The 143,281-nt window shown below is 41.2% G+C and overlaps 9 protein-coding genes and 2 long non-coding RNA genes across 20 annotated transcripts in view; 7 read left to right on the forward strand and 4 right to left on the reverse strand.

Moving 5' to 3' along the window:
• Positions 1-7,463: 7,463 nt before the first annotated feature.
• On the reverse strand, positions 7,464-35,624 carry nova1 (NOVA alternative splicing regulator 1). 2 transcript variants are annotated; one of them, XM_058087231.2, is made up of 4 exons: positions 35,184-35,624; positions 28,304-28,447; positions 11,086-11,252; positions 7,464-8,989 (listed from the first exon to the last, which is right to left on the reverse strand). In XM_058087231.2, the coding sequence occupies exons 1-4, from the start codon at positions 35,365-35,367 to the stop codon at positions 7,970-7,972; spliced, it is 1,515 nt and encodes a 504-aa protein (XP_057943214.1). In that variant the 5' UTR covers positions 35,368-35,624; the 3' UTR covers positions 7,464-7,969. The 2 variants fall into 2 exon arrangements, with proteins under 2 accessions (XP_057943214.1, XP_057943215.1); XM_058087232.2 differs by lacking the exon at positions 35,184-35,624 and adding an exon at positions 30,521-31,973.
• A 1,644-nt stretch (positions 35,625-37,268) lies between these two features.
• Positions 37,269-44,830, reverse strand: kptn (kaptin (actin binding protein)). Its single transcript, XM_058087112.2, has 12 exons — positions 44,380-44,830; positions 43,365-43,447; positions 43,218-43,302; positions 42,856-42,910; positions 41,381-41,459; positions 41,057-41,130; positions 39,737-39,843; positions 39,486-39,590; positions 39,320-39,383; positions 39,107-39,242; positions 37,679-37,852; positions 37,269-37,509 (listed from the first exon to the last, which is right to left on the reverse strand). The coding sequence occupies exons 1-12, from the start codon at positions 44,579-44,581 to the stop codon at positions 37,369-37,371; spliced, it is 1,305 nt and encodes a 434-aa protein (XP_057943095.2). The 5' UTR covers positions 44,582-44,830; the 3' UTR covers positions 37,269-37,368.
• Positions 44,831-51,220: 6,390 nt separating this feature from the next.
• Positions 51,221-55,957, forward strand: crx (cone-rod homeobox). Its single transcript, XM_058088020.2, has 3 exons — positions 51,221-51,613; positions 53,745-53,896; positions 54,958-55,957. Exons 1-3 carry the CDS (start codon positions 51,517-51,519, stop codon positions 55,594-55,596), a joined length of 888 nt encoding a protein of 295 aa, XP_057944003.1. The 5' UTR covers positions 51,221-51,516; the 3' UTR covers positions 55,597-55,957.
• A 3,758-nt stretch (positions 55,958-59,715) lies between these two features.
• On the forward strand, positions 59,716-66,240 carry capns1a (calpain, small subunit 1 a). 2 transcript variants are annotated; one of them, XM_078787736.1, is made up of 11 exons: positions 59,716-59,948; positions 61,465-61,518; positions 61,588-61,624; positions 61,714-61,806; positions 61,952-62,009; positions 62,082-62,146; positions 63,661-63,733; positions 64,117-64,191; positions 64,331-64,447; positions 64,534-64,592; positions 64,755-66,240. In XM_078787736.1, the coding sequence occupies exons 2-11, from the start codon at positions 61,475-61,477 to the stop codon at positions 64,779-64,781; spliced, it is 648 nt and encodes a 215-aa protein (XP_078643862.1). In that variant the 5' UTR covers positions 59,716-59,948; positions 61,465-61,474; the 3' UTR covers positions 64,782-66,240. The 2 variants fall into 2 exon arrangements, with proteins under 2 accessions (XP_078643862.1, XP_078643861.1); XM_078787735.1 differs by having other exon boundaries at positions 59,719-59,940.
• Positions 66,241-67,093: 853 nt separating this feature from the next.
• LOC131138245 (uncharacterized) lies at positions 67,094-73,224 on the forward strand. Of its 3 annotated transcripts, none has more exons than XM_058087021.2 (5): positions 67,094-67,377; positions 68,971-69,150; positions 69,229-69,597; positions 70,077-70,130; positions 71,517-73,224. In XM_058087021.2, the coding sequence occupies exons 1-5, from the start codon at positions 67,107-67,109 to the stop codon at positions 71,924-71,926; spliced, it is 1,284 nt and encodes a 427-aa protein (XP_057943004.2). In that variant the 5' UTR covers positions 67,094-67,106; the 3' UTR covers positions 71,927-73,224. The 3 variants fall into 3 exon arrangements, with proteins under 3 accessions (XP_057943004.2, XP_057943007.2, XP_057943006.2); XM_058087024.2 differs by lacking the exon at positions 67,094-67,377 and adding an exon at positions 68,206-68,322; XM_058087023.2 differs by lacking the exon at positions 67,094-67,377 and adding an exon at positions 68,330-68,683.
• Positions 73,225-87,836: 14,612 nt separating this feature from the next.
• dlb (deltaB) lies at positions 87,837-93,251 on the forward strand. 2 transcript variants are annotated; one of them, XM_058088048.2, is made up of 7 exons: positions 87,837-88,041; positions 88,116-88,355; positions 89,084-89,141; positions 89,220-89,477; positions 89,880-90,241; positions 90,377-90,593; positions 91,901-93,251. In XM_058088048.2, exons 1-7 carry the CDS (start codon positions 87,991-87,993, stop codon positions 92,605-92,607), a joined length of 1,893 nt encoding a protein of 630 aa, XP_057944031.2. In that variant the 5' UTR covers positions 87,837-87,990; the 3' UTR covers positions 92,608-93,251. The 2 variants fall into 2 exon arrangements, with proteins under 2 accessions (XP_057944031.2, XP_057944028.2); XM_058088045.2 differs by having other exon boundaries at positions 89,084-89,477.
• Positions 93,252-93,808: 557 nt separating this feature from the next.
• On the reverse strand, positions 93,809-116,460 carry LOC131137973 (uncharacterized). 2 transcript variants are annotated; one of them, XR_013625198.1, is made up of 7 exons: positions 116,337-116,460; positions 116,103-116,208; positions 114,014-114,147; positions 102,578-102,777; positions 102,389-102,470; positions 94,982-95,332; positions 93,809-94,852 (listed from the first exon to the last, which is right to left on the reverse strand). It is a non-coding gene; the product is annotated as an uncharacterized LOC131137973 (long non-coding RNA). The 2 variants fall into 2 exon arrangements; XR_013625199.1 differs by having other exon boundaries at positions 116,103-116,211.
• ppp1r14aa (protein phosphatase 1, regulatory (inhibitor) subunit 14Aa) lies at positions 94,991-99,137 on the forward strand. The gene is made up of 4 exons (XM_058086480.2): positions 94,991-95,320; positions 97,553-97,633; positions 98,221-98,253; positions 98,785-99,137. The coding sequence occupies exons 1-4, from the start codon at positions 94,994-94,996 to the stop codon at positions 98,971-98,973; spliced, it is 630 nt and encodes a 209-aa protein (XP_057942463.2). The 5' UTR covers positions 94,991-94,993; the 3' UTR covers positions 98,974-99,137.
• Positions 101,047-116,803, forward strand: exoc3l2a (exocyst complex component 3-like 2a). Of its 2 annotated transcripts, none has more exons than XM_058086476.2 (13): positions 101,047-101,180; positions 102,581-103,136; positions 105,560-105,777; positions 105,896-106,655; positions 106,741-106,855; positions 108,338-108,448; positions 108,527-108,627; positions 108,745-108,855; positions 108,948-109,083; positions 110,403-110,525; positions 110,607-110,762; positions 114,052-114,173; positions 116,190-116,803. In XM_058086476.2, exons 2-13 carry the CDS (start codon positions 102,601-102,603, stop codon positions 116,509-116,511), a joined length of 2,811 nt encoding a protein of 936 aa, XP_057942459.2. In that variant the 5' UTR covers positions 101,047-101,180; positions 102,581-102,600; the 3' UTR covers positions 116,512-116,803. The 2 variants fall into 2 exon arrangements, with proteins under 2 accessions (XP_057942459.2, XP_078643908.1); XM_078787782.1 differs by having other exon boundaries at positions 108,365-108,448.
• Positions 116,804-129,360: 12,557 nt separating this feature from the next.
• On the reverse strand, positions 129,361-138,525 carry LOC144894531 (uncharacterized). The gene is made up of 3 exons (XR_013625134.1): positions 138,437-138,525; positions 137,817-137,932; positions 129,361-129,538 (listed from the first exon to the last, which is right to left on the reverse strand). It is a non-coding gene; the product is annotated as an uncharacterized LOC144894531 (long non-coding RNA).
• Positions 132,011-143,281, forward strand: part of mark4a (MAP/microtubule affinity-regulating kinase 4a) — a 32,297-nt gene continuing 21,026 nt past the window's right edge. The window contains exons 1-3 of one of the 3 annotated variants that reach the window (XM_058086478.2): positions 132,011-132,749; positions 138,963-139,160; positions 139,475-139,528. In XM_058086478.2, the coding sequence (XP_057942461.2) occupies positions 132,696-132,749; positions 138,963-139,160; positions 139,475-139,528 (306 nt within the window). In that variant the 5' untranslated portion in view covers positions 132,011-132,695. The remainder of the gene's footprint in view (positions 132,750-138,962; positions 139,161-139,474; positions 139,529-143,281) is intronic. The other 2 variants (XM_058086477.2, XM_058086479.2) reach the window with 2 other exon arrangements.

Raw genomic sequence — 143,281 nt, forward strand, 5'->3', positions numbered from 1 at the left:
ATTTTACGTACCAAACTATTAACTGTAATAACATGATTATTCAAGTTAATCACAAGCTTCGGGTTAATTGACTCGGAAAATAATCATTCTTTGCAGCCCTTCTGACGTCGGATCATAACAGAAATAAAACGGACGGAGAATAATCCAAAAGTGAAACCAACAGCGATTACATTCCTGTACGTATTAAAATGTAATTAATGTAATTACTACTCTCGCAAGTAATTAATGACATCTGCCAAATTTCATAGTATAAATCATAAAAAGGAAACAAACCCAAGATTTTTTATCATCCCTTTGCATTAGATAGAAATAGAATAATTCATTATTATTCAGTGTTTGTCTATATGTGCCCTGGGATTAGCTGACCACCTGTCCAGGGTGTACCCCGCCTCTCGCCCAAAGACAGCTGGGATAGGCTCCAGCAACCCCCTGCGACCCTCGTGAGTAGAAAATGAATGAATTATTATTCAGTATTACACTAATTTGCCGCCCTGTGATTAGTTGGTGACCAGTCCAGGGTGTACCCCGCCTTTCGCCCAAAGACAGCTGGGATAGGCTCCAACACCCCCCGCCACCCTTGTGAGGATAAGCGGTAAAAAATGAATTACACTAATTTCCCTAGTCCGCGCAACACAACACATTCACGTCATTTCCGATGTCGTAACCGCTACACCCTTAGTATATCTTTTCTGAGACATGGGTGCTGTGTCAGTGCCATTTTTTTTTTTTTGAAGTGGGGGGAGAGGGGGGGGCCAACATGACAATAATGAACTCCCTTCCAACTCAACAGCATTAAAAACACAACCGGATAAACATGAGGCGAGTAAACGTAAGCGCTTTTACATCTGACCGCATGCAGCGTTTTTATGTCTCTGAATGTTTTTTACGAGTCGCCTCGCAGATTTTTGTGTGTGTGTTTTTTTTTTGTTTTTTTTTTCTCTTCCCTCCAAAAGGTTTTCTTTTGATACCATGCATTAGAAAGACGTGCAAAAAGATAACACCTAACTCCACAAACACATTTGTTGATTGTTAATGACTATGTTATGAATGCGTATAACATGTTATGCTTAGTCCATGCTGGCCTATAGAGAGACATTTGTGAGAAAAAACAGCAGTACTTAAGCCACAGGTCAAACAAACACACAAGGGATGCATGGAGTGTAAAAACAACATGGATCCATAAAAAAATCACAATCTTTTACTCGTATTCTATGTACCTATGGGATAAAACAATGCACAGACAGTTTTTCTTGTCCTTTTTGTTTTCTTACGCAATGTATTTGATTATCTTTTCTTAACTTAAAAGACGGTGTGTTTGGTTGGCACTTGATCAGCACTTCTAAACAAGTTATTGATATCTAACAATTGATCGCACATCTACAATTTCAGAAGCTGCAGAGGTCTAGTTTGGCACAGGTTGTACTATGGAATCGACTACCTTACCAAATACTGTAGTATTCTATACACCTCTTGGTATGCCCCGTGTTTTCTAATCACCCGACCAGACATCTTTTTCAACTAAAATATTTTTGTATAGTTTACTTATCAAATAGCAGCATCTTCATAACTTATAAAAAAAAAATAGTACATGTAAACCTATTCATTCAAAAATTGGAGTAACTTCAAAAAGTTCATACAACAGACATAAAACACAAAACAGGACAACATGCTACTATATTGCTTCCAATATTCTTTACATTTTCTTACTGTCAAACTAAATCATCAGTGACAAGAAATGTGGACGCCACTGTTTTTGATTTTTGATGAGTCATCGTAATGCACAAACAAATCTTGCAAAGCTAATCTTAATCAGGCTTAGTTGGCACTCTCATCATCCACACCAAGTATAACATATAGTTCACATTGTATCGACAACGCCGGACTGCATTTAGACTACAAACTAGAATAGCTACGATTAAAGTACATATAGATCATATGACGGGACATATTGTATTTCCACAGAAATGAGTCATTTTTCAGATAAGAGGATATGCATAAAGGATGTCATTGTTTCAGCTTGAGGTCACAAACAAGTTTCCAACATACTTTGAATTTTGCTCGCTTTTGTCTGGAGGCTCTGTTTAGCCTAAATATGAATATTTGTTCAAGACATATCTGCCTATATTTGAAAAAAAAAATAATAATAATAATCACCTAAAGACCACAGTTTGTGGTCTGAAGCCTTTCAAATCGAACTATTTCTTGTCGTTGACTGAATGGATCACTTTGAGTTAACATTGCTGGTTGGTCTCGTCGGAGTGGGTGTCACAGTTTTGGAGGCAGTTTTTTTTTTTTTTTCTTTCTGTGCATTTTTTTTTTTGTCTTGCAAACTGCAGCGTGGAAAAAAATATTTTCATACCCTTAAGACCCGGCGTGTAACGACGCCCGACGCCGCCCCCGTGAGAAGACAAGACAGGAGAAAGAAGGGGAGAGAGCACAATGTGCTGTGCTAGGGGGGAAGTGAAGGGGGGTGGAACCTTAGGGTGCGTTCACACTTGGGTGCGATGCGGTATTGGGTCGCGTGTGAACGCAATCGGCAGAACCCCCTTGGACAAGCAGGATTCTGGTCACTTGGTCAGCAACGCACCAAAACGCCAGATTTAACCAAATACCACAAAACCAGACAATGGTTCCTAAAACGATAATATAATCTTTCCAAGATTTTCTTTCCATATTACAGGAAGTTGAGGAAACTTTATGGATTCCATTTAAATCGACAACAGAAACTAGCCATTAATTACACCTGACTGTATGAATGTATTGAAACCTGCAGAGTACATTTTGAATACAGGAAGTGAACAAATGCATTGTAATTGATATGAAACGGATGAGGCGGGTAGGATTAAATAAACTATGCTTCTTCCTATACTCTGCGTCGGACATGTAGTACTACATCTAGTACACCCTTCTTCCTTTTGTTTTTACTGGTTTTTACATAAACACAAACATGCAAACGCAATACGATAAAAAGCGGTCGACTTGAATGAATTCCGCTGTAATTTAGTTATTTACTCTTCACTCGTCGGTAAAACAAAAAAAAAAACAAGCATATGGAACAACGTTACACACACATCCTTGCTGAGTATTGATTGGTCGATGACATAAAGTACAGTATAAGCCTTCTTTTCATAAGGATTACATCCGGGACCACAGCCAAATGGTGAAAAACCACAAGTAACCGACACACCCCTAAAAATTCCTAACTTGATGTTGTCTTCAGATCAACATTTGCAATAAAAGTTATTATTTCATTTAGCTGGAGAACCCTCCACATGCTCTAAATAGCGCATATTTGAGAGTCACGATGTAGCTTTTAGCTTGGTCGTCAGGCTAGCGCTTAGTTATGAGAAGCCATGTCTATGTAATCCACAAATTTTCTACGAAAGTTTTGTATCGCACAAAAACTACCGCCAAACAAATCATGTCAAAAATGATGTCTTTATAATAGTATGCTGTACGTTTTCCCTGTATTATCGCTTCTTCTTCGATTATTACCGATTCATGTTGACTGAGATGTGCTTTGTGTGGGAAAAAATATATTTGACAAAAAAAAATACACACTTTTTCCAAAAGTTTTTGGTCTGGACCGGAATACAATGTGTGAACGCACCCTAAGAATGATGACAAAGGACAATATGCAGATTAGTTGGGAGGGAGGGGGGGATAAGGTGTCGAGAGAAAGAGGAAAGTTAATGAGGTGCAGAGAGATAATAATAATAATAATAATAATAATATTTGGCACTATGTTTTGATCAGAGAGGTTTGGGAAGCGCTCCGTGCAATCAAGCAGTCCAGTTGCATTGATAAACACCCCCCCTTTTTTTTGTGCTTGTATCTTATTAGCTAAAACACTGGGCAGTAAAGCCTTCTATTAGACGACTATTTCACGAGTAGCCAGATTGGTTAATGGATGACTTTGTTAGCCAAAAAGGAAGAGAGGCTCACCGTGACGACTGCCGCATAAAAATATTCACAGAAAATTAAAAAAATAAAATAAAATAATAACAACAACGCACAAATGCTTCAGATTTGCTTGGATACCACTCAGCACCGACCCTCACAGCCCGTGTCTTCAGAAAGCTGATCACAGAGCTTTTACCGTTAAAAATTATGATATATTGACTATGATCGAATGCACGGCACATTTAACATGTGTTGATCGGAACACATTCTAATAATAATTTAGTGCTTATATGAGATGAGGAGAGGGGGGTGGGGGGTGTTGTCAAGACTTCATACCCACGTCCCCACTTTGTGACAGACAAGCCTTGCATTGTGTTCTTTAATGTCTCACAGTGCATTCTTGGTAGTGTACTCGAATGAACGCAAATGGATAGCAGCACACAAGGGGAAGGCCAAGGTACTCTTGGGAGTGCTCGGAAAATCCCTCCCCTACATGAGAACGACTATTATCCATGAAACGACAGTGATTGCAATAGATCAGCTCTGATGCTTTATTGTACGCTCGTCCCAATGTTAGTGATGAGTCACATGTTTTGGGATGGATAATAAAAAGGCTGCCTGGATGAACCCCGGCGACTCTTGTTTGTGTGTCTTGATGGAAATGCAGAAGGATGGCTCACAGAGAAAACTGTGACCAAAACTTCTTTTTCAAGTGTCAGTTTATTTTCCCTTTCTTTCGAGGATGTCTATTTGGTGTAAAGGCAAAGTTCTGTTTGTTCACAGATACTGGTTATTACGGCTTCTTTATCGCCAAATGCACGATTTACGACTTGCAATCAAACAATGGATGTTGATATCGGGATATATCGGTAAATCTTTGTTAGTGAATTTAACTCTTTTTTTTTTTTTTTGTAAGGGAAGTAAGGGTTGGCGTGAGACCTTAAAACTGGATTTCATCATGTGAGAGCGTAGACCACATCTTCCAGGCTACTCATTTGGGGTGGGCGGATCGATCAAAAATATGTTTATATTGTTGATAGTAATATTTTTATACAGTATATATGCCAACTATTGGGGGATGCATTCTCAGACCACCTGGAAATGGCAAAAAAATAATAGAAATATTTTGTTTGGGCTTCCCAGCATGCCTTGCGGGTTATAAATTGCATCATTGCGATGCACATAATTTTTTTTTTTAAACCGACAGGAGGTCATCTGTGATCTGTGTAACAGGGGAAGTGTGATTGTGGGCTTCCCAGCATGCGTTGCGGGTTATAAAGCATTATGTCCTATTGTACAGAAACCTTTTTAAACATTTTGCCACCGACACAAACCGACAGGAGGTCATCTGAGCAACTGGGGAAGTGTGATTGCGGGCTTCCCAGCATGCCTTGCGGGTTATAAATTGCATCATTGGGATGCACGTAAAATTTTTTTAACATTTTGCCACTGACACAAACCGACAGGATCTGTGATCTGTGTAACTGGGGAAGTGTGATTGCGGGCTTCCCAGCATGCCTTGTGGGTAATAAATTAGCATCAAGTCCAATTGTTTAGCAATTAAAAAAGGTGTCAAAAGGAGTCATTGCGATGCACAGAAACCTTTTTAAACATTTTGCCACCGACACAAACCGGCAGGAGGTCATCTGTGTAACTGGGGAAAGGTGTGATTGCGGGCTTCCAAGCATGCCTTGCGGGTTATAAATTGCATCATTGCGATGCACATAAAATTTTTTAAATATTTTGCCACTGACGCAAAACGACAGGAGGTCATCTGTGTAACAGGGGAAGTGTGATTGCGGGCTTCCCAGCATGCCTTGCAGGTTATAAATTAGCATTATGTCCTATTGTTTAGCAAATACAAAAGTGTCAAAACGAGTCACTGCAATGCACAGAAACCTTTTTAAACATTTTGCCACCGACACAAACTGACAGGAGGTCATCTGTGTAACTGGGGAAGTGTGATTGCGGGCTTCCCAGCATGCCTTGCGGGTTATACATTTGCATAAAATCATATTGTTTTGCAAATACACGGGACAATTTAGAAATATTTTGTTGGAGGTCGTCAAATATAAACACTGCCCGAGCTTGCGGTAAGGCAGACGGGGTAACTTCCTGTTGGGAAAAGCGTGGGCATGCCTTATGGGTTATTAATTAGGATAAAGTTAGCATTGTTTTGCAAATATAACCAGCCGTGAATGGCAGAAAACGGGTCATGAGGATTCAGAAATATTTGGACATGGTAAGGCACGCTGGGTAACTCGGGGAAGTTGAGCGTGTGGCCTACCCGGCATTCTTTGCGGGTTATACATTAGCATCAAGGCCTATTGTTTAGCAAGTACAAAGGTGTCAAAAGGAGTCACTGCGATGCACAGAAACATTTTTTAACATTTTGCCACTGACACAAACCGACAGGAGGTCATATGAGTAACTGGGGAAATGTGTGATTGCGGGCTTCCCAGCATGCCTTGCGGGTTATACATTCGCATATTATGTCATATTGTTTTACGAATACAACCGCCTGCGAATGGCGAAAAACCAATCAATGAGACGCACGTGACGCAGATGGTGTAACTTCCTGTTGGGGAAAACGTGAGCATGCCTTACGGGTTATAAATTAGCATAAAGTTAGCATTGTTTTGATTGTATAGCAGAAAACGGGTCATGAAGATTCGGAAATATTTGGACTTGGTAAGGCACGCTGGGTAAGTTACTAGGGGAAGTTGAGTGTGTGGCCTACCCAGCATGCTTTGCGGGTTATACATTAGCATAAAGTACTATTGTTTTACAGGCATATTAGCGTGTAAGTGTCCATGTTGATACCTGCGTAGTCTGTGTGGTACAATTACATTTGTAGGCATTTGGATCGTAAGTTCTTGGACACAGGAGGGCTTTGAAGGATTTGAACGGGGACAAAATGGTGGTTTTTGTTATGCAACAGAAGAGATTCTTTTGTGGTCTGTTTTGATTTGCTCAGAAATTGATTTGTAGTTAAAAAAAAGACTTGATTTTGCTCGCCCACCCCATTTTTCCTATGGGGAACGTTTATATCGAATCCTGTAGCACCAAGAAAGTTTATATTCTTTTTGGAGTGTTTGTCACAATGAATGAAGAATGTTTTGTGCATTTGTAGGCGCGTTAGCTATGTGTGTTCATGTTAAATATATTTATACATTCCTATGTGTCTCCTCTACCCTCTCACATGGATTCTTGAACCCCAGAAGGATCCTCGCAGACCACGACCGCAAAGAAGTTCCGACCGGACTTGTACATTTCTTTCACTGCGAGACATTTGATCACTGTAAATAAAAAATATCCATAGGCTAATCTTTTTTTTTTTTTTACATTCAGATCAACCTGCATTTGCAGGTTTAAATACTCTATTTGATCAGATCATATCAATAAATAATGGCTAAAAATATAAAATACCCAAATTTTGAAACTTCAATTATATATAAGATTTCAAAAAAAAAAAAAATGTGTAGATTTCTTTAAGGAAATTATTTGGAGGTGGTTTTTACCCAACCCCCCACCCAAGCGCCCACCCCCCCAACCCTTGCACATTGTGTACAAAGATAAAGACTTGTGAAAGAGCCCCTTTAGTTAGCTGGAACCTCGCTGGACACATTCAACTCACCGGGAGCTGAGGTCTGCAACTTACATCAAAACTATTCAACTAAGCAAAAAAAAGAAAGAAAAACAATAATAACAATAAAAACCAAACTCATCTATGAGGTTTTAGAGGAAGGGTGAAACCACGTGGCTTCACCCCCTTTGAATCTGCAGCTTGGCAGTGGACCAGTTCAGCTCACTCTTGATAACCTTCGTCAAAAAAAGGACTGGACACAAACTTTTAAAAAACATCAGGACGTCGTCGGTCCTAAAACATTCAAATATCACACACACTTTGTCTTCGGCGTCTCCCCCTCCTCCTCCTTTGTAATCCTCTCATTTGATTCTGAAATATTAAATATTTGGACATTTTCCTCATTTTGACCCTTTATAGAATTCCCCTCTAGCTCCGTCCTCATCCTTTCCTTTCTTTTCTTCCTCCTTTCTTTCTTTTTTAACCCACTTTCTGCGGGTTGGTAGCTCGCACGCCCTGCTCGTAGGTGATCCGCTGGCTGATCAGATACTGCGCTGCTTGCGTAGCGGCTGGCGACCCTGTTATGGTAACTTTACGGTTCCGAGTACCAGGAATGAACTCTCCCTTTTTAGAGATCTGGATGCGGGCTCCTGTTAGCTCCTGGTATTCGACCAGCGTTTTGCCTCCTTTCCCCAAAATGGCGCCAACCAGATTCTCAGGTACGGCAATTTCAACCACGTCCTTGGCTCCGTCTGCGAGCTTCTCTGTTGCTAATAAGGAAGAGGCCATCAGTGGGGATGAAGCGTTTAGGTACCCGTTGGAAGCCCCTGTCGCGGCTGCAAGAGAACCTAGGGAGAAGCCACCGAGGCCGCTCGCAGGGTGGCCGGCACTGCCGGAGGCATCGCTAGCATAAGAGGCTAGGAGGTTGGCTGCGGCGGCTGCAGCCGGGTTGGCACTAGCCGCTACTGCGGCAAGGACACCAGAGGCAGCTGCGGGGTTAAGGCCCAGGCCCAAGGTGTTGGTGTTGTAGCCGTAGCTGGCCAGTGTGTTGAGCGCTGACGTGATGGCCAGCAGGTCGTTGCCGGAGAAGCTCGACATGGCGGCGGGGAAGGCACCCATTCCCGTTAAGCCGGCCTGACCCAGAAGGCTGGAGGCAGTCGCAGCTGCTGCGGCTGCGTTGGGCAGCACCTCGGCTGTGTTAGCGTAGGGGGATCCGGTGGGGTTGGAGTTAGCGACTGGGCCGGAGACGTTGGAGTAACTGATGTTGAGGCAGCTGCTGCTCTGAGGGTCCTCCTGGATCTTTTGCACTATGATCTCCACTGCCTTGCGGTTCTGTTCGGGCTCACCACTGATTGTTACCACTCGCTCCTGCAGGTTGATGCCCTCCGGCTTCTGGGAGAGCTGCACCCAAGCCCCTGACTGCTCCATCACCGCTTTGACTGTGGCGCCTCCCTTGCCAATAATCAGCCCAGCTGTGCTGTTGGGCACGATCAATTTGGCCTGCAAAAAAAATATAAACGACATATAGTAGCAGCGAAACAACAGCATGAAAACTACATGAGGGCTAGCGCCGACTGGATCGGTGTACTATGGCAGCGCCCCGAGTTACTCAGCGATTTGTTAATCCTCGGGGGTTTAAGCTACAGCTGTCACATGGCTCTGTCTTGCTATGAAAAAAAACTGGAGGTTAAAAATAACCACATACGCTCACTTTTTCCTGACACCTTCCAGCCTGCGGGTCACGGCCCGGAGAATAGCGAGTAACAGTGGTACCTAATAAACAAAGTGTCCTGGAGGCGAACTGCGCCTACCACATGTAGACCACACACACCAATGATGGATGGCATGACTAAACAAAAATATCTGTTGTGTTTAAGCCCCAGGTGACTGGACGCAGTAAAGCCTGAATGTTTCTCAGCAGGCACTGCGAAGGCCAGAAAGCTATGCCTTTAGAAAGATTGCATACACAGAAAACAGGCCTGGAAAGTAGAGTACAGGTGGTCCTTGGTTTACGACGTTCCATGTTTCGATGCTGCTTTTTAGTCAATTTTATGTCTCCCGAAACGCAGTGCGCTAAAGAAAAGGAAAGTCATCAACCTCAATCGCAAAAAGCCCAGAGAAAGTAGACACACCCACCAATATTGGCTTCTCATGCGGTCCCTGTCTGAACCATTACTACAAATAAAGATTATTGGATGCTAATTCATGCTAGCGGGGTCATGGATTCTGTGTACAAAGATTATAAAGCCTGTAAGACCAATATCAGAACAGGAACATGTGACCTGTACTCGTGAACACGGGTGCTAATAACATGGGGCTTCAGCCCCCCTAAATAATTTGATATTTTTAAATTATTTTTTTTATAGATTTTTTTTTTTACAAATTTTTTTGCAATTGTGTTTCTTTTTTTATACAAAAAAATCTCTGACAAATTTCATATAATAGGGCAAAAGCAGGCTAATAAGCAAGCCAATAAGCAGGCTAATACTAGCCTACTATTAGTAGAAATAATCAGAAGAAGAATAATAATGATAGTAATAATAATAGGCTAATTAATAATATAATAATGAATATTATATAATTGATTCTGTCCACTGGATTCAATGGTTGCAGAGCTTGAGCAGCGGTTTTGCAGTATAGATTGTGTACTTGTGTCAATTTAATGGTGCCCTTAAACAATTGTGTATCTCTACTAAATCTGTCCAAGAAGAAAAAATGCCTGTAAGACAACCACAGGGATAAAATTAAGTAGTTGTTGTTTTATAACTATTTTTCATTTAAGTATTTTATTTATTAATCTTTCGGCAGTGGCTCAGGAAGTCGAGCAGGTCGTCCAGAAGGTCGGCAGTTCCATCCTTCCTTCCCCAGGGCAGCTGTGCCTCCAGATATAGTTTACCACCACAGCCAGTGTGTGACTGAGGAGTGAATAAATTCATTGTTCATTCATTTATTTTCTACCGCTTATCCTCACAAGGGTCGCGGCGGGTGCTGGAGCCTATCCCAGCTGTCTTCGGGCGAGAGGCAGGGTACACCCTGGACTGGTCGCCAGCCAATCACAGCGCACATATAGACAAACAACCATTCACACTCACATTCATACCTATGGACAATTTGGAGTCGCCAATTAACCTAGCATGTTTTTGGAATGTGGGAGAAAACCCACGCATGCACGAGGAACATGCAAACTCCACACAGAGATGGCCGAGGGTGGTATTGAACACTGAGCTCCTAGCTGTGAGGTCTGCGCACTAACCACTCGATCACCGTGCAGCCCTTAATTCATTGTGAAGCGATTTATTATTAGTGTGAGTTCATTTAGGTATAAGTTCCGACTTATCTCACAGTAAACAAATAAACAAAACTCAATCATAACTTGAGGACCACCTGTATATCACTTTTCAGTGTGTAACTGCACACAAACTCGAGCAGCGTATATGAGTTAGCTCCCTACTTCTGGCCCACCCTGTACAGACAGACCAGACTAGTTTCAACAGCTGATGGCAACCCTGGCATCTGAGATATTCTGTTTTTGTTTTTGTACAGGAGGAGAAATGTGTGGGCCATCGTTTTTTTTTCCCCCCTATACTGTAACTCACCTGTTTGATACGATCAGGGTTGACCGTGGTCTGCGGTTGCAGTATGCTGACTGGTTCCGGCTTCTGGGCACTCTGAGGCATCTCACGGACTTTCTCGGCAATGAAGTTGTGGACACCATTGAGAGCTTCGACTGTACCCTGTATCAGACAGACACGCTCTGTTGTTCCTGCAATGACAGACCGATAGAAGACACACAGGAGTGATCGGTTACTTTAATCCACTAAGAGTGGGAATGTACAGGATAAGCCATTCAGATTCCATTTTTTTTTTGGTGGCTAAAACGCCTAAAAAAAAGTAATCCCCAAAGTAAATATCAAGCTGTCCTTCAACTACTTGGAAAATATGGCCACACCGATTAGCTACCTGCAATGCATCAGTGCCGTAACAAACACTAAAATCATCACGCATCAACTTAACACTCAAAATGTAGCGAAGAAAAAAAGCAGTGATTATTTTTGATTACATAGGATAATCGTCTAATTCTTATTAAGTCTTGTTTCTGTATAAAACGCTAACACAATCAAATGTAGGAGTGCAAATGTTGACCTTCGAATGTGTGTTCTCATTTCATTTGCACACAAGTCACACTGATATTGTGATGGCAACGGAGTGACAAAAATTCTCTATCTTCTGTGGAAATCCAAGGCAGTCATAGTAGATTGAAACCGTGCAAGGTAATACTGCATTTGCATTTGAATAAAACGCAAAAACGGACTTTTATTAGATGGAGTATGGGATGTCTCTGGTGGAATTAACTTTGGGCTCTTTTGAAGGTTAACAACATGTCTCGGTGCTACTGACACTGACCAATAATGTCATGCCGCATAAACTCCTTACAAACTTTTAACCACAGCTGTTTTTTTTGTAAATATGAGACATAAGTACACTGAGGAACCAACCTCCCACCTTCCTTCATCATGACTCCCAAGCGCAAGGCAGTCTCCCTCGATGGCAGCGCGGCAAAGAAAAGGAAAGCCACCACCAAGTCAAACGGAAGTCAAACCACATGTCAGAAAAATGATCAGAAAGTGGAAAAATATTAACCCCCTACGGACTCTGCGGTCCGCCGGCACTGGACTTTTAACAATACCAAAACCCCAGAACAAAAACCCACAGTGAGGCAACATTTAGCCACTATGGCCCCCCACCTGTGGCCCCCCACCTGCCGGAGAGCCTCAGGACTGCAGAGACTGATATTTTTTTAAAAATATAAAAGACACACCTTTTTAATCAGGCTTTTGACTAATATTTTAAACTTTTCTTACGTTTTTTTTAATCTTTTTAGTCCTATTTTATGCTCTTTAGCTTTTAACTCTTTCCTCAGTGGGGGGTGTCGTCCACACTGGGGGCTGTGTCGGGTCTGCTGAGGGGGTGCCATCCTTGGGTCCCTTCGACCCGGCCGACCGGGGGTTCCTCCCTTTGATGTGGCGGTCCGCCCGTCTGTCGGAGTCGGGCGGCACGGGTGCTGGTCCCCCGATGGCACGGCCTGCGGCCTCCTCCCAGTGTGGACGGCCCCAAAGGTGGCATTTCCTGGATCCTCAGTGCCATGCCATGTCTCCCTACTGTGTGTGATTGTGTGTATGTGTGTGTTTTTCTTTTTAATTGTGGTAATTGTTTTTAATTCTGTATGTCTCTGCAGGAAAAGTGCTCTACAAATAAAGTTGATTTGATTTGAAAAATGGCGTTCAAAATAGGCAACTATGCCTGGTCCGAGCCACTCGGCCATCACAATCATGAACCATCATGGAGGATAAATGGCATGGAGAGTGGTAACTCAGCACACTCTCTTTGTATTCGTTTTTTTTTACAGTATGTTGTGTGTACAACATAACAAGACCAATGCTGTATTTATATTAAGACTTCTTGGCAATTTAAAATGTCGGTTGACATTTCACAAGGCGACACAATTACTGACCTATTCCTTCTGTTCCCCATTTATGCAATCAACAGAGAAACAGCTGAAAGACGCATGCTTAGTTAGTAAACCACAGCAGGGGGGTGGGGGGGGGTTGAGGAAGAGGATTCCTCTTCTATGATGTAACTCTTTCAGCACACCAACACAGAGTTTTACTCGCCGAGCAGTTCTAAGAGGCTCAACAATCTCTGGGGTTCTTTCTACACCCACGCTGATGACCCGGCCAGCATTCCGTTTCCATGGCAAAGGGGCCGAGGCATGGAAACAGGTGATGCAACAGCATGTCTGCTATGCTCCATTTTAAAAAAACTCGCCAATTTTGTATGTGACTTCCTGCCTTGCTTTCAGTCACTAGTATGTCGACTGGAATTCTTGATGCAGTGCAAAATGATGAATACAAACATGCTTGGCGGTATTCGAACAAGTTATTCTGCAACATAGTGATTTACTGTGCGCACCTCATTCTATGACACTCACTCCCTCCAACCAATTCGAATCATTCTCGACGCTATAGCAATCAACGCATCCTCATCACTAATGTTGCATTGATGAGACATAGATGATATTACATTAACACATCTGACATGACAGGGTGAGAAAAAAAACAAAGTTCTCCTCCCATTCCATGTGGAAGTGGTAAGCTGTTGGCGGCTTCTGTGTCTTTCATCCCCACTTAAAAACACGTTTTTAAGTTTAGAACAAATAAATTGGAGGCTAACTAGCTAGCGGCAGCTGCCTGTTCGGTCCCTGAAGTGACCCTGCCACATTTGTGTTGCGCAGCAAAGAATAATATGCATGTAAAGGTGACTGTAGGGGTGTTACTTCATGTCTGCAGGGCTCTAAAAATGGCAAAAAACTAATTTAGAAAGTAATAAAAAGGGTTTCTATGCTGTCAGTATGAAAATATTTCATTTATTAATATGGTAATGGTTTAATTCAATTGAACATGCATCAGATTACAATTGAATGCATCCCATAATCAGTTCACAGTTCCACATGTCCAAAAGGAGTAGGAAGAAGCAAAGCTTATTAAATCCTACCCCTCCATTTGGTACTTTTACAATCAGTAAATGTTACATTTGTTCACTTCCTGCTTTCCTAATAAGTTTTTTTCATTATTTATTTTTTTTTATTTTATTTTTGTCACGTACCGAAGTGCAAGGTGATAATGAAGGAGGTGATATTGAATCCTACTATGCTCAGCTTTACTGTAATTGCAGTCTAGGCATACAAAAAAGTACAGCAGTTACAGTAGATAGCAATATAAAATACCATAAGAAAACAGAAGACTCTAAATAAAAATACACACCAACAGAGGAAAATGAGTTACAAGTACTAAATGTGGAAGCAGTGGCTCGTTTTGGTTTTGGTTACGTGAGTCGGCCAGTCGGGGATGTGATTAGAAACCAAATTGCGCTGTCCATTCTTTGTTCTGACCCTTTTGGTCTGAAACGGCTAAGGTGGTCAAGAGGCTACACTGGTGCCGTCCCAGTTCCTCAAATGTCATTCACTGAGATACTGAAGCTGTAATTGGAAGCTGTAATTGCTCCTGATGCTGTGTTATCATAATGTGAGGGCAGATGAGTTGAGAATGATGAGCAGCTTGGCCTCGAATGAACGGCGTGTGAACAAGACAACCTGGTAAAAAACCTTGGTTAGTGTACGTCCCGGTTACCATATTTTCTGGTTTATGTCAACAATTTGAGATTAGATTTTCATTATTTGATCTTTAATATAATCCACAATTCCAACAACTCGATAAGGGGTCTCCAAATTTGATCACCATTTGAGCTACTTATTTCTAAAATCACAAATACGTAAACTTGCTGATATAGTTCATCTTCAAACAGCTAAAATAATGCATAAGACTAAAAATAACCAATTACCTAAAAATGTCATCCAATACTTCTCTACAAGAGAGGAGAAATATGATCTCAGGGAAGAACTACATTTGAAACACTTATATGCTAGGACTACGTTAAAAAGCCATAGCATTTCAGTATGTGGAATCAAACTATGGAATGGATTGAGTAAGGAACTCGAACAATGCACAACGATGAGCCAATTCAAGAAACAATACAAGCAGTTGATGTTTGCTAAATACAAGGATGAAGAGTCTTGAACCAGTACTGATGTGCTATATATATATATATATATATATATATATCACTATATTGACAGTTACTATGGTACCCATTATGTCATTAGATGCTCATATCACCTCGTACTCCGGTAGGTGAAAAAATAAAAAAATATATATATATTTTTTAAAACTTAAATTATATTAGGAAAGCAGGAAGTGAACAAATGTAACAGTTACTGATTGTAAAAGTACCAGATGGCAGGATAGAATTTAATAAGCTTTGCTTCTTCCTACTCCTTTTGGACATGTGGAACTGTGAACTGATTATGTGATGCATTCAATTGTAATCTGATGCATGTTCAAATGAAATAAAACCATTACCATAACCATTACTTAAAGGATAGGTAAGCTGTTTGTGTTTGATTGATATGAGTGGCTACAATTAAATTGTACTTTATTTACACAACAGATCTTCACGCCAACTGTATTTTGTTGTAATTTGACATTAAGAACATTAAATCCACACTGTGAATGTCGCACCTCGGGGGTTGTAAATCTACGGGGTACACTGAAACACCCCTTTTTAAGAAAAAAGCCAATACATTGCAGGGGCAAATAAACAAGCTGCAAATGAGATTTCTGTGAGTTTGGGACCACATAGAAGCACAGTTGGTGTTGCTCCTCGGCACCTGCTGGTCATTTTTGAAGTGACAAAGAGTGACGAGGGAAACATTCACACAAGTAGCTCTGCTTTCAACCTAATGTGTGCTTTTACGTCTACTCATAAATTGCACATTATTAATAACATTTCCAAACATTAACGTCACAGTCTTGCTTTAAGGATTACACATTCCAGGGTGTGTTATTGCAATAATGTGGCTGTAATGTCTTATTCATGGTCATTTGGAGATTTATCATTTTGTTCCCATTAGGGCAAAACACTAACTAAATAAAACACTAACTGTTAAAGGAGACGGGGTTCAGAGCACCTTGCTTTGTACTAAGATTAAAAGAACCAGACTTATGAACCTTTCCGCCTGAAAAAAATACACCACTGGGCAATCGTACAGAAAGTTTGCGGCAAAAGATAAAAATGTGCATTTTGAAAGCGTGTCGCAGAGCAACCCTGCAGCTGCCAAGCCACTGTGCTTGTTTGGTGCCGTAAGGCTACAAATGTTATCGTAGATGAGATGCCTTTATGACTCGCAACCATCTGCAGTCGAGCTTGGCAGGAGCTTGTGGAGCTATCCATTTAGATTCCCATACCTACGTTACTCAGATTTGGATGCCAGGTTGACAGATATCACGAGAAATATTTCAGGCTTTGAGTAGCAGGCCTTTTTTTTTTTTTTGGCAGAGAGCGGAGAAAAAAAAATGCTCCTGGGACTCAACTTGTCAGTCCTCGGCTTTGCCAAAGACACCAGTGACGCTCAAGATCTTTCGTCTTGATTTTTGGCTGAACAAAGTTGTAATTCTTCTACTTAGTTGCTTAAGCTCTTCCCTCTGCTAAGAATCCAGCGCCGCCTCAACTTTATATATCCGCCGTTCGATGTCTCCACGATACGCCACGCATCACCCGTCATCACGCTCGGGGTTTTCAAAGTCATTCACACACACACAAGTAATGTGGTGATTCGCAAACATTTCACAAAACAGTTTAGTTGGCTGTCGGCGGTGACACGTTCTGTTGTATGGGTGAACGTTTAGTGTCATGTATGTGAAATACGCTTCACAGCGGGCGGGTTAGGGAGGAAATAATGGCACCTAATTAACACGCGTGATTGTAATTGGACTTTGACATTTGCAAGAATACTCAGTGCTTCCCTGGGGACTGCGGGAAGGGGGTGGCGCGAGGTGACATCACTGTCTAATTTGCACAACTGGCCTCGATGCAAGAAAAAAAGTATAACAATTATGTTTATAAATACATTGAGAAGAGCGATACATGCCTTCGTGTTCATATTAGCCAGGAAAATGTCACAAGATTTGTCGCTATTTGCTTTAGAGCGGGGCGGCACGGCGGTCGAGTGGTTAGCGTGCAGACCTCACAGCTAGGAGACCAAGGTTCAATTCCACCCTCTGCCATCTCTGTGCCATCTTACTCAGGTTTCCTCCCACATTCCAAAAACATTTATTTTTACATTAGAGCCCTCTAGACATGAAATAACACCCCTATAGTCACCTTTTCATTCATATTACCCAATATAGTTAACATAATAACAAAAATAAAGCTTGTGCGTGTTGCTGTAAATGCTGTAAAGGTGGTGGAAGACAGGAAGTGACATTGAGGGACCCGAGTTCGATTCCACTCTCTGCCATCTCCGTGTGGAGTTTGCATGTTCTCCCCGTGCATGCGTGGGTTTTCTCCGGGTACTCCGGTTTCCTCCCACATTCCAAAAACATGCTAGGTTAATTGGCAACTCCAAATTGTCCATAGGTATGAATGTGAGTGTGAATGGTTGTTTGTCTATATGTGCCCTGTGATTGACTGGCGACCAGTCCAGGGTGTACCCCGCCTCTCGCCCGAAGACAGCTGGGATAGGCTCCAGCACCGCCCCCCTCCTCCCCTCCGCGACCCTCGTGAGGAAAAAGCAGTAGAAAATGGCAACACCCATCCTTCCTGCTACGTCTTTGCCGCCATATACTGTGCCAAGTTGGAACGACATTCACAGACAGTCCCGTTGTAATATGTTAAAAAATGAGTGCCAACAGGTAGCGCAAAATGTATTTCCCTCCATTATCGTATTGATTGGTTCCAGATCCACCGTGATAAGTAGGATTCAATATCAATAAACAGAATATTGTCATAGTTTGAGCATGGAATGCCTCCTTATGACCTTTTTTTTTTACTATTATCAGAGCCCTGTAGATATGCAATAACACCCCTATAGTCACCTTTACACTTCTATTATTCTTTCTTTACAGTGAACTGCACAACATTGATGTGCAGGCTACGGAATCACTGCATAAGAGACGACCGCTGCTCATAGCATATAGCAAGCTACCGAGCTAAGTAGTTAGCCTACAACTTATTTGTTCTAAATTTAAAAAACGTAGACGGGAAGGAGGGCAAAGTAAAAAGCCAAAAAAATGACCACTTCCACATTTATTTTGTTTTCTCACTGTTGCATCGAAGGTACTGTAATGTCTCATCAGTGATTATTTATTTATACATTCAATGCACTAAACAACAGGTAATCATTTTTGGCATGAAAACAAGCCTACTGTACTGTATATTGAATAAGACGTGTCACAAGGCATGCTGGGTGTGAAAACACTGATGTTAACACCTAGCATGAGGACATTTCAGCGTGCATTGAACAAGGTGCAAATTCCAGCAGGCTTAGCTCTTTATAAGTAATATAAATTGTGGCATGTGAGGTGGAGGTGAAAGATTTTCAAGTTAGGCGTTAATGGTTGCTAAATGCCATAAAAGCCTGCCGGTGCCACAAGTGAGTATTCTAGAAGACGTTATTATAGCTGCACCATATAGTTACAATGTACGAACTGTGACTGCTGGACTGTGTTCGCAGTTTACGAAAAAGAAACCATGTGAACCACGGTTGTCCAAAAGTCCAGTCTCTTAATGCCCAGATCTTTATGCTGTGACAAACTGAGGACTACCATATTTCTATTAGTATTATGGCTGTCCGGGTTGCTTAAAGTTGCTCACTTTTAAGCACTAGCCGGCGAAGATGATATCCTCAGACTCCATAACAAAAACTGCTCCAAAAATCTGTGCAATTAACCATGCAATAAACTGTGCAATGACCTTGCAATAAACCTGTGGCTTGATTTGTATTACCTTATTTTTGCACTTTACCTGCTCTTGTGTGCTTTATCTTATCTTATTGCAACAGTTGCTATGCTGTGTCTGTCTGTTTGTTTGTTTGTTTGTTCCACCCTCTTCTCACAACATGTCCATCCCCAGGTTCTAGAGTCAGGTTCACCAATAAGACAACAACTAGATCCCTGCTCCTCCTGGACCGATGCCATGATTACCGTATTTTCAGGACTATAGGTCGCTCCGGAGTATAAGTCGCACAAGGCCAAAAATGCATAATTATGGAGAAAAAAAACATACATAAGTCGCACCGGAGTATAAGTCACATTTTTTGCGGGTAATTTATTTTCCAAACTACTTGACCAAAACAGACATTACGTCCTCTTGGAAGGCAAGTTCTAACAATAAAAGAATAGAGAACAGGCTGAATAGGTGTAAGATATGCTAACACAATGGTCATTCAGCTACATGAAAAATAAACATGAACAGAAAAGGTGTCCAGTGTTTATGTAACATAAACAGTTTTATCATTTATAAGTTGCTCTGGAGTATAAGTCGCAGGAACAGCCAACCTATGAAAAAAAGTGTGACTTATAGTCCGGAAAAACATAGACATAGACATAGATATTTTCTGGACTATAAGTCGCTCCGGAGTATAAGTCGTACAAGGCCAAAAATGCATAATTAGGTAGAAAAAAACATACATAAGTCGCACCGGAGTATAAGTCACATTTTTTGCGGGTAATTTATTTTACAAACTACTTGACCAAAACAGACATTACGTCCTCTTGGAAGGCAAGTTCTAACAACAAAAGAATAGAGAACAGGCTGAATAGGTGTAAGATACGCTAACACAATGGTTATTCAGCTACATGAAAAATAAACATGAACAGAAAAGGTGTCCAGTGTTTATGTAACATAAACAGTTTTGTCATTTATAAGTTGCTCTGGAGTATAAGTCGCAGGAACAGCCAACCTATGAAAAAAAGTGTGACTTATAGTCCGGAAAAAACGATATATACCGTATTTTATGGACTATAAGTCGCTCCGGAGTATAAGTCGTACAAGGCCAAAATGCGAGTAATTTATTTTAGAAACTACTTGACCAAAACAGACAATAGAGAACAGGCTGAATAGGTGTAAGATATGCTAACACAATGGTTATTCAGCTACATGAAAAATAAACAAACAGAAAAGGTGTCCAGTGTTTATGTATTTTATGTAACATAAACAGTTTTTTCACGTATAAGTCACAGAAACAGCCAACGTATGAAAAAAAGTGTGACTTATAGTCCGGAAAATACGATATATTTGATCTCTCGATGACATCACAACAACCAAGACGATGTAACCTGGCCTCAACCAAAAGTTTAGTGTTTACTTTTTTGACTTGCTCGTTTATGTGTGGATGGTGAATTCCCACAGTTCTGTTCATGCAATGTGCTCACATAAGGTGATGTGAGTCATTAGGTAGGAGTGGGTGTGTGTGTGTGCTTCTTACACGGTACGAGTGGGCGCATGTGCTGTACAGTGCTCCGCAATATCAAGGGGGATCGTGCAATTCAATCAGGCAAAAAGTTTTATGAAGAACTCGGGCGTGTATGTAAACGGTCAAAATGACGTCATTGCGCCCGTCCTCGACTACACGGAACCCAATCTGAAAGAAACACTGAGTGGGGAGGAGGAAAGAGGAAACTTGGCTTGTGTTGGAGTAGCTTGAGTACAGCTGGGAGAGGGGTCATGTCTACTGAGAGAGATTGAAAGAGGCTATTTCTGGGATGGCCCGCCTGTCCCCTCTCTCGCATACAATCATGCATCATCCCCACTCTTCACTATCTCTACTCACTCATCTCAGCCATCCACACCGACGACTCATTTTACAGCCCCGTCAGGGTCTTTTATGTCTTTCGTGGATGGATGGGAGGCGTGAGGTGAGGTTAGTGGGAGTCGGAGGGTGCGCTAACACTAGGTCCACCGTATCGTGCCTGGGCCCACTTCAACACTGAAAGTCCGGCAAGTATCTTTGGCTCGTGTTGATTGCTGGGCACTGATTCGTGTCCAGTCACGGCACACTTCCCCTCTTTAGGCATGATGGTTGGGGGGGGGGGGTCTTGGGCCTGGCACGATTCAAAGTCATCGAATTACAGAAACGGCATAACGGAGACAATTTAAAATAAATAGCGGTGTCATGAGATCTTGAGAGATTTAAACTCAATTAAAAACAGGGCAACCAATCAGACCATGAACCATGGCATTGCTACTATGAATGATAATATGGAATATGGAAGTGGTGGACTATGCGAGGCATTATTGGAGTCGCATGTTAAATTTGCACCTTAACATACACAGCATCAACGTGCGTGGAAGTTTTTTTTTTCCCATCAGATTTGAATCCAACATACTGTATCTACATTTGATCAAAGTCACTTAATATTTTTCAGATTGGGATACCGAGACGTTCGCTCTTGATCACCGTTACCATTAATCACCGTCAAACATGGCAGCACCGGGTCTGCTGGGAACAGGTCTCGGACTACAGTTCACCGTTGCGTGTACTCTGATTCTTGCTTGCGAGGCTTGCTTTATCCAACACCTCACACATGGAAATCTGTGTTGACAATTTAGCAGCATGGTCGCTATATTTAGCGAGTAAGTGTTTCTTTCGTTATGCATTTATTCAGTAATTAAATACACACGGTCAACAAAAGGTGAAGTATCCGCCACGCAGGCTTTCTGACTGTGTCAGAGAGCTCTAAAACCTCCACTATTCCACCCGACAAAGACAGACAGAGGCTGGACTGGACGGCAAAACATCTGAGGAACGAGGTTCGTTGCATTAATGTTAAAGTCTCGTCTTGTGACATATCTAGAAATAAAATGCTACAACGACAAATTAGTCAAAAGTCAGACCCTAATAATAATAAATAATAAATAATAATAAAGACATGTGGTTCAATTCATGCAATCGCTCCTCAAAGTAAGACAAAGAAATTGCAGTAAATTTAATAACAATACATTTTTACTTAGAAGCGCTTTTCTATACACTGAAAAGGCAATCAATACAATGCACAATGCCCGACTTCAGGTGTGTTGTGGGCTCAGGCGCAGTACGGTTGGATTGTTTGAGCCACTGCAGAGAAGTGTGCAGGAAAGAATGGTTTCTCTGGTTTTCTAGTCCCCTGATTTCTCTTGTGTGCGATTGTGCTGCTGTTGTGGTGTGCTCCAGACTGCCGCAGGAAGACAGATGAGGGTGTGAACTGTGTGTAATGGTGTTAGCATGCTACCTCAGCCAAAACTGCAATGACGTAGCTGAAATATCTAACATTTAAGACTGAGCCGCTGTAGTTTTGTCAGTCTGTACCCGACTACTCAGTCACAGAGGCAGTTGTTTCTCATTACTCGTGTGGACCAGGACAACCACCCAATCAAATCCTTGCCAGCACACTCTACATGAACTCCTCACTCGTCACAATTATGAGCGAGGGAATGGACAGAGCAGGTGGTGTGGCCTGTGACCATATCAAAAGAGAGAAGTAAGAATACAATGTTTGTATCTTGACCTACATATGTCCAGGACCTATCTAAAAAATATAAAAAAGTCTAAATATTTAAAGAGACAAGTACTCGACTTGATCGCCGGAACAACAGGCACAATAATAACAACATAATGATCATCATAATGATGGATGGATTCACTTATCGCCATCAGGTGAATTTACTGTAGTTCCAGTGAACTCCCTCAAACATACTGTAGTTCAGCAAAAGTGTCCTGCACATCTGATCTGATTGCATATTTAATAAATACAACTTTAAAAATGAATTTAAGTTCAATATGTGTATTATCAGGCTGCACGGTGGACGAGTGGTTAGTGTGCAGACCTCACAGCTAGGAGACCAGGGTTCAATTCCAGTTTGCATGTTCTCCCTGTGCATGCATAGGTTTTCTCCGGGTACTCTGGTTTCCTCCCACATTCCAAAAACATGCTAGGTTAATTAGCGACTCCAAATTGTCCATAGGTATGAATGTGAGTGTGAATGGTTGTTTGTCTATATGTGCCCTGTGATTGGCTGGCCACCAGTCCAGGGTGTACCCCACCTCTCGCCCGAAGACAGCTGGGATAGGCTCCAGCACCCCCCGCGACACTCGTGAGGAAAAAGCGGTAGAAAATGAATGAATGAATGAATGCATGTGTATTATCAGGCTGCACTGCGGTCGAGTGGTTAGCGCGCAGACCTCACAGCTAGGAGACCAGGGTTCATTTCCACCCTCGGCCATCTCTGTGTGGAGTTTGCATGTTCTCCCCGTGCATGCGTGGGTTTTCTCCGGGTACTCCGGTTTCCTCCCACATTCCAAAAACATGCTAGGTTAATTGGCGACTTCAAATTGTCCATAGGTATGAATGTGAGTGTGAATGGTTGTTTGTCTATATGTGCCCTGTGATTGGCTGCCGACCAGTCCAGGGTGTACCCCACCTTTCGCCCGAAGACAGCTGGGATAGGCTCCAGCACCTCCCGCGATCCTCATGAGGTAAAGCGGTAGAAAATGAATGAAAACTAATGTGTATTATCAGATGAAGAGTTGAGGAAAGACACAAACTGAAGTTTATTTTGAGAGACTTACAAGAAGCAAATGGCACCAAATCTGTGGAATGGCCCATGGGTGACATACCATATCAAAGCTGGATAATCCAGGATATAAAAAATAAAAAAAAAGGGTACAAAGACTGCTGCAAGTGAAGTAAAATTTACATCATGGAAAAGCTGTCCATTTCACTCAAAGTCCACATTTTTTGTCCTGATCTGTATACTGGGTATAATAAACCCCTAACTTTATCTAAATATGCACACGGTGGATAAACTGTTATGCAAAAAAAATGGCAGTAGAAAGCTTTGGAATAGCTGACCTAAGATAAAATAATCCATTCATCCATCCATTTTCTACAGCGCTTGTCTTTAGGGTCACAGGTGAGCTGGGGGCGATCCAGACTGGGTTCGCCAATCACAGGACACATACTGTCGTCCCTCACCACTTTGCGGTTGCATCATCGCTGCCTCACGCTACAACGTTTCTTCTAAAATGTATTAATTCATAAACTGTTTCGCGGTTGACTATGGCCTTTTATTAGTCAAAAAATATTGATAAGAAGTCATATGTATATATGTCCAACCTGACATAGTAAAAAAAAAAAAAAAAACATTCTCCTCCCATTCCATGTGGAAGTGGTAAGTTATGCTTCTGACTTTGTCCTTTAGAATAGATAACTTTAGAATAAATAAATTGGAGGCTGGTTAGCACGCAGGTCTCGCAGCTAGGAGACCCGAGTTCAATTCCACTCTCAGTCATCTCTGCGTGGAGTTTGCATGTTCTCCCCGTGCATGCGTGGGTTTTCTACGGGTACTCCGGTTTCCTCCCACATTTCAAAAACATGCTAGGTTAATTGGCGAATCCAAATTGTCCATATGTATGAATGTGAGTGTGAATGGTTGTTTGTCTGTATGTGCCCTGTGATTGGCTGGCCACCAGTCCAGGGTGTACCCCGCCTCTCGCCCGAAGACAGCTGGGATAGGCTCCGGCACCACCCGCAACCCTTGTTAGGATAAGCGGTAGAAAATGAATGAATGAAATTGGAGGCTAACTAGTTAGCTACTAGTTAGCTCGGGAGAATGCTGTACTTAAAGCAGCGTCCGTCTCTTGTGTCCCTGCAGTAACCCCGTAGCCTAGAGTTTCGCAATGTGATGTGAACAAAGAAGAATAGGAGTGTAAAGGTGACTATAGGGGTGTTATTTCATACCCACAGACTTTAATAATGGTTCATTCATTTTCTACCGCTTTTCCTCACGAGGGTCGCGGGGGCGGCTGGAGCCTATCCCAGCTGTCTTTGGGCGACAGGTGGGGTACACCCTGGACTGGTGGCCAGCCAATCACAGGGCACATATAGACAAACAACCATTCACACTCACATTCATACCTATGGACAATTTGGAGTCGCCAATTAACCTAGCATGTTTTTGGAATGTGGGAGGAAACCGGAGTGCTTTAATAATGGTAAAAAATATATATATTCCATGTAATCCTGGGATGGGGGGGGACTTCATTCACAAACATTCACTTTCACACCTCTAGTTACTATCTTCAAAGGATGCGGAATGTGTCCATTTCTGAAACTGTTAGCCCACATTGAGCGTAAAGCTGTTAAACTCTGACGGAAAAAAACGAGTAAAGCTTTTTTCACAACTAAAATCAAAATGTCAGCACACATTATTGTGAGTGTCAAACGTAATCATGTGATGTTCTTTCGTGTACCTTATTACAGAGACAAATAAATCATAGCCATTTTCCAAAGAAGCATGCAGCAGTTTCATTATTTTATGTAACACCAAAAACATTGCCATACCTCTTCTTTTTAATATACTGTACACACTTCTGTCCCTGAAGGGAAATTTCAATGTTCGCTGTCTGTGTGTTTTGTACTGTAAGCATTACAAGAAGTCATTTACACACATACAGGAAAGGGAGTGAGAGAGTGTTCCGCCCGTGAGCATAGTCTAGGGGTGGGGGTTGTTTCTTGCTCAAGGGCACCTCAAGAGAGCCTGACCAGAAGACAAGCTTCTCTCATAAGCGACAGTCCCGATTTCTATACTTTTTATCTGGTGGCAGAAATCAAACCTTTGAACGAAAGCCAAGTCCTACAGACTGAGCATCCTTCTTTCTTTCGTGAAATGTCCTCGACATTGAAAAACATACACAAAAAAAACAATATTGCTCATCAGTTCTTCATTAGCTCCTCAGTAACTACTGGTATTTTTATGTAACTTATTGTGAAGTCAGAGTGAGTTCCGTTGAACAAATGGCGGTCCAAATTTATTCCTGCCGTTCCTTAACAATTCCACACAGTATTACTGCAATGTCGGTTGAAAAACGGAATCTGCTGTTAAATTAGCCACGTTTACATGAGGAGTTTTTCTCTTTCCGAATGACCTTTCCGAAAACAATGCTATCCATGGAAAGGAATATTCCAATCACGTGTCTACATGCGCCGCTATAATCAACCAGAATAGTCAATGGGGCATGCGCAGTAAAGCGTAAACACCAACATCACGTGATACCGACTTCCTCCAGTTTTTCTTTCTCTTGTTGGAATAACTCCGTATTGCCAGTTTTTCATTTGTGCAGTCTTGAAATTTAGTTTGAATCAAAAACAAACTTTCCGCAGCAGTCCAGTGCCGATTGCTCGCCTCCATTTTTTTTTTAAATCGAAGAACGTCTGCAGTTGCGTGTTACGTCATATCTCAGCATTCGTTGAAAGAACGCACCCGGGAACAGGAAAAGATAAAGTTCAATCTTGCTAATATTTTGTAATTAAGCTCGACACATGTTTTATATAGATATGTATTTTCTTTTTTTTAATAAAACTGGACTTGTGAATGGCGTATAGAAGGGTTTAGATTCTGTTCCACAGATGGCGCTAATGCACACGAAAGCTGCTTGCCAACCGCCAATAAACAACAGAAGAAAAAAAACACCACGAAGAAGAACGCAGTCTGACAACTTTCCGATTGAGCGGGTACAAGATACCTCAATCGGAATGGGGAAAGGAATATTCCACCCCTCTGAATCCGATTATATAGTCATTCGGATTGGCACTTTTCTTCCGGAATGAGGTGTATACAAAGGTTACATTCTTTCCGTTTGAGCAAATAACCCGAATGGAATTGTAAACGTGGCTAATGACATAATGTGAATGAAATGCTGGCATCATGAGAAGAAATAATGTTTGTGACAAGCAAAGTTTCCTGGCGGACGGCTGAAAGGTGTCGGAATCCCATCACAAACACTAGCCCGTTGAAACTAATGGAAGCTAATACATTAGTGCGTGCAAAACTGAGGTGGTATGAGTGTTGCATTTTATGGTGAAGTTCTGAGTGAAATAAGGAACGTTAATTCTAGCACCCGGCTCGTCTTAACCGTCAACGCACACAATGCGTTTCCGAGATCTATGAAAAATGTCGTCATGTGTTGTCGTATTGACAATGGCGTCAGCCAGCCAGTCCGACGAGCGCCAATAGAAACAGACGCACCTGACATTAAGAGGCAGGGCAATCCTTTTTAAGACTTCCACTTTGTCCGCCTTTTTATTGGTCAGGTGTTAATTTCAACACGTACATTTAACAGTGTGCTCTGAATAACCGAGGAGTACACCGCAACATGGGGATTATACACCCTCATCACTTCTATAAACATCTGGACCTAATAAGCAATGAGACGCACAGCACCTGTTTTTTTTTTTTTTTTAGCTGTTTGAAGCCTCCTCTGAGGCATGAAGGACAAACACAGACTGTTCGACGACTCAGGTATTTGAGTTTGCTGGAAAGGGGGGTGCCTGAATCTGAAACGAGCATCTCTCACCTTTTGCAATGTTGCCGTTTCTTTTATTCATTCATTCATTCATTTTCTACCGCTTTTCCTCGTGAGGGTCGCCGGGGTGCTGGAGCCTATCCCAGCTGTCTTTGGGCGAGAGGCGGTGGCCAGCCAATCACCGGGCACATATAGACAAACAACCATTCACACTCACATTCATACCTATGGACAATTTGGAGTGGCCAATTAACCTAGCATGTTTTTGGAATGTGGGAGGAAACCGGAGTACCTGGAGAAAACCCACGCATGCACGGGGAGAACATGCAAACTCCACACAGAGATGGCCGAGGGTGGGATTGAACTAGGGTCTCCTAGCTGTGAGGTCTGCACTCTAACCACTCGTCCCCCATGCAGCCCGTGTTTCTTTTAATGCAGTTTAAAAAAAAAAATCACAAAACACCCTTTAATCCTCCATAATTTGTCCAATGTACGTATTTATTTTTCCAATTTACTGGCAAGGAAGCTGACTAGCTGGCAGCAGGCAGCTCCAACACACAATGTATTATGTATACTGTATATATATACGGGGTGTCACACGTTGCCAAATGCATGCATGTCTGCTTTCCTTGTCTCTCGCCTCCAAAACAGGCAGGAAGAGTTCACTATGTGTATTGGTTCAGCACCTACACAACTTCATAGAACAACAGCCATAAAACAACGTAGTGAGACCTCTTGTGAATCGTATAGAGCCTTTGTCTCTGTGGTTGGGAGGCGGGGCCGCTAGCATACACACACACACACACACAGAGAGGCAAGGACGAGCAATGCAAGATTATGATTCTTCTACGCTTGTTCACTACTTATCTTCCACCAGTCAACGTCAAGCTAGCAGGAGGGTTTGGACGGGAAGTCGGGAGACATTTTTTTTGGGAGTAAGGATTATTTACGGTGTACTGTGGGGATCTACTGTATATACACATTGTATTCCCTCAAGGACATAAAGAATAATGATGTGTTTATGGCTGAAATGATAATCTTACAAAGGAAAAAGAGAGGAAATATGAATAGCCTTTTACCTGGGTAGAAGTCTTTGGATTTGGACAGCTTAATGGTGGCACCCGTCTCTTTCTGTAGTTGTACAATGGTCTGGCCGCCCTTGCCAATTATAGAGCCGGCTGCATAGCTGGGGATCAGCACCTTCAGGAAGTACTCACCCTCCTCTGTGAAAGAGACAATGTAAAAAAAAAAAAAAAAAAGGTCACATCTTATTGCCCTAAAAGGTGATCATGGACGCTATACCTGTGCCTCATCAGCAATCAAACATTCGCAATGGGAACAATGGGAAGATGCAGCTTTCGTGCAACCAGAGACTGGTGATATGTTCCGTGTTCTGTCCTAGATTTCTTTTAGAAGAAATGATGACCTCCTTTCCAGATTGCCGGGGCCTAATTTTAACCGTTTTCAATGGGTCATTTTCGATGCAATGTGTGATACACACGATCCATCACAATAAACAGGCAAGAAATAAGCATATTATGATTTAGTGGAGAATTACCTGCCAGTAATTTGTCATTTTTTAATGTTTCATGTTAAAAATCGTGAAAGTCTTTTCCACAAAAGTAAAACGGTTTTATGTTTTGCATTTTGTTTCCCCGCAGTACCCAAAATGAACCGATCCGTGACCTTAAAACCCGAGTATGTACGGAATGCTGATTAAAGTGTACCACGGCACGCCTATTAAAGACTGAACTTCTATAGCTTGTTCAATTTTGGAAGGGCTTCGATTTGAAGACTTGGTCCTTTGAGATGGTAAAGTTCTTCAATTAACAAGAATTTGCTGATGGTCTTGAAGGTGAATTAAACCCAAAAAAACTTGAAAACCTATCGAGAATTCCAACATTATACGGAAGACGACGTACAAAACATTTGACACTGCTCCGATCCTCCTGTTCTGGAGCTCTATTACAAATGACCCCCCCTTTCCCTGCATCCTGATACCGATGCAATGACGTCATGTTCGATCTTGTTCAGCTGCCTCGAGGGTGACGCCACTCGAGCAGGCAGAGATGTAAAGAACCCCAGGACGTCATTTCATTCCTTATATCTTAATGCAACGGTGTTATTTGCTATTATACTCTTACGAGCCACGCAATCGAACGCCGTGAGGCGATCAAGGTGGATTGATAAAAGGTGGATCTCCGTGCATGAAGCTCAACCTGTTGCCTGGAATAATACGCATGTTCAAGTGTCATGTGGAGGAATGTGAGATTGTATGGTAAAGTCATGCCTAAACAGTCGCCCCCTCTCCTCTTTGCATTAATATGCCCCTCATGTTCCATTCAGACACCCATTTGTTTTCCAGTACACCACCCATCACCACAGACTCCGGCAAACAGAAACAACTGTGTGAGTGTCAATAGAATTTCCCTTTAAAGTTGCATTCAAGAACACACATATTAAAATGAAATGAACATATGTACAAATGTGAGCACACCAGGTCCTCTCGCTATGCCATTTCCAAGAACAGGGAAAAACCAGTGTGTGCATTTTTCAATGTCTAATCTTTGGGTTTTGGTGAGCCAATTGGTTCTCCTGCCGCAATCCGCACATCGAATCCCCATAAAATGACCTTGGTGGAAAAACTAAAGATCACGCATGACTGACACGGTTTCTGTAAACCATTCGAACCTTCTACTATATGTCACTATAGCATACGTGGTCCAGTCGCCATGCCGAGGAATTGGATTTTGAATGACTCCTGTGCAGGAGCCCAACATGGAAAGACCTGTTGTTGACAGACAAGCCCAAACCCCACTGCGTAACTTCCAGCTTAGTATAGAACCGCTACGGTTCTCTCAGTCAAACCCCCCCTCGCAGTTCCGTTAGTAGTCATCAATCATTAATTCCGACCTCGTGTCTGAGATCACAGTAACAGGTTTTTAACAGCATCATGTGGTAGAGTAAACACGGCAATCTGTTGCTGCAATCCGCCAGGGAACTCGGAAACAGTGGGGCACACCGGGATGCTGAGCCAGTGGGGGTGGTAGTTCAAACCCCTGCTTCCAAATACTGCTGGAGCAAATATGTTTAGTTAAGTCGCCCCGACTGGGGGGGGGGGGCTGGGTCAGGGGGATAGGACTGATAGGACTGACTCCCACCTTCTCACAACCAAGTACCCCTTCTGCATTTCAATGGACTAACCTGCCAAAATGCCCGATAGAGGACAGAATGAGTCTGCCTAATAAAGACGGATGGATTCAACAAGTAAGACAAAAAAGAGTTTTGAAGCTTACCCATTCTGAGATCTGCTGCTTCTCACGTCCAGTGTCAGATCGCCATCAATGCCGGGGCGCAATCTCTAAAGGGGATCTTAACATCTGCCTGGGCATAGGTGCAAGCGTAGTGTTGAGGAATGCGGCCAGTCGACCTTTTTTCCACTGTTTCATCGGCGGGTGTGCGGAAGAAGGGATTTCACCGCAGCGTCCGAGCCATGCCAGCAGCTGCCCGCAGCTTCAATTGTCTGCGAAAATGCTAATGCAGGCTCTCAGTGTTTTCAGTGAAAGACGGCACGCATTGTTCGAGCCTGCATCGGTGTGAAGGAGGAGGAGGTGGAGAAGGAGGAGGAGGAGGGGGGTCTTCCCTGCCGCATCACCCTTTTCACTGCTCTCATCCATATTCATCGAGTGGCCTGTCCATCTGCAGCGGCGCGCCAGAATGACACTCCACTCGACCAATGGCTGGCCTCCTCGGTTGAGCACGTCACGTCCCCGCCTCCCCCCAAAGCCGGTCCCAAAAAATTGAATTTTCTCCCCCTACTCCGCCTCTTTTGACGCAGCACTATAAAGCACGGCGGGGCTGTTCGCTCTTTTCTTTTTTTTTTTTTTTTTTTGCCACGAAGACTGACGAGGTGAGGCGTCAGGGCGGACGCCGTCCAAGAGCCACCGACGGGGGAAGCGTGCGGCGTGACCTTCAACGGGCGACTGAAGGAGGTGTATTGATAATATAGGCAGATGATGAAGGATGCGGAGGAGGAGTGATCGGAGAAAGCGTGCCCGTACGCCCATGCCGACACCCCCCCTCCACCCTCACCACCAGCCCCTCCCGCCTCTACCCCCAGTCCCTTCGACGGCCATGTTTGAGAGGGCGGAGGGGCTCATCAACCATTGCAAATGGCAGTGCCGCAGAATGGTGGAGGGGGGGCGATGAAGCCAATCACTACGCCTATAAATCCCACACCGAGAGGTATCTTAAGAGACTACACATAAAGACTGCAATGTGTGTGTGTGTGTGTGTGTGGACACAGAGCATCACACAACAACAAGGTGGTCATTTTCTACCTTCATTAGGGAATCAAACCCTAAAACTGTGTCTTTCCAGCATATTGGAATCATTGTTTATATAGACAAAGCTTCCATCTATCGTCTTCATTCCTATCCCTCCCTCTCGTTCTTTCTTTCGTCGCCACCTGGCAAATTCACAGTCTGCTCACGTCACATCGCTCTGCAAGGGCACCTGTGTCCTTCCCGACCAAAAAAAAAAAAAAAAGAACTACAGCTCACATTCCTGTGCCAAGCGCTCCATTAGCAACATTTAGATGATCACTCGCAATGCCTGAGCCACACCAGGCTTTTGGAAGACACAGGCTTGCCAAGCAACACGGGCTCGCCCAATTGGTAATTACAAAGAGAAACAAATGAAAGACGTTCATTTTTGAGTAAGGAGAAGGGCAGCGTTGATAAAAAAGACGGGTGATTCGTCTCAATTCTGTGTGTCCGTAGCTTCTAAAGCTCGACAACGGGGGGGTCGGTGGGGGGGGTTTCGGCTCTAAGAGCACGGGGGCTTTCTTTTCTTTGTTACAACTGACAGTCATGTTAATGATCAGTTCGCTACAAGGAACGCGATCAATATCAGTTGTAGTCAAGAGGTTGGCGATTACAGCGGAGGGATCAGTACCATCAGGCTGTCTGCCAGTACTGTACATAGCAATATGCATCATAGAGTGTCCAATGTGCGGTCCGGGGTCCATGCAACAGAGGGCCTGCGTTTGAGCATACAGTTGTCCCTCACTACTTTTTTTTCCTCCTTCCTCACTCAGTTTCAAAGCTATTCTTACGTCAGAGATGCCATAGCCTACACACATGCGGTCCGCAAGAATCTATCAATTAAGTGGCAAAATTCATAAGTGAGGATGGACTTTTTTAATGCCACACATTACATTTGAGGTAATAAAATAAGTGAGCTATAATGTCTTATTATTGCTTATCCTGTCTACTATATTAGGTAATACTGGTATAAAGATGACTATAGGGGTGTTATATCATGTTTACAGGGCTCTAATAATGTTAACAAAACAGGTTTTCTATGCTTTAGCTATGAAATTATTCAATTCATTAATATTGAATCCAGGCTGCACGGCGGTCGAGTGGTTAGCGCGCAGACCTCACAGCTAGGAGACCAGAGTTCAATCCCAGCCTCGGCCATCTCTATGTGGAGTTTGCATGTTCTCCCCGTGCATGCGTGGGTTTTCTCCAGGTACTCCGGTTTCCTCCCACATTCCAAAAACATGCTAGGTTAATTAGCCACTCCAAATTGTCCATAGGTATGAATGTGAGTGTGAATGGTTGTTTGTCTATATGTGCCCTGTGATTGGCTGGCGACCAGTCCAGGGTGTACCCCACCTCTCGCCCGAAGACAGCTGGGATAGGCTCCGTCACCCCCCGCGACCCTCGTGAGGAAAAAGCGGTAGAAAATGAATGAATTAATTAATTAATATTGAATCCAGGCTGCACGGAGGTTGAGTGGTTAGCACGCAGACCTCACAGCTAGGAGACCCGGGTTCAATCCCACCCTCGGCCATCTCTGTGTGGAGTTTGCATGTTGCAAAATTGCATGACTCCAAATTGTCCATAGGTATAAATGTGAGTGTGAATGGTTGTTTGTCTATATGTGCCCTGTGATTGGCCGGCCACCAGTCCAGGGTGTACCCCGCCTCTCGCCCGAAGACAGCTGGGATAGGCTCCAGCACCCCCGCGACCCTCGTGAGAATAATGGTAGAAAATGAATGACTATTGAATCCTACTTTGTGGTCACTTATCATGGTCGAGTCTGGAACTAATTAACCACGATAAACATTTGCATCGTGTTTCCCGTCATGGAACTGAGCGAGTTCAAGAGGGTCCCTTAGTGTCTTCACCACAAAGCTGTTGCGTAGACTGGTTATTCAAAAGTCTTCTTCCGCTTATCCTGCTCAGGGTCTTGTGTAAGCTAAAGCTGACTGGGTGCAAAAGGCGGACTCCACCCAAAACTGGTCACCAGCCAATCACAGGACACATATTATGTTAACTCAAATATACTGTGACGTCGAAACGATCCAGGCCTCACAAAAGTCTTGCAGACAGATGTCTGACCTATCTGACTCTAAGAAACTACAGTCAGTGCGATTCTACAGTTTTGACTTTGACATAATTCATACTTGTCAAGGAGGAAAAAAAGATATATCTATCTCCTACAAAAGCCTGAGGAATTCTTTAACTCTGTAACCACAAACTTAAGAGAAACAGATGGTTGTTGTTGGTGGGAATACTCCAAATGTCCTCCTTTTCTGTTTTCAAGGCGGTCTCTCAAATGGAATACTTCCATCAGTAAACTTCAGATACTGTTTTTTGTTTTTTTTTTTTAAAAAGGTACATGTATTGGTAATCAGATTTTTCAGAATGGAAAATGAAGTACGGGGAAATACAGTACACACAAATACAGTGCAGTCCAGCCTTTGACTAGCAATAGTATTAGAAACTTCTGTTTGGTGTTCCAAGTGAAATACTGCATGTAAACAAACAAAGACAAGTGGATAAGGCGCAAGCAGTTTGCCGCCATTGTTCAGTAGAAAGGGGACCGGGACTACAAGTTGGAACTACACGCGACTTTACATCGCATACTTTTTTGTTTTCGACAGTGTAGTGTATGTAGCCAAGATTGCGATCTGTCAGTACACTTAAATAAGTACATGAACACTGTGTACTGTATACTAAGTGTGCAAATTATTATGATACTAATCCATGACTGTCATTGCACACTTACTGGACAACTGATTTACCCACTTCCTCGTCTAATTCTCTCCTTTTTAAATGTGAATTGCAACCACTAAAGTTAGTCCCGAGTCTTTCCACAATGTAGCAAAGACGACATCTGATGGATGTGACTAAAATAGAATACAGGTACTTTGTACCCCGAGTACTCGAGTTGTGGGGATATAAACAATATAAAATAGAAACAATCTAAATTTAGCCTACGATAGCCATCTGTAAGGTAGCACACTGTTGCTTGTGCAGCTAAAGTACTATGTTCTTCCAAGTGCTAGCAACTCCTGAGTCCAAGTTACTAATCTTCGCCTCCAAGGCAGAAAATAAAGTTAATTTCTGACAAGAGAAGAAATAGCTAAACGTGTGACACACCTAGCAAGAGAGAAGTAGGAGACAAGAAGCTATGCTAACTGCAAAGCTAGCTTGAGTGTCAGGTGTGTAATTGGTTCACATTAACAGCAGTCTAGCTAGTCTAGCTAGCTAGCTAGCTAGCTACACATACAGTATGTCCGAAAACCGAAAATAAACGCAATAATTTACCCACGTCTTCGTCTCTCCTTTGTAATTGTGACTTTTAACCAATCAAGTTAGTCCCTCCTCTTCCGCTTCATAGCCAAGATGGCCGACATCCATCACTTGCACGCTGACTATTTTGTACCGTTTTGAGTGCAACATCCGGGTACTGAAAGTGCGCTGCATCTTGCAGTACTTTTCAGTGTGGACACGCTAGTGCACGTCAAATACAAAAAAGTATAAGTGCGCGAATTGCGACACAATGTGGTTCAGCGTACAAGCAGCATATTTAATGAAGGAACACACAATGGTAAAAAAAAAAAACACACAATGGATGTGCTGTGTTTTGTTGCTGGTGTCTTACCTCCAGTGTTGGTGCGCTTGGTACATCCAGCCTCCTCCGCCGGAGTTTCCAGCGGTCGTTTGCGGGAGTCCGCGTTGTCAGCCTCCATGTGGCTCTGCTGCAGGTTGTTCTGCAGGTTGTGGAGGTTAGATGTTGAAAATATCCCGTTATGGTCCATGGCTGCTCCGCCACCACCGGCCATCATCTTTTCCCCCCGCCAGGAGCTGGAGATAAATGTGCGTTATTCCTTCTCTCGTTCACACACACACAAGCGCCGTCGCCGCCGCCGCCGCCAACCACATGAAACGATGACGCGCACCGCCAAACGAGCAAGTTTTGGCGTCAAACGGATCAGCTCCAGCAGGACTCGGGGTCTCCACTTACTGCTAGTCCCCCCACAGAGCTAAATATAAATCCCATTGAGTGAAAGGCGCTCTTTTTAACGCTCCTTATTGTTGACGCGCAAAACAAAACACACTTGCACCCCCAATCCACCCCCCCTTTAAAAAAAATCCTGCAGCTGCTGTCTGCACAGCACACGGACCCACACTGAAAACTATGTAATTTCTCTTTTACGCCATTTTTTTCTATATGTGATGAACAAAGATGTTATTATTGTGTTGTGAGGGGAGAATTGAAAGTGCTAATGACTCATCTGCACTCAAACCACTTAAGTGTGCTCAATTTTAACTTTGCATTTCAACAAACATTTTAATCAATTTCAGAAAAAACTGCAGAAAAAAAGTCAGAAAAAAAGTCTAACAATATTAAATAAATACATTAATCACACAATAAATGAACTTGATCATTTTGCCTCCATAGTATATCACACGCACATGCAAAACTTTAAAATATTATTTATTCTAAATTATTTAAATTATTTGTACAAATTACTGTTTACACTGTAGATTGTTCATATTTGAGGTAATCTATTTATTCTCCACATTATATCTATCTATCTATCTATCTATCTATCTATCTATCCCTTTGCACAGACCAGGAGACCTCTGGTCAGGCATACACTTAATTTGTCTCTGTGGGGGGAGGCGGGGCCGTTAGCATACACCCACAGTGTAGCAAAGGGAGGAGCAATGCAAAGTAATGTACTAGAAATTAGTTGGAAAAAAAACTACGATTTCTAAGTTTTTATAAATCCGCCTGACGGGGGGTGGGGCATGGGGAATTGGGAGGGGGCACTTTAATTTCAATGCAGACCTACCAACATGTACAAATTTATAGTACTCAACATGGAATTTGACTCTTGAATATGCTTGTATGCTCTCAATTTTGTTACATTTTCCTGGTTTCATTTTTAAGTTCAGTCTGTAGAGTACAGACAAATAAATAAATATTATCCGTTTCTGTCGTATTTCAAATTGGGGGATGAAAGAAATGTCTTTAAAAATTTTGGAGGTGCATGACAGAAAATAAATCATTGAGAAGCACTGGTGTAGTCTAAATGCCCCCAAAAGCCCAATTTGGGGTTGTTGTACTGTAGTCTGTTCTTAGTCATGAACTTTTATGCCGGGGATAAGAACCACATTTATAATATAAAAAGTTTTTGGAAGCCTTGCAGTAATATTTTTATGATAATTATACGTAGTGAGTAGTGAGTAGTCACAAATGCAAGTTGCTCATCCGTAGTGTCGGGAGGCTACATACTCATTTAAAAAAATGAATGTACATCATAAATATTAAAATAAAAAAGTGTAGAATTTGTGTAATCTTACAGTAAGCAGAGGATGAAAGCGTAATTAAGAGTACGTACTCCACCTAGTGGAGAAGTTGACCAATTACCTTAAATAAAAAAAATCCAAAATACTATATTTATTATATAATGTTGTATACATTTCGAAATATTAAATTAACTAATTTAATGTTGGCCAATGTACTGTAAGCATTAATTTCCACTGATAAAGCACCATTTAATGAAACACTGAAATGTCCTGTATGTTTTGTATATAAAGGCGGATACCCCTTAATGTTAATATTATGTCTTGTATTATGAGATATTATTATGATGTGATATCTTCCAGGCAGAGCAGTGAGTGAAAGAAAAGGAAAGTCATCACCATGAAAGTGAAAATGAACAACATTGGTTGTCCTTCCAGACTATAGAGATATGTGCATCTAACCAATGTAACTTAAAGTCGTGCGTAGATGACATATAGATGCAGTTCACCTGTAACATACTGTATGTTTATTTTCAAGCTACGTGAACTGTATGGTCCTCTTTTTCATTGGTATCTTGACCTTTGACAGACTCCGACTTGGGGTCAACAACCAGCGCTGCCACCCTCTTGGCAAGACGTTCCAGGACCAGATCAGCAGTGCTGGTGAGACTATGCTGAAAGAACAGGGACAGAGCACACGTGTGAAGCGATGTACATGCATAGATAATCTATGACTATATATTATTAGTATCGGACTGGCCAATACATAACAATGCAGTATCGGTATTGGACATGATGTTTTCCTATAGTAATGTGTGAAATCTCAACAAAAATTGGAGTTACCTGTAAGATATGCAGTCCCTTCAGCGTGAGGACAGCCAGCTCTCTCAAACCGTCCCCGGTCAGATCTAAGTAGATGATAGACAGCAAAGGACTTTTGAAGCTTCGTCGCCACAGAAACTGAAAGTGTCCATCTTCTCCTTCTGCTGCATGCTGGAACTTATAACACAGAAGTTCCTGCACATGAAGAAAAAAACAGATTGCACAGTTACTAAGGGGGGGCTGAACCAAATACGGACAGTATTGATACCAAGGGTAGAATCAGTATCACATTGATACTTGCATGATGAGAGCGGTGCTTTTCAGTTCTTAAAAGTATGAGTTTTTTTTATTTTTATTTCATTGTTCAGTTGGGCGGGCGGCACGTCGGGCGAGTGGTTAGCACGCCGGCCTCACAGCTTGGAGACCCAAGTTCAATTAATGATCTTGAACATGAACATTTGAAACACTTATATGCTAGGACTACGTTAAAAAGCCATAGCATTTCAGTATGTGGAATCAAACTATGGAATGGATTGAGTAAGGAAATCAAACAATGCACAACGATGAGCCAATTCAAGAAACAATACAAGCAGTTGATGTTTACTAAATACAAGGATGAAGAGTCTTGAACCAGTCATGATGTGCTATATATATCACTATATTGACACTTACTATGGTACCCATTATGTCATTGTATGATCATATCATCTCGTTCTTCGGTACGTGAGAAAAATAAAATTAAATAAATAAAAAAAATAATAATTTATTTAATTTTAATAATTTAATTTAATTCAAAAGAATTAAAAAAACAAAAAAATAATTAAAAATACCTGAAAAATAAATTACATTTAATTTCATTAAAAAAATGTCATTAAAAAAAACTATATTAGGAAAGCAGGAAGTGAACAAATGTAATGTAAGTTACTGATTGTAAAAGTACCAGATGGGAGGGGTAGGATTTAATAAGCTTTGCTTCTTCCTACTCCTTTTGGACATGTGGAACTGTGAACTGATTATGTGATGCATTCAATTGTAATCTGATGCATGTTCAAATGAAATAAAACCATTACCATTACCAATTCCACCCTCGGCCATCTTTGTGTGGAGTCTGCATGTTCTCCCCGTGCATGTGTGGGTTTTCTCCGGGTACTCCGGTTTTTCCAACATTCCAAAAACATGCTAGGTTAATTGGCGACTCCAAATTGTCCATAGGTATGAATGTGAGTGTGAATGTCTGTTTGTCTATATGTGCCCTGTGATTGGCTGGCCACCAGTCCAGGGTGTACCCCGCCTCTCGCCTGAAGACAGCTGGGGCTCCAGCAGCCCCCGCAACCCTCGTAAGGATAAGCGGTAGAAAATGATGGAAAAAGCAATACCGCAACAAACCTGACACTTTTAAGCAAACCATTTATCATGTAAAGCATATTTGCCATCTTGTGACTTTACGACCTGGCCATATGTTCCCAGCAGCACCTCCTTCTCCCCATCAAAGTCCAGATCAATGACAAGAGCACAAAGCACCGCGTCCCACTGATCACTTTCAGAGAGACACATGGAGTGGGACAATCCTCGTTGCTGGACATTTCTGACACACACAAAAAATATCAATGTACTTGAACTCTTCTGAAATCATAACAAAGCTTTGCAAATTCCATACCGTACCTGTAGACAACTGCCATCTCGATAGTGCTTGTGACCAGAAGGTTGTAATCTTTAACGCCCAAAACTGAAAAAATAATAAAGTTTTTTTTTGTACCGCTTTGTGATGCTGATTGAAGTTACACTAATTTCTACTGGTATGTGGAAAAACCAGCCCTACATGACGTACTTTTGTCTCTGCTGGGCATATTAGGCTCAGTTTGGCAGGAAAGAGGAAACAGCAGCACAATGGAGATCGGACTGTCGAACTGAACTCGCCAGCTCTGCAAAACCTCTGGTAAAACAACGTACTCATGTAACAAAAAAAAAATGATGTCTTATGCTTCCAGGCAAAGTGCAATCTACCTCTAAGCTACTGTCGTGAATATAATTTACCAGCAATTGTTATGAAACAGTTAGCATCGTATGGTTTTGCCTCACCTGGTCCAGATTGCTTGACCAGTGCCAGTCCAACGCAGCCGTTCTGACAGCCAAACGCCGACAGTCTTTGGTCATCAGCAATGGTCAGCATGTCCAACCACAGCACACTGCAGGGAGCCACATAGACATACATTATATTAGTTCACGTTTGTTTGTATGCAATTGTCTTATTAAATTACGGGCAGGCCAATACTGCAACAGTATTCTCTACGGTACACCTTCCAAAACCCTCAACAAACTACAATATATTCAGAACTCCGCTGCCCGCCTCCTCACCTCCACCCGCTCCTGTGAACACATTACCCCTGTCCTCCAAAACCTCCACTGGCTTCCCGTTCCCCAACGCATTCACTTCAAAATTCTTCTCATCGCCTACAAAGCCCTCCACGATCTGACCCCCCCATATCTCACAGACCTCCTCGCTCCACCTTCGCTCCTCAGACTCAAACCTCCTGGCACTCCCCTGTAAGACCAAGCTCCGAACCTGGGGAGACAGAGCCTTCTCCATTGCGGCCCCCACCCCTCTGGAACTCTTTGCCCCATTCACTCCGTGCTTGCCCTGACCTTCCCACCTTCAAAAAACAACTAAAAACCCACCTCTTTAAATCTGTTTTTAATGTCTGACTTTTTTATATCTGACTGCTGTGCCCCGCCCCACTTTTACTCATGTTTTAACTGTGTATTAACCAATGAATGTTGTATTTTGGTGTGTCTTCTATTCTGTTTACTTTATTCAACTTCACTCTTCTGTAAAGTGTCTTTGAGTATTTTGAAAAGCGCTATACAAATAAAATGTATTATTATTTATTATTATTCATTCATTCATTCATTTTCTACCGCTTTTTCCTCACGAGGGTCGCGGGGGTGCTGGAGCCTATCCCAGCTGTCTTCGGGCGAGAGGCGGGGTACACCCTGGACTGATCGCCAGCCAATCACAGGGCACATATAGACAAACAACCATTCACACTCACATTCATACCTATGGACAATTTGGAGTCACCAATTAACCTAGCATGTTACCTGGAGAAAACCCACGCGTGCACGGGGAGAACGTGCAAACTCCACACAGAGATGCCCGAGGGTGGAATTTAACCCTGGTCTCCTAGCTGTGAGGTCTGCACGCTAAACACTAGACCGCCGTGCCGCCCTTTATTATTATTATTATTAATAAAAAAAAAAGAGGTGGGCTGCAAATGGCCCCAAAGCCGCACTTTGAAGACCCCCTTGCTCTAACCTAACCTTCTTAAAGTGCAGCTGGTACAGAACACAAACGGTCACAACACACACACAAATAGAACACAGAAATAAGGGTAGACGAACTTGCTGGGTAATTGCTGGAGTTCAGGGAAGAGTCTCTCCACTGGCTGCTCTTCAAATTGGTGGAGCGAAGCATTCTGTTGAAAACAAGGGGCTCCATGATGCTCTCTTAACTGTTTCAAATGGTAATTCATTACATTATTGCACAAACATAAACAATGTTATTTTACTCCCAACACTGGTTATCACATCTTAATAAAATAACTGGACTTGTCGACAACCAATCACAGGAACAAAAAGGTGCACTGACCATAAATCAACTTCTATGTAGTACAAATACACACTCAGATATGCACACTCTCACACCGACACAAGCTGTGATCTAACCTCTTTGTACAAGTGGATCCTCTGGTCGTGACCGCTGAGAAGAAAAACAGTCTCTCTGCCTCCATTGTCACTCTGCACTCTAAAAGAAAGGACATCTTGACATTATTTTGTGGATGATGGGGCTGGAAAGAGCCATGAAAAAATAATAAAATGTGAGCTGCAGCTATGAATCCAGCAGAGGGCGCCATTATTCCATTACAGTCGTCGGGTAAATTGGTGTGATTCAATATTATTAATTCATTCATAATTCTACTACTGGAGCCTATAACAGCCATCTTCGGGTGAGAGGCGGGGTACACCCTGGACTGGTGGCCAGCCAATCACAGGGCACATATAGACAAACAACCATTCACACTCACATTCATACCTATGGACAATTTGGAGTCGTCAATTAACCTAGCATGTTTTTCCAGAGATGGCCGAGGGTGGGATTGAACTCGGGTCTCCTAGCTGTGAGGCCTGTGTGCTAACCACTCGACCACTGTGTGTAATAAAGTGAATATTTTCATAGTCATACCATAGAAAAAGTTGTTTTTAAGACTTTGTAAATGTGTTTTATGTCATTATTATTAGAGCCCTGTAGACATGAAATAACACCCCTATAGTCACCTGTATGGTCCTATTATTCTTAGTTTACACCACATTGCATAACCCTAATGCGTAATGTAATAAAATATATGTAAACTAATAGAATCAAAATACATCTAAATTAATATTTTGAGTATTTTTTAAATGATTATATATATAATGTATATATATATATATATAGCCAGTGTTTTTTGTACATTTATTTTTGGCAATATTCATGAATTCATTCATTTATTTTCTACCGCTTTTCCTCACAAGGGTGAGCCTATCCCAGCTGTCTCTGGGCGAGAGGCAGGGTACACCCTGAACTGGTCGCCAGCCAATCACAGGGCACATATAGACAAACAACCATTCACACTCACATTCAACCACTCGACCGCTGTGCCGCCCTCTCCAATTTACTTATCCTAAACTTAAAAAAAGGGTTTCAAACGGAGTAAGAAGTCAAATGTGTACCACTTCCACACAGAACGGGAGAGCTGTTTTCACTCTATAATGTTAGACATGCCATGACTGGGGGTAATCTAATCTAATGTCATGCCTCTTGAATGTGGCATCGCTGATATCTTGCGGCCAGAATACTACTACCACTACTTCAACATATTTACTCGTCATAGGCCATAGTCAACCAGGAAAAAGTAACAATTTATTAATTCATATTTAACAAACCGCAACAGAGTGAGGTGTTTGAACCACAATATGTTATCATGTTTCGTCACCATTTTTACCACCATTAATGGCCTAATTGTGACCCCTAGTGGAAATGTCCTACTCTGCTGTGCAATTATTAAATGTTCCATGATGACAGCTCTAACTGGAACGAATGAATTCACGCAAAATTCAACTATATTCAACTTTTATGCTGTATAGAAAGCAACACAACTTACTCTGTGTGGTACAGCTGGAAGGGCGTAAACTGCAGCTCCAGATTTAGGCAACTCTCTGTGCGGAAAGGCTGGTTAATATCAATTTATGATGCCTGTGTGTTATGAGGGAGTACGCAGCACACTGTACACAGAACACAGGAAGGACATGTATTTTATGCAGCAATAAAAAAAAATGTGATAGCTTTCCTTTTCTTTGGCACACTCCTACTTAGGAGACATTATGTAGTCCATAAAGTGAACTCAGAAGTTATTCTTCCTCTACGTTGTGGCACACGCTTTATTCTTGCTACTTGTTAAATTTTTAATTAATTAACCACCAAACGTTGTAAACGGAGGACCACCACAGACAGGGATTCACTCACGTGCGATGGACTCCAGGTTGAACTCTGAGCCGGGTTCATAGTCACAGTAGATATTCAGGAAGGGGGTAGCTTTGTCACCAGAGTCCTGTAAGCATACCACATTCATAAGAACAGTCCACTAAATGCATATGGAGATTAGGGAAATACCTTTATGAATGTGATGCCCACCACAAGGCCTCTTTTGGGTGAAGACTTGATGAAAGCATCAATTGACACGATCTCTGCATCAACTACATAAAAAAAAGCGTTGAAGCATCGCATTGCAAATTGCTCAAATTGATTGTAACTTGATAACCCAAAAATCAATAACGAGTCAAGTATCATAAGAGCAATACATGGGTGATGAGATTGATATTTATCTTTTCTCGTCTATGTTTATAACAAATGTCTGTGTTTTTTTTTGCTGTCATGTCATTGATCTGGTTACATTGTTGATATAGTTTTATTTGAATATTGTTTTCGTCCTGTGTTTCATTTATTAACAGTATCAACATCAGTATCGGTGCCAGCAATACTGATCCTATATTTACTTAGTATCAGGTCGATACCAAATCCAGCAATTCTAATATATACACATATATTAAGCAATATTCTACACAAATTGTTTACCTGTTGTGTACTTCTGTTGCTTAATGTCGGGGCTGTGAGTCAGACTTTTTGGGACCATCAATTAATTTTTTTCCCCTTATAATAATCTAGTCATAATCCTATTCATAGTGCTGCAGTTTTTAAACAATACCTACTAATATGCTTCAGTAATTGCATTAAAAAAAATTGCAATATTTCCATCACTGCCTCTGTTACTACGTCAAACATGTTTATTTATTTAACAACTCAATACACTCATGTGACTTTTACTCATCTGCATACACCAGTCATTATTTGCACCCATTCATCATTGCACTAATAATAATATATCTGCAATATGTCTGCTCCTGTATAATATTATGTGTATATTTTGGATATCTTGTATACATCTTGTTAAACTGTTTTTTTTTTACTCTACTTTTTTAACTTGAGTATTGCACTGAAAGGAGAAGCTCTCCAATCTCGTTGTACATCTTGTATAATGACAATAAAGGCCATTCCATTCCATGATATGAACCACAATTATTTAGTTATACAGCATGATGACATTGATTTGTACATAATATATTGCTACCTGGTATGTAGGTGAACTGAACCTCTTTGGCCACTGGTCTTAACTTCTGTTGCAACTCCTGGTACGTGAAGCTCACCACCTTCCCTTTGAGAGTAGCGGCAAGCAGCTCCTGTCCTCCGGCCTGACACAGGCCATAGATGTTACTCTGCGATGGGAAGCGGCTAAAGCTATCCTCCACGAAAGGATACAAGTCTGGGAACATGGTTAATTACTATAGCTATTTATTTCGTAGCTGCTCTCTTCATTACTGTCACGTTGGAGTCCAACTAAATGCTTTATGTTATTAAGGAAAGTATAAAAAGTCTAATTAGAACATTAAAATTATTTTGCTAGCCGGACAACCGTATACAAATAAATGTTTGTTGTCATATTGTCTTCAACTACTGCTACATTTTCTTCTTCCGCGTTGTAACTTCTTCTTCGTCTATTTCGGCGGTTTGCTGAACAAGAAGTGTGTTGGCGCCACCTGCTGAACGGAAGCGATATTGTCACATTTCTTTTATTTATGGCGTTAGTGTGTTTGTTAAAATACACGTACAACATTCCAGTTTTGTTGAAGCACCACAATTACTAACACGGGTTACTGTCACGGCTGTAAACCACGCCGAATTAATTTGCACTCTATTAACACTCCAACATGGGGTTCATAAACGTCACTTCCTGTCCGTTCCGACTTTCACTCCCCATGATCCCGGAACGAATCCTTTCATGGCAATACATACATAAGCACAACACTTAATACCCTTAAGGGTCATTACAGTACTTTAGTACCCCTCTTAGCACCTGAAAATGTATTTCTGGCTCACCTATTTTCATTTGCATTGATTCATTTCGCTATTATCAGTAAAATGTATCCTGTCGTATACTTTTGTGTTTAAACAACTTCATTGTTTGTCCACTAGGTGTCAGTAACAATTCATGCCTCAACTTTGATTGGGCCGCTTTTGTGAAGGCCTGATGGAGTCTGATTAAAAGAAATATTTAGAAAAACAGATAAATATCTTAAATAAAAAAAACAAAACTCCTACAAACTGGTACTGTGTCTGTTCAAATGTCAAAAGCACCCATCCCTAAACAGGAAGCAGCAGCATTCAGATCCTCTGTAAGCAATGGGAACACCAAAAGTATATTTACATATTTATTTTTGTTGTATATTCAAAGGTATTTAAACTTATGACTGGAAGGGTTAAGTTTAAATCATGTTGAATGACGAGTACATGCTTTATGTCAACAAGATATTGTTATGAATGACATGTAGTTGAATTTCATGTATTTGCTAATTTTATGCTAAAAGTCTGTGATTACTTTCACTAATGGTACTTAAATGTGTCATATTGACTGAGAGAAAATTTTTGAAAATCAAATAAAGCTGATTTTTGCTGTTGATTTCATTTAGTGAAGGGAAAAATTAAAAAAACACAACAAAAAATGAGAAATTTTAAGAATAAGACATAAACACCCTGGACCGGTCGCCAGCCAATCAAAGGGCACATTTAGTCAAACAACCATTCACACTCACATTCATACCTATGGACAATTTAGAGTCGCTAATTAACCTAGCATGTTTTTGGAATGTGTAGCACTGCTAAATGTCGTCAATCAATCTGCTATACTTGTTTTGCGTCAATTCAGTCGGTTGCTACAATATCGATGGTGCGAGTTTCGGGGAGGGGTGGTGAAGGGGGGGGGTGGTGAAGCAGACAGACGTGAGGCCCTGGCGAGCTGCTGCTCCATATTGTGACGGTTCAGAGGTGACAGTGCGCTACACCCCCACTTCTTCTAATACCACCTGCTAATCTATCCGCAGGATTACTGTCCACTGTAATCACTCATCCTTCCCGCTGACACACCTCAGTTCGCACTGCAACTCCTGACTCATTACACTCACACAAAACGCACACACATACTTAAAAAAGACAGTATATCTATTTATTTAGCTTATAGCTTAAGGTAAAATAGGTGAATAAGTGTTTAACATCAATACAATAAGTACAGTGTGATCACTTCAACAGCCCGAATTACCACCTATCAGAACCCACACAATGATTTATGTGCATTATCATTAGTGGAACCCATTACAGTCGGTTCCTGGTCCTGGTCTTATTATCACTAAAAAAAAATGCCTAAAAAGGCCCAAAAGCTGAAATCTGATTGGACAAAACAATCTCTCATACACATACAGAAATAAATGAAGATAATAGACTGTTGGAAATACATAAATACTATTTCACGGAACAAATAAAGAATTGTTTGACCGCATTCCAATTATAGTCAACAAGCATCTTTTCACCGTAGTAGCAATATCCTGATGGAAAGAAATCTGAATTGAAATACAAAAAAGTGACATATTGCAGCCGAGGGCTTTGTAGGCCTTCAGGAGGTTTGCCACCAGCTGCTTATTATTATCTGCCTTGTAGTTTCCAGCACGCAAAAGTCAATTTCTGCTACCGTTCATGAAATTTCTCTACAACTAAACTACAATGTTTACCGTATTTTGCATACATTTTGACCAAATACTGTTGTGAATTTCTTGTTTTGAAAAGTGTTTAAAAGTGTAAAGTCAGATTTTTTTTTTTTTTTTTACAGAAAGTGTGCAATATTTATTTAAACAATTTAGGCAGGTTCATTTATTTGGGCACAATATTTAGTATATTTTAGTATATTTTGGACCCTACATGTGAAAACCTCTGAGTGGGAGGTATGGGAGCATCAATTCCAATATAAATAGTATTGATACCTATAGTATCAGTATTGGGTTGATACTATTAAAATGTCCATAATTATCGGCACTGATAATTATTGACCCAATATCAGCATAAAAATGCGATATCTGTATCAGATTTTTTCATTTATTTTTTACCGCTTATCCTTGCGAGGGTCGTGGGGGCGCTGGAGCCTATCCCAGCTGTCTTTGGGCGAAAGGCGAGGTACACCCTGGACTGGTGGCCAGCCAATCACAGGGCACATATAGACAAACAACCATTCACACTCACATTCATACCTATGGACAATTTCTCCTAGCTGTGAGGTCTGCGCACAAACCACTCGTCTGCAGTGCAGCCCAGTAATAAAAATATTTTTCATATTTAAAAAAATGTAATAAAAATATGTAAACTAATAGAAATCAAAATAAATCTAAATTAATATTTTAAGTATTTTTTAAATTATTATATATATAATGTCAGTGTTTTTTGTACATTTATTTTTTGGCAATATTCATTCATTCATTCATTTTCTACCGCTTATCCTCACGAGGGTCGCGGGGGTGCTGGAGCCTATCCCAGCTGTCTTCGGGCAAGAGGCGAGCTACACCCTGGACTGGTGGCCAGCCAGCCAATCACAGGGCACATATAGACAAACAACCATTCACACTCACATTCATACCTATGGACAATTTGGAGTCGCCAATTAACCTAGCATGTTTTTGGAATGTGGGAGGAAACCAGACGGTTTGCACGGGGAGAACATGCAAACTCCACACAGAGATGGCCCGAGGGTGGAATTGAACCCTTGTCTCCTAGCTGTGAGGTCTGCGAGCTAACCACTCGACCGCCGTGCCGCCCTATCAGATACATATCAATACATATGTATATCATGTTATACATACCGGTAATAGCTGATACCGATATTGGAAATTGCGAGTTGGACAAAATCGATTTTCGGCAAAAAAAGCCAATTAGAATGATAAAATACTATTAATGCGGCACTCAGCATGTACCGTATTCATGTCCTACAAAGGACAGTCCAGTCCTTCAGTATATGTTAAATAACAGCTTCCTCCACTTTGAGACCATAGCGGTCCACGCTGAGCTGTTGGTGGCACCTGGTTTGCACAGAGGAGATTAACGCAGAGTGCGTGCGTGCGTGTGCATGTGTACTGGGTGAGTGATTGGGATTGACAGTCGCCTCTGTGTTGCTGGCTGGCCTGCAGATTTAGCCGACCTGCTTTAGACACTCTAATCTGGATTAACTGCAGCAGTGTGTCAGTGGGGACGGGAACTGGGCGCCTCCCCCCATCTTCTGTCCCTTCATCTCCTTCTTCTTCTTCTTCTTCTGTCCTCTCATCCTGGACCCTCTCTTCTTCTCCTAATAGACACTGATGTCAAAGTGTGGGTTTATTTTAAACAGTGTTGGTCACAAGCTGCTCCAGTTCCAAATCATTGTCAATATGTTGCTTTTAGTCCATCTTTATGGGGGAGGGGGGCAGGCCAACGAGGATTAGAACAGCTCAGTCTTTCTTCCCCACTTCCGTATTTGTTGCTGTATATGCACAATGAGCTGTTCCACTTGCAGGGCGGTACAAAGGGTTCCACAGAGGGTCACATACCTGTTCATTAAAAACACCAGAACCAATCCAGCGTAGTTTAGGGATTAAGGATGAACTAAATAAAAACAGTAGTGCCAAATAAGTTTAAAAAAAAGGCAAAAACTACCATTGGCTCGAATTCAAGTCTTTGACTTTTTGCGTCCAAAGCCTTCGTGTGTCCAAAACTTGTAAACAATATATAAATAACATGGACAATACAACTAAATAACATAAATACATGTGAAAATAAACATAGAAGAGAACTGAAAAATACAAATATTGATATACTCTTGGTATCAATCTGATCCGCTCACTTCCCTTATTTCTTCTTCTCTGCATTCCTCCATCCTGTTTTCTTACCTTTCAGGCAAAAAACTCGACACAATCCTTTTTTCGTAGCTTTAAAGCGACAACGCTTCCGTTCGGCTTCCTTTCCCGCTTCACCACTGAACGGATTGCTCGAGCTTTCCTCCCTTTATCTGGAGATAAGATACTTACTTTTCAGATAAAGCATATTATGATAAATCAAACGAGCTTTGTCGGTTTTGTGCAACTGGGTGTTTGTGTGTGCGTGTGTGTTAGCGGCGAGAGGCAGAGAGCACAGCTACTTTGACTGTGTGGAAAACAATCATATGCAATATTCTGGTCGCTGTATATGTGTGTATATATAAGATATTGTTCAGGGTCAAACTTCTCTTATTCATTCATTTTCTACCGCTTATCCTCACGAGGGTCGTGGGGGGTGTGCTGGAGCCTATCCCAGCTGTCTTCGGGCGACAGGGGTACACCCTGGACTGGTGGCCAGCCAATCACAGGGCACATATAGACAAACAACCATTCACACTCACATTCATACCTATGGACAATTTCTCCTAGTTGTGAGGTCTGCACGCTAACCACTCGACCGCAGTGCAGCCCAGTAATAAAATAATTTTTCATATTTAAAAAATTTAATAAAAATATGTAAACTAATAGAAATCAAAACACATCCAAATTAGTATTTTAAGTAATTAAAAAAAATATTATATATATAATGTCAGTGTTTTTTGTACATTTATTTTTTGGCAATCTTCATTCATTCTTTCATTTTCTAGCGCTTATCCTCACGAGGGTCGCGGGGGTGCTGAAGCTAGGCGAGAGGCGGGGTACACCCTGGACTGGTGGCCAGCCAATCACAGGGCACATATAGACAAACAACCATTCACACTCACATTCATACCTATGGACAATTTGGAGTCGCCAATTAACCTAGCATGTTTTTGGAATGTGGGAGGAAACCGGAATACCCGGAGAAAACCCACGCATGCACGGGGGTGGAATTGAACCCTTTTCCTAACCTAAACCTTTTCCTAACTGAACCCGTCTCCTAGCTGTGAGGTCTGCGTGCTAACCACTCGACCGCCGTGCAGCCTGGTTAACAAATCATTTCAATTAATTTCAATTTTAATTGTGAGTTGAACTTACTTGAAATAATTAAGACTAAATCAAAAGTGAGTTGAGATGACTTGAGTTCTATTGTTGATACAAAAAAAATATTTGTTAATTTGACCTAATAAAGAACCCGCCTCTCGCCCGAAGACAGCTGGGATAGGCTCCAGCAACCCCCGCAACCCTCATAAGCGACCCATAAGCGGTAGAAAATGAACAAACCTAGTAAACAAAGTTCCCAAAACAAAGCAATAGTTCATGTGAACTTGGTCTAGTTTTGTGTTGAAATTACCTGAAATAATTTACATGGCGGTCTAGTGGTTAGCGCGCAGACCTCACAGCTAGGAGACCAGGGTTCAATTCCACTCTCGACCATCTCTGTGTGGAGTTTGCATGTTCTCCCCGTGCATGCGTGGGTTTTCTCCGGGTACTCCGGTTTCCTCCCACATTCCAAAAACATGCTAGGTTAATTGGCGACTCCAAATTGTCCATAGGTATGAATGTGAGTGTGAATGGTTGTTTGTCTATATGTGCCCTGTGATTGGCTGGCGACCAGTCCATGGTGAACCCCGCCTCTCGCCCGAAAACAGCTGGGATAGGCTCCAGCACCCCCGCAACCCTCGTGAGGAAAAAGCGGTAGAAAATGAATGAATGAATTTGCTAGATTTAATTTAAAAAAAATTAAGGCAGTGAGGTTAATTTTTTCTTTTTAAATTGAGTCAACTTTGATTTTTGTTTTTACAGTGCAAGAATTCATGGAATAAAACAGAAGTTAGCTAGTTAGCTACCAGGAAGTTGCTGTAAGTCTAGACAGGAAGCCATATACTGTATATAGTTCTGTTTAGCACCTCTTGTAGCCTAGCTAACTTCATACCTGCCAGTATTTATATGTGATTCCAGCAATGTGTCATTTACGTGTATTGTGTGCTTTTTGAATCAATTATATGTCGTTGGGGGGCATTTTAGACGTTACCAGCCGCCCGCCCCTGGCTTTACAGTACAGACTAATGGCGCCTCCAACCTGTTGCGCGTGCCTGCGCGCGTGGCACGCGTGTGCGCTTTGGTGGGCGGGGTTTGCTGAAGCGACAGTTAGCGTTCCTCTAATTAGCAGCCTGAGCTGGCTGAAGAAACTCAGTGGAGCGTACTCTGCAAGGCGTGAAGGCAACCCGGGGGCCCTCACCTGCGTGACACCTTGTACACACTTGGGAAGAAGAAGTAGAAGAAGTAAAAGAAGAAGAAGAAGAAGAAGAAGAAGTTCTGGTAATGCTTACGACGCGCCATCTTGCTCCTAATTGAGCAAAAACAGAATCAGTAGTAGTCCGGTCTTTCCTGACGTCTCAGCTGAGGCTACTCGGGTACTGTTGTCGTGCACACAAGAGGGGACTCGAACGTCTGCAGCCACGATGATGTCCTACATAAAGCAACCTCATTACACAATGAACGGCTTAAATCTGTCCGGCCCAGGCATGGATGTGCTGCACACCACCGTCGCTTATCCTTGTAAGTAAAAAACTCTTTTTAAATGTCATTTATTTGTACTTTTGTTTTACTCTTCCCCTCATTTATCGCGTAAAAATAACAAATACATACCTATATGAATCTATTTGCGTTAAAAGTGCTATACAGACTGTATTCTATTGAAAATATGACACTATAATAATATGACACTTATATTTACATGTCAGAAATACATTTTGTTGGTTCATATCAGCATAGAAAACTTCTAAACTGACCTTTCATAAAAGCCAGGAGTGTCAAACACTGTCAAAATTACATGATTTTCCAGAAAATTGGGGAGAATTATGAAAATATAATCTCTACACCAGCACCCTCGTGCTATTCATTGAAAATATGACACTATATTGGTTTAGAAAGTAATATTTTCATGTCAGAAATACATTTTATTCGTTCATATCAGCATAGAAAACTTCTAAACTGACCTTTCATAAAAGCCAGGAGTGTCAAACACTGTCAAAATTATATGATTTTCCTGCAAATTTGGGAGAATTATGAAATTATAAACTCTCCACCAGCACCCTTGTGCTATTCTATTGAAAATAGAACACTATATTGGTTTAGAAACTCATATTTTCATATCAGAAATACATTTTGTTGGTTCATATCAGCATAGAAAACTTCTAAACTGACCTTTCATAAAAGCCAGGAGTGTCAGACACTGTCAAAATTATATGATTTTCCAGAAAATTTGGAAGAATTATGAAATTATAATCTTTACACCAGCACCCTTGTGCTATTCTATTGAAAATATGACACTATATTGGTTTAGAAACTCATATTTTCATGTCAGAAAAGCCAGTTTCATAAAAGCCAGGAGTGTCAAACACTGTCAAAATGATATGATTTTCCTGAAAAATTGGGAGAACTATGAAATTATCATCTCTCCACCAGCGACCTAATGCTATTCTATTGAAAATATGACACTATAAGAAGCGATGACTGGTTTAAAAACTCATATTTTCATGTCAGAAATACATTTTGTTGGTTCATATCAGCATAGAAAACTTCTAAACGGACGTTTCATAAAAGCCAGGAGTGTCAAACACTGTCAAAATGATATGATTTTCCTGAAAAATTGGGGAGAATTATGAAATTATAATCTCTCCACCAGCACCATAGTGCTAGTGGAAAAGACCCGACTGCCTAATGCGATGCAACCGTGGTATTTTACGAGTGTGCTTTTATTTTGACTATTAAAAAGGGAAGGTGTCAGGAAAGAAGGGTAAATACGGTAGTTTGTTTTTTTTTGACGGGTATGTTTGTATTGTTTCAGGACATATTCTACAATGATTTTTAAAAATGGGAAGGGGGTAAAAATGCATAATTTAAGGAGAAAAAGTTGAAATATTGATGCTTAAACACCAAAAATGACTAAGCTTTGACGTATATATATATGTATATATGTCTATATAGCAAATATTGTCATTCGGACACTAATGGTGTCCAAAGTGCTGCCCCAGGGCCCATTTGTGGCCGTCAGTTCATGTTTTATTGAGCCGTGACACATTCTAAAAGTACAATTACTAAAAAAAAAACGAGTGTGAAAAGGAGCAAAAATGGGTAACGTAAGGACAAAATGTTGACATGTTGATGCTAATAACTCAAAGCTATGCATATGCATGATATTAGCCTGTGAATCTCGCCCCTTTCTGGGTGCAGCGGTATAGTTTCACTTCACACAAATAGTGAATCAGATGTCAGTTTGATTTTTCTTTCTTAATTTCCATCCCCTCGGGCTGATTTTCACGACATTCGGATAAATATGGCTTAGCATGAAAGCGAGACAAAAACTTCTTCCCACGTCTTCGTCACTTGACTTGTTCTCAAACAAACACTGTGAGGCGTTTGGCACCTGGGAGGACAAATAACTGTGACTTTGACTGCGCAAAGTAAACTTGAACTAGTAAAGTTTTTTTTTTTTCTCTCTCTCAAACTGACGCCAGGGACTCAAATGTTTCCGTATAATAAGCAAATACTCGTCCCCCAAAGCAAAGTCACCAGGAGATTCCCAACTGTCGTATTTGTTTCTGCTTCGGAAAACAAAGTCAGGTGACCTTCAAGCACGCATTCTCTGTCTGTGACGCTCATCATTTATGTCCCCAACACTTATTAGCCACACCCAGGAAGCAGCGAAGGGAGCGGACCACCTTCACCAGAACACAACTGGACATCCTGGAGGCCCTGTTCTCCAAGACCCGCTACCCGGACATCTTCATGAGGGAGGAAGTGGCCCTCAAGATCAACTTGCCCGAGTCGCGTGTGCAGGTAGAAGATGGATTAGTTTTTATTGCAGGTTGTAGAAAAAAAGGAAGTATATTAAAGATGCTCGTCAATCCAATGAAGGTATGCTAACATCCAAACAAAGAAATAACACATCTAATAATATCATATACCATAATGCTGTGGGCCTGAAAATGGTCCTCGAGCCTCACTTTGGACACCCCTGACCTTGCGTCTGTACATAAAATGTACAAATTTTATTTTATTTTATTTTATATAAAATAAATTAAATTTAAATATAAATTAAAATATCAATTTAATTTAATATAAAATATCAATTTAATTTAAATATAAATTAAAATATAAATGTAATTTAATATAAAATATAAATTCAATTAATATATATAATATATTTATATTTTATTAAATTAAATTTTATTATGTAATTAATTTACATTTAATTGCATTTAATTAATTTACATTTAATACATAAAATATATAAAAATATATTACATTTATTATATTTACATGTAATAAAGCAAATACATAGTCTAATTATAAATGGAAAATATAATGGTAATTGTGTAATATATTGTGTATGCATTTTTGCCGATGTATCCAAACTTTACGGACATCCTTTAGAAATACAACCAAAAACAAAACAGCAAAAATAAAAAATAAAAACAAAACAATGTCATAATGTATAATGACAAAAAGTCAATGCTAAATAATGCAGTAATAATAATGTGTAATAACACATGTATGTGTCCAGACATTTTAGTAGAAGTGGTTATAATAAAATTAGAAATTATTATTATTATTATTTTGGAATATTATTTTGATTAATTGAAGAACTATAGAGCACTTTAAAGACTTTATCCAACCCTATTTTTCCGTTTTAGTCCATGATGATGGTGGCAGGCACCATTTTTTGTCCCTCTCAAACTGGCATTCACGTTGTCTGCGTATGGAAATGAGAAGACAAACAAAGTCATTTGTCATTTCCCCATCGCAGAACCCGGCTTGGCTCGGAGTACAACAGAGTACAACAGAGAAAAGTACCAGGAATATCTGTATTTATCCAATTGTTCTATTTGTGCGTCCAGGTCTGGTTCAAGAACCGGCGTGCCAAGTGCCGTCAGCAGCAGCAGCAGAGCAGTGGCCAGTCCAAACCCCGCCCCCCCAAGAAGAAAGCCTCACCCGTGCAGGAGCCTACCGCTCCCGAGCCCGTCCCCAACCCAACCGGCTCATTTAGCCCCTCCCCGGTCCAGGCAGGCCCCGGTCTGGCCCAGAGTTCCAGCGCTGGAAACACCGCTGTGTCCATCTGGAGCCCGGCCATCTCACCTCTCCCCGACCCCTTGGCCTCCTCCACGGCCCCTTGCATGCAGAGGCCCTCCCCTTACCCCATGAGCTACGGCCAGCCGTCAGCCTACAGCCAAGGCTACGCCAGCACCACCTCTTACTTCACCGGTCTGGACTGCAGCGCCTACCTGTCCCCTATGCACTCACAGCTGTCGGGCACCGGGGGCGCTCTCAGCCCCATCACCGTGCCCTCCATGGGGGGCTCCCTAAGCCAGTCGCCGGCCTCGCTGTCTTCACAGGGCTACAGCACTGCCTCCTCCTTGGGCTTCACCTCTGTTGACTGCCTGGACTACAAGGACCAGCAGGCCTGGAAACTGGGCTTCACCACAATGGACTGCCTGGACCATAAGGACCAAAACTCCTGGAAGTTCCAGGTCCTCTAGAAAAAAGCGACGCTAGTCGGCGTTTGTGTATTGTTAGTGCCAGGCGTGCTGCTTTTCATGTTTGTATGAGTTTCATGTTACTTTACTCGTAGGGAAGATCTTCACCTGAATACGTTTGGACTACAAACACGCTCAAAAAAGCCTTTCAGGAGTTTGTAGGAAAGGACTGGGGTTCCCGCACGTGGAGACACCTCAATGATCTCGACTTATTTTGACTTATTTATTTCGTTTGATGTCCTTTGCTCACATCTAGATGTTCTTGAGCGTTTGTGTTCAGTGCTACACGGTGTTAGCTGTTAGTGGACGACAGTTAGGACCTTCTGTTTTAGCTCTGTGTCATATTAAAGCCGTTTATTCTGTACACTTTTGTGCACTGATAATCATTGCAAGGTTAATGTCTGTACACTTCTTTGCACTAATAATCATTGCAAGGTTAACGTCCGTACACTTCTGTGCACTGATAATCATTGCAAGGTTAACGTCCGTACACTTCTGTGCACTAATAATCATTGCAAGGTTAACGTCTGTACACTTCTTTGCACTAATAATCATTGCAAGGTTAACGTTTGTACACTTCTGTGCACTAATAATCATTGCAAGGTTAATGTCTGTACACTTCTGTGCACTGATAATCATTGCAAGGTTAACGTCCATACACTTCTGTGCACTAATAATCATTGCAAGGTTAACGTCCGTACACTTCTGTGCACTAATAATCATTGCAAGGTTAACATTGGTACACTTCTGTGCACTGATAATCATTGCAAGGTTAACGTCCGTACACTTCTGTGCACTAATAATCATTGCAAGGTTAACGTCCGTACACTTCTGTGCACTAATAATCATTGCAAGGTTAACATTGGTACACTTCTGTGCACTGATAATCATTGCAAGGTTAACGTCCGTACACTTCTGTGCACTAATAATCATTGCAAGGTTAACGTCCATACTCTTCTGTGCACTAATAATCATTGCAAGATTAACGTCCGTACACTTCTGTGCACTAATAATCATTGCAAGGTTAACATCCGACTGATAATCACTGCGAGGTTAACGTCTGTACACTTCCGTGCACTTATAATCATTGCAAGGTTAACGTCCATACACTTTTGTGCACTAATAATCATTGCAAGGTTAACGACTTCTGTGCACTAATGATCATTGCAATGTTAACGACTTCTGTGCACTAATGATCATTGCAAGGTTAACGTCCGTACCCTTTTGTGCACTAATAATCATTGCAAGGTTAACGTCCGTACACGTTAAGTGTCCAAAGTGCGGCGTATTCGAAAAATTCATTATCTATGAAATATGTTATTAGATACAGTGGAACCCGTTTCTGTCGACAATCAAGTCCCGGTCCACCGTGTTGTTCTTATTACTAAAATGTCGACATACATGGTTATTAGAAAATCTGAGACTCAGAGGGATCACTTCGATGAAAAACGTGTCCGTTGATGTAGTATGCTAACGTCGTCATTATTGAAATTAAATGGTTCCGACCCCTAAAAAAAAAAGCCTTTCCACTTTGGCATAGGATCTGTGGTCCTTACTTTCGCCACTTTCCTAGCTCGTTAGCCACATTCTTAGCTATTTTCCGTTATGGGTTCCGCTATATGACACTAATTTGCTTTGTCACCTAGAACACGAAGCTAAAATGTGGATGTTTTTGTTCAGATAGCTTAGTATTGCCCTTTTAGCATCTTGAACGCACCAAATGTGTCCAAGTGGCACCGAAGTTGATATGTTATGAGATAGAGGTCCGTTCTGGACTTGGACCGTCATATGGCCTGGCATGGCGGACTCCACTTGGTCCATCTTGGTTATTTTAGTTGATCTCATTCTGGGAGTGTCCCAATCCTCTTAGCCTCCTCTTCAGCAATGCCCTAAGTGAATTAGTTGGGATTATTGCCCTGTCCTCCTCTCTTTCTGTCTCTCGCCAATCTCCGTCACCTCCTCTCCTTCCTTTTCCTGGCTGTTTTGTGCCTCCCTCCTTCTTGTTTAGCTTTGTCTTTGCTTATTTTGTCCCAATTTATTTGTCCTTTCTTCTTTTGGCATGCCTTCTATGTTAGTTTAGTTTAGACGTGCATTCATTTAAAAAAAAACAACAAAAACAAAAAACATACATACAGTATCAGCCCCTACTTTTACGACAATCCCGCACTGCTCTTCGGAAAATGTGGTAATCCCGGTATGACCCGATTACTGCCACGCAAACCTGACATTTACACAAGAACATTTGACACCAGCGTGAGCGCCGTTACGGATACGGCAAATGGATTCCAACCCTACAGTTGTAGTTACCTTTTACGTGTTTGTTTTGAAAATCTTATATATTAGTAATTTGGAGGCATTGTGCTGGATTGGTTGTTACTACATAAAATGGAGTCGCTCCAAAGAGATGCTGGATGTAATTGTTGTTATATAAATAATAAAAGTCAATTCTATTTCTTGCTTTGTATGTGGCGTCACAATATTTGGATGAGAAACTGCAGGGAAGAGAAGTGGAGGGACGGCACGCCAAAGCACTCCACATTGACCTAATCCCGGTCTATACGCATGCCGTAATAATCCCTCCGCCCTCCCTCCCTTTGGTGTGATTGGTTAATCCCTGCATCTGTGCGTCCTGATTGGTTAACCTCTCAGAGAGGGCACAGCGCATTTGTAATCCCGCTGCCACCACCACAGAGACAGACATTTGCGCTGTAATCCCCAGGAGGAGCAGATGTGATGGGGGAGGGACGCCTGTGCGGAACAGGAGGACGATGAACTGTGTGTGTGTGTGTGTGTGTTTGTGTGAGAGAAGCACGAAACATGTTGAAAAACAACAAGATGCACCATTTAAAATCATTAATAAACTGCTTCCATGTTATCATTTGAAGATTGCAAATGCATTAATAAATCAATTCCCTCTAATGATTCCCTACAGAGATGACAAAATGTATAGAAAATACAATAATGAAACATTTGTAATATTTGAAATTAATGCAAATATATAAGGAGAGGGAAGTCTGGGCTTCCCTGCCGAGGCTGCTGACCCCATGACCTGACCTCGGCTAAGCGGTAGAAGACGGATGGATGAAAAATTAAATAATATTTTTTAATGTAATGAAATAATTTTTACACATTTTTAATTTATGCTATTATTTACGGTATATTTTTTTCAATGTGTAAAATATTTTAAAATTATTTAATGTTAATTAGTTTCAACATCTTGTCAAGGGACAATACAATAGAAATGAAATATGACGCACACTCGCACACAGTCATAATTGTCTAAAAAGATGACAACATAAGCGAGTAACACCTTAACAGCGTCTGCAGTCAACCTCACTAGTGGTTGGTAGCGTCCTGGTCTGGGGCTGCATGAGTGCTGCCAGCACTAGGAAGCTGCAGTTTATTGAAGTAAACCTGAATTCCAACAAGTACAGTGACATTCTCAAGCAGAATTCAATGTGTGGAATAAGAAAAGAATAGCTAGCCAAAAGTTCTTATTTTTGCCATCATGAAGCTGTGGGTCTGTACTGCCACTTACTGGCTGTACTGGTTTTGGACATCAGGAGACATGAAGCAGGATTTGACCAGGGGGCCCATGGCTCGTTCACAGCTGATGATGTCAGTGTTTGGGCGCCCTCTAGTGGCTGTTCAGACACTGTTCAGACACTATCTTCCTGTTTTATTATGAGTTATTTCGTGAGTTTTTACCTTCTTTATCAAAATGCTGGGACTTGAAACTTCCTTTAGCTCACTTTTGGCTTTTTGAAGTGACAAATACTAGCGAATTGAAGAAATAGCTTATGGCTTAACAAGTTGCGCCTCTGCGTAGCGGTGCCTCACAAGCGAGGTGTTTTTTTTAAAGTCACATCAACAATGACGTCTTCAATGAAAATAAAAGTAACTTTAAAAGGTCATTTATCGATTTCATTCGTTATTTGTATGATTTTGTAGCATCGGTATTAAAGTGACAAACACTAGCTAATTAAAGAAATAGCTTGTGGCTAAGCAGGTTGCGCCTGCGCAGTGGTGCCTCAAAGCGAGGTGTTTTTTTTTTAAAGTCACATCAACAATGACGTCTTCAATGAAAGTAAAAGTAACTTTAAAAGGTCATTCATCCCTTTCATTCGTCATGTTTATGATTTTGTAGCATCGGTATGACTATTGGTATCGTCAATACTAGCCTACTTGGTATCAAATCGGTATTAGAATTTGCAGTATCGCTCAACACTACTGTATGCTAGCAGTGGTTGGGTGTGTTGACGGATCCTTGTGCCAGCTGACTCAATACTTGCCAAGCCGCGGCCGACTGTCCAGCTAACTACTTTTGTGACGCCGTCGCCTATCACGGTAAATATGTACGTTTTTATGTCCGACAGCCGATATAGAACTGGATAACAGTTGCCAAGTAAACATGTTTGTCCAATTTTTGACCGCAAGGTTGCGTCGCTGGCCAGCGAGTTAGTTAAGCTAGCTAGCTTGGTGTTAGCTAAAATGAGCTACATGAACCAAATGTCGCCGTTGTCTTCGTCCTTTAGCAACATCGTAAAATTCAAATACTTAATATTTAATGCGTAATTTATACACGGCATGTGTTCCGATATACACTATCACCGTCGAAACGAGACAACACATGCCAGATACAAAGTATGGTCACATAACAACATAACTGTTAACTTCCCAAGTGGTGTGTTAATAATACACCCCGTCAACTTAATGTTGCCCGGGTTGAGAGTTTATTAGGAATCATAATCAAATGATGTAACAAATCAAACTTTTTAAACTGTTTTTGCATTCGGGGTGCGGCAATGGTTTCCTCCACCCAAGATGCATTTTAATAGCTTAGTGGGCGTGTCTCATGCTTTAACTGACAGGTGTCCAAAGTGCCGCCCGTGGGCCATATATATGCCACAGTTTGATTTTTTTTTTTCAAGTTGTAATATTATAAAAAACAAACATTTTTTGGGGTGGGGTTTGGTAAATTGTAAAAAAAAATGAAAATAATAAATTTTCCTTGATGTGTGGATAGGTAGATATTACACTACTGTGCTTTGTCCCCTTCAGATAAACATAAATTGACAGACATTGGCTTGGTTTTAGCATCTTTTATGCACAAAATGTAAAATGTCTAGAATTTTTTGGATGCAGCTCTGCAGCCAGGAAAAATTGTAATCTAACAAAAAAAAGTAGTAATTTTACAAGAAGAACTTCAGTTTAGTAGCACAAAGTTGAAATAGCAAAGGAAGATTTTTTTCAAGTTGTAATATTATGAAAAACAAAAATTGGAAAATTAAGCATGTTACAAGAATAAAGTCTAAAAATTATGGGGATAAAATCATCATTATGAGACAAATTTACAAAATAAACGTTGATAATAAACAAATGAAAAATCAGATGTAATTTTTAAAGTCAGAATGAGGAATACGAATGTATTTTAGTAGCAGAGTTGAAATATTTTATTATTTGAGAATTTGAGAAATGATACAAAAAGTTGTCATTTTTGTCAAAAATCGTTGGAGTTGTGGGGAAAAAGTTAGAAGTAAAAATATAGGAATAAAGTTGAAATGGGTTTTTTTTTGTAACGTTTATAACTTCTTTCAAAGTAGCTTTTGCATCCTTTCATTCCAAGTTTGGACACGCTTGGTCTCAGATCTTACAGTCCTTTGTCACGTTATTGGCCACATAAATTTCACCTTTAACTCAAACTTTGGCATGTGTGGGAACACATTTGCGCATAATTGTACATTATTGTAGTTTGAAACCACCAAACTGGACTCGATTACATCAACACAATTGAAATCTTGTGTTAAACTACCATTTAAGTTTACAAAGTTGTGATTTTTACCCTAATTTCTTTGCATTTGTCATTCACAGCTGACTGAAGATGTTTGCCAGAAAGTTCATTGGTGGCCTAATTAATGTCATCGGGTGAGAACCTGCATATTGTCTAATCGAACCATGTAGTTTAAACCTCTGACAATAATGTGATCTTTGCAGGAACATAGACCCATCCCAGTTTATCCCCACCGAACCTGTGAGTCACAGTCATTCAATTTTTTTTTACTCGGTGTGCAAATTCCTGCACCGTTAATTCAGCCAGTGACAATGTTTTCAACCTTGCAGCCTCAGCCCCGCAGGCCTGCTCTATATACCGAGCAGCATGAGAGTGATGAGGAGAAACAGTTCCGCAGAGTCTTCCAGCAATTAGCCGGAGATGTGAGCGTGCCACGAGTTCCCTGTCTATAGATCTTCTGACCATATCTGTTCACAAATGCATGTTGATGGACGAGAACCCACAACTTGCATCACACACGCACCCACAAACGGTCACAATGTCTTTTTTTTTTTAATTGTTAAATAGGACATGGAAGTGAGCCCAACTGAACTGATGAACATCCTGAATAAAATCATCGCCAAACGTGAGTTAATATCCAGTTTAAGTTTATATATTTTTAAAAAATCATACATAGCACATATTCATTCTCTTTCAGATGGAGATCTCAGGACAGATGGTTTTACTATTGAGTCTTGCAGGAGCATGGTGGCAGTCATGGATGTATCCTTTCTACCTTTAGGGCGGTTATTTGTTTTGTTATACAGATAACTGTTTTAAAAACACACCTCTTATGGTAATGGTTTAATTTCATTTGAACATGCATCAGATTACAATTGAATGCATCACATAATCAGTTCACAGTTCCACATGTCCAAAAGGAGTAGGAAGAAGCAAAGCTTATTAAATCCTACCCCTCCATCTGGTACTTTTACAATCAGTTATTGCTACATTTGTTCACTTCCTGCTTTCCTAATATAATTTGGGTTTTTTTGTATTATTTTTAATTTTTTTGAAACTATATTATTTTTTTAAAAATTGTTATTTTTTAAATAGTTTTTAATTTTTTAAATTTTTGTCAAGTACCAAAGTACGAGGTGATATGACCATACAATGACATAATGGGCACCATAGTAACTGTCAATATAGAGACTCTTCATCCTTGTATTTAGCAAACATCAACTGCTTGTATTGTTTCTTGAATTGGCTCATCGTTGTGCATTGTTTGAGGTCCTTACTCAATCCATTCCATAGTTTGATTCCACATACTGAAATGCTATGGCTTTTTAACGTAGTCCTAGCATATAAGTGTTTCAAATGTAGTTCTTCCCTATGTCCCTTCTTATGTCGACATATGTACATGGGCGACTTCTTTTCTGGGTGTAACGTTTGTTGTCGTATTGTCAACATCGTGGTCGCGAAGCACTGTGGAACAACAGCAACAACAGTGTTTCCCATACATTACATTTATTTGCAGTGCGCCGCCAAAAATAAATTTGCTGCTACCTGTTGCCTTCCATCATAAATACATCATAACGCACCCTGTCCGCCAGTGAATAGAAAGGCGGAGCAGGAAGGATCATTGCTGTCAACTTGGCTACTTTGTTGCAATTTTAAGTGATTAGTCAAGAGTTCTCTATGCAGGTCCATCCCACAAACTAAAAGCACTCCTAGGTGGCTCTGCTTTCTTTGAGAGATTAAAAAGCAAGACAAATAGAAGAGACAGACATTTTTTACTCACTGTTCAAAGATGTGTGTGTTGTGGCCATGTATGCCCCGCCTATTCAACCCATCACCACACATAGATTATATGTAGTCCACTCACTAGAAGCACTGCACGCAGCATTATAACATGTACACTTTGACTTCCTGTTCAGTGCCAAGTAAGCTTCAATATGAAATTGTGCTGCTGCACTTTTTAATAAATGTAACCCATCATCTACAATCCTTATGAGAGATATCAACACACATTTTTTTCTGTGTGTTCTTAAGCTATAAAAACAGCTAAAAAGAGGCAGCTAAGAATACATATAATGGTACACACCTATTCTGCTTATAATGCTCCATTTACAGAATATGACATGCATGTCAGACTTGTACAACATTCATGGCAGCTTGAAAAAAAAAGGCGAACTAACAAAGCCAAGTGCCGGGTGTCATATGGTGAGGTGGGCGGACCGACTTACACCTTAGGCAAATAAGAGCATTGTTTGTGTTAGCCTTAATGCAAGTTCTAGAGCGACAGCACCGGAAAACTTGGCTTCCACGAATTCAAACATCTCTGGAACAACATAAAAAAATGGCAGGCAAGTATAGCGGCCTTGATGTATTGGTTGTACATGGGTGTTTCTGTTCTGCACTGCACTGCAGTTACATTCCTGTGGTCAGTGTTTAATCCGTCACCAGTGAGTCATAGACAGGAGCTCTGTTGTTCCATGGATTGAGCAACAATGGCGGCAGAGCTGAAGTATGTCTGAAATAGCATGGTGGCATTGTGTGATATCATTTTGTGGAGTAAGATTGTATTGGACTACTTTGATCAGTAATGGTTCTGATTCATCATTGTGGACTGCCAACCTTGTCAGTATATAAACCTCACTCATAACATGTTATTTTAAGTAATAGTTTATCCAGATTAAATTACTGGCAATATCGACTTATATCGAAAATGTCTCCCCATCGCCCCCAGGGAGTGTACAAGTCCTATGATGCAGATGGATCGGGTGTGATTGGTGCAGCAGAGCTACCCAATGCTTTCAGAGCTGCTGGTGGGTTTTGTTTCTGTCGTATTTACAGTAAATGTCTCACATGTACTGAATTATTGGCATCTGCTTTCTGTGCTCCTTGATTCGGTTTAAGTCGGTAAATGAAATGAATGAGTAAAAAAAATGTTTGTCTCTTCTCCAGGGTTTCCCCTCAGTGAGCAGCTGTTCCAGATGCTAATTCGCAGATACAGTGACGAGAACGGCAACATGGATTTTGACAACTACATTGGTTGTCTCGTAAGGCTGGATGCCATGTGCCGTAAGTTTTATACCATTGGCTGCACTTTTTTTTTCGTCATGGACTCAAAACGCTGAAATTGACATTGCCGACTTAATCTTGCTCAGGTGCCTTTAAAACGCTGGATAAGGATAACAACGGGACGATCAAAGTCAACGTTCAGGAGGTAAACTTGCTTTTGTATAGACACAACTCTGTGTTTCCCCATTTGACTGCAATCTATTAATGGTAGCACCCGATTCGGAGAATATAAGTTAATGGAAACAGAGTGTGATCTGTTTTGACTCTTTTCCCCAATGTTATCTTCTGTGCGTTCTTGTCTTTTCAGTGGCTTCAATTGACCATGTATTCTTGAGTCCAGAAGAATACTGCTGCTTGCAATCACTCTGTTCAGATATTACTGATATATATTTTATCCACCTTTCTTTTTTTTTAATGAGTTAACCCCCTCCCACTCTGTGAATGTTATTTTCAGATCAATGCATGATCACCAGAGCATCAGCTGTGCCATAGTACTATGTAGTCAACCCAGGGAAGCACAAACATTCATTTACATATAATTTGCTGAAGAGAATGCAGTTAGCCAATGTGATCGCATGCTGGACTCGTGTTTCTTACTTGCTTTTTAGTCTGATCGCCAATATTTAATGTGAAAAGGAGGAGTCCAAATTCTACATGACATGAATTTTATCAACAAAATGTGAAGTAGATTACATTTCATTCGACAATCATGTGAGGTTTTCAATTTGGGTTTGGATTCCATGAGCCTATTGCATAATCAAATCTTATGGCAATACACTGGAATCCACTTATGTTGACGTCCACTAGAAATTACACGGGGGTCAACCTGAACTGGTTCCAATTTATATATATATATATATATATATATATATATATATATATATATATGCCTACAAATAACAAATTTAAAAGATACATTTCATACATGTTCATGTTACATTAGGTGACCCATTAAAGCTGCTGTATGTCTCAGATAGGTGGCTGCCAAGAGGATGCTAACTTTCAAACATGCTACAAGCATCATATCCCATGCTCCTTTGAGCATGTAAACTCTGGCCCATGTACCGTATTTTCTGGACTGTAAGTCGCTCCGGAGTATAAGTCGCACAAGGCCAAAAAATGCATAATTAGGTAGAAAAAAAACATACCTAAGTCGCACTGGAGTATAAGTTGCATTTCTTTGCGGGTAATTTATTTTACAAACTACTTGACCAAAGCAAACATTACTTCCTCTTGGAAGGCAAGTTCTAACAATAAAATAATAGATATGCTAACACAATGGTTATTCAGCTACACAAAAAATAAACATGAACAGAAAAGGTGTCCAGTGTTTATGTAACATAAACACTTTTTTTCCATTTATAAGTCGCTCTGGAGTATAAGTCGCAGGAACAGCCAACCTATGAAAAAAAAGTGCCATTTATAGTCCGGAAAATATGGTTGGTAATACAATACACACACGCACTAGTGATGGTTGTCAGCTAATGATTTGGCAAAAAAAAATAATATTGAGCCTGTGACATACAGCAGCTTTATCCCTCGCTGGTTTTACTGTTTTATTATTCATGGTAGTCTAGAGATTGCATAAGTAATTGTGTGTTTAAGCATTCTAAGACAGTGATTTGTTTAGACAGGGTATGTTGTCATTTTTGTTCAGCATTAGTGCTTTTTCTGTTTACTATCTGTTACCTGCACATTTTTGTGGACACCTGTCCACCAGCAGCATCACGTGTGAATTCATATTTCAGTGTATGCAACTAATGCATGCCGCCAATAATTTAGGTGCCTTTTTCCATAAAGTGTTTGTCATTGTAGTTCTAACCACTACTGCTTGATGAAGCTATGTTGGGAATAAAGGAGGTGTGGCCATCTTGTTTTGATTCATTTCACTTCACATTTATGGACTACTGTGGCAAAAATAACCTAAAAGGTTCTGAATGGATTTGAATGACGCTTTCAGGAACTGTTTGAAAATGGGATATGGAAGAACTGATTCCATTTTGGGGGCGTCTGGATTTTCTTTAACATTGCGGGATTTGGCACCATTTTCAGCATTTGTGCATATAACGCCACAAAAAAAATGGTCAGGGCACTTGTTCAGGATATTTAGCCTTCCTGGCACTGTGCAAGGTGTTAGCATGCTAACGTTAGCATTGTTAGCAGGCTAATCTTAGCATACTAGCAGTTTTTGCTATTTTCTTGGGTAGACATAAAAACATGCTAGGTGTTAGCATGCTAATGTTAGCGATGTTAGCATTGCTATCATGCTAATGTAAACCTCATTATCTCAAACTTTGGCATCGTTTAACATGTGAATACAACATTCTAACTACATACATAGGTCAGAAAAGTGGAAAAAGCATAATAAGTGCCCTTTAAAATGTGTTTGCTGAATATTTAGGGCATAAACCTGGATTGTGGTTTTAGCTTATTAGCTTCAATGTGAACAATGACTGTGTTTTTCCATCAAAAAGAATGTCAACACCAAGCTAGCAATGAGGGTATGGACGGGTAGGAGCCGTGATGGGAATCGAAACCCGGATTTTGAGAGCCGTTTCCCAGTGTTTCTAGTGTCCCAAACGTTGCAAACGATTCTCTTATCGATTCCAGTGGGAGCGAATGACGTCACCACGCACGCGCGTGGCGACGTCATTCACCAATGCAGCCAGCAAGAAACATGGCGCCCATGCGGCGCAAACGCTCGAAAGTTTGGCTGTATTTCACGAAGAAAGATGACAACAGGGCAACTTGCAATACTTGCGAAATGGATATTTCATCAAAGGGAGGAAATACCACCAACATGCATAAACATTTGCAAACCGTGCATTCGATAACGTTGAATGAATGTCACGTTTTCGATCCGATCCGGAGTGAATCTCAACCGAGCAGCAGCGGCAACGTTAGCCCGTCCTCTGCTGTTAATACTGCAGGTAACCCACTGCCTATCATGTGTTTGCTAAATGTTAACCACAGTGACCGTAGTTTGAATTCCGAAAACCGGGACACTCGCGGTAAATGAAACTCAAATGATGCTCTAGGTTTATTCAAAGATTCCTTTGTAATATAAATACTTTTAAAATAAGTATTTTCTGTATAGATAAAACATTGTTACTAAAAAAAACATACTCAATTTCAGATTCAATGGTGCACAAAATACTTTCAAATCACAGCAATGAAGTCTTATTGGAAAAAAAATATTTAAAACATGAATTTGAATAATAGCAAGTCCAGGTTTAACAAAGTAGCTCTCACAATGCAATGTAATTTTCATCACTAAAGCTAAATGTATTCACCCACATTAGATTAGTTTTTGCATCAAAGTGCCGCCCATCCCGTCCTGTATTTTTGGTGGAAAAAGTTCTGACACCTCGCTTAATAAGTGAATGCATAAAACCCCCCATGACGCATCACTGTGTCCGAAATTAGAATAGGACGTTTGCTAACTGTATTATACGGTCGCTATGACAACAACGGACGTCAACCAGATGTGTACGCGTTACAGTATGTCACATGTCCATCGATAACTGTTTAATATTGCTGCACCCTCGCTTCCTGTCACTTACGGAAGTTGTTGTCCCTTCAAAAAAAGAGCATGTGTTACAATCAGTTAAATCTAATAAAAGAAATAAAATTAATAACAAATGAAAAATGTTACATGCTTGCCGCACGGGTAACAACAAACAATGAGGATCATTAAAATAAATTTATTTGTGCTTTAAAATGGCATTGTTTTTATTTTGCCTTCCTCACTTGACCTAGTTACCGGACATGTCGTCTGTGTAGCGTGTGGGAGTCTTTCCGCTAGCTTTATACAGGCTAGCTTGTTCATAAGGACATATTTTAGGACCAAATCCAAACTTTTTTTTTACTCGCAGGTGCGTTCATCATTCCCATAATTATGTGTTTGCAATTTAAATGTTGCGTCCGGGGGAATAAACCTGCCCAATGCGTCTCTTTTGCCAATTCTGACGTTAGCATTTAGCTATGGCTTTACTGCATAGCTCCCAAAACCGGGCTGGGGCTGTTTTTGTATCAGGGCTTTGTCTGTCAAAGTCTGTCGACTGACAAAAATATATATATGGTAATATGCTGGTATTTTGTCTAAAAGGAGCATGTGTTCCTTAACTGGTAGCATATTGTCAGTGAACACAACGCTAAACCACCGGCTATCCATTCTAACTCCAATTTAGCATTAGCTTGCCACAAAGGGAGCTAGCCGAGTTGGAATTATGCAAGGTAAAAACAAATGTTCACCAGCTGATATATACAGTTGTTGTTGACTTAAAATTAATGTCAGCCAAGTATGTTACTGTACATGGAGTCCATATGTATATCACATCTGCATATTTATGCTGTACAGTATTCCTATTGTTTACATGGCAAACTAAGCTATTTCACGGCTAAGTTTACTTCTTAATCAGTCACAGGCTTCTAAGCTTACATTGTGTCTGTAATAGGATATCTTTACAAATAAAGTGTACAATTTTGGTCAATAACAAATGTCATATTCTTGTCTCCTGTAGAAATTGAAGCAACAAGTTTAACAAACAGCTCGAACGGACACTGTTCGTGGAGGATGTCTTCAGCATTACTTTTCAACCAGGACAGTGTCATACGCTTCAAGAAAAGAAAAGCCCGTTTCACTTTTGGCGAAGTTCACATCCTTTTGGATGAAGTGCGGAAACATCGCTCTGTGGTTGTGGGTATGTCTTGCTGGTTAAGAATGTGGCGTGGTTTTTTTTTAAGCATTTGAAAACTCATTTTGTTGTCCCAAACGTTAGGTAAATTCAACCGCGGCGTGCCAACGGAAGTAAAGAAGCGCACCTGGGCTGAAATTACGGCCCGTGTCAATGAGATTGGCGAGTGCCAGCGGGAGGTCATTGAGGTCATTAAGAAATGGTCTGACCTGAAGTGCGACACCAAGCGGAAGGTGGCTGCCATGCGGTCAGGGAAAGTTCCAAACCGGGGTCACAACTCACGTCTCTCGAAAGACCTGAATCAAACGGAGAAAATAGTGCACCAGATCCTGGAGATGGATCACGAAGACGAGATCAGCGGTGACTTTGGACCCTTGGGCGATGACGACGACATGCCAGAGGAAGAGGACATGGATGATGAGGACATGGTTGGAATGCAGGGTTCTCCCAATGGTGAATTTATTTTTGTGTCATATGTTGAGGTCTAGGGGCGGCACAGTAGTCGAGTGGTTAGCGTGCAGATCTCACAGCTGGGAGACCAGGGTTCAATTCCGCTCTGTGTGGAGTTTGCATGTTCTCCCCGTGCATGCGTGGGTTTTCTCCAGGTACTCCGGTTTCCTCCCACATTCCAAAAACATGCTAGGTTAATTGGCGACTCCAAATTGTCCATAGGTATGAATGTGAGTGTGAATGGTTGTTTGTCTATATGTGCCCTGTGATTGGCTGGCCACCAGTCCAGGGTGTACCCCGCCTCTCGCCCGAAGACAGCTGGGATAGGCTCCAGCACCACCCCCGCGACCCTCGTGAGGAAAAAGCGGTAGAAAATGAATGAATGTCGAGGTCTAATAAAGAAAAAAATGGCTAACCTCATATGGGAGGTTTTTATTATTTGGCTAACATAAGAGTTAATTTCAAAATGTTTTATGTTGCAGGAGACGCATCACAACCAGCGTTTGATGTGCAGTTTGAAATACCCACCACAGACGGTGAGTTGCAAATATACGACTGTATAAGATAGATATACAGCATACAGATAAAGGGGTGTAAGAAAATATCGTTTTGGCGATATATGTATCTGTATTATTAAGTATGATATGGATATTTTTAGTCATTTATCATAGACTGTATATGGTATTTATTCAAGTGCAGACATGGCAAAGGTTCATTTCTGATTTTAATTGAAACCTCCGATCGTTAGGCAGCACTTACGTAGTCAATTAGGCAAGGACGTTGAACGAGATTCACGAGTGAAACGTCCAGTTCAACATGGCGGAATGCGAGCACATAACAGCGGTGTACAAGGCTGAAGTGTGGACACATTTTGGATTTCTACACAAAGTAGGGTGTGCAGAAATTGATAAAAGCCATGCCGTTTGGAAAATGTGTCGTGTTTCCCGAATAAAGTATTCAGGAAACACAAATTTGCGAGTCCAACTTAGCGAGACACCATGAGGACCTGCCGCTAGCAAGCAATGCCAAGGTCCTTTTGTGTACTACAAAAGTAGTACTGTGATATTGCAGGTATTTTGTTTTCCAAATTGATATCACTATTTTGTTAAATAATGGTTATTTCAAGCATCCTAAAAGGACTTTTTACTGATGTTAGTTACTTTGTTCCACAAAAATACTGTTCTGATGGTGGATAAGTCAGGGACTGTATACTCTGCATTTTTTCACAGCTAATAGAATGTGAACATTTGAGCAGGATCTTGAGACATAATTTAATTTATTTGTTTTTTTTTTTGTAAATTTAAAGCTTTATATTAAAACTGTATTTATCCAGTTTAGTTTTTAGAGAGGAAAGTTTGTGATACAGCATAACATACTCTTCTAATGGAATAAAAATGTGTTTAGTAAGTGCATATTGCTGGAAATAATTCCAGGAAATAATCTTTAATTACGTGGCACGGCGGTCGAGTGGTTAGCGCGCAGACCTCACAGCTAGGAGACCAGGGTTCAATTCCACCTTCGGCCATCTCTGTGTGGAGTTTGCATGTCTCCCCGTGCATGTGTGGGTTTTCTCCGGGTACTCCGGTTTCCTCCCACATTCCAAAAACATGCTAGGTTAATTGGCGACTCCAAATTGTCCATAGGTATGAATGTGAGTGTGAATGGTTGTTTGTCTATACGTGCCCTGTGATTGGCTGGCGACCAGTCCGGGGTGTACCCCCGACAGCTGGGATAGGCTCCAGCACCCCCCGCGACCCTCGTGAGGAAAAAGCGGTAGAAAATGAATGAATGAATCTTTAATTACAAGAAAAACAAAAAAAATATCGTCTCGTTAACAGTATCGTGATATCGTATCGCCAGATTCTTGCCAATACACACCCCTAATACAGACACTTCCTCATGACGTGATGTTGCATTGGCAGAATGGGAAGACGACGCTAAAGACGACCTGCTGCCTTCGGCTCACGCAAACAAACTGGCAGGGGACCACCAAAGAAACAACGGCCTCCAGCGACAAGGACAACCTCACGTTCCAACATCGACACCCTTGCACCCGACATCGGGTCAGTCCTCTACGAACGCGCGGGAAAGCATGCTACAAAACGCATCCCTCAGCCTCCAGGAGCAGCACGCCACTAACATCTTGCTGGAAACGGTTTCCCGCTCCCTGGAGCTGCTGTCTGAGTCGGTGCAGCAACTGGCAGAGACTCAGCAGGAGTTTGTACGCGAGTCCCTGCAGCTCCAACGGGAGACTGTTCAGGTTCTTCGAGACTTCACCGGCGGCGCCATCACCCTCATGCATGACAAGCTGAACGGGCGGCCGGCGGTATAGCATGAAGACAGTAAAAAAAAAAAAAAAAAGACTTGACTTTATGTGGCCGTCTGCCACAGAAACATTTCCTTTGGATTTTACACTGGTTGCTGTTTTTGACAGTACTCGACATTTTACGTGGTTCTGCTTTAAAAAAAAAAATCATATGGGTAGAGAGAAATTGTGTCTGACGGGTGAAAGTTTTTTTTTTCTTTTTTTTGCTACTGAGAGTGAAACCTAGTCACTGCATAAAGCATGCACCACTTTTTATAACCACCTTTACATCATTCAATTGCTGACATTCGATTTTGCAGTGAGTCAGTTTTGTGTTTTTGTTCCCTTCCGTCTGTGTCTACATAGGGCAGGGGTGTCCAAAGTGCGGCTACTTTGCCTAAAAAAAAAAATTTTTGGGTTTCATTGTTGTTATAATAAAAAAAATGATTAATTTTTTGGGGAGCGAGTGGTTAGCGCGCAGGCCACACAGCTCAGAGACCCGAGTTCAATTCCACCCTCGGCCATCTCTGTGTGGAGTTTGCATGTTCTCCCCGTGCATGCGTGGGTTTTCTCCGGGTACTCCGGTTTCCTCCCACATTCCAAAAACATGCTAGGTTAATTGGCGACTCCAAATTGTCCATAGGTATGAATGTGAGTGTGAATGGTTGTTTGTCTATATGTGCCCTGTGATTGGCTGGCTGGCGACCAGTCCAGGGTGTACCCCACCTCACGCCCGAAGACAGCTGGGATAGGCTCCAGCACCCTCCGATCAGATGTTACATTTGGTATACGACCCTCGCTGGAAAACGTTTGGACACCCCTGGTATCATTGAACCATCACTGTAACCTTGAGTAGTCTTTTGCAAATGACCATTATATGGTCCCTATATATATATATATATATATATATGTATAAATATATATATATATATATATATATAGATATATATATGAAAGCTATACTTTGTAAATGTTATTTTATGAGTCCCGTTTTTTTCATTTTTTTTTTTTACATCGTACATACTGAATATTAATACAACATCTGGAATTGAAAATAAACCGCACACCTTTAAACGCAAGGTGTAAATGTTTAGTTACTTTGGAGTCGACTTTTTCTAAAAAAAAAAAAAAAAAATCGGTCATTTTGTAAGTCATGATATCCTCATCCATAAGTCTAAACGATGTTTTTACTTTCATTAACGGTGCTCAAAGTGCAGCATGGGCACATTTGTTTTTTTTTTTAGTTTGGAGCCATTATTTTCCTTTAATTGGCTCTTGGTTAATTTTGAAAATGAATGAAATAGTAATTTATATATTGTATATTACACTAATTTGCTTAGATGTGGATGTTATGTTGGGATAGCTGGGCATATATTAACCTACACTGGAGTGCTTTTAGCATATTTGGATGCTAGGTATGCTTCAAGCGGCAGCCCCTTGTGGGCAGCAGTAGAGGGCGCTGTCTATCAGTAGAAGGAAAACAGGGTGTTAACATTAAAGATTGAATACATGTATATCATGAATATTACATTTAAAATTGACTATATTTTAAAAATTCTATAATAAGCCGTAAAAATGACAGTTACATGTTCTTTAGCTGTTTTATTTATCATTTAGCTGTAATTTCACTTCAAACTGAAATAAAAAAAAATATTTCTTTGGTATATTTTTATTTATGGCTTCATTTTTTTTTGTGGTGCTTGTCATTAGGGTGACGGCTGGGCGGGACCCCTAGACAGGGTCACCTGTCAATCACAGAACAGGTAGACATCATCTAACTAGCACAATCGGCCAGAATGCAAAACTGTGTATTGAGTTTTACATTTTAAAACTTTATTTAACAACACAACATAGCTTACGGGTGTAGGTTTTATTTTGTGCAGCGGTCCATGCGTGTGCGTGCTTCTTAGAACACGACGGGTGATTAAAAAAAAAAACGTTCATGGGCTCTATGTAAGTATGCACTGATTTTAAAGATACGGTACATTGTATATTTAATATCGTACTCTTATCATAACATGCATTATGCAGATATGAGGTGTGTTCATGAGTAACGATGCCATCTAATGTACAGAGTTGTAATAACAACCTATGCACACAGTCCCATTATAATGTGTTTGTGAGTGAGGGTAAATAGGTACCACCAAATAAAAACAGTTGTGCCAAATGTTTTAGTGGCGGTCCAAATGTATTAGTGGCGGGCCTCCACAAATAAATGAATGTAATTTCATTATTTGTGGTTTGATTTCTTTACTGATACACTATTTACTTTAATACCATTGTATTATTTTGTCTGATATTGTATTTATACATTGTTAAATTCAATTAAGTTATTTTTATGTTTGCCTCAAACTTTTGTCCTGTGCTTTACTCTTGATTATAATCACGATCAACAAATTAAAGGCATATTTCGCAAAATCGTTCAAACAAAAATTATAAATATTGGGAATAATAATGGCCTAGTATTTACTTATTATGGGATGGATACCAATATTTTCTGCAGGTTGTGCTGCAAGGAAGGGAGGAGGGAGCTTCAACAATGTAGTTTCCTGCATAGCTGGAAGGCGGCGGGCAGCATTATAAGAGTACAGCTGGGGGGCAGGGGGGTTGGGGGGTGAGGGTGGTGGAGTCCTGAATAGGCAGCTGTATGCACTCTTTTGCAGGAGCTCTGCAGGCATCCCATAAACTCCAGACTTAAGCCTCACTGAAAAGGTGTTATTCACTGCTCGTGGATTTTCTATTTCTTTGTCCTAATAAAACTAAGTACTTTAACTTTTAACGAAACTTTAACTTTCACTCACTCGCTCGGACGGGATTAAAAGTCGTTTTTTTTTTATCCTGAACGCGTCAAAACTGATATTCCTCATTGTTGTTTTGCTGTATTGCAGATTTCCAGATGGATAATCAGCATGGAAAATGACAGGTGAGCCTGAACTAAACACGGCTGACAAGCAAATAAGCCTGAAAATTAATTTTAAAAAATGCATAATCAACTCAAAAGACGGACCGCAAGTTGACATCTGGCAAAAAAAGAAACATAGATTAGAGGCGCAGTATTAAAAAAAAAGTGTGTGGGGGGGTGTCTATCGATCTGTCCTTCTGTAAGTTTCCTCCCTCCTATTGCCCCCATATGACCTGTGTGACCTTTCCTTCTCTTCAGTGTTTGCATGGCCTCCATCCTCCTGGCTCCTCCTTTCACCTCCCATCTGCTGCAGAAGCTGCCGCAGGAGCGTCTGGGTCAGGGAGGAGGAAGAAGGTGGGACTGCCGTCTCAAAAAAAAAAAAAAAAAAAAAAAAAAAGAGTAATTGAAACATCTGCTGCCTGAGCCAAAATTCTCTTGTCTTAAAAAGACTATATGACTTTTTATCCAGTATATCCAGCATCTAGGTGGTGTTCACAGGGGGGGCATATTTGCTTATTATTATTTTAGGGGCAAACCTACGTAGTCAACATAGTCATCTCAACATTTTTACTGTCACTGATAACATAAAACAACATTTAGTAAAGTTAATGCAAGGTACATAAAAGATAAGGTAACATGGTTTTAAAAAACTGTTTAAAAGGCATAAAAATATAAACACATACATATAAAATTCAGTTGTAAAAGAAAAAAAGACACCCTACTTTTTTTTATATGTTTGTTTCTAAAATAACCAAATCTCCATTGTTGGCGTTTGAGTGTAATACCGCAAGGTCCACTAGGGGGTGCACGCAGCGATGGTGGTATAGCGTAGGTGACAAAACCACAGAGGAAGAATAACTCCAGAGGGTGAATATATGTCAAGTCATCGTGGATTGTCTTCCTTATTCTGTACCACAGGTTAGTATAAAGTAGAGATAATTTATATTTTAACGGCTGTAAAGAGTTTAGAAAGTTGCTAGATTAAATAGCTGGCTGCCAAATGTTTGTTACAAAATGTGTTGTAGAGCATTTAAACATAAGCGAAATGGCTAATGCTAGCCAGCTTTAATGTACAGTTAATAGCATGAAGCAGGCTAACTGAAAAATGTGAAATGTGTCTAGAAGCAAATTGGTAATTATTGATGTAATCATCTTATGATATCTGAAGTGTTGTTATTTTTGAGAGGAAGAATAAATCCTGAGGGTGAATATATGTCAAGTCATCGTGGATTGTCTTCCTTATTCTGTACCACAGGCCACCCGTCTGGCATACAACCCCTCCAGGTGTTGGTGGAGGGGCAACATTAACAGCTTCAATACTCACATCTTTGTGATGAAAAGTGTCTGGTTGGCCCCGCCTACTAACTGGAACTACGGTTCCTTGTCACCGAAATACGACCAGAACTCTGCTTACGGGACCCTGCACAATGTAAAAAAAAAAAAAATTAAGTGTAATAGGAATAATAGTAGTATCAAGTGACTATAGGGGTGTTATTTCACACACACACAGGCTCTAATAATGCTAAAAAAAAGACTTATTTAGAAAGTCATAAACAGGTTTTGTATGATGTATGAAATTATTCTGTTTAGTAATATTGCATCCTACTATTTTGTGCCGTGTCTATTATATATTTCACTTATTTTCCAAATACAATGTAATCATATTTGAAAAATGAAAGGCAAACTCACAACATCAAATCGAAAAATGTCAAGTGAAAAGTAGCCAGTGCTGGCCCTGTATTTATATATATATGATATGATATATCGGTACCAAAATCCACAGTGTCTCCCACCCCATCATAAATTTGTAGAGAAATGTGTTATTTATACGATAAGTGAATTTCGCAGTAGGATTTGCAATTAATAAACTATTTTTGTAGTTGAAGCATATAAATCATGTTTATGATTTATTATAACCATATAGACATGAAATAGAGTCTTGAACCAGTCATGATGTGCTATATATATATATGACTATATATATATATATATATATATGACTATATATATATATATATATATATATGACTATATATATATATATATCACTATATATATATATATATCACTATATATATATATATATATATATATATCACTATATATATATATATATATATATATATATATATATATATATATATATATATATATATATATATATATATATATATATATATATATCACTATATATATATATATATATATATATATATATATATATCACTATATGGACAGTTACTATGGTACACATTATGTCATTGTATGGTCATATCACCTCGTACTTTAGTACAGGACAAAAAAATTACAAAATTCAAAAATTTAAAAAAACAACAAAAAAACCTTAAACTGTATTATGGAAAGCAGGAAGTGAACAAATGTAACAGATTGTAAAAGTACCAGATGGAGGGGTACGATATAATAAGCTTTGCTTCTTCCTACTCCTTTTGGACATGTGGAACTGTGAACTGATTATGTGATGCATTCAATTGTAATCTGATGCATGTTCAAATCAAATAAAACCATTACCAAATAACATCACAATTAGTTAGCCTTGTTGGAATTTGACCACCTGTTCTTAGGTCAGTGATTCCTGTGGGTGTCGTGTTGGAGGCAAGAGATGACAACGAACTTGTCAGTTATATGGTTTACTCTCAGACCAGTCAGATTACACGGAGCTCCGGGCCCATAAGTCTTCCCCTAACACCTGCAGAGACGTAGGCTTTACTTACAGGTCAGAACAAATGAGTACAGCTAACTGTCCCTGCCCGGCTTTTATTATGCTAAGAAATGTCGGTAGATCTCTGGCGCATCACTGGTGGCCCCCCTCCTCTCCTCGGCCGACGTCTTCTCGCCAACGCAGGGCGGGCGGGGTGGAGCGGTGGAGCCAGCTGGAGCGGTGGAGCCAGCTGGAGCGGTGGAGCCAGCTGTTATCGACAGGCCATGGCTGCCGACGTCCTGCTCCTTCGTTATCTGTTGTTAGTCAAAATTGTGGATGTGTCGGAGAGCTCCGGAACTGTATGTGCCTGAGAGCGATTATGTGTCCTGTGATTTGCCCAAGGCTGCTTGGTTGTCCTTGATTAAATGTAGTGCATAGTTATATGAGTGAGACACAAGAAATAGGAGACAAACATACATGAGACACAAAAAATAGGAGACACACATATATGAGACACAAAAAAATAGGAGACCAACATATATGAAATCCTTCAATCCCCCTCATGGCCTCAACAGAGGCCACAAGGTGAAATACCGGATCAGAGTTAGGGAAGAAGCACCCGGTCACCCTGTGGGGGCGGTGGATGCAGGCGGGCCAACTGATATTGACCTCGCCCATCGGCCGCCATCACCCTGGACAGGATGAGCTGGAAAAGGCACTTGGAACACAGGAAACAACAGCAAACTGACAACGAACAAACGAAAAGAACAGCCAAAACAAGAAACACTAAAACTGTAATAATAATGCCGGAGACCAACTCTTTCCCCTTACCAAAGTAGCTCATCAACGAGTCCCACGGGCTGGTGTCCACACCAACATGTGTTTTCATGCGTTTATTCAAAGCTGTGAGACCTTCAATTGCACGAGACAAATGACCACCCGGTGCCGTAATGTTTGGGATGAAAGTGGAAAGTACATTCCGTACCAATCATTGCACACACACCATGTTTTTCTGCCAATAACATATCGAGAGCGATACGATTTTGAAAGGACATCAAAGACGTGGCCCGCAACTGTTCACTTACCGCCTTGAAGCCTTCTTCGGTCTGATTGGAGAGGCGCTGTAGATTGTAATGCACATGATTGATGCGATCAACACTTTTTATTAACGGTGATCCAAGGGATAATTGACTCAAAACCTGCCGCAATCTGATTGACTAATTTATATTCGTCTGGAACTCTCTCTTGTAACGTTTAGAAGCACTGGTGGACACCATTCCGTCTGGGACCGCCGTGGCAGTTATTGGGCCTCTGACCACACCTACAGACGAAAAAGAACACAGAGTGAGATAAAGAAGTATAGCTAATGACAAAAATGTCAAAACAAAGCCAGGAAGCTTATCCTAAGTGGCATGTAATATAGTTTGCCGCTTGCATGTATGTTGTGCAGTATCAGTGTAATCAGGTGCTGAACTATCAGTGTGTGTGTGTGTGTGTGTGTGTGTGTGTGTGTGCGTGTGTGCGTGTGTGTGTGCGTTAGTTAATCCAGAAATCGCCTCAGTTGTTGGTTGGGGAGGAGGAGCCCCCAGGGCTCGGGATATCGCCAAGGGCAGCGACATCTTCACCACCTCCTCCCCTCCTCACGGGCTGCATCCAATGCAGGCCGAGGCGACCTAAGAGATGAGACATCCTCCGTGGCAGGCCGGTCTTTTGGATGAGAGTCGCGACCCCCGCGGTGTAACGAGTACACAACGGTTGTCTGCGAAGCCAAAGCAGAGGCCAACGACTGAACTAGGGTCACGAAGGCTAGTGAAGTCCCCGAGTCCCAGTCCAGCCTGGCGTTGGCATGCTTAGAGCCCTTGGCACGCGCTAACGCGCGCAAGGGTGCAGTGCGTTCCGCGTAGCAGGGGATGTACTGTCGACTGTAACCACACAGTCCCAAAAAGGACAGCATTTCACCCACCGTGGAAGGCTTGGGATGCCTGAGGATGGACACACGATGGGCGTCCGACATGGCGTAGCCAGCAGCTGAGAGAACACGACCCAGAAAGGTGACAGTTTTCCTCCAGCATTGTAGCTTTTTGCGTGAGACTTTGAAGCCCAATTCGTACAAGCACAGCAGCACGGCTTCTGTGGCCTGCAAACAACAATCAGCAGAGTCAGCGGCGAGGAGGAGATCGTCCATCCATCTGGAAGCTGCAAAACTGACAACACCTGGCGCAAATGATGATTGTACAAACCAGGGCTGTTCTTGAAACCTTGGGGCATGCGGGTGTACTGGAACCGTTGGCCATGATAGGTGAAAGCACAAAAACCTACGTCAAATAGACCGTTGGACCACACCCCCTCCGGGATGGTGTCCAACATGGGTCCGGAGAGTTCGTGATCTGTCAGTGTTTTTAGCTCGTACCTGTCAATCAAACGATGTTGAACAACGGACACGTCTGTGCATTGGCACACCACACGATACGCCGACTCCGAGGGAGAGTGTTGTACCTGCGGCACCTCAGGGAGCGGCGTCCAGTCTTTAGCTGCCAATAACCGTTTCACCATGGGACCCAAGGACCGTTGTTCATGTCCTGGGGCCACAGCCAAAGAGATGTGTGGCGCCGAATCAGGGGTGCCTTTGTACCAGGCCTGTTCCAACTTAACAAAATAGACGCTGGCCGCCACCCCCTCAGGACCTGCGAAAAGACGAGAAGAATTTAACCACTACTCCATACCTTCCTGATATGTCATATCCTGTTGTGTGTCGTAAAACAATGTGCAATGTAACGGGGTGGTGGGAGGCATATACGTGGCCTTGGACAGGATCCATGGTTTCCACGTCTCATAGACTGACACCACACTGCTCGGTGACGAAGTCCGAGTCAGAAGGCACCAATAAATGTCGGCTGTTGTGGTTGCCGGCAGTTCTTTGAGCAGGTATTGTCCTCCTGTACTTTGGTTGTTGCAGTCCACTGTCGTGCCATCTGGCAACGTCAGGGTTAAACCAGAGTCTGTGCACAAAATAGTAGCATTAGAAGCAGTCAATATGTCACGACCAAGCAAGTTCAAACCAGTTGGCACCGCCGTGCTGGTCTTGGTGGTATTGACCAGCAGGGGAGGTTGAGAAGCCGCTTGCTGTTGCTGAGGTCGGTGGAATGGGCCGACCCGCCCATGTGAGCCTCCTTGTGACTGCATGCCTTGTGGTTGATGAGCCCATGGTTGCTGCTGCTGTTGTTGTGGGAGCGACTGCGGTGGTCCTGATGGTGGCCACTGTCCAGTGCAGGTGAGGCAATCTCGTGCCCAGTGGTCAAGAGCTCCGCACACGAAACAGCCAGTGTAGCCCTGAGACGGTCCACCCCTTCTCCCACCTCGGTTAGATATGCCACCACACCCCTGCCACATTATGTTTTTCTCTTTTTATCTGAGGTGAACTCTTGTTCTTTAGCCGATTATAATTTCAATAGTTGTGCTGCTGAATCCTTTTGTGTTTTATCTTTTTCGTCCTCCTCCTCACGGTGCCTGCGCATGTGGTGTAACAAGATTGCTTTGTATGATTTTTCTGTTTCGACTGACAGATTAGGAACATCTTTTAATTTATTAGCCACTGATGAGGGCATTCAAGCTAGCACTGCTGCTCGAAACAGTGTGGTCACAGACAGCGGACGTCTCCCCAGGCCAAACCGAGGACAGCTGTGAGGCGCAATACCTCGTTGATCCATGGGTCTGCTCCACGGGCTAGTGGAGGCCACTTACGACACATGCCGTCAATGTCTGTTATGGTAAAAGGTGTGTATACCGTGTGCTGGCCCGCCACGTCAACTTTTAAAGGCATAACTGTTTTAGATCGAGCCCCTGTGTTGTCCCGTCTCACAGGGGCTGGTGAAGATGGCGTTAGGGATATGTCATCTTCCGATTGGGTATCCCGTTCTGCCGTAGGTGTTGCCGGCTGGCGCCTGCCGTAATCTGTCTCAGCAGTGTATCGGCGCCTGGTACTGCCTTCTGGCAACACATTAGACATGTCAATTTGTTTTAAAATCTTAGATACGCTTTTACTGTGTCTGGCCGAATCTATAAGGGACATGTTTTGCGCCGCACCCGTGCAGGAAGTCGCACCACCAGTCTCCACTGACGGGTCGCCAACCTGTGGCACGGGGCTGCCTATGTATGTTGGGGGATGGCGCCTTGCTTGTTGTAGGGTCGGAACGTGTCTATTTAACTCCTCGCCATTAATGTCGACTTCTCCCTGGAATCTTAGAGTAGGATAGACTCCACTGGGAGGGTTTGAATTGGGCGGGGGTGCCGATGGCGTGACCACTAGGGCCCTTCTCGCCTTTGACTGATTTTCCCGCGTCATGTACGGGGCGGCCAAAGCCAAGCTTGCCATCCCCATCGAATGAATCTTTCGCCTGGAATCTTCTAATTTTTTCAGCGTCTTCGTAAGTTCTGACTTCTGCCAGAATGACGCCTGCTCAATTTTCTCCTCCACCTGTCTTATTTATTTCATAATCTTTTCCTCCTCCTGTCTTAACTTACTCTGAACCTTCACAATATTATCCCAACTCTGTCCATCACACACTTCCCATGTTTTACGTACCATCTGTCTATTTTTATTCTTATCCTGACTTACCAAGCCACTTATAACCTGACCTTCCACAAGACCAAACAACTCACTTTCTGACACCCTTGGGGGACCCCCACACATTTCCCACCTTCCATTCTATTCCCACAACAATTAAAACAAAAAACAAATACAAAACTGATAGTTGCAAGAATGTTGAGCAATAATGAAAGTTATCAAATAGACCCTGTCTATTTAAGCATCCATGTGAAGCGTTCCCCTCACCGCCTGCTGGTGTACTGCCCTTCACAGGACCTGGAATGGAGCGTTACATTTACGGCCCTCCACCCAGTAAAATTAGCGCAATAGACCCTGTCTATTGTTAAGCATCCAAGTGAAGCGTTCCCCTCACCGCGCTTGGTGTACTGCCCTTCACTGGACCCGAATGGAGCGTTACATTTACGGCCCTCCACCCAGTTGGGTACGCCGACCCTTAGTGGTCCCGGACCACGCAGTATACTGGAACACACACCGGTTTTCTCAAAACTTCACAATAATGTCACAAAACACACACTATGTCAACACACCTGCTAGCGTAATAATATTCTCAGACACACAGACACAATGCTACCAGGTTTCCACCAAATTTGTTATTGACCAATAGCAGAATTTGAATAAACAGGTTTCTGCTTACCTTTTTATTTGTAGAGGCGCGCCTGTAGTGGAAGCCCAGAGCATCGAACTGCAGCCTAAAGTAGGACCCAACCACACAACACAACTCCCCCTCCAACCACGTTGGGCGCCATTTGTTGGAATTTGACCACCTGTTCTTAGGTCAGTGATTCCTGTGGGTGTCGTGTTGGAGGCAAGAGATGACAACGAACTTGTCAGTTATATGGTTTACTCTCAGACCAGTCAGATTACACGGAGCTCCGGGCCCATAAGTCTTCCCCTAACACCTGCAGAGACGTAGGCTTTACTTACAGGTCAGAACAAATGAGTACAGCTAACTGTCCCTGCCCGGCTTTTATTATGCTAAGAAATGTCGGTAGATCTCTGGCGCATCACTGGTGGCCCCCCTCCTCTCCTCGGCCGACGTCTTCTCGCCAACGCAGGGCGGGCGGGGTGGAGCGGTGGAGCCAGCTGGAGCGGTGGAGCCAGCTGGAGCGGTGGAGCCAGCTGTTATCGACAGGCCATGGCTGCCGACGTCCTGCTCCTTCGTTATCTGTTGTTAGTCAAAATTGTGGATGTGTCGGAGAGCTCCGGAACTGTATGTGCCTGAGAGCGATTATGTGTCCTGTGATTTGCCCAAGGCTGCTTGGTTGTCCTTGATTAAATGTAGTGCATAGTTATATGAGTGAGACACAAGAAATAGGAGACAAACATACATGAGACACAAAAAATAGGAGACACACATATATGAGACACAAAAAAATAGGAGACCAACATATATGAAATCCTTCAGCCTCTACGGTGTACTTGTTTGAAACGTAAGTGTTTCAGATTGGAGAAGAAGGAGAATAAGGCCAAAACTTACCACTTCCACACTAAGTGAGAGGAGCTTTTTTTTTCTTCACTTTTTTTTCAGATTAAGAAACTAGCCTGAAGGAAGGAGACAAGGAAATGAGAAGTAATGGTTCAGGACTCTATATTCACAAACAAAGGCCAGTATAAGGAAAATTATAATTTACAGTATTAGCCATTGACTGGCCTCACAATGAGACATTTTAGTGCCCCCCCCCATCGTCTCGCATCCTAATGAGACCCACCAATCAACCAAATGACATGCATACATATGAGGCACACACAGTACTATATCAGGGCCCACGAGACAACCAAACCACAGCAGCTATTGTCCCACCATCAGACAGTAAGCACCAGCGACCACAACAGGCTGACTTTGTCCCTGGAGAAGGAGGGGGGGGGGGGGGGGCAGGGGGTCAGATGTGCTGCAGCTCCTCCTTTTCCTCCCTTCCGCCTGTCCTTGGGGAGGTATTCAAGCTGTTCTTGGTGAGCTGGAGAAGAGGCAGATGCTGGCTGGCCTTTGTCAAGGGTGGGGGGTTGTGGGGGGGTGGGCAGGTCGGGAGGCGGGGGGTTAGTATGACATGACTCCTCTCTGGTTCCCATGCTCCGTGGCACGCTCATGTCACACTCCTTGCAAGTCATACACATGACAACAGAGCGGCTGCATTGTCCATCTGCTCAGCTGACCCCCCCACCCCACCCCGTACTCATACCCCCCATGCATCAGGTAGTACGGTGAGCAGTTTAGCAACCTCCAAGTGCGCCGTCATGCCCGTCTAGGGCACGGTTTGGTACTTCAGTTTAATAATTACAGTACAGTAAGTTTAATAATTACAGTACAGTAGATGCAGTAGGAGAACAAAACTAGCAAACACGTTCTAAAAGGAAGCCAGTTGGGCTTCGGACTTCTGGCACGTGCCCTTTTTTCTTCTTATTAGAATATCAAAAGGTCCGCCCCTCTCACACACACACACACACACACACACACACACTGCATTACCATGTGTGTTGATATGTGTGGACACTAGGGTGTTTTCATTCATGATCCACCATATGTCATTTGTGTGCTTTATTTACATCAAAGAGCCATAACAATTCACAGCTATTTAAAGTCAAATGTATACGTTACATTGTTCATTGTAAATGTATTCCTTATTTGGATTTTTAAAAAAAAGTCAACTTTTTGTGTACAATTTTACTTGGAATTTAAATGTGACATTTATTAAAATGGTGATAAATATGTTACATCAGGCTTCCCATAGCAATTTCAAGGTTAAAGCCCGATAAGCTTGCTAGCTTAGCTTGTTTTATATGAACTGACTGAGGAAAGTAAAAAGTGTTGAACTGTAATATTTGACACCCTATTAAAGCATAAATGACTTTAAAATGGGCTTTACTCGCAAAAAAAAAATGACCGTTTGGAAATGAGCTAGCTGATATGACACGCCGCCATTTTGGGGAAGACTTATCCTGGCATAGTCGCATGATAAGCCCTCCAAAACGGTTTTTTTCCACTTATTTTCTGTGAATTCATTGAAAAACCATCGCAAGAAGATGTTTATTTCTAATATTTGACACACTACTGACACATTGGAATTGTTAAATGTCTTTAAATGGCAAAAAATAACCGCTTGGAAATTAGCTAGCTGACCTGACACGCCACCATTTTGGGGAAGCCTTATCCGCCACATGATCACTCCAAAAGGTTTTGTCACTTATTTTCTATGAATTAATTGAACAAACATAGTAAGAATAGTTTATTTCTAATATTTGACACTATTGATACATTAGAATTGTTAAATGTGTTTAAAATGAGCTTTACTAGCAAAAAATAACCATTTGGAAATGAGCTAGCTGACCTGACACGCGCCATTTTGGGGAAGCCATATCACATGATAGCTGCTCCAAAAGGTTTTTCTCGCTTATTTCTATGAATTCATTAAACAAACATAGTGAGAATAGTTTATTTATAATATTTGAGATTCTATTGACACATTGTAATTGTTAAATGTATTTAAAATGGGCTTTACTAGCAAAAAATAACCATTTGGAAATGAGCTAGCTGACCTGACACGCCGCCATTTTGGGGAAGCCATATCACATGATAACCGCGCCAAAAGGTTTTTCTCACTTATTCTCTATGAATTCACTAAACAAACATAGTAAGAATAGTTTATTTGTAATATATGACATTCTATTGACATTGGAATTGTTAAATGTCTTTAAAATGGGCTTTACTAGCAAAAAATAACCATTTGGAAATGAGCTAGCTGACCTGACACGCCGCCATTTTGGGGAAGCCATATCACATGATAACCGCTCCAAAAGTTTTTTTTTCCCCGCTTATTTTCTATTAATTCATCAAACAAACGTAGTAAGAATAGTTTATTTATAATATTTGATATACTGTTGACACATTGGAATTGTTAAATGTGTTTAAAATGGACTTTACTAGCAAAAAATAACTGCTTGGAAATGAGCTAGATGACCTGACATGCCACCATTTTGGGGAAGCCATATCACATGATAACTGCTCCAAAAGGTTTCTTTTTCTTGCCTATTTTCTATTAATTCATCAAACAAACGTAGTAAGAATAGTTTATTTCTAATATTTGACATTCTATTGACACATTGGAATTGTTAAATGTCTTTAAAATGGGCTTGGAAATGAGCTAGCTGACCTGACACGCCGCCATTTTGGGGAAGCCATATCACATCATAACTGCTCCAAAAGGTTTTTTTTTCACTTATTTTCTATTAATTAATCAAACAAATGTAGTAAGAATAGTTTATGTCTAATATTTGAAATTCTATTGACACATTGGAATTGTTAAATGTGTTTAAAATGGGCTTTACTAGCTACTTAGCTTTTGAACACTCAAACAACAGTTGAGGTGAGTTTAACCTCCACCACCTCCAAGCGACAGGTGCTGCAACGGCCCACTCCCTAAAAAATTGGATTTGATGTGTGTGTTGGGGGGCGGGGAGGGGTGGAGGCTTAGGAAAGACAATAGCAGGGTTTGGCGACCCACACGAGCGGCCATGTGCCGTTGATTATCATACAGCTGTTCGCATGAGGGGCAGACAAAGGCAACATGATAGTCCAAACGCTGCAGGATACCCCCCCCCCCACCACCTCCTCCTCACACAACACACGCTCAAGAAGCCTGAATAGCCCCCAGACTCGCAAAAAGATCCAACCCCCACCACACGCGTCAGAGCAATTAGAATGTTGAGTGCAAAAGAGAGAGAAGGGGGGGGGGGGGGCTTCTATTCTTCCTTGCTTGCCTCTGATGTTTGTATGCTAGCTCGCCTATATAGTACGTACTGTAGTGGCTTTGTCTTACATTCAATAGAAAGTTACACCAATTTACCACTTGATCGGCGCATGATTGACATGCTTGGCAAGTGACACAACATTCAAGTACATTGTACGGTTACGTTTTGCACAATTAACATGTCTGTTAACAAGTTCTATGTAGTATTCTGGTACTATATGTATCTCCTTTTACACTGCATGGAGACTGGCTACTTCACCAGGAGAGCCAAGCCAACATGATATGGCAAAAAAACAACAACAAAACAACACCTCTCACTTAGTGTGGAAGTGGTAAGTTTTGGCTATACAAGTTCGAACAATTTGAACAAGTACACAGTAGAGGCCAACTAATTGTGATGTTATTTAATGTCTATATGATTTATAATAAATCATAAATATGATGTATATGCTCCGACTACAAAAATATGTATTAATCGCATCACTTATAGCTAAATAATTAATGTCTAATTACCAATAAATGTTGATAAACAAGTGATTTTACCTCTAATTTGCTAATGATGATTATTAATGTGATGTTTTTGTTATGAAACAACAGCAACAGGTATATTTGTACAGTTACTATGGTAACCATTATGTCATTGTATGGTCATACCACCTGTGCTTCAGTACGTGATTAAAAAAAACAAACTATATTAGGAAAGCAGGAAGTGAACAAATGTAACAGTTACTGATTGTAAAAGTACCAGATGGAGGGGTAGGATTTAATAAGCTTTGCTTCTTCCTACTCCTTTTGGACATGTGGAACTGTGAACTGATTATGTGATGCATTCAATTGTAATCTGATGCATGTTCAAATGAAATTAAACTAATTATTATTTGTATTCCAAAATGTTCCATAAAGTTTGCCCTCCTCAGTCCTGCTTGAGGTTCCGCTCCCCTGAGGTTTGTAGCGGCTCCACCTCTTGGCGCGTCACCAGAGGGTATAAAAGCGTCTTTTCTCAGCACCCAAACAAAGTAGAACTGAAACCGTAGGACAGAAGACGCGCAGACACGGGAAGGATAAGAAAGTTAGGCGTAATCAACGATTTGACGGATTGTTTAATTTTTTTGGGATACTTATCAGGGATTATTACGCACGGCGTATATGAGCTCATTTACTTAAAACTGGACAGCGAAAGAAATGTCGCATGTACACCTGAGATACCTCCTGGCTTTGGCCTTGGCGGAAGTTGTAAGTTTTCATATTTTCATGTGCAATCATACGGGAATCAATTTTTTTTTAACGCATTTCGTTTGTCATTGCAGGTGTTTTCCTCCGGAGTGTTCGAGTTGAAAATTAATTCCTTCCACACGGCGCAGCGCATCTGCAGGAGACACAGGGACTGCCACATATTTTTTAGAATATGCCTAAAGCACCCGGAGGATGTGATATCTGCCGAACCGCCCTGCACCTTCGGGACCGGCCAAACCAACGTCATCAGGGCCGATCACACCTCCATCTCCAGCAGCGCCCCCATCAGGGTGCCCTTTCACTTTAAATGGCCGGTACGTACAGCGTAATAGGGAGTAATGACGTCATCTTGTAGAGTGGAACGTCTGGCAACCCTGCCGTATTTTGCCTAAATTTTTCCTCGTATTTTTAACTTTCAATAGAAAAAAAACATGATTTTGTCTTTAATTTGATTTATAAACATAATCATATAAAACATTTTTAATTAAATAATAAAATTATTCCCATGTATTACATACTACAAAATTGAATGGATGAAATGAGCGATTTGAAATTGGCTCCCCAAAACCCTCTCATGTTAGTCCCCTTGTGAGAACAAAAAAATACAGATACTCCTACCCCACGGGTGGGCAAACTACGGCACGGGGGCCACATACGGCCCACCAAGTGTTTGAATCCGGCCTGTCAGTTGCTTTCTAAGTATTTCAACTTTTAACATACAAACTGGCAACATGACTTGCAAGTCGGATGTCTTATTAATAAAAAAGTAAAATTAAATTACAAGTTTGAGGAAAAAGCGGTAGAAAATTAATGAATGAATGAATGTTTAAAATGCTCCTGAAAAAATGACAAAAAAATACAGCTGATAGTATAACACTTTTACAGATAAAATTAGACAAAAGGAAAATTATAAGCATAAAATAGTGAGTGTGTTAAATATATCTTCTGGCCCCCCCGGACAATTTTGTTAACTCAATGCGGCCCACGAGTGAAAATATTCGCCCACCCCTGTCCTACCCATACTAATCAGTTTTTGTTACAGGGCACATTTTCGCTGATTATCGAGGCCTGGAACGCAGAATCCCCGACCGAATACACAGGTAGCAACATCATGGCAGTAATAAAGTCGCTCCCACACAACACCGCACAGCATTTCAAGTTGTACCTTCTCCATACAGATAACCAAAACAACCTGGTGAACCGCCTGGCCACCAGGAGACGGCTAGCCATCGGGGAGGACTGGTCACAGGACGTCCACTTTGGAGAGCAAAGCGAGCTACGCTACTCTTACCACGTCTTCTGTGACGAATACTATTTTGGAGACGGCTGCGCGGACTACTGCAGGCCGAGGGACGATACGCTGGGTCACTACACCTGTGACGAGGAGGGCAACCGGATCTGCCTGGAGGGCTGGAAAGGAAACTACTGCTCTGAACGTATGTCCAACACTCACGCTATTTGACTAATACAAAGGAAGGTGTTTACATTTTGGATACCCTTTGCTTCTTCTATATGTCCCTCCATGAATAATATCAGTATCAGTCCAGGTGTATAATACACATAATACTCTAATAGTACTACTTGTTTTTCATTTGTGGTGCGTGCCTTTTGTTCTCTTGCCCTGGACTGATGCAGACATTTTTCAAGGTGCAGTAACGAGATAATAAAGCCCCCCCCCAGCAGTGTGCCTACCAGCTGCTTGGCTTAATACTTAACCAACAGTGAAGTCTGCTGGGAGGAGGCCGGGGTCAGACAGGGGTGTATGTGTGTATAAGATGCATGTGAAGACGTAACCATTGTAATCACACCCCCCCCTCCCCCTCCTTTCCCCAATTCAGCCATCTGCTCAGCGGACTGCAGCGAAAGGCACGGCTACTGCGAGGCCCCTGGGGGCTGCACATGTCGCATGGGCTGGCAGGGCCCCTCCTGCAACGAGTGCGTCCGCTACCCGGGTTGCCTCCACGGGACCTGCAGCCAGCCGTGGCAGTGCAACTGTCAGGAGGGCTGGGGGGGCCTGTTCTGTGACCAGGACTTGAACTACTGCACCAACCACAAGCCGTGCGCCAACGGCGCGACCTGCACCAACACCGGCCAGGGGAGTTACACGTGCGCTTGCAGGCCTGGTTTTGGGGGGACTAACTGTGAGCTGGAAACCAACGAGTGCGACAGCAACCCCTGCAAGAACGGAGGCAGCTGCAATGTGAGTTTGTCAACAATGAAAGTCGACATGAAAACATGTCATCCCTACACATGATACTACAAATAGTATAAGTACCATCAATATATGGAACCCCTCCCCAATTCCACATCTTAACATGTTTTTGCTTGTTCACAGGACCTGGAAAATGACTACTCGTGTACCTGCCCTCAAGGATTCTACGGTAAAAACTGCGAGATCATCGCAATGACGTGTGCGGACGGTCCCTGCTTCAACGGGGGGACGTGTGTGGAGACCATGACGGGAGGTTACACCTGCGGCTGCCCGTCCAGCTACACAGGCTCCAACTGTGAGAAGAAGCTGGACCGCTGCAGCAACCGGCCCTGTTTAAACGGTAGGTTAGCGACCCCTTGTGGCAGATGTGTAAAACTACAGCTTTGGAGGGAAGAAGCTGTTGTTTCCCTGGGTATATAGCAAAGCTACTAGTTAGCCAAATTGAGTGGAGAAGAATGACAAAGAAGCCAATAAGTAACAATGGCACTTTCTTCGTCGAAGTCGAACGCTATTTAATCCGCACGAATTTAAAGTTGTGTAGTGGTGACTGAATAATTCGACATCGGGATGTTGGACGTTTATTTCGAAGGAGAAGACATATATCAACTGACCTAGCCACATGCGAACACATTCGACAACACTTCCTGCTTTTCTTAATCTACGCCCTCGACTCCAAACACGTGCTCTAACCAGTAAACGGAACATGACTGCCCCCTATCGCCCACACACAAAAACAGCAGCTTTGGAACAACAAAACGCCTGCCGCTAAACTAGCATCATTCCAACTCCCCCCCCCCATCAACAAAACGAATCAACCATAAAAACTCAAACACATATGACCATCTCAAAGTCCCCAGAATTACACAAATAAGGCATATGCGATATATATATAGTTCACAGAGATTAAATGAAAGCCGCAGTTCCACTCACGATTATACGCATCCACTTGACCCATCCACCTGGCGTCGATCCCCGCGTCCCAGTACGGTAATCCAGTAAAAAAAAAGAAACATCGAAACGTTAGTTAAACTATTAGTTCTTTAAAAGTTTGAGGCATAAACTCCGGCTCCCAGGATCCTAGGTTGGCGTGTGACGTCACTTTATCGCGCGCAGCACCTGCACATCTTAAATCCACGCCCCCTCAGGGGAGTTTTTTTTTTAAACCTTATAAATCGAAGACGTTATAAACGTCAAGAAATATGATAGAATGGGAGAACTTTTTTTTTTTAAATTTTTCACTCTATCATGTCGGACGGCGTTAATGTGATCACATTTAAGCTAATGTCTCATTGATGGAACATTACTGATGCCTTTTTCCTAATAGTAGGTCATAGTCAACCACGAAACACAAATAATTTATGCAATTATTAATTTTGAGGAATAACTGTACTTACCAAGACCCCCAGTGAAGAGTGAAAAACAACAAATAATAAAAATAAATAATAGTGTCGCGAAATACTTATCAGCTGGATTCATAGCTGCAGCACCCCTTGTCTCCTCCAGAGGGCGCTATTAAACTACTTTCTATTCAAGTGTCCTATCTGCATGTGTATGGAAAGCAGCACTACTATGTACTATGTTACAGCTATAGATGGCATCCCTGATCTACAACAGTAGATGCTGAACCAAGTGTTTTTTCCCTCTCAGGCGGCGAGTGTCTGGACCTCGGCCAGAGCGTTCTCTGCCGCTGTCAGGCCGGCTTCACCGGCGCCAACTGCCAAGTCAACATCGACGACTGTGCCTCAAACCCTTGCCAGAATGCCGGCACGTGCCAGGATGCTGTGAATGACTACACTTGCTCCTGCACTTTGGGGTACACGGGCAAAAACTGCAGCGTGCGCTCGGACGCGTGCGGCGCCCGTCCATGCCAGAATGGCGGCACTTGCTTCACTCACTTCACCGGGCCCGTTTGCCAGTGCCCGAAAGGGTTCATGGGCCCAAGTTGCGAGTTCACTCTCCAGCCCAGTTTCAAACCGGCTCTGCGCCAAACCGCGCAGCCCTCCTCCGCTACGCTTAGCATCTCCTGCGTTCTAGCCATGCTGGTCGTGGCTCTCGCGGCAGGTATCATCTTCCTGAGGAGGCGTAGGAGGCTGCAAGGAAGGAAGCAGCTGAGCGACATTGCGGTTTACAATGACCTGGAGACGGCGAATAACCTGGGCGGAAGCGAGAGAGATTCCTTCCTCGGTCCGAACGGCCTGTTCAAGATCAGCAACAGCACGGCCCGACTCAGCTTCCCGCTCTGCCCGGAAGGAAGGTCAGGGTACAGGCATAATCCGGTAGAGAGCAGCCTGGCCAGAGAGGACTTCATGTGGCGGGACGAGGCCGGTCTGGGTCCCGGAGCCGGGTTGAGATGAGCGGAGCGGAGCTCGGACGAGAGAAGCACATATTAGCACTTGTTGCTCCTCTTTCTTCATGCACTGTAACACGAGGAGCAAAACACCGCAAATAGCAACAAATTATTTTTACAAAGATTATTAGAAAAATATACGGGGGCACATTGAAGACCCAAAGAGGCCGATATTAAGACCCACCTTTCACAGGACCTGCAACTCAAAACCAAATACTTACAATAATTAACCGCTTTGGAAAAATTGCTGTATGACTTTGATATCATTTTTAATATCGTTTGCTGTCTTTTTTTTTTTTTTTGCATTTCAATCTTCCTTTGCTCATTTTTTCCTTATTGTGCGCACCATCATCTTTATCTTTTATATTATTTATTTATTTGAAAACCTATGTTTATTGCTTCACTTTGATTGTGACAGAAATATATTTATACGATGCTGAATGAAGACTTTGGGACGTGTGGAAGAGAAAACATCCCAAAGTTGTAACGGGCAGGGATATGAGGATATATATATATATACATTGCCCCCGTCATGTGCCATTTTTTTTTTACGTTCATACCAAAGTTTGCGTGATGTTATATGTTATGTCATTGTTATTTAAGTTGATCATATTGGGTTTTTTTTTTGTTGAGGAATAAAAACCAACGATGAGATGGGAACCGATTCATAGCTTGGAGTCGCTGTTCTTATTAGACCTGCAACCACTGTTGAATTAATAACCGATTAATCAGTTAATTATTTTTTTCGATGACAAAAATCTAAGACAATAGCTCATAGCACATTTGAGAGGCTGAAATCAGAGGATTTTTGCATATTTTAATTAAAAAAACAGGGCTGCACGGCGGTCTAGTGGTTAGCGCGCAGACCTCACAGCTAGGAGACAAGGGTTCAATTCCACCCTCGGCCATCTCTGTGTGGATTTTGCATGTTCTCTCAGTGCATGCGTGGATTTTCTCCAGGTACTCCGGTTTCCTCCCACATTCCAAAAACATGCTAGGTTAATTAGCAACTCCAAATTGTCCATAGGTATGAATGTGAGTGTGAATGGTTGTTTGTCTATATGTGCCCTGTGATTGGCTGGCGACCAGTCCAGGGTGTACCCCGCCTTTCGCCTGGAGACAGCTGGGATAGGCTCCAGCACCCTCCACGACCCTCGTGAGGATAAGTGGTAGAAAATGAATGAATGAATGAATTAAAAAAAACGAATAATCGATGACCAAAAATTTGATGATTAATAGCGTAATAGATTAATCCTCAATTAGCTGTTGCAGCTCAAATTTGTAGCCCGTGTGGATGTACGATGGCAAAATCTCACACCCTGACACCTTAAAAGTCGGTTCACACCAATCCAATTTAAGCTAATATATTTGCTGATTTCATGAACATTACCAGAAATTGACTTTTGCATCGCAGTTTCTTGGAAACTACTGGCAAATAATTATAAGCAGCTGGTAGAAAACCTCCTCAATGCCTACAAAGCTTGACTGCAATATGTCACTGTTTATTTGCTGATTTCATGAACATTACCAGAGATTGACTTTTGCATCACAGTTTCTTGGAAACTACTGGTAAATAATTATAAGCAGCTAGTAGAAAACCTCCTCAATTCCTACAAAGCTTGACTGCAATATGTCACTGTTTATTTGCTGATTTCATGAACATTACCAGAAATTGACTTTTGCATCACAGTTTTTGGGGGAAACTACTGGCAAATAATTATAAGCAGCTGGTAGAAAACCTCCTCTATTCCTACAAAGCTTGACTGCAATATGTCACTGTTTATTTGCTGATTTCATGAACATTACCAGAAATTGACTTTTGCATCACAGTTTTTTGGAAACTACTGGCAAATAATTATAAGCAGCTGGTAGAAAACCTCCTTTATTCCTACAAAGCTTGACTGCAAACTCCTCAATATTTTCAAAATATAAATATTATTTTTAAGCAAAACTGCCTAAATGTATAGCATAAACAGATGCTATTTTGATGTAGCCACACTTTGACACTGGACGTGCGTACTAATACTGCAGTTTTGGTATTTATGGGAAACCAGGTAACTACGGTACGATACTGATACCTGTGTGTTGGATGCATTTCGTTTTATCATCGTTATGTTTTCTTGTACCCTGGTATCATACTCCCGCTCCAGCACGTTCCTTTTTCCAAGTTTATGTTAGCGATCGGATACTGCCGATGGTATCGATACTATGGATACTTGTATCGAACCACCCCCGTATTAGACACTCCTGTCCTGCAATGCACAAAGACACAAATGAGCTTTAGTTTACCTAAGCTGGTTAGTGTTAACAAAGACATGCCAGGACAATGATGGATATATGCATATATACATATACGTATATACATAAGAGGACTTACATACCATAAACACATTATGAGATGGAAAGACCTCCAGCCTCGTCCTCTCTGTGCCTGTCGCCTCCCAGCCGTCTCCACTTGGGCTTGTAAAAAAAAAAAAAAAAAGAGGACAAACCAGTCGGTCCAGTCCAGATCAGGCATGGCAGCACACAGGACAGGGACGACACTCGAGGAAAGTGTTGCCGTTGATGCATCGGATGAAAGTTCATTTCAGGAACACGGCAGCCATATTCCCAAGAGACATGCCCGGGTCACGGTGAAATACAACCGGAAGGAGCTGCAGAGGCGGCTTGATGTGGAGAAGTGGATCGATGACAGCCTGGACGTGCTCTACGCTGGTCAGGTGGGTCTTTAGCTGCATATGATAAATATATTCAACTGCTAAAAAAGTCACTTTTATACTTTAATTGTCATATAATTCAATTAAATGTATCAATATACTATCAAGCGTCATTCAGGTCATTATAAGTAATGATAATGGTTTTATTTCATTATTATTATTTATCCAAAATTATTTAAATTATTTGTGTAATTTACTGTTTACGCTGTACATTGTTGATCACATATTTATTCTCCACATTATTATTTATTATTTATTATTACACGGGAGCCAGGCAATGACATTTCGTTGGCAATTTCACTGCTTATTGTGCAATGACAGTAAAGTCTAACCTCTAACTAACCTAACCTAACCTCATTTGAACATGCATCAGATTACTAGTTTCTAGCTAGTTTCTTAATCTGAAAAAAAAGTGAAGAAAAAAAAAGCTCCTCTCACTTAGTGTGGAAGTGGTAAGTTTTGGCTTCATTCTCCTTCTTCTCCAATCTGAAACACTTACGTTTCAAACAAGTACACCGTACAGGCTAACTAATTGTGATGTTATTTGGTAATGGTTTTATTTCATTTGAACATGCATCAGATTACAATTGAATGCATCACATAATCAGTTCACAGTTCCACATGTCCAAAAGGAGTAGGAAGAAGCAAAGCTTATTATATCGTACCCCTCCATCTGGTACTTTTACAATCTGTTACATTTGTTCACTTCCTGCTTTCCATAATACAGTTTAAGGTTTTTTTTTTTTTTAATAATGTACCTCATACCGAAGTACGAGGTGATATGACCATATAATGACATAATGGGTGTAAAGTGACATAAAGTGGATTTTGATAATATGGAAAATTTTGATAATAATCCAAATACAACACAGGGCAGATTTTTTTTATCAATGAATGATTGACCTGTTCAATACAAAAAAATTAAAATAAATATAAAAAATAAAAAAATATATAATATAATATTCATTCATTCATTCATTCATTTTCTACCGCTTTTTCCTCACGAGGGTCGCGGGGGGTGCTGGAGCCTATCCCAGCTGTCTTCGGGCGAGAGGCGGGGTACACCCTGGACTGGTCGCCAGCCAATCACAGGGCACATATAGACAAACAACCATTCACACTCACATTCATACCTATGGACAATTTGGATATAATATAATAAATAATATAATAAAATAATATAATAAAAATATAATAAAAAATAATCAAGTACTGTAAATATTGCAATACATACTATGTGCCCTGTGATTGGTTGGCGATCAGTCCAGGATGTACCAAAGTGGTCTGGAATAGGGTCCAGCTTAATAAGGACAAGCAGTATAGAAAATGTGATGTATATATTATTATTATTATTATTATATTATTGTCTTGACTCTACTATGAGCTACGTACTGCAAAAGGAATTGATCCATTATCCGGTTAATAACTTTTCAACAGCTCCGCTCTGCATCTCCTTACAAGGCCAAGCATCCTGTCTAGATGTGCTCTCTAACAGCAGTCTAGTTCCTTCAGATCCGTATCTTGTCCCGGGACGTATTTCCTTACATGGGCAGCGTAGAGCTGGGAGAGGCTTAAATGATGAGGAAAATAAGCAAGAGGAAGGGAGCATCGTAGGAGATAAACAGTGTTGCATCTGCCTGGTCGGCGCCATTTGGATCTGGTGTGAGGAGGATAGAATCCTTTCATGTTTATATAAAGTCTTCAGATTGGGCTTGTGGACTGCATCCAAAAAAACGTTAGCAAAAAAAACCTATAAAAGTTGTTGGAAAAGGCAGTTCTGTTAGAGGATAATAGCACACTGTATGGATGAGACCCCCCCCAACGCAAACCCCCCCTCACTCAGCTGATATAAGAGCTACAATGGCCAATTGTTGAAAGAAAGCAGGCCTCTGTGGCCAAACAAGTGTTAGCATTCAGCCTTGCATAGACAAATGACTGACGTGCTTTTTTTTAAATTTCAAAATAAGAGCATCAGATTGGACGCCTCATTCGCTTACATGTAGGTAGCATCTGTTTCACAGATCTTTTTTTTTTTTTTGTGATGCACAATATTGTAGAAGAGAGGCAGGGTACGAAAACCGAGGTTCCAGAACAGAGGTACAAAAAAAATATGCACAAATGGAGGAAAATACATGTCAAAAACTGCAATCAAAAATCCTCTGGCCAACGTCTCAAAGATTGTTTCAGTTTCGCTTCTGTCAACAAACTGATTACATGTTTTCATTTTGACTCCAGGAAGCAGATATGCCAGAAGAGGTGAATATTGATGACCTAATCGACCTACCAAACGATACAGAACGCATTAACAAGATGCAGGTAACGTGTAATACTGGTCTTTATGCTGTACTTCATGAAGTACTCTATGAAAACTACTTGGACCAAATGGTAATGTTAATGGTTTTATTTCATTTGAACATGCATCAGATTACAATTGAATGCATCACATAATCAGTTTTACAATCAGTAACTGTTACATTTGTTCACTTCCTGCTTTCCTAATATAGTTTTTTTAAATTTAAGTTTTTTTTCTTTCATGTTCATGTTGTTCTGCACCAACATTTTATTTTTTGACGCTCTCTAACCATTTTCTGGCCCCTAAAATTCCCCCCTTTCTCAATGCACACAAGCATCAAAACATTCAGGTTCGCAATTTTTCCACATGACAAAATTGCCGCTTTTCCCGTAATTCGTCAATTTCAATTCAGCTTCAGCCCTCTTTCTACAGAAATTACCTTCTCTAACTTATTACTGTTAAAATTATTATTTGTTTGTATTATATTTCTAAAGGTTCTATGCACATAACATAAACATAACCAACTGAAACGCTGAATGTAATGTCTGATGTTTTGTGGTTAATGAATGGTGTTACTGTCTTAAAGAAAAATGTCCCCATTTTTTCACAGGAGCTTCTTCAAACCTGTAATAATGACACAGAGGTAACATCTTTGTTGTTGTTTTTTAAAACAATATATATTTGTTGGCTTATAGCTCATTGCATATTTAATTACTGTAAATTCCAGTAAAAAGCTTACTTTTTTCTTCAACTTTGAATGTGTGACTAACAGCCCCGTCTTACTAAGAACGCTTCACTAAGAACCCGACAAATATACAAACATGTACCAATATGAGTGAAATGACAAAAACAGCTCTTTTAAAGTTTTTCTATAATCAATTATAGACTGCAATGACATCAGCCTCCCTCTAGGCTCTATCTCTGGTGGGCACCATCCATCTGTGCTCTACTCATATTGATACATGTCTGTGTATTTCTGGGGTATACCTTTTCAGTGTTAAGTTGCTGTGTGATGATTTTAGTGTTTTAGTGTGGAAAAATGTACATTTTTATGGCTGCATCAATCATTCATCTATTTTTTCTGGAAAGAGTTACAGTCCATTTAACGTCTCACACAATCCAAATGAGTACTACACAGTCTACCCTTGATTTGGTTTTGGATGTTCGTCCTCAGACTTTCATCCGGGAGCTGGTGGAAAAGCTGGATGGAGTCCACAAGCAGGAAGAACTCCAGAGTGAAGGCATCGAGCATCCGGTTATGAGCCACAGCCACCATCGCCATGAACCTTACCACTTCAACAACCCGCACCACGTCCACCACTCCTCAGCCCCCCCGCCACACGGACATACACACACACCGTAGTTAACTTGTTGCTCTTGTAACTTGTTGCCCCCAATGTACATCGTACGTCGTACACCCTCATTAATCCTGGTTGATCACCCGAATAATCAATCTTATTCCATGATGTCACTTTATGTTGAGCTTCTACATTTATATGAAAACAGCATTGAATTGCTAATAAAGACAACATATTACAATTGTATTGTAATGTGTTTTTTGAGAACTTACACTATTCTCTGAGGAAACAATAATATATTATTATATATATATTATTTAATATTCTATATATTATATATTATTATTATTATATTATATATATTAATTATATAATATTCATTCATTCATTTTGTACCGCTGACCCTCGAGAGGATAAGCGGGGGTTGCTGGAGCCTATCCCAGCTGTCTTTGGGCGAGAGGCGGGGTACACCCTGGACTGGTGGCCAGCCAATCACAGGGCACATATAGACAAACAACCATTCACACTCACTTTCATGCCAATTTAGAGTCGCCAATTAACCTAGCATGTTTTTGGAATGTGGGAGGAAACCGGAGTACCCGGAGAAAACCCACGCATGCACGGGGAGAACATGCAAACTCCACACAGAGATGGCCGAGGGTGGAATTGAACCCTGGGCTCCTAGCTGTGAGTCTGCGCGCTAACCACTCATCCGCCGTGCAGCCCCCCAAAAAATGAATCATTGTTTTTTTCATTATAACAACAATGAAACCCAGGATCCAGAAACAATTGGGCCTGGTTTTTGGGCATCGTTTCATTTTTTGTGAGGCAGAAAAAAAGTTGCGAAAGACGTTAACGAAACAAAACATAACAAAAAGTCGACAATGTTGAGAATTCTGTCACCTTCTTCTATATGCTAACTAGAGTTTCATGTTTTTGGAATGTGGGAGGAAACCGGAGTACCCGGAGAAAACCCACGCATACACGGGGAGAACATGCAAACTCCACACAGAGAGTGGAATTGAACCCGGGTCCTCCTAGCTGTGAGGTTTGCGCACTAACCACTCAACCGTATATAAATATTACAACATCAACATGTACTGTAAAAAAACATATTTGTGAAAATAAACATGGTACCGATCCAACCAACCAACCCAAGCCAAGAAGGTTTGCCACCAGCTGCTTATAATTATCCGCCTTGTATTTTCCAATAAACACTGATGCAAAAGTCAATTTCTGCTACTGCTGCTGATTAGACAGCATAATTATTACACAGGTGTCCCTAAGCTTGGCCACAACAAAAGGCCACTCCAAAATATGCAATTCAACTGTACTGGGGGTGGGTAGGGAGGGTCCAAAAACAGAATCTGGCTTGAGCACCATTTGCCTCAAATACCATATACAGCAGGGGTCTCAAATTCAATTTACCTGGGGGGCCACTGGAGCTAGGGTCTGGGCGAGGCTGGGCCACATCAGGTTTTCCAAAAAAAAAACAACAACAACGTACACTAGGTGGCAGAGAGGAGCCACAGTGAAAACTGGAATACAGTATTGGGAAATGGAAGTGGACAGTTTTTTGTTATATTACTTGATTTCTTCATGAAAGTTGCACAGTATAAATATTTGCGCACACACACACACACACACACACACACACACACACACACACACACACGTCTAACCATTTTATTTTCCTTTGTGTGACATTAGAGCCCTGCTATGGCAACAGTGACCTTGAGCTGTGTCACAAACAATATGACAACAACTCCAATGTTTATCATCATTTTTTTTTCCCACTCGGATATGTCGGACTAAACTCTTCCTCTGAGGAAGAATACACCAATGTTGGTGCGTGAATGGAATTTGGACTCAAGGACGTTCCTTCATTCTTATTAAAAAAGAAGAAAAAAAACGCACACTTAAAGATAAGATAACAGAGATCAATAAATCATAACTCTCTGCTGGTGATGCGTTTAATGTACACAAATGTAATTAGCGTAACTAGAATGTTGGGGTGCAAGTGGGGTGGGGGGAACTGGAGATTTTTCGAGTGTAGGAGGGGTCGAAAAGGGACAGGACGGGCCTTTCCTCAGGAAAGCGTATCACCTTCCACCATAATAGCGCTCGTCAGGAAACCGCAGGCGGCCACATTGCTCTCCTGAGTCCATGAGCGCTTTCAAACACTCTCGTCAGTCACACGCACTTTTTTTGTACAGCCCGCGCACTCCAGGATGACACTGCACTGAAAACACGGCAAGGATTTTCTTTTCAGGTAAGACACCTGACCTGTTTTCCTCGACTACGTTCTGATTTATTTGTGTTTCTGATGATTGGTTGTTGGTAACACGTCACGAGAAGGGACATAAAAATGACAGTAATTAATGAGGAACTCTTTAGGTATGGAGATACTACTCTAAATGAACGTCCTCAGTAACCACTCCACTCATTAGTTCTTTATTAGCTCCTCGGTAACCACTCTAAAAGTCATTAGTTGCTCAGTAACTCCTCTATTTGTTCTGTACCTGCTTTGCTTTCCAGTGGATACTGTCTCTTAAGATCTCATTAAATTAGCAGAGGCAAACAATTTAAGCATCCAAAGTGCGGTCTGGGGCCCATTTTTGGGCCGCAGCTTGTTTTTTTTTTTTAAATGTGGAAGGAACTCAGAGAAAACCCAAGGACGCACGGAGAGAACATGCAAACTCCACACAGAAATGCACAAGCGGAGATTCGAACCCTCGCTATGTGTCCAACAAGCTAACCACTCGGGTTAAAATGGATTTAATTTGCATGCCGACAAATTTTGATAAATAAAAAAATTAATCATTAATTAATTCATTTTCTACCGCTTTTTCCTCACGAGGGTTGCAAGGGGTGCTGGAGCCTATCCCAGCTGTCTTCAGGCAAGAGGCAGGGGTACACCCTGGACTGGTGGCCAGCCAATCACAGGGCACATATAGACAAACAACCATTCACACTCACATTCATATCTATGGACAATTTGGAGTCGCTAATTAACCTAGCATGTTTTTGGAATGTGGGAGGAATGTACCCATGCATGCACGGGGAGAACATGCAAACTCCACACAGAGATGGCCGAGGGTGGAATTGAACCCTGGGCTCTGAGCTGTGAGTCTGCACGCTAACCACTCGACCACCGTGCAGCCCCCAAAAAAATTAATGATTATTTTTTTTCATTATAACAACAATGAAACCCAGGATCCAGAAACAATCAGGCCTGGTTTTTGGGCATCGTTTCGGTTTTTGTAAGGCAAAAAAAAGGTTGCGAAAGACGTTAACGAAACAAAACATGACAATGTTGAGAATTGTGTCGCCTTCTTCCATATGCTAACTAGAGTTTTATTGACGCTAAAAGTCATGTTAAATGTTTTCCCCAGTTTTCTGTATGGGAAACTTCTCGATAAAATGTTCATATTTTGGCGTGTTTGGAATGAATTAATTTAAATGGACATTATTTCATACCTGAAACACTGCTTCGGTTTTCATGCATTTTTGTCTGACTTGCTCTGCGTCCAAGAAACCTCCAATGGTCTTCACGGGAGGCCTGAAATTACAGTTGATGGGGGATTTTGTAATAAAAAAAAAAGACTAGAAAGACTGAAAATAATCCACCAAGTAGATTAGACTAATACTCCGTTTTTTTCTACTCACCAGTTGAAATCTCAAGTGCAACCATGCCCATCCTGAAGAAGCTCCCAGGTCGGTCCAAGAGCTGCCATGACTTCCCCAGAGTGAATGGCGAGCTGATCCTACCCAGGCTTGACCTGGACCTCAAGGACTTGAATGACCTGAAGGAGCTGAACAACCTGAAGGACCTGAACAAGAACCTCAACCCTTTTGAAGACGTGGACCTGGAGGAAGATGAGAGGAGCAAGGGTGACGTGGGCCTCATCATGGGGGAGGTCAGGGCTAACCTCCAGTACAGTGCCTCCCGTGATGGAGAAGAGGAGGAAAATGAGCTGAACGCCGAGAGGCACGGTGCAGGAAATCATAAAGGGAAGCCACTCAGGGGCACCCTGGAGAGGATTTGTGGCGTGTCGCCGCTGAAGACCCTTGGAAAACTTGGGAAGGGGCTCCGCAAATCCGGACGGAGTGTGTGGGGGAACAACTCTCTCCACTATAGCCCTGGAGACTCAAACACGCTCCCAACAGAGAGGGAAAAAAGGAAAGGACTACGCAGGAGCTCCGAAGGAATTATGACTCTCTTACGGTGAGGAGGGGTGGGAATCATAATTACAATTATGTTGCAAGCTACACAAGGGGTGTCCAAAGTGCAGCCCGGGGGCCATTTGCTGCAACATGAAACAACAACAGCAAAAAAATAAAAAAATCAGCAGTAATTTTACAAAAGTAAAATCAAAATATTCACAAAAATAGTTGGAATCTAATGAGATAAGTTGTAATTTTATGAGCATAATGTCGTAATATCACGTCATTTTAGTATCCGAGTCAGAATAAGTCGAAGCAAATGAAAAAAAAAAACAAAAAAAAATTATGCAGTGGAAAAAGTTATACTGTTACAAAAATAAAGTCAAATTGTTATGAGAATTAATTCATCATTATGAGAATAAAGTTGAAATTGTGGGAAAAATGTACAAAAACAACAGTAATTTTACATGTATAAAGTCAAAATATTAAAAGGAAAAAGTCAGAAATAGAATGTCAAATATGAAAATCATTGTTTTGTTTTTTTTTAAATATATTGAATGTCTTCAATTAATGCATCAAAAAAAAGTTACAAAAATTTTTGGAGTGGTTACCATGTGACTATCCCAGGGTATGGCTTCCCCAAGATGGCGTGTGCCAGGTAAGCTAGCTTAAGCTAGCAGTTAAGCTTACCATTAAAGCCCCATTTTAAAGCCAAAGCTCTATTAGGGATTCAAATATTACAATTCCACTCTTTGTTTGATATTGGCTTTTTTGCTGATAACCGATATGCCGATATTGTCCAACTCACAATTTCCGATACCGATATCATCCGATACCGATATGTGTAACATGACATACGTATGTATCTCCTGTGGTGAAAAAACACATACATCAGTTTTCATAATCGGGAAAATATATATATATATATATTACTGATATCGGGCCGAGAATTATCGGTACCGATAATTATCAGACATCCCATACTTATTGCTATTTATTTTCAATTAAATTGCTACAAAAATGCCAACAATATGCCCGCCTCTATTGTATTAATATATTATAATATATATAAATATATATATATTACTGATATCGGGCCGTTAATTATCGGTACCAATAATTATCAGACATCCCATACTTCTTGCTATTTTTTTTCAATTAAATTGCTGCAAAAATGCCAACAATATGCCCGCCTCTACTGTATTAATATATTTTAATATATAGAAATATATATAAATGAATATGTATTAATATATATATAACACACACAAATATATATATATTTATATGATGTAATCACTGTAATGCAGTAAGTACTATGATCGAGAAAAACATCTAAAATGTCCTCTACAGTCATAACCAAAAATATTAGCATGCCAAAAATCAGCCTTGACCAAAAACATTGGCCCCGTTGCCATGTTAGTATTTTTGTTTATGACTGTATGTCAGGGGTAGAGCAAACTATGGCCTGGGGGCCACATGCGGCCCGCCAAGAATTTGAATCTGGCCCGCCGGTTGCTTTTGAAGTATTTCAACTTTGATCATACAAGGTGGCAACATGACTTGCTAGTCGGATGTCTTACTCAGTAAAAAAAATATATATATATAATAATAATAACAATAATAACGTAAAATTTGATTTCTTAATTCGATCTGGTGCCTTTGAAGTGCTCCTGAAAAAAAGTTCATGAGAACATATAATTCGCAATAATTCGCAAATAATTCAATGCATTCTGCATTATTATTATTATTATTATTTGCGAATTATTTGCAAATTATTTGCGAATTATTTGCAAATTATTTGCAAATTATTTGCAAATTATTTGCAAATTATTCGCAAATTATTTGCAAATAATAATAATTCCTATGGTTAACCAAGTGCTTACATGCACTGTTGCTTTTGAAGTATTTCAACTTTGATCATACAAGGTGGCAACATGACTTGCAAGTCGGATGTCTTACTCAGTAAAAAAATTAAATAAAGGAATAATAATAATAACGTTAAATTCAATTTCTTAATTCGATGTGGTGCCTTTGAAGTGCTCCTGTAAAAAAGTTCATGAGAACATATAATTCGCAATAATTCGCAAATAATTCAATGCATTCTGCATTATTATTTGCGAATTATTTGCAAATTATTTGTAAATTATATGCAGAATAAAATAGTGTGTGTGTGTTAATGTGTTAAATATATTTTCTGGCCTCCTTCTGGAATTTTGTTAACTCAACCCAGCCCCACGAGTTTGTCAAAAAGTCCACCCCCGCCCCGCTGTATGTGTTCCTATGGTTAACCAAGTGCTTTCATCCTGCACTGTTATGTAATATGCTGTTTAGCTGATTAGAGGAACTATATTTCCATCACATGTATACTCGCTGTGCTTCCTGAATGGAACTATTTTTAACTCAAGCACGGCCTCTTCTGTTTCCACGGAATCCATAGTTTTTATCCTTAAATCGTTTGGGTTCATGTTTGTTGCTACGTAGCATCACAGGCCGTCGTAAGGAGGAGCGCAGAGAAAGCCTGCCCTGTGGGGACCTGAGCGCAGACAGCGAGGCGGAGGCATCCAGGCGGCCCTCCTTCCTCAGGATGGTCAGTCTGGGCAAGCTGAAAAGGGAATCCATGTCCGACAAGGCATCTCAGGAGACGGAGGAGGAAGCAGAGGAGGAGGAACCGGTGGTGAAAACCAGAGAGCCCCTCTCAGGTAGTGTACAAGGGAAAGTGAGAAGATACTTTTTGGAGGATAAATATCTAAATAAATATCCGATATGTTTTTTTCCCAATGATTCCAACCAATTTGGTCTGTGATTTGCTGTCAACAGTCCTGGAGATCCTACAGTTAGTCAACCACCGGGACCTTCTCCTGGCCGACACACACATTCAGGAGCTCGAGCGAGAGTGTGAGCTGTTGTCTCTCCTCCCAAACCAAACCAGTCCCACTTTGACTCCTACTTTCACCGCCTCCAGCCCTCCTGGCATCGTCCCCCTGTCGTGTTCCTCCTTGGATGACTCCCTGAGCTCCAATGCAACTTTGGATTCAAGCCGAAGGAAAGCCAAAGATGTGGAGCTCCTCTATGAGGCCTTGATGAAGGAGATGTGGGATGTGGTGCGCGAGTCTCTGCGTCAACCCAGTGCTGGGCCCAACCTCGGGCTCGTGGTACTGGTGATTCAACAGGAGGAGCACGCTGACGCTGCCTGGGCTCTCCGAGAGGGAACCAAACCGGAACAACATCAGGATTTGGCTCCTCAGGTCCAACCAAGCCACCGTCCCCGACGACTGAAGATGAAGTGGAGGGAAGCTGTGGCGGAGGCTGCCGACTGGAGCCTACCCCACCAGGTGGACACTCGAGCGGGCCAGTTGTCCTCGTATCTGGAGCGACTCAGATGTCGGATGGTGGATGACCTGGATGCGGCACGGAGGAACGCCGTATCCATTTACCCGGAGGAGTTTTCCGCGTTCCAGGTGTATGTGGAAAGTTACCACAGAGCTGTGGCGAAACGCTTGAAAACCATGACCAGTGGTCCGCTGCAGATTACTGACGTCTACTCGCTGTTGGACTGGTTCTACAACATCTACAACCGGTATAAACACGTCTCAACGCTAGTACTATGCAGTACATTCACATAATTTAACTGTATTTCCTTAAAATACATTTTTCTCGAGAAGGGATGTTCTGGGCACCATCGGCACCGCAACACCCATCAACTACGCCTCGCTGGAACCCATTCTGCCTCAAGATACGGTGGACAGACTGGAAAAAGACTGCCTTACTGTTGTCAAGGTCAGCAAATAACAAGTCTATCACAATAGATGAAAATATGATCTGGAAACCTCATATTACAAATATACAACATAAGGTAGCCAGAAATATTTCAATATTGAACAAAGAAAAAAATTGTTCTCAATTCAGAAATCACTCCACACTCTTTATTGCTATCTGGTTCTACCATATCTTACTTATTGTGTGGAAATATAGGGTAATAACTATAAAAACAACTCCTGACATCCTTAACGGGCGTGGTCACTTTTCAGTCAACTACACCACTCATAGGCATGTTTGGAGGGGAAGCCGGGCTGGGAATTTGCTTCCATAGATTAAACAGACGACTGCTTTCCAGTCTTTTGTTAGGCTACTAAAACTCAAGCATTCTGATGTCTGACCCGTGACATTAAAGCTTGTAGAAGTAACATTTCTATTGGTGTATTCAGCTTGATCGTTTTTTTTTTCATACACACATTTCCTCTGCACTGTGTGTGTGTATGCTAGCGGCCCCGCCTCCACCCAAAGAGACCAACAAAATATATGGCATATGTACGTACATATTCATACAAAAAAAAAAACAATCTTCACTCGTTAAAAGTACTGCAAAAAAGGCCAGTAAGGATAATTCATAATGCCGCCTACAGAGAACATACTAACTCCTTATTTCTAAAATCACAAATATTTAAACTTGCTGATATCGTTAATCTTCAAACAGCTAAAATAATGCATAAGGCTAAAAATAACCAATTACCTAAAAATGTCATCCAATACTTCTCTACAAGAGAGGAGAAATATGATCTCAGGGAAGAACTACATTTGAAACACTTATATGCTAGGACTACGTTAAAAAGCCATAGCATTTCAGTATGTGGAATCAAACTATGGAATGGATTGAGTAAGGACCTCAAACAATGCACAACGATGAGCCAATTCAAGAAACAATACAAGCAGTTGATGTTTGCTAAATACAAGGATGAAGAGTCTTGAACCAGTCATGATGTGCTATATATATATATATATATCACTATATTGACACTTACTATGGTAACCATTTTGTCATTGCATGGTCATATCACCTCGTTCTTTGGTACGTGACAAAAATAAAATAAGATAAATAAAAAAAATAATAATTTAATTAATTTAAATAATTTTGATAATTTAATTTAATTTAAAAAATAAAAAAAATAATTACATTTAATTTAATTAAAAAAGGTACGAGGTGCATTATTTAAAAAAAACAAACAAACAAAAAAACCTCTTAAACTGTATTATGGAAAGCAGGAAGTGAACAAATGTAACAGTTCCTGATTGTAAAAGTACCAGATGGAGGGGTAGGATTTAATAAACTTTGCTTCTTCCTACTCCTTTTGGACATGTGGAACTGTGAACTGATTATGTGATGCATTCAATTGTAATCTGATGCATGTTCAAATGAAATAAAACCATTACCATAGTTCTGCAGAAAATATCAACAAACTCATTTTGTTGACGGTGTCTTAGGAGAAGGTAACAACGGAGCTGATTCAGGTTCTAGATGACGAAGAAAGACGATGGGCCCATAGTCTACACATCGAGGAATACCAGTCCCACCTAGCTCGCTCGGTTATACAGGTACTGTGTGATTTTGCAGTAAAAAAGAACTAAACAAATACAGTTGTCTTAAAAAAACTGCGTTGGTCACAATTCCAGAGGCTGAAAATAGATCTGGATAAATCTACATCCGTGAACCAGTTCCTCGGGGCAAGAGTGGCTCGCTTTAGTCTCATCGGTTTGGCGGACTTTCTTTACAGGTGAGACGGAAACCGAAATAGATGTCAATATCATGAAAACATAGTCAGGCTGTGACTGGGAAATACTATACTTATAATATCAAATGTATACATGTACTTTGTACACCTTGTGTACAGTTTCCAGAGAAAAGTGGAGATGTTTCACGAGACGCAGGCAGAGTTTGGTGATCGAGGAGATGGATATGTTTCCAGGACCATAGCTCTGGTCAACTGTTGCCCTCCTCTCAGGTAAAAAACACCACATTTCCCATGTTCATCGCAAAGTGTTTAAATAAAGTTTTCGGCCACTTGGGTTTTAATGCCACCTGTGCGCCCCATAGATCCTTTGTGGAGCGCTGCAGGCAGTGTGACCCACAGACCAGCGAGGACTCTGCAAAGAGAGCCAACTCTTCTCTAGACAGGATCATCAACCAGTCTGTCAGGGTTCTGGCTGACAGGCTGTTTGAGCACATCAGGGTGAGCGCGTCCTTATAAATACAGTAGAACTGCTCAGTCACACACAGCATAGCGTAGCATAGCATAGCATAGCATAGCATAGCATAGCATAGCATACTACAGTTGCAGCATCACTTTAGCTTTTATTTTGTCTAAAAATGTTCCTCATATGTTTCTCCGAAAAATGCCTGATGAGAAATAAAGTGAGACTAATCACTACTCATTAGTTAACATTAGGTAACTACTCCACTGATTACTGAGTAACCACTCTAAATTGATATGACTTAGTTCCCCAGTAGTTCTTCATTAGCTTATCAGTAACTACTCATCAGTAGCTACTCGACTGTTGTGCTTTAGTTACTGAGTAACCACTCTAAATGGATGGTTTTTCATTAGCTCATTAGTAACTACTCTACCGATGTGCTTTAGTTTGTGAGTAACCACTCTAAATTGATATGCCTTAGTCATTTGTTCCCCAGTAGTTCTTCATTAGCTTATCAGTGACTACTCATCAGTAGCTACTCGACTGTTGTGCTTTAGTTACTGAGTAACCACTCTAAAGGGATGGTGCTTCATTAGCTCATTAGCAACTACTCTACCGATGCGCTTTAGTTCGCGAGTAACCACTCAAAATTGATACACCTTAGTCATTCGTTCCTCAGTAGTTCTTAATTAGCTCATCAGTAACTACTCGACTACACAACTAACTTTTGTGCTTTAGTTACTGAGTAACCACTCTAAATGGATGGTTCTTCATTAGCTCATTAGTAACTACCGATGTGCTCTAGTTCACGAGTAACCACTCTAAATTGATACGCCTTAGTCATTCGTTCCTCAGTAGGTCATCAGTAACTAGTCTACTGATGTGCTTTAGTTACTGAGTAACCACTCTAAATGGATGCGCCTTAGTCACGAGTTCTTCAAATAGCTCTGCAGCAACTACTCTACATGTATGTGCTTTAGTTCCTAAATTGATATGTATTAGTCATTAGTCCCTTATTAGCTCCTTGGTAACCACTCTACATGTATGTGCTTTAGTTCCTTAGTAACTACTCAAAATTGATATGCCTTAGTCATTAGTTCTTCATTAGTTCCCCAGTAACTACTCTACATTTATTTGTGTTAGTTCCACAGTACCTACCATGTTTATGTTAATAAATAAAAATGAGTGAATGCTGATGAATGCTAGAGGGGTCATGGCTTCCATGCGCTGTTAGAAAGTAGAAAGGCCTGAAGACAACCAAATGGGTAAAAAAGTAATGAGGGTCTCCAATCATAACCCGAGGACCACCTGTGCTCGCTGTAAGCCCCTCCCAATACTCCATTCTTGTTGTTTACAGCCGTTTTTTGACAAAATGATCAAGAGAAAGTGGCTGAACTACACGGAGACGTTCGAGGCCATCGAAGCCAGCATCAAGCAACACTTCAAAAAGTTCCGAAGGATGGATCCTCCGCCCTATCAGGTGTGTGTCTGGCTGGATGTTGAAAGTGTCACTGATGGTTCAATGAGATAAAAAGTCATCATGGATTTGCTGAATGAGCAGACCTTGGTGGGTGAGGTGCACCGACGGGTCCTGGTGGAATATGTACGCGCCATCATGCGGGGACGCCTCATTTGTACCTCCTCCAAGATGAGGAAGAGGATGGCTTTCCGCTTGCAAGATGAAGCCAAACAGCTAAAAGGACTCTTTAAGGACCTGGTGAGTCTGTTTATTTTGCTTAGTATGAAAATGCGTGGTTGGTCATCTCCAACCAGCGGCTCTGTTTGCAAGGGACACACTCCACACTCTGCTAGGTACAATGCCAAGCCTGCTGACTGTGAATGGAGCCCTCCAACTTCCCAGGTCAGGAATAAGCCAGACGGTGTTGATACAGGAGTGAGCTCTGAAAAATGGCTGCCATCAGTGAGATGGAGATGGATGATCTTGGCTTACGTTAGCACTAAGCGGAGGGGGGGGAAGAGGCCGTAAAACAACTATGCCTGACAGTGTGGCATTTGCCCCCTTTCTGTGCACGAGTTCAAACAGGCGTCCGTCACCTCGGCTGACAACAGGAAGCTGCTGTGTTCAGAGGAAACTTCCTGTTCCTGTCAGCTGGCTAACTTTGAAGTGAGTCTAGGATGGCCTTGATGGCCTTTTTCGCTGAGGACTAGAATGAAGCGACTGCGGAAAATGGGAACTCGGGGTTCAGGGCAGCTTTTTAGTGATTGTTTTAAAAAGATATTGTTATTTTTAGCAAATGCCAAGCTAAAGAATTCCACAGACTTTTGGAGGAAAAACAATGGCCAGAAAAACAGTGGTGTTTGTTTTTTCATGCTAGCATTCTGTGCTAAAGTCAATTAGCATTAGAATCATGCTGAAAATTCATGTTCATAGACTGCAAATCACCATTTTTCACAGACTTTTGTAGGAAAAACAATGGTCAGAAAAACAGTGGTGTTTGTTTTTTCATGCTAGCATTCTGTGCTAAAGTCAATTAGCATTAGAATCATGCTGAAAATTCATGTACATGGACAGCAAATCACCATTTTCACAGACTTTAGGAGGAAAAACAATGACCAGAAAAACAGTAGTGTTTGTTTTTTCATGCTAGCATTCTGTGCTAAAGTAAATTAGCATTAGAATCATGCTGAAAATTCATGTACATGGACAGCAAATCACCATCTTTCACAGACTTTAGGAGGAAAAACAATGACCAGAAAAACAGTAGTGTTTGTTTTTCCATGCTAGCATTCTATGCTAAAGTCAATTAGCATTAGAATCATGCTGAAAATTCATGTTCATGGACAGCAAATCACCATTTTTCACAGACTTTTGTAGGAAAAACAATGGCCAGAAAAAAGGTGGTGTTTGGTTTTTCATGCTAGCATTCTGTGCTAAAGTCAATTAGCATTAGAATCATGCTGAAAATTCATGTTCATGGACAGCAAATCAACATTTTTCACAGACTTTTGGAGGAAAAACAATGGCCAGAAAAACAGTGGTGTTTGTTTTTTCATGCTAGCATTCTGTGCTAAAGTCAATTAGCATTAGAATCATGCTGAAAATTCATGTTCATGGACAGCAAATCACCATTTTTCACAGACTTTTGGAGCAAAAACAATGGCCAGAAAAACAAGGGTGTTTGTTTTTTCATGCTAGCATTCTGTGCTAAAGTCAATTAGCATTAGAATCATGCTGAAAATTCATGCTCATAGACAGCAAATCACCATTTTCACAGACTTTTGGAGGAAATACAATGGCCAGAAAAACAGTGGTGTTTGTTTTTTCATGCTAGCAGTCTGTACTAAAGTCAATTAGCATTACAATCATGCCGGAAATTCATGCTCATGGACAGCAGATCACCATTTTTCATAGAAGTTACACTCCAGTGAAAGGTGTAAATAAGTAATAGATATGCCATAAAAATGTTAATTTTTAACACACAGCTCTCTCACAGCTATCCAAATCCTCCTGCTAGCTTGATGCTTCATGACATTTTCAATAAAAGTGACTGAATTATTACATTAGATTCAGCTCCATGACCCTCTCTCATTCGCTTCCCAATGAAGTACTTATACGTATTTTAATTTTTTTGCGCAAGACACACAAACAGTTGATGATTCAACTCCACATCAAAAGAAAGCATATTTGGTGCAGTTTTAAGCCATAAGAATTGCCTTTTATAAGAATTTGGCCTGCATTTCTCCCATGGAAATACATGCGGCGCAGCAACCAGGAAGTGAAACGGTGTCTCGAAGGAAATTTTAACCTGTGCATGAACGCAGTTCAGTTGCAAATGTGAAAATTGTAAATAGTTCACGGTGTTATATTTGGAGGAAAAATTGTTTTCATGTAAAACAACCATTTTTGTGTTGTTTATGTTGTGGCGTCATTGTTTAGACCAGGGGTCAGCAACCTGCGGCTCCAGAGCCGCATGTGGCTCTTCAGCCTCTTTATTGTGGCTCCCTTTGCGATGCTTGAATATTTTTAACACCCGAGTGGGGAAAATGCACGTCTTTTGTAATGAGTTTTAAAAAATCCAACTTTGTCTGAGACCATGAATGCATCCTGAGTGAGTTCTGACTGCTATCCAGTTCAGTACATGAAGAAAAACAAGTAATACTTACCTACAAATCTAAAAAATAAATTCGAGATAATTTAAAAACAGCGGCATGGGAACTTGTTTTTACGTTTACAGTAGTTTACACATACATTTATGTAAGTTTATCTCCAATACTAGCAAGAGTACTCCAACTCGTCTTTTCTTATCTGAACTACTTTGATACCCCCAAATTCCCTCCAATGTTGTTTTAAACATACTATATGTTTTGCGGCTCCAGGCTATTTTTCTTCAGTGGGCATTGGGTAAAATGGCTCTTTTCATAGTAAAGGTTGCCGACCCCTGGTTTAGACATTATGGCTAAATATATACAGCTAAATTTGGTCGAAGTTAATGCTGAAATGTTACAAATTTTGCAAATTTTTCTGCCCTTTGTATTGAGTTGTGGACTCCTATAGAACAGCTACACACAATAACCTGCACAGAAAGCTTTCTAGATCTTCCAGAATCTGCACCTATTCCTATTTGTTTGGATTCAAGGGTCTGTTCTAATTCCGCAGAGCGGGGTAGAGCAGGTTTACAGCTTGTGTTCTGGAACGCCCATATAAGGAATTCCGGTTCACTGTGATGTCACAGGGAGCTGGTGTTAGAAAAAAAAACTCTAAAACCAAGCTTTCAGAGCCATCCCAAACTTCTTTCAGAATTCACGCTCAAGCTAGTATAGCATAGTTTAACATGATAATACAACATTTGAACAACATTTATAGGTCAGAAAAGTGAAAAAGCATAATAGGTCCTCTTTAGGAACTGATATTTTGCTGAAAGCGACCTATGTTCTGCTACTGATTACTATAGAACGGCATCGTATCTCGGGGGGGTGTGTGTGTGTCGTGTGCAGACAGATTCATACCTTGAACTGGACATGTTAACAGCTTTATGCTGTTTCAGGAATCAAGCGCATCCTGGTTGGACGGTCTCATCTGCCACATGGCTGACATCATTCTCCTTGAAGACACGCCCTCCATCCAGATGGAGGTCGCTGTCCTAGTGAAGGAGTTTCCAGATATTCGGTAAGGGAATTAAATTTATGTGTTAAGGTATTTCTGACAGGAAAACATCAATTCTGTACGCTGTAACCCCCCAACGGGTGCCATATTATTCATGCTTGCTGCCACACATTTGCACTGTTGTTTTTGGCACACGGCCATATCGGGAAATGTATGAGTATGGATGTGTTTTTTTTGTCACAATGGATCAAAACAAGGAAAGGAACATGGATGCATATCTACATTAACATTGCTATTTTTGGAGAGAAGCACAGCGCTGTTTTGAGAGTGGATGAGTCTCAAAAGGCCTCTGTGTGGGGGGGTCGGGGGGTGGGGGGGTGTACGTCCAAGGCGCTGAAGCTGTTTGTGCACAGATTAAGACTGAGATGACAGCTGGCAACCTTACGACCGCTTGTGACGCATAACTCTCCAAAGAGCAGACAGGAAGCGGCTGCCGAGTACTTCCAATTCCTGCTACCCTGCAGGAGACAGACTGGTGCCACGCTTGGATTCAAGAGGCGTGGCAGAGGAGGATGCGCTCTTTTTTGTTCACGATAAGGTGGACCCACTTAGTATTTTAGTAACTGAAAAATCTCCTTTCGGTTTCGGGGTGACCTTTTTTTTTTGGTAATGGTAATGGTTTTATTTCATTTGAACATGCATCAGATTACAATTGAATGCATCACATAATCAGTTCACAGTTCCACATGTCCAAAAGGAGTAGGAAGAAGCAAAGCTTATTAAATCCTACCCCTCCATCTGGTACTTTTACAATCACTAACTGTTACATTTGTTCACTTCCTGCTTTCCATAATGCAGTTTATGTTTTTTTTTTTTAATAATGCACCTCGTACAAGGTGATATGACCATACAATGACATAATGGTTACCATAGTAAGTGTCAATATAGTGATATATATATATATAGCACATCATGACTGGTTCAAGACTCTTCATCCTTGTATTTAGCAAACATCAACTGCTTGTATTGTTTCTTGAATTGGCTCATCGTTGTGCATTGTTTGAGGTCCTTACTCAATCCATTCCATAGTTTGATTCCACATACTGAAATGCTATGGCTTTTTAACGTAGTCCTAGCATATAAGTGTTTCAAATGTAGTTCTTCCCTGAGATCATATTTCTCCTCTCTTGTAGAGAAGTATTGGATGACATTTTTAGGTAATTGGTTATTTTTAGCCTTATGCATTATTTTAGCTGTTTGAAAATTAACTATATCAGCAAGTTTAAGTATTTGTGATTTTAGAAATAAGGAGTTAGTATGTTCTCTGTAGGCGGCATTATGAATTATCCTTACTGGCCTTTTTTGCAATACATTTAACGAGTGAAGATTGCTTTTTTTTGTAGGAATATGTACATATGCCATACATTTTGTTGGTCTCTTTGGGTGGAGGCGGGGCTGGTAGCATACACACACAGTGCAGAGGAAATAAAAAAAACGATCAAGCTGAATATGTCACGCGTGAGACATCGGAATGCTTGAGTTTTAGTAGCCTAACAAAAGACTGGAAAGCAGTCGTCTGTTTAATCTATGGAAGCAAATTCCCAGCCGGCTTCCCCTCCAAACATGCCTATGAGTGGTGTAGTTGACTGAAAAGTGACCACGGCCATTAAGGATGTCGGGAGGGGGGGGGGGGGGGGGGGGGTTGCCCGTACATACCTTCGACAAGGTGACAAGTTCAAACGACAACAAAACAACCTTAAGTTCCTTTTAATGAGGCCACGCTCCCAAAACAAAAACAAAAAAGTGTAATTACTCTCGTTGTGCATCTGTGCATCTAAGGAATTGCGAGTTCATGTTTTCCGAATGAATGTTATCATCCCTCGTGAATACAAGTAGGGCATCCGTCAAGGAAATGATTTCCGAACCTTTGTTACAATACCGTATGTGCTTCCAAAGATTTACCAACAACTTCCCACAAATGAGATGACTCACCTGGCTGTGATTCAAAGTCGTTGCCACTCCGACACCCAACCGAGCCCCGGCGTCCCATTCACAGTCATGTCTTTCCTCCCTCAACAGGCAGAAACACGTGTCCACGCTGCTGAACATACGAGGCATGATGCGTCAGGCGGAGCGTCAGGAGATCCTCAACATTGTCAGAGACTTCCAATGCAACTCCGCCTTAATCGGTCGGGATCGCGCCGTCTTTTCTGATATTCCCATTACCTCAGAGGTGCACTGCATTAGCATCGGATTCCTGCGCCTCGCCATGGCTGTCACCAACTGGTTTTCCGAGCACCGGCCCAGGAAAAGACACAAGAAAAGTACCCGAAACACAAGACCTGGATCCGCTGAGAGTCAGAACATGGAAGACATAAACAAACACAACAGGGAAGAATAGTCGTTTAGTGTGAAAGTAAGAAGAGCAGTTGCGGTCATACTGTGTTGAAATGAGATGTACGTGCACCTTGACATGTAAAGAAACTTGACTTGAGGTACTGCTCGTTCTGTACACTTCACATATTGTAGTTTTAGTCTGAGCTTAACAACAAGGAAGACGCAAAGATAATGTTGGAATTTTCAGCCTTTTTTGTATACCCAGCCATATACTGTATATTATACTCATTTTTGGTTTCTACTTATATAATATATAGTGATGTGTTGAACTCTCACTGTGAATGATATGGATCCATTGCTGGAAACTTAATAAAGACCCATTGACTGGGTAGACTGAACCAGTTTCTTTGTTATTCAGCATTCACAGAAACACGTAATTCACTATAAATTGGGATTAATTCTTGTTCATTTTAATGCCTGCAACTAAAGGTTCCTTTGATTGGGCAAATTTAATAATTTCAACAAAAACGGCTCATAATACTTTCATTTTTTTACTTTTGTTATCATCATTATATCAAGCCAAATGTACTTGGAGTTGTACCAGGCATTAACATGAAAGAAAGAAGGGTGGTCTAATAATCTAAGGCACTTTTAATGCAAATGTTGATCCAAAATCGGAGGAGAACGTCAAAGTCATAAATCGGGCCATTTTTAATAATAAGTTTTAAGTCATTTCACCTACAAAGCTCTCCACAATCTGACCCCCCCATACCTCACAGACCTGCTCCATCCACACAATCCCCCGCGTCCACTTCGCTCCTCAGACTCTAACCTCCCGGTACTCCCCTGTAACACCAAGCTCCGAACCTGGGGAGACAGAGCCTTCTCCATTGCTGCCCCCACCCCTCTGCCTCATTCACTCAGTGCTTGCCCCGACCTTCCCACCTTCAAAAAACAACTAAAAACCTACCGACTGCTGCGCCCCGCCCCACCCCGCTATTAGCCTTGTTTTAACTCTGAGTGAATGCCTGGATATTTTAATTTTAATTTTAATTTTAATTTTAATTTTAATTTTAATTTTAATTTTAATTTTAATTTTAATTTTAATTTTAATTTTAATTTTAATTTTAATTTTAATTTTAATTTTAATTTTAATTTTAATTTTCTATCGCTTATCCTTACAAGGGTTAATTTTAATTTTAATTTTAATTTTAATTTTAATTTTCTATCGCTTATCCTTACAAGGGTTAATTTTAATTTTAATTTTAATTTTAATTTTAATTTTAATTTTAATTTTAATTTTAATTTTAATTTTAATTTTAATTTTAATTTTAATTTTAATTTTAATTTTAATTTTAATTTTAATTTTAATTTTAATTTTAATTCATTTTCTACCGCTTATCCTTACAAGGGTTAATTTTAATTTTAATTTTAATTTTAATTTTAATTTTAATTTTAATTTTAATTTTAATTTTAATTTTAATTTTAATTTTAATTTTAATTTTAATTTTAATTTTAATTTTAATTTTAATTTTAATTTTAATTTACTCAACTCTATTTTTATTTCTTTTTCTCTACTGTAAAGCGTCTTTGAGTACTCTCAAAAGCGCCATACAAATAAAATGTACTGTATTATTATTATTATTATTTATTTTAAAACTATTTTAAATATGAACGTTTTGATCAGTTTAATCAGTTTGGGGGCCTATGGAAATCTCAGCGCCCTTGAAAATTTTTTTGTCTCAAGGTAAGTCCGCCCCTGCTTGTGGTTTTTCCGCTGATGGTCCCGGAGAATGATTGTTAATTCAAAACCTCAAGTTAAAATCCCCCCCTTCCTAATTGGCAAAAAAAAAAAACAAACTGAAATTAAACACCTTGTTATTGAACAGTCTGCTTCTCGCTTGAGGTGTTGTGGCCCCTGAACATGGGTGTGTCCGTCTACGGCTATTTTAGACAATACATGCCAAACAGACCAGGTTCTGACGCAAACTCAACGCTGCCACAACATAAACACCCGCACACTTGTTTCTTACTTGTTTATGTTAAGGATACGCCAGCTTTGTTCCGTATTCCGAGATCTTGAAATGTGGGCTCCACCATGACTACGACATGACGCTCTGCCTCTTTATAACAAGAAGGGTCATGCATCCCCGAGGCCAACAACGGGATGTTTTTCAATAAACAAAGACTTCCTGTTGTCCACTGAGGTGCCAACGGATGCTTTTATTGGAGCCAAGTTTACGTTTTGCACCGGGGGGAATTTCCTTTTGGCTGTTCTGAGTGAAGGTGCAGCAAGTGGGAGAGTTTTGTCACATGGGCCTCACAACACAGCCAGGTTTTCTGCACTCTCATCTCGTGTCTCGCACGTGCTGTCGTACAGTCGGCCCTCATTTATCACCGTTAACTCGTTCCAGACCAGACTCTGACAAGTGTACTTTGGCTGAGTTTGAATATTGAATAACAATTGAATATTAGACTTTTTCATTCATTCATTCATTTTCTACCGCTTATCCTCACAAGGGTCACAGGGGTGCTGGAGCCTATCCCAGCTGTCTTCAGGCGAGAGGCGGGGTACACCCTGGACTGGCCACCAGCCAGCATGCAACATGCTAACCACTAATATGCAGTGGATTGTAACTGTAATAAGTAATAAAATTATTTTACATTTTCAAAAAAATTTAATAAAAATATGTAAACTAATAGAAATCAAAATACATCTAAATTAATATTTTAAGTAATTTAAAAAAATATTATATATATATTATGTCAGTGTTTTTTGTACATTTATTTTTTGGCAATATTTACTCATTCATTCATTTTCTACCATTTATCCTCACAAGGGTCGCGGGGGATTGCTGGAGCCTATCCCAGCTGTCTTCGGGCGAGAGGCGGGGTACACCCTGGACTGGTCGCCAGCCAATCACAGGGCACATATAGACAAACAACCATTCACACTCACATTCATACCTATGGACAATTTGGAGTCGCCAATTAACCGGACAGGAAACCGGAGTACCCAGAGAAAACCCACACAGAGATGGCCGAGGGTGGAATTGAACCCTGGTCTCCTAGCTGTAAGGTCTGCGCGCTAACCACACGACCGCTGTGCAGCCCCAAAGTTGGTTAGACTTTTTAATCATGTTTTTCAAATTAATTAACCCTTATTAATCACCATTTCCAACTGTCTGAAATATGTTATTTTTACTACATTTTAATAAAAGAAAGATCAATAACGGTGGCTCTGCGGTCGAGTGGTTAGCGCGCAGACCTCACAGCTAGGAGACCAGGGTTCAATTCCACCCTGTGTGGAGTTTGCATGTTCTCCTCCAGTTTCCTCCCACATTCCAAAAACATGCTAGGTTAATTAGCGACTCCAAATTGTCCATAGGTATGAATGTGAGTGTGAATGGTTGTTTGTCTATATGTGCCCTGTGATTGGCTGGCCACCAGTCCAGCTGGGATAAGCTCCAGCACCCCCGACCCTCGTGAGGAAAAGCGTGAAAATAATGAATGAATGAATATTTTCATACAGCATAGAAAACCTGTTTATGACTTAATTGGAGCCCTCCAGACATTAAATAACACCCCTATAGTCACCTTTACACTTCTATTATTATTATTATTGTTTAGACCACATTAATTAACTGTATTGCCCTGGGTATGGGGTCAAAACAAAACACCAACATTTTGCAGTTCTATTATAAACGAGAAGTGTAATATCTAATAATATATCTCGTTAATAATGGCGCTAACTAGTTAGGCTCCAATTCATTCATTCATTTTCTACCGCTTTTTCCTCACGAGGGTCGCGGGGGTGCTGGAGCCTATCCCAGCTGTCTTCGGGTGAGAGGCGATGTACACCCTGGACTGGTCGCCAGCCAATCACAGGGCACATATAGACAAACAACCATTCACACTCATTCATACCTATGGACAATTTGGAGTCGCTAATTAACCTAGCATGTTTTTGGAATGTGGGAGGAAACCGGAGTACCCGGAGAAAACCCATGCATGCACGGGGAGAACATGCAAACTCCACACAGAGATGGTCCGAGTGTGGAATTGAACCCTCGTCTCCTAGCTGTGAGGTCTGCGCGCTAACCACTAGACGGCCGTGCCGCCAGGCTCCAATTCATTCATTCTAAACTAAAGAAAAGCTTTTCAAATGGGGAAGATGGAGAAAGTAAGAACCCAGTAATTTACCACTTCCACATGAAATGGGAGGAAAAATGTGAATATTAGCGATATTCGACCAGCAATGAGAGCAAGGGATGACTGCATTAACATCATTATTGCTGCTGCTGTGTTTCTAGTTATGTCAAAATCAATATCAAGACAGGAAGAAGGGTGGCAGGGCAACAGGAAATGAACTTTCCGTAGCTAACAAAATGCATTTAAATGTAAATAACGTCAGTAAACTGATGTAGATTCAAAATGATGTTTACATGAGTCAGCCAATCTAAAGGAAATCCAATGAAAAAAAAATCATTGAATATTTCTTTTATAGTTTAGTTCGTACTGCTAAACACTTGTTTTTATTTGAACAAGTTCTGTGGATCCATAGTACGGAACGGGACAAACATTCAGTTGGAATGTTAGCTTTGGCAATGTGACTTCTCAGTCACATGTTTCTTGAAAATCATTATCAGACATCCTTTCATATATCAAGATAATGGCATCGGCTGGACGGCTGTTTTTCAGGCATCCCGTGTGGGGAATACCATCTCGGACTGAGAAAGGCAGGTAGGAATGAGGCCCAAACTCTTGGAGGTTTCTCTCGATCAACCTTTTGAAGGAGGAAGAGTCCACAGTATCACAATGCAATCCCTGGGAAGTACTCCCCGACTTCCTCTCATTAACACGGCTCTGCAATGGAAAATCCATCTGGCAGGAGTTGCTGTTTGTTTTGGGAAGCAAGCAGTGCCTTGTCTTTGTTCACGCTGTCGTGCACTTTCATCGTTCCTCACTGTCATCGTTCAAGTACTTCACGAGAGGTTGTTCACGTCTCATTCTTTCGAATGGGATTTGGTTCATCTGTTGGGTTCTCGATTCTGCCTGATCGCAAAACGTAACGCAGATCATATCGGCAAAGTAGAGGAAGTTTAGAAGTCAAATAACCGATGTTACCTTTCGTAAACATCGCCGTCAACAGGGGCGTCACATAGCTGGAGCCTATCCCAGCTATCTTCAATCGAGAGGCGGGGTACACTCTGGACTGGTCGCCAACCCAATCACAGGGCACATATAGACAAACAACCATTCACACTCACATTCATACCTATGGACAATTTGGAGTCACCAATTAACCAGTGGCTAATAGTCTAAAAATAAACAATTCATTTCAAGAAATGCTGCAAATGTTTGACAGACAGTATGAATGGCCTGCAAGAAAACACGTGTCACAAAATTGGCAATTCCACAACTTCACAAAGTGAACGCTGATAGTGCAATATTTCCTTTACTATATCATGATATGGTATCATAATTTTTGGACTATTAATATTAATATATTTTGTGGCCATAGTCAACCACAAAACAGTAACCAACCAAACAACCATTCACACTCACATTCATACCTATGGACAATTTGGAGTCGCCAATTAACCTAGCATGATTTTGAAATGTGGGAGGAAACCGGAGTACCCGGAGAAAACCCACGCATGCACGGGGAGAACATGCAAACTCCACACAGAGATGGCCGAGGATGGAATCGAACTCGGGTCGCCTAGCTACGAGGCTTGCACGCTAACCTGGACAGTGATGAATTATATAATAATCATTATTATATTATTAATTAGCCTATTATTGTTACTATCATCATTATTCTTCTTCTGATTAATACTACTACAACTACTACTAGTAGTAGTACTAGTATTGGCTTGCTTATTAGCCTGCTTTTGCCCTATTATATAAAATTTGTTTTATTTTAATTTTTTTTGTAAAAAAAAAAATCAATAAAAAATATCAAATTATTTAGGGGGTTTTAAGAACATTTTTAAGGGGGACTGAAGCCCCCCTAAAATAGACCTAATGACGCCATTAGCATTCTGTTTTGTTTCAAAAACACACCAGCTGCAGTTTAAGAATCTAGGCGACAGTTATGGGGCCAAAAATAACATAATTGACAAATTATTGAGGCACCCAATGAATTATTAAAGTTTTCATTAAATAAATGCCTGATACAGTGTGTTTAATGCGACGAGTTAAACAGTAGCCTACCAGAAAAATCATTCATTGCTGTCCTCCTCCTACTCCTGGAAATTAAAAACCACTCAAGTTGTCCTCTTCAAGTGTCGGAACCCGAACGATTTGTAACATAAGTTTTCGTTTTTTTTTTTATTTTACTTGTTAAAAAAAAGAAGTTTGCCATGCCTTCCCCTTTAAATTTGTGCAGAATTAAAATTATACATAGCATATGTGAAGAATATTTGAATTGACTAATTTTTAGTGGGCTCCGGAGACGCGGGTTGCATACCCCTGTGTTAACCCATGCAGAAAAATTGCATAACCCGCATAAACACCTCGTTCTGACATGAACCATGAGGTAAAGAATGAATAGCGAGAACCCTTCCGTCTAGTCCCATGTCTAGAACACACCAGTCAGTCAGGATGGCTGCCCACTTGAACCAAAACAATGGTGCACTTTGTCACCGCTGGTGGGATATCCTGATTTATGTTATCTGAGGGTCTCCATCAAGTGGAACTTTATTTAGCCACGAGGAGCGTCCACGGTCCAAGCTCGTCGTGCCCACACGTTTCAAGATTAGCGTGAGCAGACACGCCGGACATTAAATCACCGCTTTCAGTGCAGGAAGTTCACCTTTGTTGAAACTGGAGGTGCAAAATCTAAAATAAACTCCTGATAATAACAAATTAGTCTCTTTTAGAATTTATAACCAACATTTTTGATACGTTCATAAATTAGCGCTAGCTATGAATATTACGCTGCAGGAGCCAAGCTGGCTTGATGCCACTGAGACTGTAAACATCCCAACCTGTGGGGTTATTTGTTTTCCTCTGTTTAAACTATTTTGACATCTGTATAATGGCGAGAGCAAAACAGGGTGAGGCGTTTGTTGCATGTGCTTGTCTGTATTTATGTCAGCACATCCCATTGCCTCCCAGACCTGGCTGGACGACAACAGGCTTCCCATACCGATCAACCAGTGATACAGCCATCAATTAAGAAAAAAAAAACCTATGATCTCCTGCCAGGGATGACCATAAAAGAATCCTCAAATGGCTTTTTTCTGGTCACCTTTTATAAGGAATGTTGCATGGGGTCTGAGGTCTTTTGGTCAGCTCTTTGGTCTTTCCCATGCTCTTTCAAAAATACTTCCATTAATATATTATTATTAGAGAATGGTTGAATGGTTAGACTTTTTCATTCATTCATTCATTTTCTACCGCTTATCCTCACAAGGGTCACAGGGGGTGCTGGAGCCTATCCCAGCTGTCTTCAGGCGAGAGGCGGGGTACACCCTGGACTGGGCATCAGCCAGCATGCAACATGCTAACCAATAATATGCAGTGGATTGTAACTGTAATAAGTAATAAAATTATTTTACATTTTCAAAAAAATTAAAAATATGTAAACTAATAGAATTTTAAGTAATTTTAAAAATTATTATATATATATTGTGTCAGTGTTTTTTGTACATTTATTTTTTGGCAATATTTATTCATTCATTCATTTTCTACTGCTTATCCTCATGAGGGTCGTAGGGGGGTGCTGGAGCCTATCCCAGCTGTCTTCGGGCGAGAGGCGCTGGGGTACACCCTGGACTGGTGGCCAGCCAATCACAGGGCACATATAGACAAACAACCATTCACACTCACATTCATACCTATGGACAATTTGGAGTCGCTAATTAACCTAGCATGTTTTTGGAATGTGGGAGGAAACCGGAGTACCCGGAGAAAACCCACGCATGCACGGGGAGAACATGCAAACTCCACACAGAGATGGCCGAGGGTGGAATTGAACCCTGGTCTCCTAGCTGTGAGGTCTGCGCGCTAACCACCCTCATTAATCACCATTTCCAACTGTCTGAAATATTTTATTTTTACTACATTTTAATAAAAGAAAGATAAATAACGGTGCCCGAGTGGTTAGCGCGCAGACCTCCCAAAAACATGCTAGGTTAATTGGCGACTCCAAATTGTCCATAGGTATGAATGTGAGTGTGAATGGTTGTTTGTCTATATCTGCCCTGTGATTGGCTGGCGACCAGTCCAGGGTGTATCCCGCCTCTTGCCCAAAGACAGCTGGGATAGGCTCCAGCACCCCCCGCGACCCTTGTGAGAAAAAGCGGTAGAAAATGAATGAATGAAAGATAAATAGGATTCTAATTTGTATGTGTTACTTTCAAAGACGCCACATCGTTTAAGTTGAATTCACGTTTTGAGGGAATTTTCTGGGATTTGCGAGCATTAAGCCCCTTTCATGTCAAACTATCCACAAATCTATTCTCTATAACCATGCATTTGCTGACAATGAGGGTATTTGTGGGAGCAAGAAAGCAGCTATGGTATGAAGTAGCCTCTCCCCCTGCTTCGCTTTGCTTTGCTCAACAGTTCATAATCTGGCAGAAAATTGTCTGTTGCAACTGTTTATCATAAATGTATTGGCTCGGGACATTGGGCTTGGAGGGAAACTACTTTGCATGAGCTTGAAGCCAAACAATGGTCGCACTTGTGAAATATAGCAACAGGCAGCTCACCTTTGGCTCCTTGTGCCTTCTTGCAGGGTTATTTACGTAAGCAGGTTATGTGCTTTACCCTATCAGGAAGAGGCGTTGCAGGAAACCCAAAACTGTGGGAGGATTTAGAGTAAACGGACTCCTAAAGAGGGCTTGTCTAGTCTGAAGAAGGTGACAACAAGGGTAAATACAAAACGTGACCTATGCACTAAAATCCAGAGGGATGAAAATTCAGTCCGTTGCTTTGGCTTTGCATATTTCCTACATAGCTGATCTGCAGCATAACTTGTGTTATTGTGTGTTCAATTCCACTCTCTGTTCTGTGGCCTCATTTAACCTTGAAACAGAGGTGCTATGCTAACCGCTAACACTTGCACATGCTATACATCCACATAACCCGAAGAACGTCAGCTAAAAGCCAGTCAAGTGTTGTGCCCGTCTCAACTAAGTCTCTAGTCTGGAGTCAAATCTCGAGTAAAGATGTGACTTAAGCCTCAAGTCATGAAAAAAAACAAGTCAAGTCAAATCCAAAAATACATTTTGCACTGTTTAGTATGTCAGGTCGAAATTGTGCAGGTTTTCTTTTCAGCCGGTCACTAAATCATGTGACTTGAATCATCAACACTTCAACTCATCAATTAAAATCACCTGCTAGGCGGGTTTGACACCTCTGATACAAGGCATTCAGAAGACGCGTTTAAAGACACAGTGAATGAGATGTACAATACTACACTGGCCGTTTGACTTGATCGCCAAAACAATAGGCTTTTAGTGCAGGTTTGAATGATTTCTAACACAGGCTACTGTTGCCACGTTAAGCTAGAAAATACACTCTCCAAAATCACTTCCTGTCCATCCCTCACTCAGTTGGGATGGATGGATAGATGGATGGTAGTTCATGTCCAGAGGGTTCGGTTAATGTTACAAATCGGATATTGACCTACATTGGATTGGTTTTAGCATCTTGAATGCATATCATATGAAAACATATCCTTTACATCAGGGGTCTCAAAAGGGTCTGGGCAAGGCTGGGCCGCATCAGGTTTTTCAAAAAACAAACAAAAAAAAACAAAAACGCATTTATTAAAAACTGAAAAATATACTAACTTTTTCAGTGCTTTGGTTCTGATTTTCTACAATAAAAGCTCTGATAAAACATTCCACTGTTCTCAAATATCTTAATTTTTATTTTTCTGCACAAAATAAGATGAAAAATAAATAAACAAATCAAGAATAAAGAAAATCAATCAATCAGTAATAAATAAATATAATAATAATAATAAAACAGCAAATAAAAACTTAAGAAACCTCATATAGTTGGTGGGTAGACAAATTATTTTTTCAGATTAAAATGAACAAAGCATTATTAGAGCCCTGTAGACATGACAAAACACGACTATAGTCACATTTATACTCTTTATTTACAACATATTGCGCAACTGCAGGGTCTTGAGACACATGCTAACTCGCAAACTAGAGAGCTAGCGACCTAAACGGTAGCCTTCAAGTTATTTCCTTTAAACTTAAATAGGCAAAAACTTACCACTTCCACACGGATAGGGAGGATAACTATTAACAGTTATTTAACCTTTAACATGAACATTAATCAAACGTAATAATTTTTTCTGGGTACATGATACCATACAGCATCCATATCAAACTTGCGCGGGCCGCACTAACATTAAACTTTCATATCGAGGCGGGGGCCTCAAATTAGAGTCCTGCGGGCCGCGTGTTTGAGACCCCTGCTTTACATTTTCTGTATATTTTTATTTATACATTTATTTTCTGGGACAATTACCCAATTGCAGTTTTGAATGACCTTAAAACCAAGGTACGTAATTACACGCCAACCCTTACTGTATCTTCAGTGACACAATATTCTTCTTCTAGCCTCACTGGCTCCAAACAATCCCAATCCTCCTAGCACCAACAACACAAACTCCGTCACCCCTCCCTGAACCCCTATCCATCTTTCATCAGGAAAGCATTTAGGCTAGAGCCTAATGACCACATCCTCTCTGCCCTCCTGCTGACGGTGCACCACAGACCTGCCCCCGATTGAACAATCGGTCCCCATGACCCTTTATCACAAGAACTTATTCATCTTTTTTTCCCCCGACTTGTCGTGCAATCTGCATGACCTTCACATCATGGGTTCTCCTGTTTGTTACACAAAAGTTCTGGAAGTGTTTTGTATAAGGAGAGCCATGGAGGCATCACCTGCAAAGACAAAGCAAGCGTCTTTGGGCGGTTGGAAGCTCAGTGCTGACATCTATGGGTTAAATGCGAAAGAGTACAGCACTGTACTGTAGCGGATCTACAAGCGTGAATCAGCATTCGATATTGGACTGGTACTGGCCTGTGACTTGTTTGTTATGAGCTCACACACAAAAAATAGCAAAAATTGTAAATATAGAGCAAAAATAATCATTTGTAACACACAATTTGGCTATAAAATGTATTTTTTCCCCTTATTAGACAAGGAGCTAATGGTATTATTTTGTTACTATTGCTACATTGTCTTATATTGTTGTATTTAGATACCATACAAACAAGTTTGCTGATGAAAATATTTTTGTTTAGCTTATATTTCTTTGATCATGATCAACAAATTAAAGGCAAATCATCAACAATCTTAAAAGTTTCAATTAAAATTTACTGGTATCGGCGATACTCACCCTGTATTGATACCATAATTGGCAGTATCACCCACACTTACCATAAAGTACCACAAAATTTAGCAAATTCTCCGAGATCCTTGTGACCAACTACCAGAAACATCTGATACTTATTCTATTCAAACACAAATGTATTTATAATATTCTGTCATATCATATCAATGTCATATCTTTCTAATCAGTCGGGGATCAAATACTTATTTCCCCCTCCACAGTCCGTGTCCCAGGACTTTTGGGGTTTGGTTGGCATATTGGCATCCTGATAAGCTTAACTCATTGCTAACATCTAGTGGCGATTTACAAGCATTACATGACTATATATTCCAGATATATTCCCCAGCCTTTACCATTTTGGAAGACTGAACACATGTACATTATGACACTAATGAGATTTCCAAAGGTGTTTTTGAATGTCTATGCTATAAAAATGTCTGTAAAAATGACAAAATGAAAGAAAATACAAATATAAAGCATTCAAAAGATGTGACATGATGTGTAATAAAGTATATGTGACTCGGGGGCCCCCGGGAAATGACGTGTGTGGTGTCAGCTAGCTAGAGTTGACTGTCAGCCGAGTGCTAGCAGCAGGTTAGCGGTGTAGAGAGTGGCCGACAGCAGCTCCTGTGGGAATGTTCACTGCATGTGTTCTCTGCTTGTTAACAAAGCCAATCACAATCTCCTAATCACAAACAGTAGTAGTAGTAGAGTAGTATTCCATACTGGCCTCTAGGTGTCAGTAATGCTACATTGATGAGACAACAGCCACTAGGAAGTACGCTGTCAAGGCTAAAGTGTTATTTATGTCTAAGATGGCTTCATTCATTCATTCATTTTCTACCGCTTATCCTCACAAGGGTCGCGGGGGAGTGCTGGAGCCTATCCCAGCTGTCTTCGGGCGAGAGGCGGGGTACACCCTGGACTGGTCGCCAGCCAATCATTCACACTCACATTCATACCTATGGACAATTTGGAGTCGCTAATTAACCTAGCATGTTTTTTAGAATGTGGGAGGAAACTGAAGAGGAAACCGGAGAAAACCCACGCATATTTTGCATTATTATGTCAACTATGGGCGGCACGGCGGTCGAGTGGTTAGCGCGCAGACCTCACAGCTAGGAGACCAGGGTTCAATTCCACCCTCTGCCATCTCTGTGTGGAGTTTGCATGTTCTCCCCGTGCATGCGTGGGTTTTCCCCGGGTACTCCGGTTTCCTCCCACATTCCAAAAACATGCTAGGTTAATTAGCGACTCCAAATTGTCCATAGGTATGAATGTGAGTGTGAGTGGTTGTTTGTCTATATGTGCCCTGTGATGGGCTGGCGACCAGTCCAGGGTGTACCCCGCCTCTTGCCCGAAGACATTTGGGATAGGCTCCAGCACCCCTGCGACCCTCGTGAGGAAAAAGCGGTAGAAAATGAATGAATGAATGTCAACTATGTTAGGTAATGCAAGTGTAAATGTTATTTGGCTACAGAGGTCTAATAATGGTAAAAACCGTATTGAGAAAGTCAAACAGTTTTCTATGCTCTAACTACAAAAATATTTTATTCACTTATCGTCATTGGGTCCGGACCCATCTAATTTCAATAAATTGCACAATAAAAATCTAACCTTTACAGCTCTGTCCGGTGGACTTGAGATCACGCTGAAACAACGCAGTAGGATCACCCCTAGCTTGACAAGCATAGCCAAATTGCTCCTCTCCATCCTGTATTTGAGATTAGAAAGACTCAGGATTAGTCCACAATACGATCACTGCTCTGATGAGAAAGTTGGGAGGTAAACCAGGCATGGTTGGGAAAACACTGGATCATCAAGTCATGACTCAGACTACCGGTCTGATTTGTGGATGATTTGCGGACCCCCAGGATTCGGGTTAGGATTAGAATTAGGGGTTTAAGGTAAGGATTAGGTTTATCACTGCCTATTATTTCTATTCTCCTCTATTCTCTTCCGGGTGTGTTGTTCATTCATTCATTCATTCATTCATTTTCTACCGCTTTTTCCTCACAAGGGTTGCAGGGGGTGCTGGAGCCTATCCCAGCTGTCTTGGGGCGAGAGACGGGGTACACCCTGGACTGGTGGCCAGCCAATCACAGGGCACATATAGACAAACAACCATTCACACTCACATTCATACCTATGGACAATTTGGAGTCAATTAACCTAGCATGTTTTTGGAATGTGGGAGGAAACCGGAGTACCCGGGGAAAACCCACGCATGCAAACTCCACACACCGAGGGTGGAATTGAACCCTAGTCTCCTAGCTGTGAGGTCTGCGCGCTAACCACTCGACCGTTGTGCCGCCCCGGGTGTGTTGTGTTCGTCCCAATGTTCGGTTGCCTGTTTTTGTCTATCCCGACCTTAATGATTCCGAGCCCAAACCTCCTCTTGGATTCCGACTCAGATTTACAGTGAGAGCTCGATGTCTCTTGCGTTCCCACAGCGGACTGTTTGACCTTTAACCTTTACTTGAGAACACACGGACTATCTACACCTCCCCAGTAAAGTTACCCAAGTAAGAGTCGTCGTGGTCCTTGTCTCCTCCAGGCTGTCTCGCCTGTCGACATGACCTCCACAGTGTTTGTCTCCCAAGTCCGTTCAGTAGTAAAAGAAGAGTTCTGAAACCGTCCACTGTCTGTCTACTGTTGCTCCTACCCTTTTGTGGACTTCTACTATCATTGTTATCATCTATAATATCATATATTTGCTATATGTTGAGATTTGGAACATGGATTTATATAAAGAAGTTATAAAAAAAGCAGACCAGCGGCGCCATAGTAAATCATACGTCTACATAATAAATACATCTACGCCCAAATTCTTGGTTGTGTATTATGTTGCTTTACACTGATGTGGCGCATCTCGCCCCTGTAAAGGAATATTAGGATAGACAGCTCAAGCAGGAAGTGTAGGGACTTGCTTTTCAAAATAAAAGAGAAACATGAAGTGACATTTGGAAGCCTATGTGCTTGAAAATGCTGAATTTGGGAGAAATAAAATAGATAATAATAATTTGCTGGAATTATTGAATTATGTATTGGAGTATGAATTATGTGAATTTTAATTATGAAATTAAAAAAACATTCATTAATTAATTTTCTACCGCTTTTCCTCACAAAGGTCGCGGGGGTGCAGGGGCCTACCCCAGCTGTCTTCGGGCGAGAGGCGGGGTACAGTCTGGGCTGGTGGCCAGCCAATCGCAGGGCACATATAGACAAACAACCATTCACACTCACATTCATACCTATGGACAATTTGGAGTCGCCAATTAACCTAGCATGTTTTTGGAATGTGGGAGGAAACCGGAGTACCCGGAGAAAACCCACGCATGCACGGGGAGAACATGCAAACTCCACACAGAGATGGCCGAGGGTGGAATTGAACCCTGGCTCTCTAGCTGTGAGGTCTGCGCACTAACCACTCGATCGCCGTGCCGCCATTTAAAAAAACATGCTAGGTTAATTGCCGACTCCAAATTGTCCATAGGTATGAATGTGAGTGTGAATGGTTGTTTGTCTATATGTGCCCTGTGATTGGCTGGCCACCAGTCGAGGGTCTACCCCGCCTCTCGCCCAAAGACACCTGGGATAGGCTCCAGCATCCCCCGCGACCCTTGTGAGGAAAAGCGGTAGAAAATGAATGAATGAATGAAAGAAATAACTAATAATAGGCCATAACAGTATCATAATGTGATGTTGCAAGGGATGACTGTATTAATAAATATTAATATTCATTCATTTTCTACTGCTTTTCCTCAAGAGGGTTGCGGGGGTGCTTGAGCCTATCCCAGCTGTCTTTGGGCGAGAGGCGGGGTACACCCTGGACTGGTCGCCAATCAATCACAGGGCACATATAGACAAACAACCATTCACACTCACATTCTTACATATGGACAATTTGGAGTCGAATATTAATATTAATATTAATAATTTATTTGCCTAAAATATGTATGTTGTGTTTAATTCTGATTATAAATCACAAACAATCGCAAAATCATTGTATCGTAAAAAAAATCTAGTTAAAAAGTATCAATATCCAAAATATGGCGTATCGCCAACGTCAACATTGCGGTAAGGTTTCACCAATGTGTCTATCAGATGAATTACATCAAGGGCACAGCCGCGTTACTGTTGAGCAAGGCCGACGTGCTCGTCTTTTGAAGCTTTTAAGTCCAAATCCAAAACCGGAAGTCATGTCCGCGTTCGTTCCCTGAGAATTAACGCTGCTGCTGCGCAACACACAGACGGAGAATACCGATTTCTGACCACTTGGGCCTTTTTTTTTCTCCTCCGCTGCAAACCTCGGCTGTGTTTTCCCGTCAGCTGCTGCAAAGCGGGGCGGGTTGCATCGGCGTCGATCGAGTAGAACAAAAACCGATATTTTTTTGGCTCGTATTGTGATCGGCAGGGGGGGGGATGACACGCACGCAGAGAACGCCGTGTTTGTTTAGTGCGGTGAAATGAGGCAGGGGGGGTGGACAGTCGCCACAGAGACGCTGGGCTCCGGCCAAACATCTCTGCATGTTAGCACCTCTTCCATGCGTCGGATTTGCATTGCGTTGCATTTAATGCATCATCTTCTGTAGTATTTTTGTTATTTTTTATTTTTTTGCAAAGTGCACAGTGGATGGAAGATGCAGCTGCTTTGAGGACACCCCCCCCTTCCTCCTCCTCCTCCTCCTCCGTACATCCATCGCTGCCATGACAGGCAGGAGTCTGCTCTCTACCGCGGCTGCTCGGCCGGCTGGAGAGGAGGCGGATTGATTCGGGACGGTGGGTCGGTCCTGCGGATGTTAAACCAGTGAATACCGCGCTCATCCAAACGCACCACAGCGATTGTCACTCAGGGAAAGAAAGCAAACATGTCCTCTCGATCTGCATTACCGTCTGGCAACGACAGGAGTACCGGAGACCATGTAAGTGCAGCTGCAGCCTGTCATCGTATGATCTGCTTCCCTCTTCGTCATTTTGGCATGCATTTTTTGGCGTTGGGGGGGGGGCAGCTTTGCATGTACTGCTTTTGGTCTGTTTCATGACGCTGGGACTTAGAGCTGCACAAAACTGCCTAACCTTGAGTGTCCGTGCAAGGGATGGAAAAAGCATCCCTCTCTGCATCCGATAAAAAGGGATATGCACAGAAAGTCTTATAAAAGAAGCCGTCACGTCTGATTAAGAAGGTTGGATGGACATTGTGATGTCACATTAACCCCCCCCCCCCCCTTTGCTGCTACTGCTGCTACTGCTGCTGCCTGTGTGCATGCATGCGTTCTTCACAAAATCGGATGGGTGGGACGGGTTGCTCAGGCCAAAACAAATGTATAGAGAATATCTGGGTTGTTCGTATGAAGCAAGGTGGTGGTGGTGGGGGTGGGGGTGAGGAGGGGGGGGATTACTGCATGGAATGATGTGTGCAGTCCATTGCTGCGCAGCCTGCTTAGCGCCCAACCCCACAAGCCAAGTGGGTGTCAGACAGAGCCATACATTCACGCAAAGGGGCTTATTGTGGAAAGACAGGCCGATTGTGTGATACAGTATCTACATATTGGTGATGACAATCATCTATGATTATATGCTGACTAAAAAAAAACAAAAAAAAAATGGTTATTTCGGCTCCCAAAAAACCTCCTGAGCCGTGCACACACCCAAAAAAATCATTTTTTTGGGGGTGTCCAAACTTTTTCTACAGAAAAATGAAAGGATGCAGGGCCCACACAACAACAACAACAACAACAACAACAAATGGTTAAGAAAATGTGCAAAATATAAAATGTCACTTTTCTGCAGAACTTTGTCAGAGAAAGCTTGAGCTGCTCAGTACACCCCCCCACGACCCCCCCACCCATACTGCTTTATATCAAAGCCTCGTCTTCCTGGAGCTGCTGTGACGTAGTCTCCTATGATTACCGTAATGACCCGTGTATCGCTTTTGAAAGCCTCTCTCTCTCGCTTCTGAAACCACTGGAATTATTTCCATATTTCAAGAGAAATCCTATTGCTACAGCTTCCATCTTATTTGGAAACATCTGGCAGACTGGATTAAAAAAAGCCCAACAGCTGTATATATATAGGCTATATATACTTTACCCGTGTCTGCTTGAAACCCGACAATATGCCCCTAACAGTTATTAAACACGTTTTAAATTGAGTTTTCCAGAATAAGTGCTACAACCAATCCAACAGAGGTCAATATATGCTAAGCTAGCCAAACAAAAATAGTGTAAAAACTACTGTGTCAAAAATTGTAGCCAGTTATCCCGGGACACACCCCTGCGAAAATTGGGGATCTATTATAGGGCCTGTATTTTACTTTTCTGAAACGTATGTAGCTTTGCTAACTTTTCATTTTCACAAAAGTCCTTTAAATGATAATATCAGACTTTCTTGTTAAAGAATGCAATTGCAATAGCTTACTAATAGCTACAGCTAATGGCGGGGGTACACCCTGGACTGGTGGTCAGCCAATCACGGGGCACATATACACAAACAACCATTCACACTCACATTCATACCTATGGACAATTTGGAGTCGCTAATAAACCTAGCATGTTTTTGGAATGTGGGAGGAAACCGGAGTACATGCAAACTCCACACAGAAATGGCCAAGGGTGGAATTGAACCATGGTATCCTAGCTGTGTGGTCTGCGCGCTAGCCACACGACTGCCGTGCAGCCCACTAATTTTTGTTTTTATGACACCCATATTTTATTACCAACATTAGACAGGATGTTTGTCGCTTTTAATTTGAAGGCAGGAAGTGTAATGTGTGTTTTAAAAATGTGTTTTGACTGTTGCTAAGTGCCTCCATCACACAACTCGCACAAAGTTACATTAAAGCACAACTAAGCAACCTGAGTGCCATTAGCATGCTCTGCTAAACTGAGCTAACCCACCTAGCTTACACCGGCTATTACTTTTATCACCCACTTCGCCAATGTTTCCGGTTGCGGCCTTGACATGTTTAGTTCAGGAGCGGATTGGTTAGTGTTTGTGAGGACAGCGAGATTCCGCATTTTACAGTAGATTGCGTTTTTATCGGCTAATTCCTCAATTGTGCTCACGCGGAAATAATAGGACGCTACTATTGTAATGCTCTGATCTGAATGACTGTAGAAACAAAAACAATCTCCACAGACAGTCCCATTATAACAGGGGTCTCAAACTCAATTTTCTTGGGGGCCACTGGAGCTAGGGTCTGGGTGAGACTGGGCCGCATCAGGTTTTCCCCCCAAAAAAACGCATTTATTAAAAACTGAAAAATATACTAACTTTTCAGTGCTTTGGATCCGATTTTCTACAATAAAAGCTCTGATAAAACATTCCACTGTTCTCAAATATCTTAATTTTTATTTTTCTGCACAAAATAAGATGAAAAATAAATAAACAAATAAAGAATAAAGAAAATCAATCAATCAGTAATAAATAAATATAATAATAATAAAAACTTAAGAAACCACATATAGTTGGTGGGTAGACAAATTATTTTTTTCAGATTAAAATGAACAAAGCATTATTAGAGCCCTGTAGACATGACAAAACACGACTATAGTCACATTTATACTCTTTTTATTTACAACATATTGCGCAACTGCAGGGTCTTGAGACACATGCTAACTCGCAAACTAGAGAGCTAGCGACCTAAACGGTAGCCTTCAAGTTATTTCCTTTAAACTTAAATAGCCAAAAACTTACCACTTCCACACGGCTGGGGAGGATAACTATTAACAGTTATTTAACCTTTAACATGAACATTAATCAAACGTAATATTTTTTTCTGGGTACATGATACCATACAGCATCCATATCAAACTTGCGCGGGCCGCACTAACATTAAACTTTCATATCAAGGCGGGGGCCTCAAACTAGTGTCCTGCGGGTCACATTTGGCACGCGGGCCGCGTGTTTGAGACCCCTGCATTATAATGTGTTGGCAATCAAATAAATGAATGTATTGGAAATCTGCATCAAGCTATTTAGATATCTAATTATATTTTTTGCATTATGCTACTCATGTGTGTGACTGTAAACACTTCTTGCTGGGGCCCATCCCCATCTGTTTGTTAGTGGAGCTTTTAGCCTATAAGGGTGTTTAAGCCTGTGTGTGTGTGTGTTTACAAGGCGCATGATTGATTATGAATTCCCATCCAGTCTTTCCATTAGATAATCTCCACAATAACGTGATGATGACAGATGCGGAAACGTTCTTGGCACACCTGACACAGGTGAGGCTGGGATGAATTAAGCACTGTGGAAAAAGCCCCACGTTGCTTTGGACTTGTCACTGTGGAACTGTCGGGATAGGATTCCAAAATAAGACTCCATAGAGGAGGAATGGGAGTACAGGAAGGAGGGACTGTCTGAGGGTTTTTTGCACTAAAGACGGCTGTGTTTGTGGTATTCATGTGTGTGTGTGGATGGCATGCTGGGTGAATGGAAGTGTGATGCCTCAGGGCCTGGAACTGGCCAGGGACCACTGTGTCGGCATCTGCTCCCTTTTTCAGTATATAACCTCCTTTTTATTTGTTTGTCTCTGTGCTCCTCATCCACTTATCTCCCTGGCATCCTGGTTCTTCTTCTGCCTCCTGGTTTTGGCTTTTGTTTACAAGACGACGCTTCAGACTGTATAACACATTACAGTACGCTGTACCCCTCCCGCCCCTTCCACTTTTATTTTATAATGACTTGATAGTCAAAGCGAGAGGGCTGGCATACCGGGGTCTATGGTCTACGGAGACTAAGCTAGGTCACTCCTTTGTTGTCTTTGACTTGAAATTTTGGTTCTTGAAAGCCCATTTTTTAGAGAAATACATTTATATTTATATTTAACAGTTTACTATTATATTTAAAATTTATATGTAGCATTTATATTCAGGCGCGGCACGGTGGTCGAGTGGTTAGTGCGCAGGAGACCAGGGTTCAATTCCACCCTCGGCCATCTCTGTGTGGAGTTTGCATGTTCTGCCCGTGCATGTTTTCTCCGGGTACTCCGGTTTCCTCCCACATTCCAAAAACATGCTAGGTTAATTAGCGACTCCAAATTGTCCATAGGTATGAATGTGAGTGTGAATGGTTGTTTGTCTATATGTGCCCTGTGATTGGCTGGCCACCAGTCCAGGGTGTACCCCGCCTCTCGCCCAAAGACAGCTGAGATAGGCTCCAGCATCCCCCTCGACCCTCGTGAGGAAAAAGCGGTAGAAAATGAATGAATGAATGATTTATATTCAGATTTAACATTTATTTTTAGATTTAATATACATTTCATTTATGTTTTGATTTAATGTTTGGATTTGGAAGTAGCACTTATTTAGATTTAACATTTTATTATTAAACTAAACATTTATATGTAGCATTTATATACATTTATATTCAGATTTAACATTTATTTTTACCATTTTAGATTTAACAATTATTTTTAGATTCAATATAAATTTTTACCATTTATGTTTTGATTTAAGGTTTACATTTAAAAGTAACATTTATATTTAACATTGGAATATTATATTTAACATTTATATGTAGCATTTATATACATTTATATTCGGATTTAACACTTATTTTTACCATTTAGATTTAGATTTAACAATTATTTTTGGATTTAGTATACATTTCTACCATTTCTGTTTTGATTTAATTTTTCAATTTAGAAGTAACATTTATATTTAACATTTTATTATTATATTTAACATGGCATGGCATTTATATTCAGATTTAACATTTATTTTTAGATTTAATATAAATTTTTTCCATCTATGTTTTGAAAGAGCTCTATTTTTAACATTCAGACAGGTCTGTAAATGTGTCTTCTTGAGTAAGAAGAGGGACTTTTCAGGCACAGCAGGATGGCAGTACATTACAACCAATTGTGGTACACAAAAAAACTGTGCTCCCAACTCCCTTGACATCATTAAGCAGCTCCTCCCTTGTTATTCTGGGCTGGGTTTTCTCACAAACCATGCAAAACTTGCAAAAAGTGGTCTCTTTCTCACCAAGCTTCTTGCTGATGGTCTTGTAATACATGGTCTTCAAGCTTGTCCCCCGCCCATGGTAGTGAAGAGTTTATTATCCACACGGTACTTGCCGAAACAGACAGGAAGTGGCACATCTGTGGGGGTCAGAATGATTGATGGTTGGTCTATGGTCTACGGAGACTAAGCTAGGTCACTCCTTTGTTGTCTTTAACTTGAAATTTTGGTTATTGAAAGCCCATTTTTAGAGATTCACGGTAGGTTGGTTCTCAATGTGGTGAAGTCTCGTACTGTACCTTTTAACAGAGAAACTACCCCAAAGTAGAAATTTCCACCTCCAGGTTTGACAGTAGGGATGGTTTTGCTGAAATTATATTCACCATTTCTCTACCCCCAAACACGTTCAGTCCACTTGATGCCAAAGAGCTCTATTTTTAACATTCAGACAGGTTTGTAAATGTGTCTTCTTGAGTAAGAAGAGGGACTTTTCAGGCACTGCAGGATGGCAGTCCATTACAACCAATTGCGGTACACAAAAAAAACGGTGCTCCCAACTCCCTTGACATAATTAAGCAGCTCCTCCCTTGTTATTCTGGGCTGGGTTTTCTCACAAACCATGCAAAAAGTGGTCTCTTTCTCACCAAGCTTCTTGCTGATGGTCTCGTAGTCCATGGTCTTCAAGCTTCTCATGGTAGTGAAGAGTTTATTATCCACTCGGTACTTGCCGAAACAGACAGGACGTGGCACATCTGTGGGGGTCAGAATAGTTGATGGTTGGTTCGAGATCGAATGCTTATTTCAAATCAAAACAAGTGACCAAATGTTCATATCTTATAGTAAGATGGTAAACTGGATCAAATAATTTTCCGCCACTATGCTTAAGTCGTGGGGTCGGAATAATTAAGGGTTGGCCACTGCAGCAGTAAAATCTGCGGCAAAGTCCCTGCACCTTCACTTGTTTGCTTTTTTATTCCTAAGAATTGAAATCCAGATTGTGGCTACACACGCTCTCACAGATCATTTAGATCTTCAGGATCATTAGCACTCCGTAGGAGTGGGTGGCCCTGGAGGTCCTTGTTCATTTCTCTGCTTTATGTGTGACATTGTTATTGGCAATGTGTGACCCTTGTCTTTCTTTAAAGCCCACTCTTTCATTTTTTTTTGCAGCATGTGTTGCTGGGGGCTAGCCGTTCGGACAAGGCTACAAGTCAGTCCAGTCGTTCTCTTGGAGCCCGGTGCAGGAACTCCATCGCCTCCTGTTCTGACGAGCAGCCGCACATCGGCAACTATCGTTTACTCAAGACCATCGGCAAAGGAAACTTTGCCAAGGTCAAGTTGGCACGACACATCCTGACGGGCAAAGAGGTAAGACGCACATATACCGTACATAAATATATACATTATATTGTATTTTTAGACTTAACATATTCATATTACCCGTACTGCAGTAAGTCACTAAAATCCAGAGTCTTCTCTAGATAGACTGAAAGTTTTCATTATGTGGGCGGGCCAGTCGTGGCCCTTGGGTCACCTTTTGAGGATCCCTGTTCTAAAAATATCCTGACGTAACAGAACCTTCAAAGTTAAATTCTAATTTTACCTCAGTTTATTGGTCATTTAATTTCTGTTTTACGGGATTCCCTGTCCTAATCCGATATCCGTTTCATTTTTTTTTCCAGGTTGCAATAAAAATCATAGACAAAACTCAGTTGAATCCAACCAGCCTACAAAAGGTGAGTCATAGAAATTAGCAATAAATTCGTTCTATATTTACCAAGATGATAATGTTTGATTTAAAATGATGTTTTTGCAGTAGTATACATCTCTGGAGAGTTTGTGTTTGTGTCTTTTCTGCGTTTTCTCTGCATATGTTATGTACTATGTGACGTGATTGACCGCCAATCAGTCCAGGGTTCACTAAGCTTCGATGGATCTGTTATGAGAGCTATTTTTTTTTGGCCGATGCGATGGTGTTTTGTCAGGTGTGAGGGACTTTAGAAGGAAGCGAGAGGAGACATAATTTCTTGTCCCCTCTCTTGGCGAATTGCTACCCTGTGAGAGGGTTGTGTGACTCAGTTGGGAAATGGTGGCAACTGGAGATGTTCGATATTGGCTGTTTATCGACGTACGATACTGGCCCGGCAGGTTATAATTCTTTATTTACATTACTCAGCAATATAGTCATTAAAAAAGAAAGCCTGGATCATGATAATTACACTGGTCTAGAAATGTTTGTAGTCTATCTGCTTCTGAGATGAACTGAAAATCAATTGATAACTGTGCTGCTTCGCTAATGTTTTGCTAGATATTGTTTTGCATCAAAATCGTATTTATCGCGGTTTATGGAGAACATTATCGTGGTGACCATGAAGGACTAAGGCCCACCAGGGCTCGACAATAACGATGTACCGATGGCCCGGGGCAAGTTAAAACAAAATTCAGGGGAAGTAAATCCAATCAGTGATATTCCCGTCGGGCAAGTGCACTTTGGCATTCCATACTGCCAAGAGTTTTTTTTTAAAGCGGTTCTTGTTGGGTGTTGGTAAAACACGGACTGCGTAATTCCAGTGGTAATTTGCAAACCGATCCTTGCAAATCTTGAAATGGACCAATCAGAATCGTTTATTTAGACCGTAGTCCGTGTTTTACCCACACCCGTTCTTGTTCGCGATCAACCAATCAGCGATCGTTTGACTAGGAAAACATCTACCATGGCGTCCCTGCCAACATGGTCTAATTCTTCAACAACTTCTGAAGGAAAACAGCAAAAAGTGATGAACCAGTGCCTCCTAAACAAGTATTTTATTAGCGGTCACAATGAAACACCAGCGATTAGATCCAATACCAAGTGCTGATTTTGCACAAGCTACAAAATCTAGCGCTTCCATTTCTCTGTGTATTTTTCCTCACCTTTGCTTCACAAATTATTGTTTGATCATTGATCAAACAATAATTTGATTGATTGATTGATTGTTTGATCATTTTTTTTCTGGATTTAAAAACACTTTACTAGTACACAAATGTGTCTATTCAATAATGTTTCATTGTGGTGCACAACTTATAAATATCACTGCTTACTACGACTACGATGTGTAAGGTAGTATGGCATGCCATGTTAACATATGTTTCTCCAAATACAATGCATCAGTACTATTATCTGATGAATTATCAGCATATTCGGGCAAGTAGTTCTCACCTTAAGGATTCCCCATGGGCAAGTAATTTTTTGTTTTTAATGTAGAGCCCTGCCCACATACAGTATAACATGTACTAAACCGTTTTGTGCTCCTTGGTTTAATCACTAGGTGGAGCTACAGTCTTCATCAAGGGCATGGTCTCCACAAATAAGGCGATTTACAGAAATAACAATTGTTCAGGATAACCAGAAATGGCGGAACCAAAGAGCCCGAAGATTGCAAGCAAGTGCTAGCCTAGGGCCCTACGGATTGTTGATTTGACCGATAATTGACCAAAAGATTGGTCCCAATCCTGTGTAAAAATATACTGTACACATCCTTTGACTTTCCAGTATAAGGCCCTCATGGAAAAGGTTTGGACAGCCCTGATTTAGAGGGTAAATATTGACTTCCTGTTCAGTGCGAAGTAAGCCTCAAAATAAAAGTATGAACCTAGATTCTACCGTACCAGCTTTATCGTCATCCATTCTCAAGTCAATGTGCAAAGCAAAGGCAAAAGTTTTCGGTTATGTCGACAACCGCTTATGTTGCCGTTCAGTCATCCAATCCGGGGGGGGGGGTGGGGGTGGGGGTGTCGAGATAAACGGGCACCGCCGTATACACACATCCAAATGACATCCGATCACATGCACAGATATGAGCTCATCCAGTCGTATCAAGTCGAAAGCTCTCCTTGCCCGGTCATGTGTGACCTAATGCGACTCAATCAGTCAGGTAACCGTAAAGAGCTCATGTATTGAATAAAAGCTTAGAGAGAGAGATGAAGCATTCAGACAAGCATCCAATCAACCCATATTTGCCCTTCATGATGCTTATATGCACATATGGGCCAAAGTGTCTTACTCACTGAACCGGAAGTCTGTCATGACTTTCTTACTTGGTCCACTTGGTCTGCATGAGCTTCTCTGCTTGGGGCAAAAAGACAAGAGACCACAAAAGAAATCAATCAGGATGGAAGAGTTTTTGCATCATTTACGTGTATTTTTTGGGGGGGATAGCGCCAGATCACAACATTGTGTACACCAGGGGTCTCAAACTCAATTTATCTGGGGGGCCACTGGAGCTAGGGTCTGTGCAAGGCTGGGCCGCATCAGGTTTTCCAAAAAAAATGAAAAAAAACGCATTTATTAAAAACAGAAAAATATACAAACTTTTTCAGTGCTTTGGTTCCGATTTTCTACAATAAAAGCTCTGATTAAACATTCCACTGTTCTCAAATATCTTCATTTTTATTTTTCTGCACAAAATAAGATGAAAAATAAATAAACAAATCAAGAATAAAGAAAATCAATCAATCAGTAATAAATAAATATAATAATAATAATAAAACGGCAAATAATAAAAACATAAGAAACCACATATAGTTGGTGGGTAGACATTTTTTTTCAGATTAAAATTAACAAAGCATTATTAGAGCCCTGTAGACATTTTTTATTTACAACATATTGCGCAACTGCAGGGTCTTGAGACACATGCTAACTCGCAAACTAGAGAGCTAGCGACCTAAACGGTAACCTTCAAGTTATTTCCTTTAAACTTAAATAGGCAAAAACTTACCACTTCCACACGGATAGGGAGGATAACTATTAACAGTTATTTAACCTTTAACATGAACATTAATCAAATGTAATAATTTTTCTGGGTACATGATACCATACAGCATCCATATCAAACTTGCGCGGGCCGCACTAACATTAAACTTTCATATCAAGGCGGGGGCCTCAAACTAGTGTCCTGCAGGCCGCGTGTTTGAGACCCCTGCATTATAATGTGTGCATTCAAGATACATTGGAATACATCAACATCGATTCCACGTGTACATAAAAGGAGTAGGCGTCAAATCACGTGGAATCGCATCATTTGTACACAGTATCGAATCATTCTGTTTTTTTAAAATATATCGTTTTGATTGGTGTCATCTATCACAAAAATTTACAACCCTAAAAACGACCCCCCTTCTTTATGTCTCTGGTCAAAGTCGCAAGTAATTTCGTTTATGGTGACAAATTCTTGTGTCTATGTCAGGTTAGCCAGTCTAAGGGGCGTTGACATAAACGGGTTCCATTGTAGTGGGCTTCTTTCTTTCATGCCCGTCAGCTAGAAAAAAATAAATGACTGAAGACGCAAAAGAGCTGATATTAGCATAATCTGAACAGTAATTAATGTAGAGGGAAAATGGGTGGTATTGTGTACCGGCGACTACAGATGGCTAAATCAAGATCTTACCATCAAGAGATATTTCTTAGAAATGGCAGAGGCAGGTTACATCATGTACTTATATCGGAAGAG

The sequence above is a fragment of the Doryrhamphus excisus genome, linkage group LG21 (assembly GCF_037039965.1).
Source record: "Doryrhamphus excisus strain RoL-2023G ecotype Guam linkage group LG21, RoL_Dexc_Guam_v1.1, whole genome shotgun sequence".
NCBI classification, from domain to species: Eukaryota; Metazoa; Chordata; class Actinopteri; order Syngnathiformes; family Syngnathidae; genus Doryrhamphus; species Doryrhamphus excisus.

Coding starts and splice junctions, on each gene's coding strand:
- nova1 (XM_058087231.2), bottom strand. CDS start 35,367: ATGATGGCCGGTGGTGGCGGAGCAGCCATGGACCATAACGGGATATTT. Junction 28,448..35,183: donor CAAGCGCACCAACACTGGAG/GTAAGACACCAG, acceptor TCTCTTTCACAG/AGGAGGGTGAGTACTTCCTG. Junction 8,990..11,085: donor ACCCTGATCGTATCAAACAG/GTGAGTTACAGT, acceptor TTTTTTTTGCAG/GCCAAATTGATCGTGCCCAA.
- kptn (XM_058087112.2), bottom strand. CDS start 44,581: ATGTTCCCAGACTTGTATCCTTTCGTGGAGGATAGCTTTAGCCGCTTC. Junction 42,911..43,217: donor CAACCTGGAGTCCATCGCAC/GTGAGTGAATCC, acceptor CTTTCCGCACAG/AGAGTTGCCTAAATCTGGAG. Junction 39,243..39,319: donor GAGATGGCAGTTGTCTACAG/GTACGGTATGGA, acceptor TGTGTGTGTCAG/AAATGTCCAGCAACGAGGAT.
- crx (XM_058088020.2), top strand. CDS start 51,517: ATGATGTCCTACATAAAGCAACCTCATTACACAATGAACGGCTTAAAT. Junction 51,614..53,744: donor CACCACCGTCGCTTATCCTT/GTAAGTAAAAAA, acceptor AACACTTATTAG/CCACACCCAGGAAGCAGCGA. Junction 53,897..54,957: donor TGCCCGAGTCGCGTGTGCAG/GTAGAAGATGGA, acceptor TTGTGCGTCCAG/GTCTGGTTCAAGAACCGGCG.
- capns1a (XM_078787736.1), top strand. CDS start 61,475: ATGTTTGCCAGAAAGTTCATTGGTGGCCTAATTAATGTCATCGG. Junction 62,147..63,660: donor GCATGGTGGCAGTCATGGAT/GTATCCTTTCTA, acceptor TGCAAGTTCTAG/AGCGACAGCACCGGAAAACT. Junction 63,734..64,116: donor CATAAAAAAATGGCAGGCAA/GTATAGCGGCCT, acceptor GCCCCCAGGGAG/TGTACAAGTCCTATGATGCA.
- LOC131138245 (XM_058087021.2), top strand. CDS start 67,107: ATGCAGCCAGCAAGAAACATGGCGCCCATGCGGCGCAAACGCTCGAAA. Junction 67,378..68,970: donor CTCTGCTGTTAATACTGCAG/GTAACCCACTGC, acceptor TGTCTCCTGTAG/AAATTGAAGCAACAAGTTTA. Junction 70,131..71,516: donor TGAAATACCCACCACAGACG/GTGAGTTGCAAA, acceptor TTGCATTGGCAG/AATGGGAAGACGACGCTAAA.
- dlb (XM_058088045.2), top strand. CDS start 87,991: ATGTCGCATGTACACCTGAGATACCTCCTGGCTTTGGCCTTGGCGGAA. Junction 88,042..88,115: donor CTTTGGCCTTGGCGGAAGTT/GTAAGTTTTCAT, acceptor TTGTCATTGCAG/GTGTTTTCCTCCGGAGTGTT. Junction 88,356..89,083: donor CCTTTCACTTTAAATGGCCG/GTACGTACAGCG, acceptor TTTTTGTTACAG/GGCACATTTTCGCTGATTAT.
- ppp1r14aa (XM_058086480.2), top strand. CDS start 94,994: ATGAGATGGAAAGACCTCCAGCCTCGTCCTCTCTGTGCCTGTCGCCTC. Junction 97,634..98,220: donor AACGCATTAACAAGATGCAG/GTAACGTGTAAT, acceptor ATTTTTTCACAG/GAGCTTCTTCAAACCTGTAA. Junction 98,254..98,784: donor CCTGTAATAATGACACAGAG/GTAACATCTTTG, acceptor GTTCGTCCTCAG/ACTTTCATCCGGGAGCTGGT.
- exoc3l2a (XM_058086476.2), top strand. CDS start 102,601: ATGCCCATCCTGAAGAAGCTCCCAGGTCGGTCCAAGAGCTGCCATGAC. Junction 108,449..108,526: donor TAGCTCGCTCGGTTATACAG/GTACTGTGTGAT, acceptor TCACAATTCCAG/AGGCTGAAAATAGATCTGGA. Junction 110,763..114,051: donor AAGGACTCTTTAAGGACCTG/GTGAGTCTGTTT, acceptor ATGCTGTTTCAG/GAATCAAGCGCATCCTGGTT.